We start from the raw sequence: 135,135 nt of genomic DNA, 5'->3' as shown, positions 1-135,135 counted from the left end.
TTCCTTCTCTCTCATTTTCCATCTCTCTCTCTTTTAGCTTCATCTATCTGCTATCTCCTTCCCCCTTCTGTCCTCCCTCTTTGCCTGCTATGTTTCTCCTCTCTCCCTTTTTTTCTTTTTCTCTCTATCCCTCTCTTATCTCCCCCCTCCCATTTTCTTCATTTGTCTCCAACTGCTCTCTTTCCCACTTTCTTCCTCTCCAATTTGGCTCTCTCCTTTCCCTTCTCTCTCTTCTTCCTTTATCCCTCTCCTCCATTTCTCTCTACCTATCTCATCTTCCTCCCTTTCTCCTCCATCTCTTTCCCACTTTCTCCTCCTCTCTCACTTCCTCTTCCTCCCTCTCATTCACCTCTCCATGTCTTTTCTTTCTCTTCTCTCTACTCTTTCCCCCATTTCCTTCTCTCTTTTCTTTCTCCTTTCTCTCCTCTCTTTCTTTACTCTGCTCTCCTATATTCTCTCCAATGCTTTCCTCACTTTCTCTTCTCTGATCATTACTTCCTCCCTTCTGTATCGCTCACCTTCATGATTCCTTTCTCCTTTCTCTACCTTTCCATCCTTTACCTACTTTCTCCCCCTCTAATTTCCCCCTTCATATATGTCTCTTTTCTCTCTTCCTTGTTTCTTCTCTCCCCCTCAATCCCTTCTTTTATTCTTTCATAATTCTTTCTCCTCCTCCCTTGTCCTTCCTTTCTCATTCCCTCTTCAACTTTCCCTCTATTTTCTCTCTCTTTCCCTCATTTTCTTTTCCTCATCTCCCCCCTTTCTTTTTTACTCATCCGCCCCCTCCTTGTCTCTCTCCTCCTCTGTCTCTTTCTCATTTCTCTATTCTTCTCACTTTTCCTCTCCCACTCTACTCTTTCTTCCCTCTCCCTTCCCTGTTTCCCCCACCTCTCCATCTCTTTTCCACTCCCCCTCTCTCATTTCCACCAGTAATGTCTGTGCCTTTTTTCTTCCCACCCTCTTTTCTCCTTCTCCTTTCCTCCCTCTAATCTCTCCATTTTTTTCTCTTTCTCACTCTGTCTTCCCTCCATTTCTCTCCCTTTTATCTCTTTCCTCCCTTCCCCCTCTTTATCTCCTCTCTTTTTCTCTCTGTCCCTCCCTCTCTCACTACTTCTAATCTGCCTCCTCTCCATTCCATCTGCTCCCTTCCTCTCTTCCTTGTTTTTCTGTCTCCTCTCTCCCTCTTTTTTCTCTTTTCTCTTCCTTCTTTTCTGTCTCCTCTCTCTCCCATCCTCTCTCCTTCTTTCTCCCTCACTGTCTTCCTCTCCTCTTCCTCTCTTTCTTCTTTCTCTCCTCTCCCTTGCTTAGTACTTTCTTCCTCCTCTATCCCTCTCCTCCAGAACTCACCTTTCTCAACTTTCTCCACATCCCTCTTCCCCTCTCCATCTCTTTTTCACTTTCTCTTTCACTCCCTCTAACTCTTCCTTTTGGATTCTCCTCAGTTCTTCCTTATCCTCCCATTCTCTTCCCCCTTTCTTCCTTGCTCTCTCTTTCTCCTTTCTTTCCTACCTCTTCTGTCTCCTCCTCTTCCCTCTCCCTCTCCCTCTTCTATTCCTTTCTTTCCATTTCTCTCTTTTGTTTCTCCCCTCCACTCTGCTCGTATCTCTCTTCTTTCACCTGTCTCATCTCTTTTCTCTCTCAATTTTTCCTCTTCCTACTCTTTCCTCTCTTCCATCTCTTCCCTTTTCCTCTGTCTCTTCTTTCCCCTTCCACTTTCCCCTTTCCTCTTTCTCACTCCCTAACTTTCCATCTCCCCTTCTTCTTTGTCTCCATCTGTCTGCTTTTTCTCTTTTCTCTTTCCCCTTTGTCTCCTTTATCTCTTTTCCTCTCATTTTCTCTTCTCTTCCCTTCCCTCTCTCTCCCTCTAATTTCACCCCTCTCCTCTTTTCACTCTTTTACTATCTTCTTCCCCCTCTGCCACTTTCCTCACCTCATTCTCCCCCTTCTTTCCCTTGCTCAATGTCCCACTCTTCCTCTCCCCTCTTACTCCTCTAGCCCTCTCCTCCATCTAACACACTCTCTCCCTCTTTCTTCTCCTCCTCCATCTCTTTCTTCTCTTTCTGCTCTCTCCTTTCTTTACCCTCCTCTTTCCTTGCTCTCTCCCACTTTTTTCCTTTTCACTTCTCTCTCCCTTCTCTCCCTCTTTCCTCTCCCCTGTTTATCATTCCTTTCCTTCTCTATTCCTCTCTTCTCCATACCTCTAGCCCCACTTCTCTCACCTTTCTTCCTTCTTCCTTCTCTTCCCCTACATCTTTCCCACTTTCTCTCTCACTCCTTTTAAACTATCTTTCTCTCTCCATCTATCTCTTCTCTCTCATTCCTGTTCTCTCTGCAGCTCTTCCTTCCTAATTCTAATTCTCCCCCCTTTCCTTCCTAGTTATCACTCCCTACGTTTCCTTTTCTGCTTCCCTTTCTTTCCCTCTTTCCTTCTTTCCCTTCTTCCCCTTATTCTCTCCCTCTCCCTTACTCTTTATCCTTCACATTTTCTCTTCCCTCTTCTCTTTTTCCTGTCCTCTTCCCTATTACTCTCCTTCTCTATTCTTTTCTCTCCACCTCTTTCCCCTCCCCTTTCTCTCCCTTTAAATTTCTCCGTCTCTTCACTGTCTTTCCTCTCTACTCTCTCTCCTCTGTCCCTCCTTTCTCTTTTCTCTCCCCCTTCCTCTCTATCCTCTCATCTTTTCTCTGCCTCTCTCACTTCCTTTTCTCTTCCTCTCCCTTCATCTTTCTATTTTTCTCTTTCTCCCTCTCCCTCCATCTCTCTTCCTTTTCCCCCCTCTAATTTCCCCTCTTTCTTCCCTCTCCCTCCTGTCTCCTCTTCCTCCTATTTCTGTCTCCTCTTTCCCGAGCTTTTTTCTCCTTCCTTTTCTACTCCTCCTTCACTCTTTCCTTCCTTATTTTCTCTCTCTCCTTTGCTTTCCTACTTTCCTTTTCTCCCGTTCACTCCTCCTCTTCCCTGCTTTTACTCTTTTGATCCTTCTCCTCTCCTTCACATTCCTTCTCTCCCTACTCCGTAACTCCTCTCTCCATTTTTATCTCTTGCCTCTTCCCCTCTTTTTCCTCTTCTCTCCTTTCTTTCTCCTTTCCCCCTTCATTTCCCTTTCTCTCCCTCCCTCTTTGACTTCCCCTTACTCTATCTCGCTCTCACACATACTGTGTCCCTCCATCTCTCTCCCTTCTTCACCCTAGTTTCTATCTCCCGCCTCCCTTTCTGTCTCCTTTCTTTCCTCTCATACTCTCCCCTACCCCTTGTTCCCTCACTTCCTCTCCTCTTGCTGCATTCCTCTTCCCCCTCCTCTCCCTTGTTTATCACTCTCTTCCTCTTCTATTCCCTCCTCTCCTTTTCTCCATTCCTCTTTCTCCACTTCTCTTTCCTCCCTCTTTCTCTCCCCTCCATCACTTTCCCACATTCTTATCTCATTCCCTCAGTTTCTCCCTGTTCCCCTTTTCTTTTGTTTTCCCCTCTATTCCTCTATCTTCCCTCTCTCCATCCCTTTCTCTATCTCTCCCTCTAGTTTTTTCTCTTTATCTTTCCTCTCCCTTCTCTCCCTCTCTTTTCTCTGCTTGGAACTTCCTGATTTCCCCTCTCTGCTTCTCTTCTACCCTTTTCCTCTTCTCTCTCTCTCTCCACCTCTCTCCCTTTCTTCCCCTCATCTCCCCCTCTCACTTTCTCTTTCCCATTCTGCTCTTTATCACCCTCAATCTCTCTCTCTCTCTCTCTCTCTCTCTCTCTCTCTCTCTCTCTCATCCCTTTCACTTTTCTTCTCCATCTTTTTCCAACTCTCTCCCTCTCTCAAACTTTACTTCTCTCATTTCACTCCTTTCTCGCCCATCTCCTCTTTTTCTTTCTTTCTCTTCTCTCTCCCCTCTGTTTCTATTTCTCTCCCCCCACCTCTAATTTTTCTGGATCTTTTTCTCCCCTCGTCTTCTATTTATTTCCCCCCTCTCTCTCCCTTCTTCTCCCATTCCTCTCCCCCTTTCCTTCTCTCTCCTTTCTCTCTTCTCTTCACTCTCCACCTCTGCCTCCATCTCCTTCCTTTTCCCCCTTCTTTTTCTTCTCCCTCCTTACCTCTCTCATATCTTCTCTTACATTCCCTCTCCCCTCTCTCTCTTTCCTTGTCTCCTTCCTTGATCCATTTCTGCCCCCTCCCTTCTCTTTTTCCATTTCTTTCCCTAACATTCTCTTTTCTCTTTTCTTTCCTTCCTTTTTCTCTTCCTCTTTTTTCTTTCTCTTCCCTCCTCTCTCATTTCTCTCCATGTCTCTTCAATCTCCCTCTTTTTCTCCTTTCTCTCCTTCTCTGCTTCTCTTTCTCAGCCCTCTCACCTTTGTATTAGGATTCTCTCTTCTACCTCTTCTCTATCTGGATTCTATTTCTATCCTTTCCCTCCATTTTTTTTTGCTTTCCTTTGATCTCTTGAATAGTCATTCCTCATGCTTCCTCTCTATCCTTTGTTTCCGCCTCAATCCCTTTTCCCCACTCTTTCCCTTGAACCTCCAGGTGATTTCTCTCATCTCTCCGTTCTCTCCCACTTTCTCCTTCACTCCCTTTTTTTCTTTCTTTTTTGCCTTCTTCCCACACTCTTCCTTTAATCTTTCCTCCTACTTTCCCCTTCTTCTCTGCCTCTATTCTCCCCTTGTCTTCTCTGTCTCTCTCTGTCTGTCTCTCTTTCTCTGTCTCTCTCTGTCTCTCTCTGTCTCTCTCTCTCTCTCTCTCTCTCTCTCTCTCTCTCCCTCCCTCCCTCCCTCTCCCTCTCCCCTTTCCCCTCCTCCCTCTCTTCTTTAATTTCATCTTCCTGATTTCTCCTCCTCCGGCTCTCCCCTTCTGCTAGTCTGAGAGACTCATTCTGGCTCTGTCTCCTCTGGACTGGCCACTGAGCTTAGCGTTTGATCGTCACAGAACCTCAGGGAGATTGCAGTTATTATCCCCACTTTACAGTTGAGGAAACTGAGGTAAGCAGCAGTGGAGTGATGGACCCAGAGTCACCCGGCTGGTCAGTGTCTGAGGCCAACTGCAAACTCCAGTCCTCTTTCACACCTTGCTGCCTCTTGTCAGCAGGCTGGATGCTAGGCCACACGAGGAGGGAATGAGACATGATTTTTTCACTGCCCTTTCGAGGGGTCCCAAAGCCCTCCTGTCTGCCGTTTCTAAAGTTGCCTCCTCCTTCCCCTTCTGCCAAAGTTCTCTCCTCTCTAGGCCCTGGTTGCCTCCTGGTCTTCCCCTCTGGCATCTCCATCTTCCAGACCGCCCCACACACTCAGGGCTGCCCCCCAAAACCTATGGGACCTCCTTTGCCTCTCTCTCCACTCTCATGGCAGCCAAAGAAGGAGAGTGGCCAGAAGGGGCTGCAGCTTAGAGTAGCCTCCAAAGGGGCCTTTGGATCCTGTAGCTGCGGATTGTGGAATGTGGCTGGGGTGGGGGGGGGCAGGAGACTGTTTCTGAGAGTTTGTTGAGTGAGCAGAGGCTGGCCACGTTTGGAGGCAGTGGGGAGGAAACAGGGATAGGGGCAACCTTTTCACAGAGAGATACAGAAGGAACTCTGTGACAAAGGGGAGACAGGATGGTTGAGTGGGAAGACTTCCCTTCTGCTTCCTACCGGTGTGATTCTGGACAAGGGGATTCCCAGCTCTGGGCCTCAGTTTCCTCATGCATAAGATCCTGTGGAACAGGGAATGGCTTATAGGACTTGAACAGAGAAATGAAGGCTTGGAATAGCTAGGGCAGAGGAAGGAGAAAAGAGGAAGGAGGGGAAGGAAGAAAGGATTTCTGGGCAGCAGTAGGGCCCAGTCCTGCCAGCTACTCTGCCTCTCTCCTTGGGGACATTTCCTACTCCTCTCCTCTTCATGGCTCCATGTTCCAGTCAACTGCAAATGGATGCCCTGGTCCCAGTGGCCCCCAAGCCATCCCCTCCTCCTGAGGCCCCTGGGTCACACAAAGCCCTACAGTGTACCTTCCCCCTCAGACCCCCCCACCCCACACTACCAGACATTTCTCTGCCTGCCCAGTAGAATGTAAACTCCTGGGTCTCACCTAAGATGGGGTCAGGGAGGGCTTCTTAATGTTTTTGAACGATCGACTTCCTGGGCAAGCTGAGCCCTCAGGGCCACCTGGAAGAGGGTTTGACCTGGTTCTGCTTGTTGTGGGTAGGACAGGCATCCTCCCCAGAGCAGATGGGCCACCCCAGCTCCCAGTGATGGGCCCCCCTTCACAGGGAGGAAGGCGCTGCTCTGCCCCACCACGGGATGCTCTAAGGGTCTCTAGGGAGGGATTGGCCTAAGGTCCCACCTCAGCCAGTGGCTTTTTGATAGTCCTCTCTCCCCTTTGTCTTCGCCACAGTCTGCTCCTCACCTCAAGGACCCTGAAAACTCGAGGTTCAAGTCCTTTTTGCTGACAGACACAAGCCTTTCCCCTTTTCTATGACTCAGCTTGTTTATCTATGAAATGAGGATGGTCCTCAGGCTGCCCCCACCCCATCCCCAGGTCTTTGGAGGAGAGAGCTAGAATTAGGAACTGTCTCTTCACCCTCTCCTCCTAGGTTTCCCTCCCTCCTTCCCTTCATCCTCTCTTTCTTCCCACTTTTCCCCAGATCCAGCCTTTCACAGGTGTCAGGAAGCTGAGAATTCCTCTCACCCATTCCCTGTTCAGGAATCTCTTCTCTTTACCACTCATCCCCTTCATGGCCTAGTGGCTAGGACCCTGGCCAGGGTCTCCGTGAGGCCCAGGTTCAAAAGCTGCCTCAGCTGTGTACGAGCTTCGGAGTCTGAAGCCTTCCAGCTCCGAGCCCCCAGACTCTAGTCTTCTGCTTTTCTTCCTGCCTGCTTTTTTCCCTCCAATTTCTTCTCTTTATCCCCCTCCCCTCATCTCTAGGCCTCACTGTTTTGTCCCTTCTGCTGCCTCTTCCCTACTTCCTTTTCCTCCTTTCCTTCCTTTCTCTTTGCCCCAGTCTCTTCCCTGGCAGCTGGGTCTGGCACCAAAGGGATGTTGGGCATGGTGGCAGAGACCCCAGCCCCAACTCTGGTGCCAACTAGGTACCCCTGAACCCTTAGACTGGGAACCTGTGTGGCTCAAGCTCCCATTTTCCAGCCAACGTCATTCTCCATTAGCTCTCTGGCCTCTCTTTCTTTGCCTCCATCATTTTCTTTCTTCTTCTGCGTCCCCTTCCCTTCCTTCTTCTCCTTCCTGTCCCCCAGCTCTCCTCTCCTCTCTCTTCTCTGCTCCCCGAATCTCAGAGGCTTCTCAACCCACATGTACTTGCCCAGCTCTAGTTTGAAGGGAGGGGAAACTGCAACCCCAGTATCTGGGACTCCCACTGCGATGCCTGGGCTCAACCCTCTTTTCCCCTCCCCCTTCCCCCTTCCCCATCCTCTTCTTCTGGCCACTGTCATCTGGTTTCTTTCCCCTCCCTTGTTTTTACCGCCTTCCCTTCTTTATCCTTCACCTCTTCTTTCATCTCCCTTCCACTCAATGCAATCTTCTCTTTTTCTCACTTTTTTATTTCTCCTTCTTTCTTGTCTCCCTACTCTCTTCTTTCTTCTTCTTTCTCTGAAAGCTTTTCCTTTTCTTCCTTCTCCATTTCCTTTCTTTTGTTTTCCTCCCATTTTTGACCTGTTAAAATGTTGATGCTCGGGACAGCTAAGTGGCGTAGTGGATAAAGCACGAGCCTTGGAGTCAGGAGTACCTGGGTTCAAATTCTGTCTCAGACACTTAATAATTACCTAGCTGTGTGGCCTTGGGCAAGCCACTTAACCCCCATTTGCCTTGCAAAAACCTAAAAAAAAATGATGCCCGTCTCTCTCTCTCTCTCTCTCTCTCTCTCTCTCTCTCTCTCTCTCTCTCATCACTTCTACTTCCCCAATAGAACATTTTCCAGTGTAAAAACAGCACATTGGTCAGGTTTGTAAAGGGCACATCTAGAGTTCACCAATTCTGTTGAGATATCCACCTCCCCTCTTTTCTTCCTTTCTCTCCTCATTTTCTCCTCACTGTTTCTTCTTCTTTCCTTTCTCTTCTATCATCTTTTTCCAGTTATTTTCCCTTTTCTTCTTCTTTCACTCTTTTCTTCTTCCTTTTTGCTGTTCTTTCCTTTTCCCTCCTCTCTTTTCCCCTTTCTCACCTACCTCATCTCCCTCTTCAATTTCTTATTTCCTGCCTTTTCTCTCCATTTCTTGGTCTTTTTCCTCCTTTTATCTTCTCTCTCCTTTGCCTTTCTTCTGCCTCTCATTTCTTTATTCCTTTCTCCTCCCTTTCTTCTCACTCCCTTTCTCTTTTCTTCCTTGCTTCACTTATCCCTCTTCCTCTCTCCTCTTCAGCTTTCTTCCTTTTCTGCCTTCTCTTTTCAGATTCTTATTTGTCCTCTTCTTCTTTCCCCTTTGTCCATGTCTCTTCTCTCTTTGCTTTCTTCTGCCCACTTTCTTCATCTTTTTCTTCCTCCATTCTGTTTTTGCCTTTGCCCTTTGTCCTCGCCTCTTTCTTTCTTGCAGTCTTTTTTAGTCTTCTCCTGTATTCATTTTTATTTTACCTTCTTCTTCCCCCTCTATCCACTTCATTTTTGTTCTCCCGATCATTTTTTCTTCCTCTTCTCTCTTCCTTTTCCTCCTCCCTCTTCTCATTGTCTTTCTGATCTTAATAAATCATAAGATCTGAATTAAGAATTCCACTTCTGACCATCAGTACCCAAGTGACCTTGAACAATTAATGAACAAATATTTATTCAGTGGTTCTTTGTTTGCATAATGAAGAGATTGAATGGTTTCTGAGGTCCTTTCCAAGTCATGCTCCAGTCTAATGGGGAAGACAACGAGCACACAACTCTGAACAGATAATCTATAGATGGGATAAACGGGAGATAATCAACAGAAGAAAGGCATGAAGGGGGATGTGGAAAGGCCTCCTGTAGATTTAGAAAGCGGAACTTGAGCGTAGCCTTGAAGTCAGCAGGTAGAGGAGAGGAAGAATAAACCAGTCATGAGGACAGTAAGTGAAAATGGCCAGTCAGGAGATGGAGGGGTTTGTCTGAGAACTAGCCGGGGGGGGGGGGGTGTAAAGATAGGAGAGAAGAGAGTGAAGGAAGGATGAAAAGGAATGGAGAAGAAAGGAGAAAGGGCAGAAGAAGAGAGGAAGGAGAAAGTAAAGAGGAAAATGAATGAGAAGTGAGCTCTTTCCAGATTGTTCTTCTGTCCTGTTTTCTTCCTTTGACCTCTCTCTCTCTCTCTCTCTCTCTCTCTCTCTCTCTCTCTCTCTCTCTCTCTCTCTCTGTCTCTCCCCTTCTCTTCTTCATTCCCTTACTATTGTCTCTGACTGTTTCTTTTCTTCCATCTTTGGTTGTTTCTCCTTCCCCCCCCCCATTTTTTCTTGCTCTTTCCCCTTCTCCCTCACTCCTTCAATCTTTTTTCTCCTTTTTCTCTTTCTTCCTTCCCTCTTTCCTAATCCTCTTTTCATTTTTGTCTCCTTTCTTCAGTTCTCCCTTTCTTGTCTTTTTCTCCCTTTCACTTCTCTTACTCATTTTTCTCCCACCTTAGCTTCTTTCCCCCCTCTATTCTGTCTTCCTACCTTTCTCTATTCTCTTGACTTTCTCCTTCCTCTTTTCTTCTGCTCTTTCTCCTGCCTTCTCCATTCTTTTTCATCCTTCATTCATTTTCTTCTCTCCTATCTTTACCCCTTCTCCTTCTCTCTGACTTTCCTCTTTGCAATTTGTCCTTCCTCCTTTGCTGTATTCTCCCTCTCGATTTCTTCTTCCTTCTTTCCTCCATGCTCTTTCTTCCTTTCCCTTTCCTTGCTCTCTCCACTGCCTTCCTGCCCCTCTTGGTTTCCTCCTCCATCAAATCAGGGGGTTGGTCTGTGTGACCTCTAAGAAAGATAGATGAGCATCCTTCCTCCTCCCTCTTTTTACCTTCTTAGCCCTTTCTTCTTTCCCTTTCCTTCCTCTATTCTCACCTCACTTCTATTTTCTGACTTTTCTCACTTCTTTCTCTTCTCATTTCCCCCTCCCCTGTCTTATTTCTTCTCCTTTTCTTTTCCCTCATTTTTATTGACCCCCCCTTCTCTCCTCTCTCCATCCTTCACTTCTCTCTCCTCAGCTTCCCTCTCTTCTTTGTTCTTCTTCCTGCTCATCACCTTGTCCTCACTTTTCTTCCTTCTTTCCTCTCTTCCCTTTGTGTTCCCCCCTCAGGATTCCCATATTCGTGTTTTTCTTTTCTCCCTGCCCCCCACTCCTGTTGCCTTCTTTCCTCCTTGTTCAGTCTTCTCGCTCTCTTGCTAACCCAACTCTTCTCCTTTCTCTTCCTCCTCCCTGTTCTCCCCATCTGTCTCTAGCTTTTCTCTTATTCTCTTCCTATTCTTCCCCTCTCACCTCTTCCTTTTTCTTATTCTTCCCTTTTCTTCTCCCCTCTTCTCTGTTTTGCTTCCCTTCTGCCTTTCTTCCTTCCCCGCCTCAGCACTCATCAAACCTCAGACCTACTGTGCACAGTGCTTGGGGCAGACACAAAGTGTCTGGGGGGAAATTTACCAGCCATCCCAGGTTACAAAGGAACCCAACGAGCACCCAAGAAAGGGATGAAATGCCTCCCTGAGGCCTTTTCTAAGGGGGGAAGGTTGTGACCAACAGGGAATCCAAGGAGGTTCCCCTTGGCTCCTTGGGTCATAATGATGACTGAGAATCCAGTAAGGGTGGAAAAGTGGGGGGGGGGGCTAGTTTAGGCCCAAGGGATGGTGAGGATACACAGGGTGGCATTTGATCTGATCCTAAACTGAGAAAGGGATTAAAAGGACAGAGGCCCAGAGCCACCTCCTCCGTCCTTGCCCACAGGCTCCTCAGATTCTCCCTCAGCCCTCCAGGCTTCCCTGCCTCAATCTGCCTTCTCTGTACCCACCCTCAAGCATCTCACCCTTCCCTCTGCCACTTCTCCCCGTCCTTCCTGGAAGGCCCAGGTGGTGGTGGTGGCAAGACCCTCAGGCTTGTCTTTGGTCATCATTAGCCCAGTGATACTGGTGGCTTTCTCAGCCTCTCTGACCTCATTGCCTCATCCATAAAATGAGACAATCTTCACTGCGTGGGAGGGCGGGAGAGAGAGAGGAAGGCTGGCTCCTGTTCCTGTGCACCATCTCCCATCCCATCCTCTGCTCCTACTCTGGCCTCCTCCTCTCCCTTTCCTTTTCCTGCTCATCCTCCCTGCTTCTTTCCTCTTACCTCCCCTCGGGCCTGGGTTCCCTTCTGGATCCCCTCCTCCTTCCTTCATCCTCTTCTTCTCTCCCTCTCTCTGAACATGTCTCCCCCTCCTCCTGTCGCCCCATCTCTCCCTCCTATCTCCATCCTTCTCCCCCCCCTTCTCCCATCTTCCTCCCCAACTCCTATCTTGGCAGCACCCTCTTTGCTTTGACCTCTGCTTGGGTTTTCTCTCATTAGCTTTGCAGGGTGCACTAGACCCTTCCTCTCTGGGATCCTTGGGGATCACTGCCACTCCCTGGGGTAGGGCCTAAAAACAGGGCTAGGCAGGGATCCCCAACCTTTGTCCTCTCATCCCTCCTCCCTCACTTCCACGGAGCCCAGAAGCTGGCAAGGCCTTTGGACTACCAAGCTAGACCCCCTGGTTTGACCAAGGAGGAGATGGCGGTCCAGGGAGCAGCAGGAACTGCTCCAAAGTCATCAGGCTGGAGCTGGAGGAGGCTGTCCCAGGCCTCAGAACAGGGGGCATGCTGATGGGGGGGACATGCTTGGAACAAAGCAGGTCAAGGCTTTGCTTCCTCCCATCTTACAAATGGAGAAACTGGCATGCGAAGTTCTTCCCTTGTCTTCCCTTCCCAGGTGTGGGCAGGCTTTCGTCTTGGTCTCTTTTCCTTCTCTTTGCCTTGGCAGCCCCCCACCTCCCCCTCCCCCCATGAGGCTGGGTGGCCAGAGTCAGGAGCTCCCTTGGGGGTGGGCTGCTGGGCAGGTTGGCCGGGCCAGGAGGGGAGCAGACCCTTTGTGACCCCTCTCTGCATTTCTTCTTCTCTGCCTGCCTTGCACCCTGGGACACCTGCCTTGAACCCTGGACGCCACTGGCCAGCAAGGAAGAGGACAAGGACACATCCAGAGTCCAGCCTCCCGCAGGGTGATTCCTAAGGGTCTGGTGGGGGAAGGGCTGACTGGCTGGTCCCCACTCCCCCTCCCTGCCCCTCACTCACCTCACCCCGACTCTGGAGCCTTCCTCTCTGGAGTGTCTGGGCTGCCTGAACAGGGGGTGAGCTCCCCATCTCTCTAGGCTCCTGCATGGTGGTCTCCTCAGTCTGGATTTCATAAGGCCCTCAAACCCACCCTCCAAGCACAGCATGTTCTTCCAAACAACCCCTCTCCAACTCTGGTTATCTCCTCGTCCTTCAGAAAGCCAGTGGCCCCCTAGGATTCCAGGCCCCAGACCCGGCCCCCACCTCGCGTCCAGCTGCTCCCAGCCCCTTCCTGGTCAAAGATCCACCTGACCTGCTCCTCTGACCTTCCCGGAAAGAGCCCTTTAGAGACAACTTGCGAGACAAATTGGAAGACTCAAGACCCCTGAGGCAGCCAAGAGGGGCAATGAAGCCTGCTGCTCACTCTGGACAGAGGGGCCTGAGAAGGCCCAGATAGACAGTCCTGCTGGCGGGGGGTGGGGGGGGTGGTAGTGGTTTTTTGTTGAATAAAAATTTGTTTTGGACTTGCATGCTCCTCTTGGGAAACCGCTCTTCCTCCTCTCCCCACAGCTCATCATGGTCCCAGGGCTCAGAGTCCTCCCAAGGACCCCAGGCAGGGACACCCATCCATGAAGGGCATTCAGGGTGGGCTGTCCTTGGGGGTCTGTGGGCACCATCTGCCAATGAAACTCCAAACTGCACCCCAGCTCTCCTAGACACCCGTGAGCCTTGGGCCTGGTGAGGATCCATGCGGTTCTGGATGCTGGGCAATAGAGATGGCATGGGTCCCACTGGCCCAGCCCTGAAACGCCCTCCCCACCACCCCCACCCTCCCTCCTAGAGGTACACGTCCCAGAGTCCTGGAAGAGATTTGCCCAGAATCAACCTGGCAGCCCCAGACCCCCTCAGTTCAAGCCCTGGGCCTTTCCCTGGCCACATAGACACCTGGGCGTAGGGCCAGGTCCTGAACTGACCACTTGGGGGACACAATGTCTCTTCCACCACCACCCAATTTCCCTTAATACCAGTGGATGAATGCAGGGTGGATTTTTCTTTTCCCTCCAGGCTCCCCCCCAGGGCTCACAGGGCCCCTGGCCAAGTCCCTCCCTATCATGGGTCTGCATTTCCTATGGTGACCCTGTGTGTGTGCACGGCCCCCCCGAGGCCAGAAGGTGGGGGTCCCCAAACAAACTGAAGACTGAGGGGCAAACTGCCTGCAATACAGAGAACATTTTCCAACATAAATGTGGGATTTTAAACCTCTTTTCTGGGCCTCAGTTTCACCATTTGTAAAATAGGGGGCCATCAAAACTAAACCAGGGGTCAACAAACTATAGCCTGGGACCCAAATTCAGCTCACGACCTATTTTGTTCAGTTCTTGAGCCAAGAATGACGTTTTTAATGATTGCTAAAAATCGAAAGACTTACGTTCTGGCATTGAAAATTCTGGATGGCCCTGGCCTCCAGGTCACTTTCCTTGTGTGGGGGACTGCATGTTGGTTCGGGGGTCACCACACCTTGACATTGCAGAGCCCCCACTGTGTCAGACCAAAGGAGAAGGGGGCTCTCAATGGCACATGTTCTGAAGTGTGGCAGGGCTGGCAGTGGGCTTCTTGGCCTGGACCCTCGTCTTTGTCCAGCAATGGTAGAAACATGAGAAAATGAACGAGGTGCTTCATCCTAGCAAAATTCCACCCCCAAATAAAAACAAAGACCCCCCAACCCTAGCAGCGGCCAGCAGGGCGCCTAAGCCCCCTGGGGTTCCATTTCAATCCCCTGTTTTGGATTGAGTGAAAAGGCAGCTCTCAAAGAGGAAATAGATAAAATCTCAGGGACCACCTGAGCTCTTGCAGAAAATTTTGTAGGGCGGCAACATGAACTTTGAACCCCAACAAATGTGATCCACCAAATAACACCATTATTCTCATCAGACCTAAAGTCTAGAAACTTTTACTCCATTACATTTTGAATTTCATCAACCAAAAAAAACCTGTGGAAATTGTTTCCTCTCTGCCGGGCCCCCCGCCCTCAGGGCCCTTGTCACCCCTCACCAGGTGCTCCTGGGGTCTGACCTCTCAGGGAAGCCCCCTCCCCCCATGCTCCTGCTGGGCTCTGGGCCTTGACCATGTTAAGCAGCTCCAGGGCCAGGCCATCTACCTCCTCCAGGCACCAGCTGGCAGTCCTGCCCCCTCAGCTGCTCTAAAGGGGAGCCCCCCCTGGAGAAGGTGGGTCCCTTGTACTAGGAGGCTTCCTGGCCCCCTCCTGCATTCAAGGTCTACAGGCCCGAGCCCCTGCCTCAACACTGGGATTTTACAAAGGAACAAACGGGCCCCTCACGGGGGCTGCCTCAGCCCCTTCCTAGGGGGAGACTGTCCCTGCCCACAGCCAGGTTCCCCCCCCCACCTCAACCTCCCTAGAAGGCCCTTGGTCCCCAGAGACCCTCTGGCCAGCCCAGGGCATCGGAGGATGGGTCGGGGGCTGTGGAACCCCTGGGACTCCCACAAATCCCATTGTCTGTCATCTGTCTGGGAGCTCACTGTGGCCTCCTGATTCTCAATTCGGTCCCCTCATCTGCCCAGGGCCCCCTCCCCAGGTACCAGTAGAGGTCACAGTGCAACACAAAAGCACGTGGGTTTCCAGAACTGTTTATTGAGGGGCAAACCTCCCGAACCCCTGGCCCTTACCTCCCACTGCCCCCACCCCCTCCCCCACCCCCTCCTCCCTGGCCGCCAGCATCTGGAGCTCCAGACATCATAAGGAACAGGACAATGGGAACGATGTACATCCACTGTGGAGAGGAGTCAGGCAGGAAGGGGGAGACCAAAGGAAAAGAGGCCCCAGAAAAGGGGGGCCGAGATCACCCCCACCCCAAGGAGGTGAAGGCACATCAACCCCCAGATTGGGGAGGGGGAAGGGAAGAGAAGGGAAGAGGGGGAGGGGAGGGGGGGAGAGAGGGAGGGAGGGAGAGAGAGAGAGAGAGAGAGAGAGAGAGAGAGAGAGAGAGAGAGAGAGAGAGAGAGAGAGAGAGAGAGAAAGCTTGGTGAGAATTGGTGCTACTTCCCTTTCTGCCCCCCAGCCCAGGGAAGGAGGGAGAGGAGCCTCAGTGTGAGGGAGCAGCAGAGGCGGCAGTGAGGGAAGTGGGGGCCCAGGGTCCCCTATGTCTCTACAGGAGGGAGGGAGGGCTGTCCTAGGGGAGGGGGAGGAAAAGGGGGTTACTTGGGTCCTCACTCAAGCCTCAGACGATGGTGCTGGGCCCCGGGCCGGACGCATGGCAGTAAGAAACACGGCGCCCCCCAGGATGAGGTGCCACTGAGAAGGGAGATGGGGGGTGGAGGGTCAGGGCAGCCCGGGGGCCCCCAGCTCCATCTGGTCCTCCTTCTGACCCCCCCTCCCCCCAGAGGGAGCTTGGGGCTGACTTCCCCAGGGAGACTCTAAGGGATCGGAAGCAAGGCCAAGAAAGACAGAGAGAGCAAGAGGATGAGGAGGATCGGGATGGAAACCAAGACGATGGGGAGACCAAAGGGAGAGACCAAGTGGGGACGGCAGGGGTGCAGCAACCCCAGGGGTGCAAGAGATGAACAGATGGAGGGTGGGGTCAGGAGGAGAGGGAGGGGCCACATGGGAAGGGGGTGGACCAAAAGACCCAGTGTCTCTGAGGAAGAAGGGGTGAAGGGAAAGAAAAGCAAGACCCCCCAAAAAAGACCTCGTCGGAGGCTCTGAATAAGGGGACACATTCTCAGGGGTCTGGAGGGTCTGAGAGACCAGTGGCCTGGAAAGATCAGAAAGAAGGAGATGGAGGACGGCACCGGCTCGGGGCCACGATGAACGCATCCCTCGAGGACTTAAGAAAAGGCCCACGGGATGTCTGAACTACTGGGGGACACGGAGAGGATCTGGAGGAGGGGAGAAGAGTGGTGCCGCCAAGTGACCTCTGATGCCTGCTCAAGCCGCACAATGTGACGATGTGAGGACAGATCACGAGCCACAGGAAAGGCTGTTGCACCGCCCTTGTCCTGCCGCCCAAAGTAGGTGGGTGCGACGACTGGCCCAAAGCTATGCTGCGCCCCAATCTAGCTCCAATTTAGCAAAGCTGACGGAAGGACGGCCCCTGGCCCTTTCTCGACACCCTTGAGCCCACCACCCTGAAATGACTTTGTACTTTGGTGTGGGCCACTGTGGCCACGAAGCCGTCTGAGCGCAGGAGGCTGAGAAATTGGCCCCAAATGGGGCCCTAAGAGAATCCAAGGGCAGGAAAGACGAGGGCTGGGGAGAGGGAGACTGAGGGGCACCAAGAAAGCCCAGAGAAGATGGTGAGAAGTGAGGTTCCCTCCCCCCAAGTCTCTGAACCCCTCGAAGCCATGAGAAAGGGAAGGCCCTGAGCAGATGGGGAAGAACGAGGCAGGCGGAGGTTGGGCCTCCCTGGTGGGGGTCCCCCTCGGACCCCTCCAGACCTTCCCCCGGGCTCAGCCAAGGCTAGCCTAAAGAGAGGAGTCCGTTGGAAGAAAAAGCTGCTGAGTGGAGGGAGGGGGAACCCCAAAGACAAGGACAAGAAGAGGGCCCTCAAGTCAGAGATGGTTGGGGGGAAGACTGGGACTCGGGGTCTGAGCAGTGCCCCCTTCCCTCAGGTGAGGGGGGGGGTCCTCTCTCCTCCCCCTGCCAGGGCTCCCCACAGTGCTCAGGGAACTCACATATTTGGCAAAGAAGGACTTCTGCTCCTGGGGGTTCTTGGCCTTCTGGGCCTGTTCCATCTCCAGACGCTCAATGAAGGCAGCCGTCTCTGGGCTGGAGAACAGAGCCGGTGAGAAGAGCAGGGCTGGGCCCGGGGCGGGGGCAGGGCAGGGGAGGGGGCACACAGACACAAGGGGCTCACCCGGGGGCCGTGAGCGGGGGCTGCAGCTGCACCGTGGTGTTGAACAGCTCCAAGTCCACGTCCTCCACCTCGTGGCCGCGGCAGCCCCCCGGCTCCGTCACCACCGACAGGCCCACCACGTTGCCGGCCACGTCCACGTGCAGGGTCAGCCGGTCCGACAGGTGCGACTCCACCAGCGAGCACTGGGGGAGGGGAGCGAGGCCATGGCGGGGGCCCGGGCCGGCCCTTCTCCGACGCCCCCTCCCCTGTGACCCGTGGGCCGGGTGTCGGCCCCGCCCAGAGAGGAAGGGGACCCTGGCCCCCCACCCCCCCGCGCCCCCCCGCCCCGGCCCCCCCGCGCCCCCCCCTCACCGCGGGCACGAAGGACGACACGTGTCCGGCCGCCGCCCCCTCGGCCAGCCCGGGCTTCCGGGGGACCCTGACGCGGTAGAGGCCGTTCAGCGCCGCCACGTCCTGGGGAGACAGGAGGGTGAGGGGGGCCCGGACCCCGGCCCCGGCCCGGCCCCGCCCGCCGCTCCCCCGGGCCTCACCCGCAGCCGGCCGCGCTCGTCCTCCGTCAGCTGCCGCTGGCTCAGCGCGATCGTCCCGTCGGCGCCCCACGTCAGCGAACCCCGCTTCCGAAAGTGGGTGCTGTCATCTGGGGGGTGGACGGGGGTTGGGCTCGGGGACCCCCCCGGGACAGCCGGGCCCCCCAGGACAGCCGGGCCCCCCGGCCCCCCCCGGGACAGCCGGCCCCCCCCGGACAGCCGGGCCCCCCGGCCCCCCCCGGACAGCAGGGCCCCCCCGAACAGCAGGGCCCCCCCGGACAGCAGGGCCCCCTGGGACAGCCGGGCCTCCCCGGCCCCCCCGGACAGCCGGGCCCCCCGGGACAGACGGCCCCCCCGGACAGCCGGGCTCCCCGGCCCCCCCCCGGACAGCCGGGCCCCCCGGCCCCCCCCGGGCCCCCCGGACCTCACCCGTCTCGAAGGAGTGCTCCAGCAGCAGCCCCGCGGGCCCGCAGCCCTCCGCCGCCGCGGCCTGAGGGAGAGGGGTCTGAGGGCGGCGGAGCGCCGGCAGCAGGGAGCCCCCCGCCCGGGGCCACCCCTTCACACAGCCCCCGAGGACAAGGCGGGGGGCTGCAGGGGCAACGGCCCCCCAGGAGCCCCAGGCCCCGAGGGCGGCCACACGGGAGGCCGCCGGCCCCGCCCGCTCATCCGCATGCCCCGGCCGCCCCCCGACACTGAGCGCCCACCCCGACCCCGGGCCCCCGCCCCGGCGGCACTGACCCCCCGAGTCGCGGCCCGGCAGCCGCTCCCCCGGACCCAGCCCGGCGCCGCCAGGAGCAGCAGCTGCAGCAGCGGGAGCCAGGGCGCCGCCATCTCGCGCCGGGCCCCGCGGCAGGGCGGAAGCTGCCTCCGCGCAGGCGCCCTGCGGCCGGCTCCGTCTCGCGCCTGCGCTCAGGCCGGAGGTTTCGCGGCCCGAGTTCCGGCACGCGGCCCCGCCCCGCCCCGCGCGTCCTCGAGCCGCGCATGCGTGCTGCCCCCCCCTCGGCCTTCTGCCGGAGCCGAGGCTCTCGGGCCTCCCGGCTTCCCAGGCCCGGGCTTGGACGCATGCGCATTCGCTCTCCCCCGTGACCTCACAGAACCGTGGGCCCCGCCCCCGTCGCCATAGCAACCTGGTGGCTTCGGCGCTGCGGACTGGGCGGCGGGAGCCGCGCGCGGGACTTCTGGACTTGGGGGGAGCGGCCCCCCCCACTCCAGCCTCCCCCGGGGGGCCGGGCCGGGCGGCGACCCCCGCCCCCGAGGCCCGCGAGGCCCGGGGTGCGGCGGGCATGAAGCCCGGCGGGCGGGAGCAGGGCGCCCCCCGGGGGGCAGGTGAGGGGGGCTGGGGGGGGCCGGCGGGGGGCGGGGCGGGGCTGGCACGAGGCCCCGCCCCCTCCGGGCCCTCACAGGGGGGGTCCCTCCCCAGGGCCCCAGGCCGCCCCGAGGCCCCCGAAGACCCCCTGCCCCCGGGCCGGCCGCCTCCAGCGCTACCTTTGCAGCGGGGAGTTCGACCAGCTGGGCGCCTTCCCCATGTTTGAGAGCAACTTTGTCCAGGTGCGGCCCGGCCCCCCCCCCGGGTCCCTGTCCGAGCCCCCCCCCCCGAGGCTCACCCCTCCCCCTCCCCCAGGTGACCCGGTTCGGAGAGGTGGCCAACAAGGTGACCATGGGCGTGGCCGCCACCAGCCCGGCCCTGGAGCTGCCCGACATTCTGCTGCTGGCCGGACCAGGCCCCGGCAAAGGGGGCCTACAGCTCTTTGAGTGAGGACCCCCCAAAGCCACCCCCCCTCCCGTCGGGGCCCCCAGGTGGCGGCAGGAAGAGCCCACCCCATGCTCTTGTTTCCCCCTGCTCCTCAGCCTCGCTCTCCCCGGCTGTCAGCTGGGGGCCGGACCCCCAGGAGGAGCCCGCCTGGGCACGAGTGGGGTGAAGGCCAGGCCGCTCAGGGGTGGTCAGTGGGGGAGCAGAGCACCCTGCTGCCCCCCTTTCTCCCGGTGACCCACAGCCTCACGGCACGGGCTGGCTAGCAGGGCCCCTTCCAAAAGGAGCAGGCTGTGACGAGGCACCCGAGGGCAGAGAGCTCTGGGCAGCTCCAAGTTCAAATCCAACCTCAGACTAGCTGTGTGACCCTAGGCGAGTCACGTCACCAGCTTGCCTCGGTTTCCTCATCTGTAAAATGAGTCAGGGAGGAAATGACAAACCCCTCCAGAGTATCTGTCAAGAAAACCCCAAATGGGGGCAGCTAGAGGACGCTGTGGATAGAGCACTGGCCCGGGAGTCAGAAGGACCCGAGTTCAGATCCAGCCTCAGCCACTTCAGAATTAACCCCACTGCCTTGCCAAAAAAAAGCAAAAAGAAAACCCCCAACGGGGTCACAGAGAGTTGGACATGACTGAACAGCAAGAGTCCTGGGGGAGCTTCTACTGGAGGGGGCAGATGCCCTGCCCTGGACACCCAGGATGACCTGGAACTGAGCACCAAGGGGAACTGGGAAGGGCTGCCTGTGGGGTGGGAGGAAAGGGTGGGCTGTTCTCCAGGTGGAAGGTCCTCAGAGTCCTCCTGGTTCCACCTCAGGATTTTGCAGATAAGGAAACTGAGGCTCAGGGGGACCGCTACCGAGGTCCCATAGGGAGTGTCCGAAGAGGGTTTCATCATCAGTGCCCCCCACCCCGATGAGGATTGACTCCCGCCGGTGGTCCCTCTTCTCCACAGGAGGGCCACCCCTCCTCCGCCACTGCCCCTCCTCCGCCACTGCCCCGGCTGATCTCATCTCTGGGGGGGTGGGGGGGCAGACTGATCCCCCTGCAGTTTGTGGAGCTGTTCATCCATGATGAGACGCGCCAGCAGCTGAAGGTGAAGCTGTGGTCGGGCCGTACCTTCTACCTCCAGCTGAGGGCCCCCCCCTCAGAAGAGCAGGAATTTGGCCGTTGGGTCCGGCTGCTCTACCGGCTGCGCTACAACTCGGGCACCAGAGTGCCTTTCACACAGGCCCCCAGCCCCAAGGACGACAACAGGGTTGTGATGCCAAAGAGGGTGAGCCAGGCCTGAGCCACAGGGCCACCCAAGCAGACCCAGACCTAGGCCTCGTCCCCCATACAGCCTCCCCCCCTCCTGGGGATCCTAGTGAAGACCGAAAGACACCCCCCTCCATTCTGCAGACTCCAGCTACAAGAGGCTGCCGCCACCGCCACTACTGCCATCTTTCCCACAGAGTTCTCGACCCCAGACCCAGGGCTCTGACCCCACTTCTCCATGAGCTCCGGAGATTCCATCTTGCCTTCACTTGCACCCCGGGCCAGGACACCCACATACCACCCTCCTTCCCTCCCCTGGACAACCAAGGACCAGAGAGAAACTTCTATTCCCTGGCCAGGGACAAACAGAATAAAGATTTCCATATGTTGGACCAAGGCACTGTGTATCCTTAGGGAGGACACCATCCCAAACCCTCCCCCCCCACCAGGCCATTGGCCCCCTGAACCCACAACTCCCTGGGGCTACATGGAGATGGGGTAGGCATCAACCCCCAGAGCTCTAATTCCTTCTACCTTCCATGCATCCATCTATGCATCCGTCCACCCACCCATCCATCCATCCATCCACCCATCCATCCACCCATCCATCCACCCATCCATCCACCCATCCATCCATCCACCCATCCATCCACCCATCCATCCATCCATCCATCCATCCATCCATCCACCCACCCATCCATCCATCCATCCATCCATCCATCCATCCATCCATCCACCCATCCATCCATCCATCCATCCATCCATCCATCCCTCCATCCAGGTAGGAAGCACAAGAGGAACCACAAGAGTCAGTCAAATCTCATGTTGACATCATTTGGATAAGGGAGAGGTGTCTCCATGGATGGGGGCCCAGAGGCAGGGTCTTCAGGGTCTCAGCAAAGCCCAGGTGGGGTAGGAGGGGCCTTAGCTGCCTTTAGGATTACTGAGGCACTGAGGAGAGGAAAGCAGAGTAAGTATCATTGTCTCCATCTTCAGACCATCCCTACACTGTGCTGACCTGCCAATCTCTAATCTGGACACCTGGGCATCTCTTGTCTGGTTCAGGGCATGACCCCCCACATGGACCACTCTTGAACTACTAGGTTCCTGGCTTGGTCCACCCCAAATGTCTGTCTCCATTCAGGGTCTAGTCCAAGGCCAGGTTGGGGACCTGGGAGCTCATTGGGTCCAGCCTTCACCTCATAAAATGGATGGAGAGAGGTTAAAGGACCTTTCAAAGTCTCACAAGTAGTCACTGATGGAACCAGGATGTGAATCTGGTTCCCTGGCTTCCAGATCTTTCCCAGCTGCCTCTCTGGGCCTGCTTCACTGGGCCCACTTTGCTAGGCCCCTTAGCTGGCCCCCACTTCTCCAGCATACCACACCAAGGCAGGTGCTTCCCCTATCCTCACCTCTGACCTCCAACTTGCATTCTGCTAGTGCCTCGCCCAAGTCATTGACTGCCCGGCAGGAGTAGGTACCACCATCAAAGGGACTTGGACGCCGGATGTTAAGGGTCAGGATGCCCTGGAAGTTGGTCATTAGGAACTTGGGATCTTCATGAATCTCCATTTTGTTCTTCATCCAGACCACTTTGGGCTGTAGTGAAGGGAACCATGGAGTGGATCACTGGCGTGTGAGTTGGGCATGACCTTAGGGGTCATGCGCTGCTCCCTTCACACACATATGGGCAAACACATCCTGAGAAGGGGGTGTCACAACCGAGCGATTGTTCAGTTCCAGGATTTTGGAGTCATGCTGATGCCCAAGGATACCCCCAGGGATCATACCTTGGGATCCCCCCGAACAGCACAGTAGAGGGCAGCTGTGTATCCAGCCACCACAACCCTGTCCAGCAGAGGGGTCAAGAATTTGGGGGCCGAGCGGAAGTCATGTTCCTGATATTCCAGAGGCTTGAGGTGGATCCCTAGGGAGGGGAGAAGACCAGGAGTTCAGCCACCTGGTCTTTCCTTGTCTCGACCGGTGCCCATCCCCCCAACTCCCCTGGATCCAGGACTGAGCTGAGAAGGACCTTGGAGAGCGACCACAGCCCTAGCCGGTGCTGCTCCTGATTTCCCTTCCCCTCCCCTCAGCAGCTCAGGAAGCCCCTGCCCCACACCATGAACCTACTGGCCCCCAACCACTGCTCCCAGTGCCTGCCAGAGGTGCAAAGGCTGCTAGGAAAGGATCATCTGCTCCAACTCCCTCTTCCTACACATGAGGAAATGGGCAGCGACATGGTCAAGAGACAGGCAAACCCAACGACACAGCAGAGTCGTGGAGGGAAAAGAGGGCTGGGCTTGGGGTCAGGGAAAACTTGGGTTCAAATCCCACTCCTGAAAGATATAAACCCTGTGATGCTGGTCTAGTCTGAGCAGGGGTGATCCCACTTCCACCATCCCTGGAGGTTCCAAAAGAGATCAGTTGGGTGGGGATGGGGGATCCCACTGAGCATGGATGCTCTCTGACCCCCTGCTAAAGGTCCTGCTTGGCCACTCAGGCTCCCTGGAAGGAGCCAACCCCTAAGAAACCCCACCCCATCTATAAATGTGGATTCTTAAGCAGCATATGCCCCTCACCCTATGGCTCTTCACTCCTTTGGGGGGGTGCTAGGGTTGCCCCCACCCACCCACCCACCCTGTGGGGCCAGGGTGGACAGTACCTGTTTTGAGGATCTTGGCTGTGTTCTTGGACATACCAGGGGAGTCACTGAGACCACAGATGTTTTCACTATACACTCGGAAATAGTATTCATTGCCAATGATGAGATCGGACACCGTGCATTGGGTGTGCCGGTTGTGTTCATAAACAGTGAACCACTCCTGGGGGGAGGGGGAAACAGAAAGGGGCTAGAAGAGGCTGAGAATTCTGGGAGGGAGGGAGAGATGGAGGCACATGTGCAGGAGCGAGCTTTGCAACATGGGGAAAGCAATTCATCGAGTGACTCTGGGCAATCCTTCTGCCTCCCAACTTTACATCTATGAAAAGAGGAGACCCCAACCAAATCTCCATTCCCACCCCCACCCCCCACGGACCTGGTGTGTGGCTCTCCCCTCACCATAGTCTTTTTGTCAGCTTTCTGAATGAAGTAACCGGTGACCTCACTGTTACCATTATCCTTGGGGGGTTGCCATTCCACCAGGGCATTGGTCCCCCACACCTCCTTCACCATCACATTCTCAGCAGGCCCTGCCTTCTCTGGGGAGGGGGAAAGAGGTTCAGAAGCCATCCCCTTCCTCAGTTCTCAAGAAGCCTCCAATTCCATTTCCTCTGCCCAATTAATCCCTTAACCCCCATGCCCCACTCCCTTATCCTGTCCCCTCATCTTCTTTCCCCATGCTCTTCCCATCTCCATCCCTGTTCCCCCCTCTCCTCTCCTTATTCCCATCTGTCCACATTATCTCTCATCTTCCCTCATCTCTTCCCACTCCATTTCTTCATTTCCCATCTTTCTTCACCTCTGCCTCTTCCCTCTCCTCTACTTCCTGACTTTCCTCACTCCCTCCCCTCACACTTCAGTCTCCTCATCTCTCAGTCAACTAACTCTCCCAAAGCTCTCGCACCCACAACTCGGATCCGGATGGTGGCCGTATCTTTCATGTTCTCTATCTGCACGCTAAGTTCATACTCCCCAGAATCCTCCCGTGTTGCCTGACGCACGAAGAATATGGTGTCGAGGTCAGTCGTCCGGATGTGAACGCGGGATGTATCCACAGGTGCTCCACCCTTTGTCCATATCACCTGTGGCCGTGGCTTCCCCTGTGGACAATGGGGGAGGTGAAGGGCTTGTTCTGACTTCTGTCCCTCCCACCCTGGCCCTGTACTTCCATACCTGGAAAGGAATGACCAGATTGAGCTGCTCTCCCACCTTGCGAATGTAGGTCTGACGAAGGTGTCTTGGGAGCCGGATCTTGGGTTGTTCTGGGAAAGGACAGAAGAGATGTGGGAGAAGAGTCAGGATCAGGGATCGAGAGGTCAGGGATCACTCATGTAGGACCATGGTGTCTGAGATCAGTGGAGGGTCAGAGGTTAAAAGTCAGGAGGTTGATTTTGGGTCATGGTGGCCATTGTCCATGGGAGGTCAGTGCTAGCTTCTCACTCTCCAGTACTGTGACCACTTGTGCCAAATGAGGGGTATCCACAAGAAGTCAATGATTACCCATAGGTGAACTCAAGATAGTGCTCAGCCCACAGCAGCCAGGGTCAGAGGGTTGGTGAGGAGACCTAGAAAGGAGTCCCCAGGGGCTTTGTGGTCACCTCTGGGTACCATTGGCCTTGGCCTGGCTGGTCAGTATCAGGGGTAGGTCAGTGGGTCACTCACGCACAATCTCTCGGATGGTGACCGGCTGGATTAGGGTGGCCGGCTCACTACGGCCAGCAATGTTGACCCCAACCACACGGAAGAGGATTTTGGCCCCTGTGGGCAAGCCTTTGACTGTGAAACCACAGCGCTCCACGGGCTCAGTGTTGGCTGCAACCCAGTCTTCAGCTGGGATGGGAGAAGAAATGCAGAGGTTTAGGACTCCCACCCCCTGGTCAATCAAGCCCACCCCCTTTGCCATTCCTCTGTGATTCTAAAGAGGAAATGGAAGCTTGGACATCACATCTGGAAGTAGGAGACCCCAGAGAATTAGTCTCCCAGATCACTCACAGCCCTCCAAACAGTACTCCACAATGTAGCCATCAATGCCCCCAGCCCCAATCCGGTCTGGTGGGCGCCACTTGAGTGTTGTGGTGGTATCGGTGACATCTTCCACTGTCAGATGCAATGGCTCACTCGTGGGAGCTACAGGGATCAGAGGTCACGAGTCAAAGAGATTAGCCAAGAAAACAGGAAGGTAGGAGGCTCTGAGGGGGGCATGATGGGTGACCCTGAATCATCCCAGGGGTGGGGAGGTCAATGGAGAAGTCCAAGGTGAGTCAGTTAGGCACAGAAGGTCATCAAGAGTCATTACATTATGGGTCACTGGGAGGTCTCAGGTTATCCTAATCTGGTCAGTTAGATAGTCTAACTGGGATCATTGTGGAAGATCATTTTACCGATGGGCATGAAAGGCTTGGTGTTCATGCTTGGCTGGGAGACCCCAATGGCATTGACAGCAAAGACACGCATTTCATAGAGGATGCCCTCAATCATCTGAGTTGACTCATATGTGGTTTCCGTGAAGACCTCAAAATTCAGCTTCATCCAACGCTGGGAGCCCTTCTTCTTCCTCTCTATGAGGTACCCTGGGGGACAGGGGGCAAAAACCCAGAAAGGGAAAACAGAGGTACTTGGTCTCAGTCATTGAGCAGAGCATGATGAAGCCAGAGTCCTCAGCAGATGAGGCCAAAGGAATGTGGGGGGGGGGGTCACAGATCAAAGGGAAATCAGAAGTCAAACCAGGAGGACAGGAAGTTGGAAGTGACCGAGAAGTTGGATAGGATCACAGAGATCAAAGGTGTCATGGAAAGTCCACTTCCCAGGAACCCTTCTCTCCTGCTGCCCAATCCTTGGGACCAAGTGGATCTGAGGCATAAAGAGGGAGGAGCCCTGGGTGACTCACCAGTCACAGGCTGGCCACCATCAAACTTGGGGGGATCCCAGACCAAAATGGCCCAGTCCTCCCCCACCGATGTGATCCGCACAGCCTCAGGAGGGTCTGGCACATCTGGGGGGAGGGGAAAAAGGTCAGTCCTATGGAGGCTAAAATCATCCCGCCATTATATTCTTCCCCAACTCCCCTTCTGCTTCCTCTTCCCGAGTCCCACAGTCTCCTTCCCCCCTATTCCTAGCCCCTTTCCACCCAACCATTCTGAGCCCTTTCCCCACTCACCCACGACTTTGATAAAGATGGAGGCCATGTCCTCGCCAGCGGGGTTGGTGACCTTGATAGTATACTTGGCCTCATCAGATCTCTCAGCCCCCTCAATCACAAAACTGCTGTAGTCTGGCTTCTGTTCAAGGTGAACTCGGCCCTCGGTCTCAGTGAATTGCTAAGGACAAGAGACAAGTGTGGACAAGACCATAGGGGACAAGGGCAAGATCTTGCCAGGTGAGAATCCTTCCATTCTCAGATCAGGAAGCCAGGATTCTCACATTCTGAATCTTGACCTTCCCCTGACAGTCCAGGTGGTCCAGGACCTCAGTTTCCTTATCTGACAAATAAGGGAGTTGTATCTGCTGGCCGAGCTCCTTGTTATCTTAAGGAGGAAGAGATTCTGTGGATGAGGCTCAGCACAGGACCCTGCCCAAGCCCCTCTCTGGGAAAGCTCTGGACCACTAATCTGGAAGGGCTTCCCATTGGTACAAATCCCTGCCCTCTCTGGGTCTCAGCTTCTTTCATCTTCAAAATGGAGACAGATTGAGAAGCTTCCAAGGCCCTTCCAGCACCAGATTCGAAGACCCTGTGAGGATGGGCAGGAGCCAATTTCCCCCTTCTCCTGCCTCAGCAGAGCCCAGGGTCAGACCAAGAACTGGCCAGCAGCCAGGAAGCTCAGTCAAGCCTGGCTGATTTTCCCTGAAAGAAGGGCAGGGAGGGAAAGGGGCAGGAGCATCAGAGCTTCTTGTAGGATCTAGCCCACCCCCACTCCCTTTTCTCCTCCACTCGCTCCCCCTTCTTTTTTTGAAATAGAAAAAAAAAGCCCAAAGTGAGCTAAAGGCTTGCTCCCCCAAGTTCCAGAGCAAGTAAGAGGCAAATGAGAGAGGGAACTGGGGCTGCCCAAGGAAAACCTCCTCTCCCCTTCCCCATACCTGATCTCCCTTCATCCAGGTAACAGTGGGAGGGGGCTCTCCTGTGATGGCCACGTCTAACCTGAGCTTGTTCCCAGCCACGACCACGATAGTATTGTCTGAGGTCTTCCCTGAGCAGTCCAGGTGGATTTTGGGGGGTTCTGGTAGCCAATGGGGGTGAGTGAGTAAGGACCTCTAAAACCCAGGATGCCCAAGGCAGGCCTCCCAGGAGATCTAGGCCCCCAGCACCCTCAGGGTCCCCAACCACCACTTGGAATTTGATTCTGGCTCCAAACTTCTTTAACAACTCAGGCATCAGAATTCCCAGCCCCCACTGATCTTGGAGACCCAGGAATTCAACCTCTAATTCCCTTAAGAGCAAAGACATCCAGATCCCTAACCCTCACTATCCTTGGAATGCCTAACTTGGGACCCAGACATCTGAACACTCAGTCCTTCTCCCTTCTGGTCCTCCAGCCCACCCCACCCCTCACTCAGTAATACTTACCTTGCTTGGGGACATAATCAATCTTGATCTCTGGGAGTGAAAGAGAAGGTGTCATTAGAAATTTAGGACTGGCTCCTGGGGCTTCAGTACCCCAACCCCCCATCTCATATGGCTTCGCTAGGTGACAGAAGCAAGCCAGATGCAGACCAAGACAATCCTGAGAGGAGAGAATGGGGGGCTTCCTGGAGTCCTGGAAACATCCCCAAATGGACACTCAACAGTATCCCCTGATTCTCTGGCCAGGGCAGGCACAGTACCCCCATTTGACAGAGAAAGAAACTGAGATCCAGGGGATCAGAGATCTGAGAGTCTTGCCAGAGACTAAACTAATCAACTTTGGTCATTTTTCTTTCTTCCTCTAGAAAATGAAGGGACTCTCAGATACCTTGATCGCTTCTGAGGCCCCTTTCCATTTGTCATTCGGAGGCCTGGAGGGGACCTCAGTGACCATCTGGGCTAGTCACCCAGAAAGGAATCCAAACTCTCTATAGCACCAATATATCAACCATGTGAGTGGGGTCCAGCCCACCACCTCAGGGCAGCCATATTCTACCAGAGGGCAGATCTGATTTTTAGGAACTTTTTCCTATTCCTGGAAGCTATGATCCTCTTGGCTGCTACAACCCCCCCCCCCACAACCCTGCCACCCCATTCCATGACCTCAGGTTGCTTGAACTTTCAGTCCACTGAAATCCCCAGATCCTTTTCTGATCAGTAGCTGCCTAATTCTGCCTCCCCAAACGGCAGACACCGCCTTTTGTCTCTTAGCCCAATGCTGGTACAGGGAAGACACTTAATGGATATTTATTGGTGACTAACATCAAAGTCACAGAAAAAAAAGATAGTCAGGAAATGGTCTTCCAGGAGGGACCAGGGATGTTCCTCATCTCTCAAGGCAGCCTCCAGATGTAAAACCTTCCGTTTACTTCTAATGAATTTCTTTCTTTGCTTGATTGACCCCCGGAGCATCAGTCAGACTGCTGAAGCCTCCTTAGAATCACATTTTTAAATCAATAATTATATGCAGGATTACAAGGGAAACCAATGCCAGAGAAATAGCTGTGATCAAAATACATATATATTTTTTAGGCACTGCTCACTGTCAATATCTTGGGGATGCACACAAGGCAGTTTGAAGTCTTTTCCATTAGATCTGCATGACCCTGGAGCAGTGCTTTCTTAGCCTTTGTGGGGCTGTGTGACTTTTCTTTGACTCCCCTGCAGAATGCTGGCAAACAGCAGGCCTTTAATCAATGCTTGTTGACTTAGCTGTTGGGTATGCTCCATCCCTGGCCAGGAACCTGGCATCCCAAAAGTCCCCATCCCAAATTCCAGGGAGTCTCTTCAATCCCCCATGCCCTTTGGAGGGAATTTCTTTCCCTCCACGGGCCACGGTGAGGAAAACGCAAACCACCCCCTCTGGTCTTCACTGCCTCCTCTAAGACCTCATCATTGTGGGCAGCACTTGGGGCATTCTTTCTAGAAACATGGCTGATGTCCTCAGGAATTACTGACTGGGGAGGGAGCACTCATTGGCATGGCTCTTGGGTGGCTGCTTTTCTGACTTGGACACCCGACCCAGGAAGGTAGCAGAGCTCCCTCGATGCACTAGTCATGGTCAAGGAGGTGCCTCTGCCTTGCTTCTCTCCTCCTCCTCCTCCTCCTCCTCTGCCCCACCTGGCTCATCTCCCATCATCTCCACACCCCACCTCCCTGAGTGTCCAAGTCTCCAATCCATCTTTGAAGCCCTTTATAAGTCCTTTCTCATTCCTTTCTCCCACCAAGAAGTTTTTCTTAAATCCCTGCTATGATCAGGCACCAGGCTCCAAATCTGGAACTGAGTGCTGTTCATTGAGGCTCATCGATAGAACAAGAAACAGGTTCAGCATGGAGGCAAAGCTGTTTCATGATCACACAATGACTGAGGGGGGGAGAGGAGGGAGGGAGGGTGGGTGGAAGTCAGTCTCACCCAAGAAGTTGAGTTTGGCTGACAAGGTCAGGGCAAAGCCATCTGGAACAAACGTATAGTCACCCTCGTCCTCGGGACGGACATCATCGATGACCAGCTTATGGATCCTGGAGGGGGACATGGGAACATGGGGTCCCAGGAATCAGAAGGGGAAGGGAAGGGAGCCTGTACCATCTCACATTATGAGGAGGGGTCCTTCCCCTGTCCCTCTAAGCCTGTTTCTTAGACTCCACACTCCCCCCCCCCAAACTGAGACTGCAGACAGTCGGGCCACAGGAGAAGCCACATTGTTATTGAGACTTTGGACAGTAGGACCACAAGAGAAGTCACAGTGTGGACAGTGAGGCCACAGGAGAGGTCACACTGTTAGTGAGACTGTGGACAGTAAGACCACAAGAGAAGTCACCTTGTTGCTGAGACTGTGGACAGTCAGGTCACAGAAGAGGTTATGTTGTTACTGAGACTGTGGACAGTTGGGCCATAGATGAGGCCACACTTTTTACATGGAATTTTCAGGCCCACAAGGCTCTGCCTCATTTCCATACAGCCGGCAGGCAGGCAGGGGAGTGAGGACCCATTTGCAGAACAGCCACATTTCATGGGGTTTAGGCAAATGAATAGGTTTGCATATAACACTGGGTTATTTATAACAGGTGAGATTGTTTGTGGCCAGGCCCAGAGGCCTCCTGCCTGTGCCCCTCACCCCAGTCCACCAACCCTGTCTCCCAGACCAGCCCTGGCTTAACTTCTCTGGGTCTCTGTTCCCCCATCTGTAAAGTGAGGGGGACTGAGCTGGGGGACCTCGAAGGCTGAGATCGTTGGGTCTACAGGGTGCACTCCCTTACAAAGGGCCAAGTTAGAGTGCAGACCCTCTGAGGGCAGAAACCATTGCCTCCTGCTTTCACAACTCCAGCAACTGGCCTGGCAAACAGGAGGCATGAAATAAATGCTGCTGACTGACTCATCGCTAGGGAAATAGGATGGAAGGCTTGAGTTCAAATGCTCCCTCAGGTACTTCCTCACTGGGCAGGCTACTCACCTGATCTCAGCCTCAGTTGCTTCATCTATGAAACAGGGATTGGGAATGAGAGAAGACTTGGCTTGCCCTGAAGCTGTCTGTAACTGCGCTGCCTTCCTAACAGCACCACTTTAGGGACCAGGGATTTCACTGGCACCTGCTGGGGCGGGCTGCCCAGAGCCCTGGAGGCCGGGCATCCACCCAGGGTCACACCACCCACTCCCAAGTTCAGCTCTCTGGGCTCCCTTTGACCTGGGGGGGGGGGGGAACTGAGGCCCCAGCAGCTGTGGAGAACAACCTGGACTAAGGCTACTCCCACTTCCAGGGAGGGGGAACCCAGTGCCCTTTCTATTCTGGGGAGCCTCGAAGGGTTAGGAAGTTCTGTGTGAGAGGCCTCAACGGTACAGTGTGGATGCTGCCCTCTGAAGCCAAACAACAAACCTGGTCCCTTTTCCTCTGGAAGACCTCTCAAGGCTAGAACTTGGCCCTCATGTCCCCCGAACCCTCCCTACTCCAGGCTGACTGAGGGTCCTATGGCCCGGACCGTAGAGTGACTGGAAAATGGGGTAGAACTGGGGAGGAGCCCAAAGCAGAGGCAGAGGCTAGCCAGAAAGAGACTGCTGGGGGGCCAGTAGCCTGGGGTCTCTGAATGGTGATCTGGGGTCTCTGCTCTCTCATAGGCATCCCATGGACCCCTGGCCTCTCACTGTTGGAGGTAGGGGGAATCCTGATCTCTCTCCAGTATGGGGGAAGAGACCCTGGCTCTCATTAGAAGTGGGGCTGGGGCCCTTGGGCTGTCACCAGTGGGAGGGGGGCACTGATCTCTCAGCAGTGGTGAGGAAGGAGTCCCTGACCCCCACCAGGGGGGGGGGAACGCGTCCTCTCACCGGCCTGTGTGGCTGATGGTGATCCTCTTGCTGGGTCGCACTTCCACACCATTCTTGTACCATTTGCCCGTCACCTTGTCATCGGACACCTCACACTTGAACATAGCCTGTTCTGAAGCTTTCACTGTCAGGTCGGCGATGCCCTGGATGACCTCCAGCTGTTTCTCTGGGGGGACAGAGAGGAGGTTTGGTTACATACTCCTCCTTGAGCCCTCAGTGGCTCCAGGGCTGACTGAGCATGGGATCAGTATCCCTTAGGAGCCTAATTAATGCTTCCTGAGGGGAGTGAAATGCTACTAAACTATGCTCTCCTTGGGAGCAGAGATCCAACAGAGCAGGAGGTCTATGCCCACTGCCCCCACTCCTATCCGATGAGCACAGGGTCCTGTACATAGTACTTTATAAATGGCCTTGAACGCAATTAACCACAAGATGAAGAGGACTTTGGACTTCCTGCCTCCTCCAGGACCCTCGGACCCTCGCACCCTTCTTCCCCACTGGTTTTGGGTGCTAGAGAGGGGATTGGGAGACACAACCCACTGGGTCAGGCACCAGGAGGTCTCTCACCCTCCACAATGAGGTCTGCCTCACACTGGCCGCCATTGGTCATGACCTTGTAGCGGCCCTTGTCTTCTTGGGTGACCTCCGAGAAGATCAGTATGTGCTTCTTGCCATCTTTCTTGAAGCGGTAGTGAGCTTTGTAGGAATCCTCCCGGGTCAGCTCCACACCATCCTTCATCCTGGGAGGGAGTGGGGGCGGGGGGACTCAGATCCAATGGGGGGAGCCAAGATCACAGAAATCAGGGGCCCACCAGACCATGGGAGAGGTTGGCAATGAAGCATGTGAGGAGGAGGGTCGTGGATGTGGATTCTAGGTAAGGTCATTGGAACCATGCAAGAGGTCGGGAATAAGACAAGTTTGGGTCCCTGGGGTGCTCCCCAGGTCAGAGGCAGAGGAGTCAGGAGCCAAAGGCCCAGGCCCTGCATCACTTACCACATGAGCTGGGCTCCCTCTTCTGACACCTCCACCATCATCTCTACTCGGTCACCCACAAACACTTGCTGGTCCTCCAGGGGGGTCACAATGAGGACAGGGGGCTCTGAGGGGGAGAGAGGAGATTGTCAGTGGGGGTAGGCTCCCCTAGAACCCCTTTGCCCTTCCCCCACCTCCCTCTGCCCCCCCCACCTTTGACAAAGAGCTCCGTAAAACATTTCTCATCCTTGACGGCCACTTCGTAGGCAGCGTCGTCTGCCAGCGTGCACTTGTTGATGGTCAGAATCCTCTTCTTGCCCACGTTCTCAAACACATACCTGGCCCAGGCACAGGGAGGCTGAGGGGCCCCCCTCAATGGGACCCCTTCCCCCCTCCAGTTCTACCTCCTGATGGGAACCAGGCCAGAGCTTTCTTCAGTCTCCAACCTTCCACGTTCTACCTGCCAAGGTCCCTTTTGGGGATATTATCTCGTCTTGGGTTTTTTGGGTATTTTTTAGGTTTTTGCTAGGCAATGGGGTTAAGCGGCTTGCCCAAGGCCACACAGCTAGGTCATTATTAAATGTCTGAGGCCGGATTGGAACTCAGGTCCTCCTGACTCCAGGGCCAGTGCTCTATCCACTGCGCCACCTAGCTGCCCCTTGGTCTTGTTTCTAAGAGCCCACCCAAATCTTATGTCATTCTGGGCTTTATGGGCAGCTCATGTCTTCTGTGTTCTCTGGGATCAGCCCCCTCCCAGCCCTAACATCCCCTTTGCTAAGACTCCTCCCAGGCCTGACCTTCTGGGTTCTCTGGGACCTCCCAGCCTTGACCCCCCCCCCAATTCCCTATACCCACTTGCTGCCGGGCTTGATCTCCTGCCCATTCTTGTACCACTTGAGGGGCAGATCAGGGTCACTGATCTCTACCACCAGCTTAATCTTGTTCCCCTTGTCCACCTGGTAAGCTGGGTCCAGCTTCTTGGTGAATGCTGTCGGGATGGGGAAGAGCTCAGGGAGAGGAAGTCGGGGATCAGCTCCCCCCCTCCCCTCCCCTTCCTTCCTCTCCCTCTCCCTCTCTCTCCCTCCCCGGGCTCAGACCTGCGCTTTTCTTCACTTCCACCTTGGCCTTCTTCAGGCGCTTGAGCATGCCCCGCAGGTCGGTGATGCCGTACTGGAAGGCGATCCGCTCATATTCGCTTTTCTTGGCCCCCTTGAGCAGCTCCCAGATCTCGGGGGGCAGCCCCAGGTCATCCTCGTCTTTCTTCTTCTTCTTCTCTTCCACCACCTCCCTGCAGCCGGGAGGGCCTGAGGCTTGGAGGCCGCCCGGGAGGGGAGGCCCAGGCCCGGGGAAGGGGGACAGATGAGCTTCCGCGCCAGGGAGGGGCTGCAGCCCGATGGACGCCCAGGGGGACAGGGCTGGCTGCGGATGGGGCGGGAGGCTCCATCTTGGGCCCAGAATGGGGAAGGATGCTGAGGAGGAAGGGGGGGGCGGAGAGGGAGGAGGGTCTGCCTGGGGCCTCACCTCTTCTTTAAAAGGCCACTGAAGTCCAGCTCCCCAGCATTCTCGGGCTTCCCCTCACCCCTGCGGGTGCGGAGGGAGAAGAGACTCTTAAGTATGGATCCTGCTTTCTGCTTTGCAAAATGACGACCCTGGGGCGGGGCTTGTTGTTTTGATGGATGGGGACATGGAGGATAAATGACTCGTCCAGGGTCTCGTGGCTAATGGGTGTCCGAGACCTGATCTGAATGCTGGCCTCGGGGGCCTCTGGGATTCCCCCTCTGCCAGGGCCCAGACCCTCATCCCCACCCCCAAAAGAGTGAATGGAGGGACGAGAGGGATTGGAGAGCAGGCCTTGGGGCAGTCACTCACGAGCGCTTGAAACTTTCCAGGATGTTGCCACTCTCCTGGCTGGGGGCTGAGGAGACGGGATGGGGAGAAAACTGAGCGGGGACCCTCCCTCAGGCTTGCGCCCCCTCCCCCACGAGCCCCCCTCCCTCGAGGGGGCTTGATGCCAGCCGCCTCACCTTCCACGTCGATGTTGAAGCTGCAGCTGTCGCAGGCGTCCTTGGCCTTCACCTCGCACCGGTAGTCCCCCCGGTCCCCTATGACCACCTTCCCAATTTGCAACTCGGCAGTGTAGACCTGGGGGGGGCAGGATCGAGCTCAGGACTGGGGTCTCCTGGGCTGCTCCTCTCACAGACCCTGCCAAACTGACCCAGGCAGCTGCCCGGGGGGAAATTCCCTCCCAGAAAGACAACCACCCAGAGCGGCCCTGCCCTCAGGGGCTTCCATTCCCCTGGGGGGGGCGGGGGGGCACAGGGATAGTGACCAGGCTCTGATTTCTGGGTACTCCAGACTCCAGAGTAAGGGACCTCCCTCACAATGCAGTTGCCACCTTCTCTGCGAGTGGATGGCTGGGGTGTGGGCCAGGGTCCGACAGACAAGTGAGGCTCAAAGCCCCTCCTCCAGCCCACCTGCTGCCGCCCCAGCTCTCTCTCACTCTTCATGGCTGCTGCTGCCCCAGTGCCCTCCCATTCCCCATGGCTGCTGCTGCCTCGGCCCTTCCCCTGACTCCCCATTATGCTGCCCCAGTTCCTCACCCCCCACCCTCTGCTGCTGCCCCAGCGCCCTCCCACTCCCCACTGCTGCCGCTGCCCCAGGCCCGGACTGCCCTCTTCTTACTGCTCAGTGAGCCTCACATTGGCCTGAGAGTCGTGGGTCTCCTTGAAGCTGAACCGGGCCCCACTTTTGCTGCCCAGCTCTAACCACTTCCCTTTGAACCATTTGATGACCGGCTTCCCAGGGAGCTCCTTCCCGTTCACCTTGACCGTGACCAGCACGTCCTTCCCTGGGGACCAGAGGTCAAGCAGTCAGCCAGACAGTCCGCGGGCCCTGGCAGCCGGGGCTCCACGGCTCGGCCTGGCTTAGAGGTACAGCCACCCGACCTCCTGGGCCCCCTCAGAGCCCCGGGGTTCTACAGCTCCCCTCCAGACTGTGAGGATCTGGCTCCCCAGAACCTCTCAATCTCCAGGTAGCTCCCCCTGCCCCTGGGGACTCAGGTCACGAGCCCCAGGCCTCCCGGGGGGGGGCACCCAAGCACCCAGTTCCAGAGGCTCCCTCTGGGCCCCACTCCCAGGACTGGCCTTTTCCCCCAGCCTGCCCTATGAGCTCAGCCCCACCCCTTTACCTGCTTCTACAGACACAGTCTCTGGCTTCTTTAAGAAGATCCCAGTGGGTTCCTCGGCAGTGGGCGACTGATCCTCAGGAGGGGGCTCTGCCCAAAAGGTCAGGGGGATTAGGTTCTTTTTCTCTAGGTTTTTGCAAGGTCATTGGGGCCAAGTGGCTTGCCCAAGGCCACACAGCTAGGTCATTATGAAGTGTCTGAGAATGCATTTGAACCCAGGTCCTCCTGACTCCAGGGCCAGGGCTCTATCCACTGCACCACCTAGCCGCCCCGGGGATCAGGTTGTAAATGGATCTGTCAGTCTGGGGCTCAGTCAAGGCGCAGAGAGGAGACAGGGCTATTCTGGAGATCTGAAACCCAAGGGGCAGGTCTGGGACCCCCTCCCCACACAAAGACCTTGCCAAACCAGTCAGTAAGCCTGTGAGTAAACATCTCCTCCAGGGTAGCCAAGGGTGGTAAGGGCCCAGGATACAAAAAGAGGCAAAACAACCAGCCCCTGCCCTCAAGGAGCTTACAGTCTAGTCAGGGCGGGGGATGGTGGGGGACAAAACCAAACATAACGCCAGTGAAATTCAGGATAAATAGGAAATAAGTGGGAAGGCTAGGGCCGGGAAAACCTTGTGGCTAGAATGAGAATGTGAAATGCACTGTCTGAGTCTCTGGCATTCATTCCATAGAATGGGGGAAGGGGAGTGAGCAGACAAGCCCCTGCCTCTCGCAGAGCCTCAGTTTCCCCACCTGTCAAATGGAGGATTGGGTTAAAGATAGGGAACATCCAGACCAATTCCTCTCCAGTTCTACACCTGGGGAAACTGAGGTCCAGAGAACCTTAAGGTCGTGCTCACAGTCTGGATTTCACCCTAGTTCTCTGAGCTCTCGGGTTCCATCATTGACGATGATGATGATGATGATGATGATGATGATGATGATGATGATTCAATCCATTCAAGAGGTCCCTAGCACATAGGAGGCTCTTCAGAAATGGTTGGAGACACAAAGACACAAAGGAAGACCCTAGGTTTATGGGCAGCCCAGTCCGGGGATGCAAATGGATACAGATGGATACAAATGGATGCAGAAGAGATACAAAATGGATACAAAAGAGATACAAGTGGATACAGTGTATTTCTGAAACTACAAAGACAAAAGATGTCCCAGTCTAGTCTCTGAGAATTTCTCCACATTTTTAAGGGGAGGGGGCAGATTGACTCCATCACAACACCAGTCCCCGAGGACCTCAGCAGCCATCTCGCCTGACTCCCCATTGCACATACTGAAGACCCTCCGATGACAGGGAGCTCACTATCTCCCCGGCAGCCCATCTCCTTCCTGCTGTCTAGCTGCCTCCAAGTTGCTCCTGACTTCAAGCCTGAATTGGCCTCTTGGCAACTCCCCCCCCCCCCAGGCTCCTTCTGCCTTCTTTATTGGGATCATAGAGTACTTTGCTCATAATTAGGGCAGAACTTATTACATAATTGAGCATCAGATCATCGTGGCAGACAGCTAGAGAGGTTGGAAAAGGGAGGACTAGGAGAGAGGAGAAGGGGACCATGAGAGAGAAGATGGGGGGGGGGTCGTTCACTGGCAAGAAAAGAAGGTTGTGGAGGGAAGGGAACTAGAAGAGAAAAGAAGGGGGGACCGGGAGAAAGAAAGGCAGCTGCTCTGAAAGCAGAGGCGGGAAGGCAGGACCCCCAGGAGGGCCCCAGTTTGGCTCCTCCTTCCCATTTCCTTCTGGCCTCTCAAGCAAGCCAGGTCTGCTGGATCTCTTCAGAAGGTGATGCCAGGAAGGAGGGAGGCCAGAGCTCAGAGATCTGGAGAGCAGAGATCCTGGGGCGCACCCCTGGGAGTCACCCAGTGGCAGGCTTGGAATGGATGCTGTCCTGATTCCGGGTTTGTCCTTCTCCAGGTTGGAGTCTGGAGTCCATTCACCACTAGCAATTCGGACCCCAAAGGGCCGGGTGACTCAGTAGTAGGAAGGAAAACTGAGCCTAAGGAAGCCCCAAAGTTGGGGGTTCAGAGGGAAGAGCTTCCCTAATAACTGCTTGAGAGGCTCAGGGACAAGAAGGAGAATCAGGTGCCCCAAAGTCAGAAGGAAGAAGAACTGGGGGGGATGGGTAGATACTCAACAGAGTAGAAGGCTCAGGCATCGGGAGGGTGCAGAGGACAGTCTATTTAAGGGAAATGTCTTTGGGGGTGCAGATGCAAGGGGAGGGGGGAGCCAAAGGAGGAACAGACATCTCAAGGGCAGAGGTGGGGGTGAGGCTGGACCAGGGAGGGTCTCACCACTGGCTGGGGCAGGCGGAGCCTCCGTGGCAGGGGCAGCCTCTTTGGGGACATCCTTAGTTTTGTCAGCAGGCTTCTTGGCAGCTGTAGGGATGGAGGTGGGGAAGGGTCCCAGAGAATCAGGGAACCCCAGAGCCCTGATCCCCTGGCCCTCACCCACTCAGGGACCCAGGGGTGCTGAGCATAGCTCCTCCTCTCCAGATACATCTGCCCCCAGCACCCAACCCTGGATGGCTCAGGTACTTGAGTGCCCCTCGATTAGACACCTGTTTCCTCACACTTCTTCCCTCCCCCACTCTTCCCAGTCTCTAGGGACAGAGGGCAGGGCCAGTAGAACCAGGGAGGAACCCCCAAATAAAGCCTTGCTCTTTCCTCACCACCCCCCACCCCTCCAACCCAGGCCAACTCGTCTTGACCTTTTTTAGATGGGCTGGCCTGGGGTATAATTAGCTTGATCTGGGGGCAGGTAACTGGATACCATGTGCTGAGGTCAGCACCCAGCACCCAGGACTCAGGATCCACCCGGCACCCAGTGCCAGCACCCTACTCGGACCCCCTTCTCCCTAATTCGGGGGTCCTTTCTCCTACATACAAGGAGCTCCCTCCCCCATCCTGCTAAGGGGTGCCCTTCCCTCACGTTGGTAAGGGGCTCCCTCCCCCACCTTGGTAAGGAGCTTCCTCCCCCCCAACTGGTAAGGGGCTCCCTCCCCAGCCCCCCATCCTGGAAGAGCCTCTGTTCTCACTACTTGTACGGGCTCCTTCCCTCATACCAAAGAATCCCTCCCCTTTCCTCACCCCAGGGGTCTCTCTCCTTCGAACCCTGCTCTTTTCACTCATTATCTTCCAATCCACCTCTCCCCACCCCAATCCTGGACTTCCTTGTCTCTGCCCTTGGTCATCTTCCTCCCCCCCCCCATGAGACCCCTGGCCCTGAGAGGGAGCCCCCTTCCAGGAGGAGGTGAGGGGTGAGGGGGGTCCCCACCTGGTTTGGGCACCGGCATCTTAGCCTGTGGTCAGTCGAGGACCTTCCTGAGACAGCAGGGCCCCGGGATGGGTGACAGGGTGGGGTTTTAAGGAGGCCAGAGGCTCCCCAGAGGCACCTGACTCAGCTCCCACTCCCCACCCCCTTTGAATTCCCGAGGCGTTCTCTAAAAGGCGAGAAATAACAGCTGGGGTGGGGGGAGGAGAACATGGCCGGCCCTCCGGGGAGGCTAGGGCAACCAGCCCCTTTGGCCTCTGTGGCGAGGGGAGGGGAAGTGGGGGCAGGGTTTGAGGGTCAGGACACCTGGGTCTCAGAGGAAGACCTCCGACAGGGCTGGAGAAGGGGGCTCCTGGGTCCCTACTGGGTGGGAGCTGTGGGCACAGGTTATTTCAGCATGGGGGTGGGAACAGGGCTAGGAGATGAGAACAACCGGGTCCTGGCGGGGCTGGAATCAGCATACAGGCTTCTGGCATGCTTTGGGGACATGAGAGGGCTGGGGGCCCAAGCACCTGGGTTTCTGCAAGTTAGGCATCCTCAGAGAAATTGGACCCCTGGGGGAACCACGGCCAAGGCTGCAGGGCCAGTGGGGGGGGCAGCTTTCTCAGAGCGGGCATCAAGTGTCCAGGGCTGCCAGTACCCCAGGGACCCCTCTTTGCCCAGGGGAGCCCTCTTTTCTCCAGCTGGAGGGGGGGTGGAGAACTTCCTTAGGCTTTCACCACCGGAGACTCCACCCCAGAGAATTTTTGTCCTAGCCCAGCTGCTGTGGCTTGGCCACCTGGCCTCAGAGGCCCCCCCAGAGTCAAATACCCCTCAGAGGAACTTTCCACAGTCATAGTCTTCATTTTAGAGAAAGGAGGGAGCCCTGGAGGAAGTAAGTGCCCGGAAGGGCTGGAGAGCCCAAGACTCCCGGGGCCCTTCCGGAGCTGGAACCTGATGGGGAGGGAGGAGCATGTGAGGGGCCCCTCCCTCACCAAAACAAACCTGAACCCCCTTTTAACCTTTACCAGATCCGGCTGGATGTTTGGCCAAAGCAGAGTGGGAGGCTTCAGGACACCACTGGTCTCTGCTCAGACTCTCTCCATGAGGACAAGGGGGTTGGAGGAATAGAGGGAGACCAGAGGAGGGGGTGCGAAGGATGCAGAGGCCTGGTGGGGAGACACAGGAGCCTAGCAAGGGGGTGCTGCCTAGCCAGGGACCAGGGCGGATTCAGAGAGACCCCGAGAGAGAGGGAAAGAGAGATAGGAGAGGGAGAGAGAGAGACTGGGACAGGAAGAGGGAGAGACAGAGGAGATAGAGGAGAAACAGAGATAAAGAGAAGGGAGAGACAGAGAGAGACAGAGACAGAGAGAGACAGAGAAAGAGAGAGAGAGAGACAAGAAAGAGGGAGAAAGGGAGAGAGGAGAGGGAGAGAGACTGGGACAGGAAGAGGTAGAGACAGAGGAGATAGAGGAGAAACAAAGATAAAAGAGAAGGGTGAGAGAGAGAGAGAGAGAGAGAGAGAGAGAGAGAGACAAGAAAGAGGGAGAAAGGGAGAGAGGAGAGGGAAGAGGGAGAGATCTAGAACAGGGAGGAGCAAAGAGATACTGAGATGAGAGAAGCAGACATGGACAGGGAGATTTCCAGAACAGAGACAAACTGCTGGGGAGCCACCAGAGAAAGCCAGAGACTCAGAGACAGATATCATGGATGAGACGGATCCATTGAAGACAAGGAAACAGAAACCCTTATAGAGCCAGAAGCACTGGAGGAGCTAGGTGGAGGGGGGTAGAACACTGGACCTGCTTTCAGGGATCCCTGAGTTTAAATTTAGCCTCAGACTCTTCCTAGTTTTATGACCCTGGGCAACTTCACCCTGTTTGCCTCAGTTTGCCTCATCTGTAAAATGAGCTGATGAGGGAATGGTCAACCAGAATGTAGAGCAATAAGAAGTTGGGGGGGGGAAGTGTCCCGAGCCCCAAACCTCCCCCATTTGATGCATGGTCCCAGGTGAGTGTTGGGGGTGGGGCACTGTCATGGCTTTTGCTTGGGTTGGTCCAGGGTTGGTCATTTCCAAAAGGAATAGCCCAGGCTCAAGTGTGTTCATCTTTTATTTGCAGAATTCATTACTTGGTAGGGTGAGATATGACACCGAAGTCCCTGTGGGAAGGGGCAGGGAGATGGGTTGCTGGGGGCCTCTTGGTAGGAAACAAACTATGCCTTGGAGGTCTGAGGCCCCGGGTTCGAGAGTCTCAACTCATTGTGTAACTGTGCCCCCAGTTCTCTACAAAGGATTCTGAAGGCAGCCTCCTCCAAGCCCCAATGATTTGTAAGGGGGCATAGGGGGCCCTGAGAGAGAATAGTCTTGGAGCCAACCAAGGAGGATGGTGGAAAGCCACCCTAGGGAAAGCTCTCCTGGGCAGGGGGCCCGGAGCCTCCAACAGAACAGTCAACCTCACAAAGGTCCCGCCTGCAGGGTCCAGGGAAGGGTGCTCACTACCTTCACATTGGAACCCCCAAATGCCTTTCAGATTACATCTGGTCCAGTGACCTGAGGGAGAAACTGAGGCCCAGAGAGGAGCAATACCCCCAAGCTTACACAATGAGTCAGGACCAGCACCAAAATGTCACCAAAGGCTCAGGGGGAGCGGAGGCATGGCCAAGGTTGCCCAGCTACCTTAAGATGATGGAAGTCAAGGGCCATTGATGGAACTGAAACTTGAATCCAGAGCCTGGGACCCTTAGTCTTTCACTTCTCCCCTCTACTCCATAACCAGATGGCTCCCTCTAGTTCAAAATCTATGTCCAAGCCCTTGGCAGCCCCTTGGCTGTGCTGAGAACTGGGGGAGGGGAAGAATGGGAAGGAGGGGGGGCTCCCCGGACAGGATGGGGCAAGCCCCAGAATGGCTCCTCACCTGGATCCCCTCAGGCAGAAAGGAGTCTGGACCACTGGGTCTTTCAGAATTAGGAGGATTGAGGTCCAACCACCCCAAAATCACAGAGCATGTGAAGTCTGGCCCACCCGCCCCTGGACAGAGGGCTGGAAAATGGGCTCCAGGATCTCTGGGCTAGGGCTTCGGAGGTTGGTGGGCCACCTCAATCGTTCCCACTCCCTCCTCAGAAGTCAGAGGAGGAGAGCCCAGCTAAGCCAAGGCCTGGGGTGCCAGGGATACCTGGGGGCTGAAGCCACCCCCCCATGGGGCTCCCTGAGCCCCGGCGCTCAGCTCAGCAGCGGATCATCTGGAAGGCACCTGCTAGCTCAGGGTGACAGCAGGGGGATCTCGAGGACGGCCTGGAGGTCCCCCCCACCCGGGGGCCCCGGGGCCCTCACGCCCGCCGGGGGGTCAGCAGGGTGCTGTCAAACTGGTAGGTGAGCTTCCTCTTGACCTTGCGGATCTCCCCAGTCTTGGCATAGTTGCGCAGGGCCCGGGCCAGCTTCTGGTAGGTCATCCGCTTGCGGTTGCCCTTCTGTTGGCCCCAGCGCCGGGCCAGGGCCTCCTTGTGCTTGGAGGAGAACTGGAAGACCCCCGCGCCCGGCTCCACCCACCACACGCACTCCCTCATGTCTCCCCGGGTCAGCAGCCCCAGCAGGAACTGGTAGAGACGCAGCTTCTTCCGGGCACCTGGGTGGGGGTGGGGGGCAGAACAGGCCGGGGGTCAGGCTGGGAGAACGGGAGGGGGGGAACAGGGGGATCAGGCTAGGAGAATGGGGGGTCAGAACAGGAGGGGGAAGGATGAGCACAGGAGAAGGGGCTGGGGGGTCAGGCTGGGAGAGGGGGAGGGTTAGGCCAGGAGAATGGGTGGGGGAGGAGTCACACCAGGAGACCCCCCCCTCCTTTGCATCTTTTGAGGAGACCTGGCCTCCCTCAGCTCTCTCGAAATCAGGCCCCCCAGCCTATGTGCATTCATTAGAGGTGAAGGTGGGATTAATGATGATGCTGGCGCCAGCCTGAAGCACCGAGGATTCCCTCTAATCAGCTCTTTCCAGATTCTGTTTCGTGGGGAGACCTTGGAGCCAAATGGGGGGAAGGCAGAGGTACCAAGAGAATGGGCAGCTCCTGGGAAAGCCGGCCTGAAGGCAAAGCTGGGGGCCCTTCCAGAGCAACTCCTTATTCCTGCTCCACAGATTTCAACTGCTCAAAAAGTAGCCGAAGCTAAATGCTATCTAGAAGCACCTTTGCCCAGCAGCAGCCTGGCCCAAGCGGCAAGGGTCCCCACCCGTGTTCCAGCTTTGCCTCCCACTCTGCCTGGGTCTCTCCTCTCCCTCCCGGCCCCTCACCCTTATCACCTCTAGCCTGAAGGAACCCCAGGGCTCATCATGTCCAACATCTTTGTTTCTTGGGTGAGAAAAGAGACCCGGGAGACCAAGGTCACAGGGCTAGGGCACAGGGGAGCCAACTGGAGGCCCCTCGAGGGGACATTGTATCATCTAAGGAAGCAGGACCAAATGGATGGGGAGACAGGCTGACTTTAGGGGGACACAATAGTAAGGTACAGGATGGAGGGATTAGCTTTATTTTTGGCCCCAGCGGAAGAAGTGAAAGAGAGACCAACTGAGGCTTGGTGACAGGGAGGATTTCCTATCAGAAAACTGTCCTGGGCAGTCTCAAGGGGAGCTCCCCATCTGCAGAGGTCTTCATATCGGGGCCCCTGGAGCCGCAGGCTCCCTCTCCCCCCAGCCACAGCCACAGCCTACCTGCATCGGCTCCTCTCCCTTCCCCTCCAGCTGCCAGCACCTCCTCGGACTCGCTATCAGACACCTCCAGGGCCGGGCCGTCCAATGGGAACTCCTCGTCCTCGGACAAGCCTGGACTGGGGAACTGGGTGAATGGGGCCAGGGGCTGGGGGCAGGGAGGGGGAGGTCAGAGCTTGGTTCTGCTGGCCCCCCTGCCCTCCTCTCCAAGCCTTCTTCCCCTCCCGAGAGGCCCCAGTGTCATTGGGGGGAGACTCAGAGATGTGATTGGCTAAACCCAGGTTCCATGGTTCCCAGGCCCCCCCAACACACACTCACACAACTCCTGTCCCCTCACCTGGCCTCCGAAGTCCTCCTCAGCGTAGGTGCTGAGCCCTGGGCCTGGGGTGGCCTCTACCTGCCCACTGGGGCCATAGCTGACGGGCAGGTAGGAGAAGTGGAGGCTCTGGACCTGGCTTAGTGAGGCTGCTGAGGGGTCAAAGGGCTCATAGGCAGTGGTCAGGTTGGGCGCTGGCTCCGTCCAGCCCCACAGGGAGTCTGGGAAAGGCAGGAGGGAGGTGTCCTGAGGGGGGGGGGCTGGCGGCCCGGCCCCCTGGCACAAAGGAAGAATTGTGGGCAGGGAAGGACAGTTGTCTTTGGCTCCAACATTTGCATGGGGGGGGCAGGTTAGAAGCCTAGAGGAAGGATGGGGGGGGGGGGACGTGGAGCCTAGTAGAGTGAGGAGGCAGGGGCAGTGGGGAAGCCGAGGAGGGGGAGGAAGCGCACTTACCCGCCATGCCTTCGGGGTCCATGTAGCTGGGGTGTTTGCTACTGTCCAGGTCATAGAAGACTCCATCTGAATACTGAGGAGGGGCGGGGGGGGGGGGGTCACTGGGGGGGTCGCTCCTTCCCCTGGACTCCCCACCGGGAGAGAGACAGGCGAGACAAAGAGAAGCCGGCGAGAGAGAGACCGAGTGAGACGGAGAAAGGGGGGGCAGTGAGAGAGAAAGGGCAAGGGGAGAGTTGGAGATAGAAACGGGGGGCAGGGGCGGCTAGGTGACGCAGTGGATAGAGCCCCGGCCCTGGAGTCAGGAGTCCCTGAGTTCAAATCGGCCTCAGACACTTAATGACCTAGCCATGTGGCCTTGGGCAAGTCACTTAACCCCATTGCCTTGCAAAAAAATCAAAAGACTCGGAGAGCAGTGGGAGACAGTTGGAGCGATAGAAAGGAGGGGCAGTGAGAGACAGAGAGGAAGGGGGACAGTCAGAGAGAAACGGGAGGAAGGGTCAGAAACAAAGTGGGGTGGGGAGCGAAGACGCACCAACGACCTCGATAGATTGGGGATCCCGGGGCCACAGTTCGAGGGGCCCCGAGAAGAAGCGCTGGGACAGCCGGGAGGAGACAGAAGGAAGGGGGAGACGGACCGGCCCGACGGAGCTGGGGGGGCTCGGACCCGGGAAACGAAAAATGGGCCTTACCTGGCAAGCGAAGTGTGAATCCTCCAACCTGGGGAGAGAAGAAGCCGGGATGGCGCGGGGTGGCCTCCCCCCCCTCCGAGTCTGCGCCCCCGAACTCGGCTCTTTCCCCCCACTCCCCCCACGGCCTCCCCCTCTCCTCTCTCGTCCCTCTTCCCTACCCCCTGCACCCCCTCTGCACCCCTCCCCCGCCATCTTCTGGCCCGTCAGGTTGCACCCGTTCCTCCCGGCGCCCCTGGATCTCCCCGAATCCCTTCTTCCAGGCCCCTTCCTTTCCATGGCCCCCTGACGCTCACTCCTCTGCACCCCTTCTCTGAAGCCTCTCCTCCCCTGGGTCCCCCTTGCCTGCCGTGTCTTCCGCCCTCAATGACCCCCGGCTCCCCAATCTCTTCAGACTCAAGCCACCAAATAGAACTTCGTGGGCTCCTGGTTGATTTGGGGGGCAATGTGGGGATAGCTGAACCTTGCAGTCGAGGGGTGTGCCTTGCCTCCCCCCCCAGGGTTTAGAACAGGAAGGGGGCAGGGGCGGTTTGGACGGAAATATCCCTGGGGAGATTTGCATGGCCAGAAGCTGAGGTGGGGAAAGTGCTTGCGGGGTGGGGTGGGGGTGGGGGAGAGAAAGTGGAGAGAAAGTGTGGAGGGGACCCATGGGCCAGGAGGAGCCCTAGAGGAGGGGGCCCAGGGGAGAGGGAGCGACCTGGGGAGAGGGCGAGAGGGGGAGGCAGAGACGGAGGACAGAAGGGGAGCAGAGACAGGGAGAGGGGGAGGGGAGAGATGGAGTGGGGAGACAGAGACCGGGAGAAGAGAGAGAAGGGGAGCAGAGAGACTGCAGGGAGCCGGGAGAGAGATGAAGAGAGAAGGGCCAGAAGGGGAGTGAGGGGAGAGACGCGAAGAGAGAAGGGGAGCAGAGATGGGGGGCACCAGAGGGAGGGGAGAGAGATGAAGAGAAGCAGCGACAAATGGAGAGAGGCAGAGGGAGGGAGGAGACCTGTCCTTTGGAGCCTGGGGGTCCTGACTTACTGTGCAGCCTCCAAGGTGAGCATGGTGGGGCAGGGGCCTGGCAATGATGGCACAGCTCTCCCCTGGCACAGCCACTACCTTATAGCCAGGGAGGGGAGGGGCGGGGCCCAGTGACCTCATCGAAAATCCCCTCTGCAGATGGGGGATTGCTCAATGAGTCACGTGATCGGGGAGGGCAGGGGAGAGTGGGGCACCCGGCCCATTGGGTCCTCGGGGTGACAGGTTACCTTGGTGCTGAAGGGGGTGGGGGCATGACTCCTAAATCTCCAGGGGATTCTTAAACTGGGATTTGGGGAGAGGCAGAGACCTGGTTCCCTGGGGGGGGGGGAGGTGCCTGGGTCACGAGGGTTGGGGGCACCACAAGCAGGGCTGTCTTGGGGGCTTTCTGGGTCCCCAACAAATGGGTGGGCCAGCCACATAGAGGTCAGATGATCAGGAGGAAGGGGGCACCATCCAATGTCCTGGCAGAGCCCAAGGGGAGGAGTGCTGAGAGATGACCCAGCCTGTGAAATGGGGGGGGGGGGCAGGCGGGGAGAAAGTGGACTTCAACATCAGAGCTGGCGGGGTGCTTAGGGTTCTGGGGGGCCTGCCAAGGGGCCCTTGTGCACCTCCCCAGGGTCATCCTCAGGTGCCTTCAGAGCTGGAAGGGGTTTCCGTTGGGTGGGCGCGCCCCCTCATCTGGAACCCGAGGGAGGCGGCCTGGACCTGGTCAAGCCTGGCCCCCAAGGGAGCCAAGTTTCTGTGACGCTTCTCATGGTGGAGCGGCGCGTGCCTCCCCGGGATGCTCTGGAGGGTCTCCTTGGCAGACGCTGGAGGACTAGGTTGCCATTTCCTCCTCCAAGTCATTGTGTAGATGAGGAAACTGAGGCAGACCGGGTGAAGGGACCATCCTAGGGGTCACACAGATGGCGTCAGGCTGGATTTGGTCTCGGGAAGGGCCTTCTTGACTCTGAGTCAGGCTCCAGGCTTGCCAAACCCCTCCCCCCCAAGATGAGGGTGGCAGAGGAGGGGAGGTGGGCATCACCACCCCTGCCGGAGGAGCGGGCTCTGCCTTCAACCTCCATGCGTTGTGATTCTGGGTCCCCCAAGCGAGGCATGTGACACCCCAATCTCCCACAGCTGGGCAATGCAGGGAGGCCTCAAGCTGGTGGAGCCACAGAACTTGTCTGCCTTGGTCTCCCAGTCTGTAAAATGGGGGTAACCCCAGTTCTCCCAGGGTTGCCAGATCAAACAAGCTATTGAAGGCCTAATCAAACCCGGAACCCCCCCTAAACTTGATGACTGTTTTGGTGGAGGTCACTTGGTCTAGTGGGGTCCACATACCAGCCCAGAGGCCGTGGTCACCTCTCGACCCCTGCCAGACCCCGCCCCCACCAGATAGGAGAAACTGAGGCCAGAGCACCCAGGGCTACGAGGGCCATAATGGAGGCCAGGGGGCCCCTGTGGGTCAGGTAGTTCTGAGCACCGTCTGCACTAGGCCCCTCAGCACAAGGCCCCCAGGCCCCCATTGTAGCAATAGATCCGTGGAGCCCACCTCCCAAGTGGCCCGCACCTTTGGCTTTGAGCCCCCCAGGGACGGGGAGCCCCTGGCCCACTTCCCACTTTTCCTCCCAAAGAACCACACGAGGGGAACCAAAGGCTCAGAGCTTTATTGATCCCCAAGTCAAAGGGCAGGGGTCCCCGGGGTCACCAGGTGGCCGGGCCCGGGGGCCCAAAGCGTGCCAACAGCTGCTCTTGGTCATCCAGGTCCTTCTGCACCTTCTTTCTCATGTAGAAGATGGGACAGTCTCGGCTGCACGGGCGCAGGGGTGGGGGGAGAGGATGCCGTGAGCCACGGAGCCACGGATCCCCCGCTCTTCTGGGGACCCAAATGTCTGACCCACTCCCCTCCCATTTTCCCCAGCCCATTCTGGGACCCCCCGGGGCTCCCGTCAAGTCTCCCAGCAGCGACCCACTGAACCCCAGAGACCCCAGGCTGGCGTCCCTCCAGGCTCCTTCCCCTCCCCGGCCGGATGCCACGGCCCCGGGGCGGGTAACGGTCCGGCTTCTTCACCTGTTCCCAGGACTTTGGCCTCCCCCTGCCCCTGTCCCTACCCCGCCCGGCCATCTCCACCTGGGAGCCAGGTTGTTTGCTTGGTGGGGCAGCGATAAGGCCAGGGTGGGGCGGGGGAGGTGGCCAGCACGGCACCTGTGCCCAACCCGGGCCTGGCTTTGCCGTGGGAACCGGGCCGGCCCGGCCTTTCCCTAGGGAAAGCCCAGCCCCGCCTGGCCAGGCTGAGGTGGGGGACTGAAGAGCAGGGGGGTAGGGGTGGGGGACAGGCCCGGGGGTCATGGGATCCTGTGATTAGGGAGATTGAGGCTGCCCCACGCACGGTGGGAGCCGAGCCTTCCCTCGAGGTGGGACCCCCCAGGGTCAGAGTGGGAAGACAGGGGCCCGGGAGCCCCCTACCTGGTGCAGAGGACATCCTCGTGTAGACTGCCCTGGCAGCGCTGGCACTGTGTCCAGAGGCGGGAGAAGCGCTCCTCCAGGGCGCTCAGGTGCGCAACCTGAGGACAGAGGGACTGTCAGGCCTGCAGAGCGCCACCGGGGAGCCCCCCTTGAGGGTCCCAGCCCCTGCCACTGCCTTCACCTCTTTCTGGTACAGCTCTGACTCCTGGGGAAGGCAGAATTTGCACACAGCTCCTAGAGAAGCAGGCCCAAGGGGGTGGGGTCAGAGATTGACCCCGGGTGGGCACCCCCCCACCCCACAGGCCAGCCTCTGAAAGTCCCGGGAGAAGAGAACAAGGGAGTGTGTGTGCGGGGGGGAAAACTCCCTTGGGGAAATCCCGGGTGGGGGCCGAGCCCAGCCGGACACACCAGGAGCAGGGGCCCCCCCGCGCCCCCCCACCCCCGGGGCCCTCACCGTGGTGGCTCAGGACGGCCCGGCAGCCGATGCAGCTGCTCCTGCGGGTGGCAAAGGCCAGGAGCCCCCCCACCTTGGCCGTCAGCACCGTCTTGCAGCGTGTGTGGTCCCCACCTGGAGAGAGGAGCAGGGGGCGCCCGGTGGGACCCCAGACCTCGTCCGGTGGGCTCTCCTTCCCCCACCGTCCAGCAGCACGGCCCCGACCTGAGCCTCCACCCCCCAGGCCTGGTCCCAAGTCCTCTGCTTCCTCCTTGGGTCCCCCTTCTCCCCCCAGGCTCTCCCCACCCCGGCACGCCGCCCCCCTTACGCAGCAGCACGGCCTCGGCCCGGCCCTCGCCCAGGATGGGCTCAAAGATCCTCAGCAGGGGCTTGGCCAGCTGCTGCTCCAGGTAGTACTGGGTGTCGATGGGCAGACTGTGCTCCAGAACGAACAGGGGGTCCTGGGGGGGAGGGGAGAGGGGGCTGAGCTCCTTGGGGCCGGGATCCCTGGCCCACCTCCGCGCCCCATCGAGGTGTTTGGGGGTGATGGGTCAGAGGTCACCGGGTCACAGTGGAACGCATGGCCCACGGGGACTGACTTGCCCCCGGCAGCCACCTGGGGGCCCAGGGGAGGAGCCGGCCTGGGGAAAACCCCCGTGCCCCCCCCCCCAACCCAGTCTCCCCGGGCCAGAAAGGGGAAGTGAGAGTGGCCCGGGCCGAGCCCCAGGTGGCCGTGCGTCTCTCGGGGAGCGGGCCGGGGGGACGGACCTCAGACTTCATGTAGGCCGCCACGCCCTTGGCGGCACTGATGATGACGTAGGGCACTCGGTCCCCCAGACTGGGGGCGCTGCCAGGGTCCCGTTTCCTCATCCTGTGGAGACCCAGTCAGGGTCAGCACAGCCGCCAGGCAGCACCCACCCCGGGGCGCAGCCCCCCCTCCCCGAGCTCAGGCCCCCGGGAATGGGGGCGGGGAGTGCCACAGGAAGGGGGGGGGCACCCAGCTGAGCGGGCGAGGTGCTATTTCTGGGTAGCCCTGACCCGGCTTCTCTCTGCCCAGCTGCCACCCCCTCCCCGGGCCTCAGAGCCCCAGCGCCAGGCCCACCCCCTCCCATCCTTGACCTCTCAGCCAGCTCAACGTGGGCCTGCTTCCCTGCGTAGTCGGCGGCTGCCCTCGTCAGCTCCTTGGTGATGACCAGTTGGGAGATGTCGATGCGGTTACACAGGAGATCAGAGATGATGTCCTGGGCGTGTGCCACCGCGCCAGAGGGGTCTCTGGTGGAAGGGGGGGAAGCAAGGCCTCAGCCCTGACTGGCACTGGAAGGGGTGGAGTGACCCTGGAGAGTGACTCCCAGTCTCCCAAAGGAGAACCAGCCTGGCTCTCCTCTCTTCGCTTTACAGAAGAGGAAACTGAGGCACCCCAGGGGGAACTCCTGGCCCGTCCCATCTCCCCCAGACATCCCCTTAACTTCCCCAGCTCTCTTCCCCCAGATCTCCTGCCCCACGGACCCCTCCTGGAACCTGGGGTTGGCCCCCCGGGGCACTAGTCTGTATGGCTCACTGGCACTCATCCCTTCCCGCCCCTGCGGGGGCTGCAGCCATGGCCTGTGGATAGTCTCCCCCCACCGTCACCACAAGAACCTGCCTCAGGAATCAGCACTCTCCCGCTTGGAAGCCTGACATGCTCCGGGCGCCTCTGGGAGAGTCACCCCAGGGCCCTCCCATGGACCCCTCCCTCAGGGTTCTGGGTGACCCTCCCCCAAAGGTCTTCTGTTACTTCTGCGGTTCTTCCTGTTTCCCTGGGCCAGGCTTCCTGGTGCAGAGGCGGGGGAACAGCCTGAGCCCACTCCCCACGTGCCCCACAGCACCCTACATGCCCAATGCCAAGCTCCTTCCTCCCTGGAGTTGGGAGGTGGTCAGGGGAAGCCAGGCCCGGTCCAGGCTGCACTGACCGGTCAATGAGCAGCCGGCGCAGGGAAGATGTGACTAGGTTGGCCACCAGGGGGCAGTTGTCCCGGCGGACCGCCTCCAGCCCCTTACAGTCCATCTTGTCGTGGGCATCTGGCCGCGAGGAGAAGAGCAGGCCCGCGTAGCGCTTCTTGCTGATTAGTAGGTACGGGAAATAGACCTGGGGGTGAGGAGGGAGACCTCGGGGTGAGACCCCCCCCATCAGCCCAGGGAAGGGCCCCCCCCATCCCGCCACCTACCTTCTCGAACTCCAAACGGATGGGAGAAATGAAGTGACTGGACACCCAGTCCGCGGCCTCTCGCCCCAGCGTCATGGCCTCGGCCACCGAGGAGACTCCAAAACGGCACATTACCGAGTCCGTGTCCCCGTACACCACCTGCAAGGAGGCCAGCGGGCCAGTATGGAGACAGAGCCCGGCTCAGGGAGGGCCCCGCCGGCCCCCAGGCCACCTCTCACCTTGGCATCAGCACCATACCCATTCTCCACAGTGTACTTGGACTCCACCAGCTGCTTGGTCTTCTCGATCATTTGGCGTCCAAACCCAGTGACGCTCTGGGGGAGGGAGAGGAAAGCATGACGTCCTATTGGCCACGGAACAATCTGAGGCCTTTATTCCCAAGGAAAGGAAGGGGGTGGGGGAGCCAAGATGACGGCCCGAAGACAGGGCCCCGCTGGGCAGAATCTCCCTGGTAATCTCTGGCTGGGCACAGCCCCCGTCCCTCTTTCTCCTTTTTCATGCCCCAGCTGTTGCAGCTGCCCTTTTCCACCAAAGCCCAGGCCACCCCAAAGCCTGAGCTGTTATCATGTGCTTGGATCCCCATTGGATGGGTGATGGCCAAGAGGGCCCCCTCACCCTCTCCCAGGAGCTGGGGGGGTGGGAAACTGAAGATGCCAGTCTACGTCCTGGCAGGGCTGGGGTCACTGAAAGGCCTTTCCTTTTGCCTCAGCATCTCCTGGGCCCAGGAGCAGGCACCTGATGGCACAGGTCTGTGACCTCCTTTGGCCTGGCGGCACAATTTCTGAAGGTGTTCTGGCTCTGGGGTCCCTGTGGCTCAGCTGAGCCTTGAAGGGCCAGGGATGTTCCCCAAAGAAAGAGGAGGTGGCTGGGGGTGCCCAGTCGGGGTTTCTCTGGGAGAGGGGGCCTCACCCCCAGCTCACCTGAGAAATCTCCACACAGGGCAGCTTCCCGACTTGGGCTCCAGTGAAGCCGTAGACAGAGTTGGCACTGATCTTCAGCGCCAGCTGCCGCCCGTCCAGGACTTGCCGCCTCAGGGGGTCCGTCTCTTTGGCCAGTTCCGCCTTGGCCCTGGAAGAGATGGGAGGTCAGAGAGGCCCTGAGCTGGGCTGTTGAGGGGCTGGGGGGGAGAGAGCAGAGAGGGGCCAGAAGGGCTGGTGCCCACCTCTTGCGGGCAGAGAGTAGGTTCTCCAGGATCTGGGGCAGAAGACCCTTCCTCACAGAGGCCTTCACAAACTCATTCCCCGTCGGGGTCTTTATGAACTCGTCTGAAGTCAGGCTGTGGGAGGTGGGGGGGGGGGTTGCCCATCAGGAGGAGGCCCTGGCCTGGGCCCAGGCCCCCCCTTGGCCAGCAAACCCCAAGGGCAGCTCCCCTACCCCAGCTTCTGGGCTGCCCCTGGCCTGAGCAGCGTGGTGTAACACAGGTTGTGAGCCATCATGATGGAGGGATACAGGGAGGAGAAATCCAGGGTTGCGATGGGGACATCATAGTACCTGGCCGGAGAGAAGGGAGCAGAGGGGACTGATGTCACAATTGCCTGAGGCCTCCTGGGCCCCAGTCGAGCTTTCCCATACCCCCTGCCCTGGCTCACCCTTTCAGGGGTTCGATCACCGTGGCTCCTGTGAAGTCCTCACCCCCCTCGGTCTTGACCACAGGCATCACCAGGCCCTCCCGCACTGCCTGGGGGAGGAGGGAAGGGTGGGGGGGGGCGGCAGGTAAAGAGTTAGGGAGTAGAAGGGGGCAGGGACTGGGAGGAGCCAGGAGTCAGGGAAGAGAGAAAGAGAGAGAGAGAGAGAGAGAGAAGAGCTGAGGAAAAACGCCCCGGGGAGGGCTGGAACTCTCTACGCCACCCTGAGGCAGGCCAGGGGAGACCAGATCTGCCCCGCATTGGCACAGCACCTAGGAAAGGCCTCTGTGGCCTCACTGAGCAGCACAGCTGCAAGAAAAGGGGAGAGAACAGGCAGATCGGAAGCAGCGACACCAACAGGGACAAAAGCAGAGGAGGGCAGGTGGTGGTGGTGGGGGGGGAATCCTTGGTTCCAAGATGGGCAGGCCAGAATCCTCCAGATCTGGGATCTTTAGTCTGGAAAGACGTGGAGGCCAACACCCACATGGAAGCTGGAACCCAGGGCAGGGAGGAACAGAACCTGGAGAAGGGGGACGAACTGAGGAAAGGAGGGCAAAACGTGGAGGCTGGAACCCAGGGCGAGGGGGACAAACCCGGAAGCTGGACTCCTAGCATCAGGAATGTGAAACTGAGGCTGTGATCTTGGGATAAAGGATGGAATGTAGAGGTGGGGACACCTGAGGGTAGGGAAGGGAAAGACCGAAAGGAAAAGGGTCCTGACTCCTAGAAGGAAAAATTGGGGCCCAGCCCTCCCTCCTGGCCCCTAGCCTGGGCTGACCTGGCGCAGGAGCTGGGACACGACCTTGACCTGCTGACCCCGGGTGAGCAGGTAGCCGAGGGGGACACCGGTGACCCGGGCCATCTCCACGGCATTGACCAGGACCATGAGGCGCTCCAGGAGCCGCAGGGGCAGAAAGGCGTCCTTCAGGCAGTAGACGGCCAGACGGCGGCGAGACTGGTCATTCCCATTCTGGGAAGACGACGGAGAGATCAGCGGGGGCCAGCGGCAGGGAGGAAGAGGAGGGCAGGGGATGGGGAGGCCGGGCTCACCTGCAGGTCGGTGATGATGCTGTGCTGCACGTCCTCCTTCTGCTCCCCCAGGAAATGGAAGCTGACTGCATTGAGCGTGTAAGATCGCAGCTTGTACTCGCGAAGCAAGACCTAACAAAGGGCGACGAGAGGATTTTGGCACCAGGCCGGGCATGCCGGGAGCCTCCCTGGGCCCCCCCCTACCTGCAGCATGTCCATCTGCACCCGGCCCGTCATGCTGACTATCTTGCTGTCTCGCCGGCCGGTCTGCTTGGACTGGAAGGAAGAATCGCGGATCTGGGAGCGTAAGCCAGAGATGCGGCCCAGGAAGGGGAAGGACGAGACCTGAGGACAAGGGTAGAGCTGTGCAAAGGCCTAAGTGGAGGGAAGGAGGGTGGCGGGGGAGAAAGTTGATCCAGAAACACGCAGTATGGGCCAGGTCAACCCACAGGAGGAAGAAGGAGACATTCGTAACCCAGAACCAGAGACGCACAGCAGCGGAGTAGGGGTGGGGTGGGGGCAGAAGGGTGACTGAGCTTCCAACCCTCCAAGGCCCAGCCACTAGGGCTCACCTTGAGGGTCTGGGCCCTGGAGATGAGATACGGGAGGTCAAAGTTCTGGATGTTGTAGCCGGTGATGACGTCGGGGTCCATGGTGCGAACAAAGGAGGCCCAGGCCTGTGGGACCCAGGCAAAGGGCTCACCCTGGAGGCTTTGGGCTGGCCCCACGCCCACAGAACTACCATGACCTTGTACCACCTGGTGAATACCCAACCCAGGACACAGAATGAATCAGTCTGATCAGAGGGAGAGATCATAAGGTCTAATGGGTCACCTGGAGAAGTTCCTCTTCACGGTCAAAGCTGAGGACGCGCGCGCCCAGAATGGGGGCACAGGGGCGCAGGGTGAGGGCAAGGCGCAAGAAGGGCTCTGGCTCCCCCCAGCGCAAGCCCACAGAACAGATCTGGATCACAGGATCCCGCTCTGGCTCGGGGAAGATGCCTGTGGGGCAGCAAGGTCTCGTGAGCCTGAAAGGGCCTGGGAAAGTCACCGATAACAGCAGAGTAGACCTTGGTGGCAGCCGAGCACAACCGGCCCAGTGTTGCCATTAAGCACGTGAAGAAAATGGGATGTGAAGCCAGGCCTGGTGATCTCCTGGGGTAGCGCCAGCATCCCGCAGCCCCCCCCCCCCAGGGCATCAGAAGGTCCAGACCTTTCCTGCCGGCACACTCAATGTCAAAACTCAGCACCCGAAGGGGTGCGATCTGCTGCCACGGCCCCTCCGGGGGGTGGCTGATCACATCTGCCCACAGCACATCTGCTTCCAGTTGACACAGTGTGGCCTGGGGAGGAAGCGGCGCTCAGAGGGAGCCAGGCACCCCCATAGCCCCAAGCCCCCACCCCACAGCCTGGGCCCAATGGCCTCACCTTCCCCGCTGTCCTCAGCTGGTACTTTTCCGCTGGGAGCTCAATCCAATTGCATCCCACTATGTCAGCATCCACCATGAACCTGGGGGGAGACAGGTGGCTGACGGTCAAGGGTCGGAGGTCAGGCTCCAAGGAGGCTGATTGGGGCCTCGCTTCCTGTCTCCTGAGGGCCTCCGCTCCTTCCTTCAGCACAGGGTCTCGGTGATCCTTTCCGGCCAAAGAGCACGGTTGGCCATCAGCCACCCCACCCCCCATGGATGGTGACCACAAGCCCCTTGTGGAAGGTCCCCGGGCCTTGCGGGAGGGCAGAGTGGAGAAAAGGGACGAGGAAGGGGCTCACCAAACACTTGCCGGAAGGGAGAGAGATCCCAGTGGCCAGAGCAGAGGGAGAAACACCCCACCCTCCCTGGAGGGACCAAGTAGAGGCCCGGCCGAGTTTGGGGTCTCACCGGATCTCAAAGTCCACGTTGGCCTCGTAGGGTGGGAAGCTGGGGGAGCCGAGACCAGGCAGGCGGATGCCGTTCTCCAGCAGGCGCCGGGCGGGGGCCACGAGGCGAGGCAGCGCCAGGGTGATACGCAGAAAGGGCGAGGGGCCCCGGCCCACGTAGCCGTACATGCCTGGGGCAAGGTGGGCTGGTGAGGGCAGCTCTCCTCTTTCCCTCTCCGCCCCCCACCTGTGGGCACAGACTCACTCTCACGGGTGCAGAGCTCCACCCCCAGGACGGCGGGCCCCTTCAGCTCCTTGCCCCCTCGCTGCTCACGGCTCACAGCAGAATTCAGCTCGCGCTGCAGGTCCCCCAGGTGCTCGGGGCCAAAGCCTGAAAAAAGGTCACAGGCATCGGGGTCACCACAGCTGACGTCTCTGAGCCAAAATGCACTCTTCTACGTTCCCGGGTCACCCGAGGACGGAAGAAGGTCACCCACCGGCGGGTGCCGGGACGTAGAAATAGGGAGCAAAGCCGTGGATGTGGCAGCAAACAGAGACACCGGCCTGTGTGACCCCAAAGGCCCGAAGGATGGGGACCGCATCAGGAGCAGAGCCTGGGGCTGGAGTCGGGGTCCCTGCGAGTGGCGGCAGTAATGGGGAACCTGTAGAGAAAACGCTGGGCTCAGGGAAAGAGACTGGGACCCTGGAGACCACCCATCCACCCCCCAACCCCAACCAGCTCCTTCCGGGCCGCCCCGGAGCCAACTCACCCACATAATGGTCAATCTCCAGCTGCTGAAAGACCAGGGCTTGCGTCTTGGGATCCAGGGCTGGCGGCGCAGGCCGGAGCCAGCGGGCATCCTGGGCGGATGCTGGAAGCTGCCCTGCGAGGACACGTCACCCCCTGAGGCTCCCGCCCAGTCATCCTCCAGAGGGTTTGGGGAGGGTGGGGGGCCCGGGGTCTGGGCCACTCCTGCCCTGCCCGTCTCCGGCCGGGGCTCCCCCTCCCCCCACGTGGCTGAGCCGGTGTGCCCCCTCGTCTCCAGGAGGAGCCCCCCCCAGGTGAGGGGCCCCCGCCGGGTGAGAAGCCCCCCCAGGTGAGGAGTCCCCCCAGGTGAGGGGCCCCCGCCCGGTGAGGAGCTGTGCGCGGAGGCCTGGGGAGCCGCGGGCCGCCCACTGCCCGGGTACAGGGAGCACTGGGGAAGGGGCGGCCCGGGGGGCCACTGCGCCCCGCCGCCCCCACGCCGCCCCCCGCCCCGCCGGGCCCGGCCTCACCCTCGGGCGCGCCCTCGGGCGGCAGCTGCAGCGCCTCCTCCTCCTGCTCCTGCAGCCGGCGCTCGGCCTCCAGCTCCTCCATCAGCGCCAGCTCCTCCTCGAACTGCGAGCGCGGGCCCTCGTCCTCCTCCGCCCCGGCCCCGCCGCCGCCCCGGGGCCGCTTGGGGCCCGGCGCCCCGCCGCTCGCGGCCGCGCGCCGCTTGGGCTCCATGCTGCGGGGCAGGGGGGCGCCTGGGTCCGGGCCCGCGCCCCCCGCGCCGCCGCCCCGCGCCCCCGCCCCGCGCGCCCCCCGGAGCCGCCACCCCGCGCCCCCCGCGCCGCGCCCCCGCGCTCACCCGCTCTCTCCCCGGCCCCTTCCCTCGCTGGCGCGGGCGGACTCGGCTCCGCTCTCCGGGCTCGCGTTTCCCGCCACCGGTGCCGTCGTCCTTTGACCCCTGCGCGCGCAAGCCCCTGGGCGCGGCCATGTTGAGCGTGGCGGGAAGCTGATTGGCCGCCGCCTCGCCCGCACAGGCGCGGTCACGGAGCCGGGAGAGGCCGCGCGGGGCGGCCATCTTGAGCGTGGCGGAAGCGGCCCCGTGCCCCGGGCGGCTCGCCAGCCCCGCCCCCCGCGCTCCTCCGGGAGATCCCCCGGGCCGGGGCCCCTCGGGGGTCAGGGCTGCCCGGCGGCGTCAGCGTGCGCCCTCTCCCGGAGGCCCCTGCCCAGGCTGCCCCTGCACCCCGCTGCTGCCCCCTCCTGTCCTCGGCGCCGGCGCATGCAGGAAGCGCCTACTAGATGCTGCCCCCCCCCCCCCCCCCCGGCCTTGGGCCCCAGCCCGGCCCCCCGCCAGCCCGCCCCCCACCACGCCAGGACGCGGCGGACGCTCTTTGAGGTCTTTATTAAGACTTTCCTTTGTCTGGTTTATTAAATATCAGGAGTGGCGGGGGCCCTCGTCTCCCGGAGGCCCCAGCCCGGGCCGAGTCGGGGCACCCCCTTCCCTTCAAGGTGCATGGCGCTGTGTAAGCAGGGGAGGACGGGAAAGGTAAGTGCCAGGGGGCAACAGTCAAGGTCGACGACCCGCCGCCCCTCGCCGGGGAGACGAGCGGGAGAGCCGGGCCCGGGCCACGGCCCAGGTCCGGCCGGGAGCTCGCGTTGGGCCCCAGGGCCCGGGCCGGAGCCTGCCGCCGGCCTGCGGGGGCCGGCCCGGCTCACTGGCCGCGGGGCCTGCCGGGGGGTGGAGGGCGGACCGCGGGGAGCCTCTCGGTCACTCGTGGACGTCCCAGATCTCCGACAGCAGCGGGGGGAGCTTCTTGTCCTGGAGGCGCAGCGCGAACACCTGCTCCGAGTGCACGGAGCTCAGCGTCCGCAGGCTCACCAGCTTCATCAGCATCCGCGGGAACCGGAGCTGGTCCTGGGGGGGGGGGGGAGAGCCGTTGGGGGGCACCCGGGGCCCGGGGGGGGGCCGGGGGGCGCCCGGGGCCCGGGGGGGCCGGGGGGCGCCCGGGGCCCAGCTTGGGGGGCGGCGCCGGCTACCTGGGGCATCTTGAGGCGGGTGTAGGACAGCAGCGCCTCCACGTAGGGCTGCTGCAGGGCCTCCACGCGGCTGGGCTCCTGCACGTTGGGCCGGTCGGCCGAGAAGATGTTGATGGCGATGAGGAGCGCGTACTCGGCGTCGTCCAGGCCCAGCCGCCGCATGGCCCTGGAGAACTCGAAGATGGGGTTGATGAACTCCACCTGCAGGCCTGGGGGGCACGGCAGGGGCTGGCCTCGGGCTCTGCCCCGCCCCGCCCCGCCCCCACCCCGGGTGGCCCCGCGCCCCTACCCGCCCGGTGGAAGTCGTCCTTGCTGTAGGTGAAGTCCTTGAGGAAGGTGATGCACTCCGTCTCGTGGTTGTAGCGCCGGGCCGTCTCCAGCAGCATGATCTGGGGTGAGGGCGGGGGAGGCCGGGGTGAGCTGGGCCGGACCCCAGGCTCCGCCCCCACCCGCCCCGCCACCCCCACCCCCGGGCGGGGAGGACCTCGATGGTGGAGGCCTTGAGCAGCGCGATCTGGTCCTCGCGGCCCAGCTGCAGGAAGCCGGGCACCTGCTTGGCGAAGTCCACGATCTCCTGCACCGAGATGATGGCCAGCTCCGTGAAGTGGGCGAAGCGCTGCTGCCGGGCGTCCCTCGACTGCGGGTCGGCCCCCAGCGGCCAGGGCTGCGGAGAGAGCGGGCGGCCGGTGACGGGCGAGGCCGAGGGTCCCGCGGCCCCGCCCCCCGGGCCGGGTCCTCACCGTGACCTTGGGCTGGTCCGAGAAGGAGCGCTTGTTACACTGGAGCTGCGCCGCCACCAGCTGCTGGATCATGAGCTTCTGGTCCGGGGTGAGCTGGGCCCCGGCCCCGTCCTCCGGGCCCGCGCCGCCGGCCTCCAGGGAGGTGGACGGGGAGTCGGCGGGGCCCGGGCCCGGGGTGCCCGCGGTGCCCGCGGTGCCCGGGGGCGCCGGGGCCTGGTGCTTCTGCGTCTTCTTCTTGCGGATCTGCTCCTCGGACAGGACGCCTGGGGGGGAGGGGGCGGGGGCGGGCTCAGCGGGAGGCCCCGCCCCGCGGCGGGAGGCCCCGCCCCGCGGCGGGAGGCCCCGCCCCGCGGCGGGAGGCCCCGCCCCGCCCCGCCCCCGCACTCACACTGCTCGCGCATGCCCGCCTCGCGGCACTTGCGCAGTCGGCACTCCTGGCACTTGCGGCGCATGAAGGCGTCCATGTGGCAGGCCCCGCCCCCGCGGCAGGCGTAGCGCCGCGCCCCCCCACGTACGACGCTGCGCCGGAAGAAGCCCTTGCAGCCCTCGCAGCTGAGCACGTTGTAGTGGAAGCCCGAGGCCTTGTCCCCGCACACGCGGCACAGCTCGTGGCCCAGCATCTTGGGCGCCGGGCCCTTCTTGCGCTTGCGCTCCGGCTCCGGCTCCTCCGCCGCGGCGGCTGCGGGAGACACAGGCCCGGCTCGGGGCGGCTCGGGGGGGCGCGGGGACCCCCGCCTGGCCGCGGCCCCCCGCCCCCGGGTCTTACCGAAGCCGCAGGCCGAGGCCTCCCCGGCCGTGGGGACGGGCCCGTCGGGCTCGCCGCTGGGGGGCCCGGTCCCGGTCATGCCCGGCTCGGGCCCCTCCTCCTTGATGCACCTGGGGGCCCCGTCGGCGTCGGCGGCGGCTGCGGGAGGGACGAGCCTGAGGGGGGTCCGGGCCCCCCACCCCGCCCCTCACAGCCAGGCTCTCCCCCCCTCCGCCCTGGGGCGCCCCAGTCACCCCCGCGGGGCGGGGCCGGGTACTCACCGGGGGCGGGGGCGGCGGGGGTCCCCGGGGCGCCTCCGGGCGAAGCCATGGCGCCGTCACCGCAGGCGAGCCTCGGGGGAGGCGGGGGGCTCCTGCGGGGGGAAACGGAGGCCTCCAGACCCTTCCCCGGCCCCCCCCTGGCCCGGCCCCCGGCCCGCCCCCGCCCCTCCCCCCTTACCCGGCTCATGGTGGCGCCGGCCGCGGCTCCGGGCCCAGCGCGCAGGCTCCTCTCGGCGGCCGCCCCCGAAGGCCGGGCCCTGTCCCTCTCGGCCGCTGTCGCTCACGGCCCTGCCCGCGGCCGCCGCCTCCAGGCGTCCCCCCCGGGCTCGCCCCGCGAAAAGTAACTTCGCCACTTCTTCCGGCAACCCCAGTCGCGCGTCACTTCCGCCCGGCCTGGGCCGGACCCCACGTGACGCCGGGCTGGGCCGGCCGGGGCGGAGTCCGCCTGACCTCCTTCCGCCCTCTGCCGGAAGCAGGTCCTGACCTTCCCGGAAGGCCCCTCTCCTTTGCCGGCCCGGGCCGTGGGCGAGCCGGCGCTGAGCAGTTCCGAGGCGCGCTGACCTCCCGGGCCACGTGGGCACCCACGCCTTCCCGGGGCCCGGGCCCACGCGCGCGACCCTCCGGCGCTGGGGCCTCAGCACCCCGCCGGGGCTGCCTTGGGCCGTTCGGCCGGTCCGCGTGGCCCCCTTGGCAGCCCCTCTGCCGGCCCCGGCAGTCTGGGGGGACGGGGCGGGGGGCAGAGCCCAGGATGCCCGGGGCCGCTCAGCCAGGCATTCAACGCAAGCGACCCCCCACCACGGAAACAGCCAGACCCCCCCCCAAATAAAAACAGCGATGGGAGGGGGCGGCGGGCCCACCGACTGCCCACCAGCCGCCAGCGCCCACTGTCCATCGAAAGTCGTGTCTGTCTGTCTACAAACCCGTCTCTGTCCATCTAGCTGACCACGCACCTGGCTGTGCCCAGCTGCCAGTCGCTGTCTGCAAACCCATCTGTCCACCTAGAAGTCTGTGGTCACCTGCCTGCCCATCTACCTGCCTGTCTCTCCATCTGTCTGTCCGTGCAGATCCATCTGGCTGCCCGTCTGTCTGCCCATCCACCCAGCTCTCCATCTGGTGGTCCGTCTGTCATCTGGTTGCAAACCCATCTCCGAATCTATATATGGGAGGGGGGCAGCTAGGGGGCACAGTAGATAGATAGAGCACCAGCCCTGGAGTCGGGAGGACCTGAGTTCAAATCCAGCCTCAGACACTTAATAATGACCTAGCTGTGTGGCCTTGGGCAAGTCGCTTAACCCCATTGCCTTCAATAAATAAAGTTTTAAAAAAGAAAAAAGATCTGTATGTCCACCTGCCCATCTCTGTCTTCAACTAGATGCCTGTTTCCGAACCATCTCTCTGTCCATCCATCTAGAACTCTGTCTGTATAGCCATCTGCCTGTCTCTCTTCATCTACATGCCTATGTGCCTGTCTGTCTGTCTATTTGGCTGCCCCTCCATCTGTCTATCTGCCTCAGGATTTCAGCCAGACTCCAGGGAAGGCTGGGGGTGGCCTTCTGTGCTGATGGGAGCCGTCTGGACTTGACCCTGTGGGTAATGATTAGGGGTTGGGGGTGGTGGGGAGGTAATGACTGGGTGGGGCAGGCAGCCAGAGGTGGGAGTGAGACAGGATTGGGGCCCAGTTGCTCAGCTATTGCTATTCTCTCTGGGAGCAAAGGCAAGAGAACCAAGATGGGGGGTCACCAGCACCTGAGCTCCCTGGTGCTCCTGCTGTTTCTGCTGCCCCTGATATCCTGGGGGAGTTGGCCCAAATCCCCCAGGGACCCCTTGCTTTTTGTGACCGTGGTGAGGCATCCATACCCCTGTTCCTGTTTGTGCCACAGCCCTGGGTCTCCACTGAATTGGTCTCAGTCTCAGACCTCCCCAATTTCCCCAGGTCTATCGCCATGGTGACCGTGCCCCCCTGGACTCCTACCCAACAGATCCCCACAAGGACAAGGCTATCTGGCCCTATGGGCTTGGCCAACTCACTCAGGTGAGGAGACCAGAGTATGTGGGAGGGCAACCCAGGCTCCCCATGGCTTCTTCACTCCTCTAAACTCCCACACCCCCCATCTTCAGGAGGGGGTCCAGCAGCAGATTGAGCTTGGTCGCTTCCTGAGGGCCAGATATGGCGACTTCCTGAGCCAGGAGTATCGGCGAGAAGAGGTAAGGAGAAAGTCTGGCCTCAGCTCCCCCTCTCTTGCCTCCCGGGTCTCTAAACCTCTTCCCCTTCCTCCTCAGCTGTATGTGCGAAGTACCGACTATGACCGGACTCTGCAGAGCGCCCTAGCCAACCTGGCAGGGCTCTTCCCGAGGCCTCCCCTCACCCCTGGCTGGATGCCAGTGCCTGTTCACACCGTTCCAGCCACTGAAGACAAGGTCAGGGCTTTGGAAGGGGAGGGACCAGCTTAGAGGTGGAGGGCAGAGACAGAGACAGATAGAGAGAGACACCTCCACCATGAGATGCCAGAGACAGAGACAGCCTAGGGATAGAGCCTAGGTGAGATAGGGAGGCTGGAGGAAAAGGATGGATGGTCAGAGAGAGATACCCAAACAGATAACCATCTGGAGATGGGCAGATGAGCTGCTAGGCAAACTACTATCTCCAGAAAGGGCTGGACCCCCTAGGAGCCTCCAGAGAAACTGGAGCAGCCTGAGGCAGGCATCTCCTGAAGGGAGGGATGGAGGGAGGGGAGGGATGGATGGATGAATGGAGGGAGGGAGGGGAGGGATGGAGAGAGGGATGGATGGATGGGTGGATGGAGGGAGGAAGGGATGGAGGGAAGGATGGAGGGAGGGAGGGAGGGATGGATGGATGGAAGGGATGGAGGGAGGGAGGGATGGATGGAGGGAGGGAGGGATGAATGGAGGGAGGGAGGGGATGGAGGGAGGGATGGATGGATGGAGGGTGGGATGGAGGGAGGGAGGGGAGGGATGGATGGAGGGAGGGAGGGATGGATGGATGGAGGGTGGGATGGATGGAGGGAGGGAGGGAGGGGAGGGATGGATGGAGGGATGGATGGATGGAGGGTGGGATGGATGGATGGATGGAGGGAGGGAGGGATGGAGGGAGGGAGGGAGGGGAGGGAGGGATGGGGGGAGGGAGGGAAGGATGGATGGATGGAGGGTGGGATGGATGGATGGAGGGAGGGGAGGGATGGAGGGTGGGATAGATGGATGGAGGGAGGGAAGGGAGGGATGGAGGGAGGGAGGGAGGGAGGGGAGGGAAGGATGGAGGGAGGGGAGGGGATGGATGGATGGATGGATGGATGGATGGATGGATGGATGGCGTGGGGCACTCAGCCTGGGACCTGCAATGGAAATGGGATTTGCTTTCCTTGTTGATCCTAAAGGAAAGAGTGAGGCTGAGAAAGCTTTGGGAGGGAGGGAGCCACCTGTCCATGAGCAGAGGTTCTGCTCTGAGGCTCCCTGCTTCTGTCCTGTCTGCAGCTGCTAAAGTTCCGGACCCAGGGATGTTCCCAATACCAGAAACTTCTGGAGGAGACAGTGGCAGGAGAAGAATACCGGGCAGCCCTAGAGGGCTGGAGAGTGAGGGGGGAAGGCAAGGGAGGGCGGCATGGGGCTCCCTGGGACTGCTCCCCATGGGAAGGGGGGTGGGGCCGCGTCCAGGGGCCGAGCTGTGGTGGTGGAAGCCTCCGGGCTCCCTCCCTCTAGCTGGGGCTCCTCCCACCCCCAGGAGTTCCTGGTGCATCTGGGGAACCTGACAGGCTTGTCCCTGGCTGAGGGGCCCCTCCACAGGGCCTGGAAGGTTCTGGACACACTGTCCTGTCAGGTAGGTCCCCCCACTGTCCCCCGTGCCCCGCTCCAGGCCCTGGACGTCCCCCAACCTCGCGCTTCCTTCTTCACTAGCGAGCCCACCAGCTCCCTCTCCCAGAGTGGGCCACCCCAGAGGTGCTCCAGTCTCTGGCCCAGGTCTCGGCCCTGGACGTTCGTGCCCACATAGGCCCTCCAAAGGCAGAGGAGAAGGCGCAGCTCACTGGAGGTGAGTGGGGAGCGGGGTCTGGGAGCCAGAGGGAGGAGGACAGGAGGGCCGGATCCCATGCCGTCTGCCTCTGTTCCGACCCAGGAATCCTGCTCGATGCCATCCTGACCAATTTCAGCCAGGCCCAGGCCCAAGGACTGCCTCTCAAGATGATTATGTACTCAGCTGTGAGTGGGGGGAGAGCAGCACTCTGGGGGAGGACTCAGAGGGTCACGGCAGACCCCGGCTGCTGAGGGCATGGCCAGCAAGGGGGGGAAGGGCTTGGCCATGGGGCACGGGGTGACTCGGGGCGGGTACTGGGGAGGCACCTTTCTCCAAAGCGGAAGGAAATTTTTCAGCTGGGGTTCCTTGGGGGAGTGGGGTCCCAGATGAACCCCGACCACTGGGTTCCTCTCCCCTAGCATGACAGCACCCTACTGGCCCTCCAAGGGGCCCTGGGTCTCTACGACGGGCACCACCCACCTTATGCTGCCTGCCTCGGCTTTGAGTTCCGGAAGCGCCCGGGAGAGCCAGAGTCAGAGGAGGACGAGGGGTAGGCGGTCAGGAGTGGGCCAGGCCAGAGGCCGTGCCGGGCGACCGCCGTCCCCCGGTGGGGGTCTCTGCTGTTCTGGCTGGAGATGGAGGGAGGGTGGGCACCGAGAAGGAGAGCGCCTCTGCACCTCGGTGTCTTCCCTGGTCCCGCCAAGTTCGGCCGGATCTCTGGGGGCCCTGGCCGGCGGGAGAGGGGGCCGGGTCCTCGGTGCCCCCTCACCCGTCCTCCTATCCCCAGGAACGTCACCGTCTCTCTCTTCTACCGGAACGACTCTTCTCAGCCACCCCTGCCCCTGGAGCTGCCGGGCTGCCCCTCCCCGTGCCCGCTGGGCCGCTTCCGCAGGCTCACCGCCCCGGTCCGACCACCCCCGGGGGGTCTGCCCTGCCACCCCCCGACTGAGGACGCCCCTCCGACGGGCCGGGCCGCCGTGCCCCTGCTGGCGGGGGCCGTGGGGGTGCTCGGCGTCCTCAGCCTGGGGCTCGGGGCTGTCCTGTGGAGCCGGGACTCCCAGGGCCCGGGTGAAGGACCCGTCTGACAGGACCCTGGATTCTGGGGTTCCCTGTGGGCGGGAGGAGGGTGCGAATAAACTGTGGAAGTGCAGTCCTGGGAAGGGTCGTGTGGTCTGTGTGTGACTGAGTGAGAATACATGAGTGTGTGGGGGGGCATATGTGTGTGCATGTGAATGTGGGGGTGTATTGTGTGAATACGTGTGGAGTGTATGCACATGTGTGTGAGCATGTGAATGTGGGGGTGTGAGTGTGTACATATGTCAGCGTGGGGGTGCATTGTGTGAATACGTGTGGAGTGTGCACATGTGTGTGAGCATGTGAATGGGGGTGTGAGTGTGTGCACATGTCAGCATGGGGGTGCATTGTGTGAATACGTGTGGAGTGTATGCACATGTGTGTGAGCATGTGAATGGGGGTGTGAGTGTGTGCACATGTCAGCATGGGGGTGCATTGTGTGAATACGTGTGGAGTGTGTGCACATGTGTGTGAGCATGTGAATGTGGGGGGTGTGAGTGTGTGCACATGTCAGCGTGGGGGTGTATTGTGTGAATACGTGTGGAGTGTATGCACATGTGTGTGAGCATGTGAATGTGGGGGTGTGCACATGTCAGTGTGGGGGTGCATTGTGTGAATACGTGTGGAGTGTGTGCACATGTGTGTGAGCATGTGAATGTGGGGGTGTGCACATGTCAGTGTGGGGGTGCATTGTGTTGGAGTGTGTGCACATGCGTGTGAGCATGTGAATGTGTGCACATGTCAGTGTGGGGTGCATTGTGTGAATACGTGTGGAGTGTGTGCACATGTGTGTGAGCATGTGAATGTGGGGGTGTGAGTGCACATGTGAGTGTGGGGGTATGAGCATGGGTGCGTGTGCGTGAGACTGCGCACGCGCGCGCGTGCGTGCATGGGGGGGGTCTCTGTGCACGCGCACGGGGGGGGGCTCAGCCCCGTTCTCGCCCCCCCAGCGCGCCGCCTGCCCCGGGGCCTGCGAGCGGACGGTCACGTGGTCGCCGGGCCCCGCCTCTCCCGCTAGGCGCCTGCGCAGGAAGAGGGCCCTGGAGGGGGCGGGGCCTCCGGAGGGGCGGGGCCTGCGGCCGGCACCCTGTGTGACCAGACCCACAAGCTACGAGATCGGAGTTCGAATTCGCCCTTCGCCCCCGTTTGCCTCCGTTTCCCCGCGTGAAGCTGGGGGTGCTCCTGCCCTCACGGGGCCGTCTCCCCTCTAGGGCCCCCCAGGGCATCACTCTGGCGCCGCTGGGGCTCCCCAGCACCCCCAGGATCAGGGGACCCGGAGCCCCCCCCCAGCCTCCGGCCGCACCTCCCACGGAGGCCCTGGCATCCCCAAGGCCGATGGGGGCACCCAACGGCAGGCACCGGACTGGGGGTCCCGCCCCGAGGCCTCTCCGGCGCCGGTGGCCCCCCTTCCTTCATGCCCAGCGATGGGGTGGCGCCCCCCGAGCCCCACGGAGCCCTCGTCTGCGAGCAGCGCACACTCCTTTTATTGTCCTTCGGCAGCTGGGGGCCCCGGAGTCCCGACCCCCGACGGCCCGGCGGGGCCCCCCTCGCTCGTGGCGGCGTTACCTGGGGGGCCCCTCAGCCGTGCCCGGGCGGCCTGCGGCCCCTGTCCCCGCCGCAGATGGGGGGCCCCGAGGGGAGCAGGCCCGCCCGATTTCAGAGGGGCCCCGACTTGTGGTCCAGGGCCCCCCGCCTCGGAGCCGCAGAGGCCCCCCGGGACCCCAGCCCCAGGGCCGGCTCCCCGGCCACGGAGACCCGGGCCGGCTCGCTCATGTCCGAAGCCCGGCGGGGCTCCCCCTGGGCGGTGTAGCGGCACCGGTAGCGCCCCGCGTCCCGGGCCCCGAAATTCTTCAGGACGAAGTCCACGGCGAGCTCACCCACGACGCGAGGGGCCACGGCCAGCGCCCGGCTCTCGCCCTCCCTGAAGAGCTGAAAGGACGCGTGGGGGACCGAGCCCACGCAGCGCAGGACCGCGTCCCTTCCCAGCGGCGCCGTGGGGCGCAGGGCCCGCAGCGTGGGCTTGGGGAGCAGACCTGCGGCAGAAGAGCCCCCCGACGGGGTTAGGGGGGACCGTCCTGGGAGAAGGAGGCCCCGGCGAGCCCAGAGCCCCGGGGCCCTCCAGTCCGGCCTCGGACGCTTCCTAATGACCTTGGGCAAGCCCAGAGAAAGGAGGCTCCCGGTCCTTGGGGGGCTGTGACCTTAGGCCGTGATTCCCCTCTCTCCAGCCCCCCTACAGGTGGCCCTGCAACCCTGGTTAAGCCCCTCTCCCTTCTTGGGCTGACACTTAGGGGGCAGGACAGCTGGGGGAGGACGCCTCTCCAGGACCAGAGTAGCTGAAATCCTGTCTAGCAGAGCCAAAGGGCCTGGAATTAGAGTGAACCAATGGAGGTCACCCTGGAGTCACACTCAGAGGGATGGAGGTCCATCAGCTGGGCTTCCTCCAACCTCCTCTGTCTCCTCATCTATGATCCTTTCTATGGAACTGCAGCAAATAGACTTCCCAGATGGGGTGCGTGTGCACACGTGTGTGTGGGGAGGGGGTGGAGTGGAGTGGGGGGGGGGCCTAAGGCTGCTGGAAGGCAGCCACCATGGGACCTTTCCCTCTCTGGCCTCAGTCTGGGTCCTCTGGGGGTCTCCAAACAGCTGACCCTATTCTTTCCAGTTCTGACAGTCCGGGATTGTTTCTGAGGAAGGAGAGCGCCAAGTTCTGGCTCTCGGACCCTCCTCGACCACTGACTTCTTTAGTTATGCTATCCCTTCTCCACTCTTGGAAAGCCCAGCCCTTCCTCTCACCATCAACTTGAACCTCCACATTCTCACTCCTCAGGGACCCGGCAAATAGGGGGACCGTCTCGAAGTAAATGCAGCTGTAATTGCCCGAGTGGGCTGCCGTGGCATCAGAGAGGACAAAGTCGGCGTGGTCTCCAGGGGGGCTCAGGACCTGCTCTGGTTGATTGGAGCCTTTTTTCAGCAGGGCAAACCTCATGTTGGGACGGGACCCCTGGCAACGCAGTGTCACTTTGGTCCCTCGAGAAATCACGGCATCCGGGGGCTGGACCGAGAGGGAAGGTTTGGGTAATATTTCTGGAAACAGAAAGAGTCGCCCAATATCAGCCCAGGAGGAGTCGGAACAGAAAACATGGTAAATCCGAGCCTGGAGGGGATGCAGAGTCATAGGGAGGGGGGCCTGTGAGTATAGAACGTGGAACCTCAGAATCTGGAAGGGTCTTAGAACAGAAGAATAATAGGGTCAGGAATGGATGGTCCTTACAATAAAGAAAATAAAGTCCATATTTTTATAGAGGGTCAGCAACCGGCCCACAGAAGGCCGGTCACCCCGAGGCCAGGAGTCTAATCGGTGGAAAGGGAATGGGATTCCAGCCCCCTTCCCCCAGGGCTCTCTGAGGCTAATGGGGGACCAGGGCTCAACCCTTAGTAGCACCGCTTATGGCAGAATGGGACTTTGAGATCCTTCGACCCAGCACCTTCTCTTTTGCTCGAGGAAGGTCAGAAGGCCAGAGAGGGGAGCTAACTGGCCAAGGCCCACAGAGTAGCTAGAGATGCTGCTTTGCCCACATCTTTGTGTCCCTGGCCAAGTCACTTCCAGACCCCCCCCCCCGCCCCCAGCACACCCATTGGGAAGATTACATAATGTATGACAAAGTGCTCTGGAGAGGTGCGTGGTTCTTATCCCACCACATGACCACCCTGTTCTCCTTAGCTGATTCTAACCCAATCGATTAATCAACACATTTACTAAGCTCCTACTGTTTGCCAAACACTCTTCTAGGTCCTGGGAGTTACCAGGCAAAGAGCAAAACCATTCCTACTCATGGGATCTTCCCTTCTAATGGTAAGGCAAGTAATAATAATAATGCTTGTCCTTCATTTTTTCAAAAAAAATGTTAAGGCAATGGAATTAAATGATTTGCCCAAGGTCACAAAGCTAGGCAATTATTAAGTGTCTGAAAGCAGATTTGAACTCAGGTCCTCCTGGCTTGGTGTTCTATCCACTGCACCACCTAGCTGCCCCTTGTCCTTCATTTTTGAAGACCACAACATCAGGGAGGTGATGCCAAGACAAACATATGAATTGGATTGGGCTGAGGGGCTGGGCTAAGTCCCTAGCTTCACTTTCTCCTCCAGGACCATCTGGGTCTAGTGGCCAGATAGGAATCAGGACGCCTGGAGATGGGGAAGACAAGTGGATGAAAATGGAAGTAGGGAGAATAAAATGAAGGAGACCCAATCTATCCAATCAGTGAAATACACGGTGATTTGGGAGGGAGGCAGCAGAGAAAGACTTCACGCAGAGGATGAGCTTTCATGGGGAATGAAAAAAAGGAAGGTTGGTTGGACTGGATGGCAGAGGAAAGCTCAGCCCGGAAAGACAGCTTGGGGAGTCCCAGACATGGGCTCTACCCTAGAATGAATCAGAAGCCACTGGTTGAAGAGGGACCCACTCTCAAGAAGAATCACTTTGTCTGAAGTGGGCAAGATGGTGAGGAGCAGGGGATGGCAGGACGACCTCAAGGCCAACCAGAGCCCAGTGAATGCAGAGACAGGCTCCAGCAGGAGAGACTGGAAAGACAAATGTCCAGATCTGGCAAAGGATGGAATATGGATGGAGGGGGAGAAGGTGAGCCCAAGATCATGCTGAGCTTCCCAGTATGTAAGGCTGGAAGGATGGCGGGAACTTTTACAAGTACTGGAGAGTGTGGACAAGGGAAGGCAATTGGTGAAGATGATTGAAGCTTGGGGAGAGACTGAGGCTGGCTATCTGTCTACTCATCCACCCATCCTTTCTCTGTCTCTCTCTCTCTGTCTCCCTCCCCATTCCCTCCCTCTCTCTGCCCATTTCTCTCTATCCACCCATCTACTCTCTCTCTCTCTCTCTCTCTCTGTCTGTCTGTCTGTCTCTCTCTCTGCCTGTCTCTCTCCATCTGTCTCCCCATCTACCAGTCCATCTGTCCATCCATTCACCTATCTATTCATTCACCTCTCCATCTCTCTCTCTATCCAGCTGTCTGGCTATCCATCCATCCATCCCTATTTGGAGCAGTCTCCATAAGGACGATCATGAAGCCCCGGGAAGTCGATAAGGTTACAGAGAGCCAGTGGAGGGAGGAGGAGAGCAAAGGGCCTAGGGCAGCCATGAGAGGAATGGCAGGCTGTTGCTAAGTGGTCCGATGGGTAGGAGGAGAACAATGAGGACGTCTCCTCCTAGCAGCCCAGAGAGGAGGGAGTCTACAGAGGGAAGGGGGTCCCACAGTGTCAAAGTCCAGCCCAGGGCCGGCAGATTGGGCCCAAAAGTCAGCTGAGTGATGAAGTTGCCAGACCACAGGGGAGTGAGGAATGAGGGGGAGGTGGGGACCCCCAAAAGCTGTTTGCGGAAGTTTGAGGAAGGAAGGACTACTCGAAGCTGAGGAGCAGCTGAGTCTAGGGCAGTGTTTTTGCTTTGTTGGTTCTTAAATTATATAAATATTTTATTTTGAATATTACTATTTCTCCCCCTCTCCCCCCAACTCTGATATAACAGGGCAGGTTTTTTTAAGTGGGGAGAAGCCAAACATGTGGGAAGGCCCCCAGGGATCCCCTGAGCTGGTCTTTTCTGCCTCCGAAGCATAGGGCTGAGAGGGGGCAGCTTAACTTGGCTCTCTTCTACCCCAGAGGGCAGACGTAGGGACTCCAGAAGGCTCCAGAGGGCCCTCCTGTGTTGCTAGGTCACCTCTGCAAAGCCAAGAGTGAGGATATCCTTTCGAAAGCTTCAAACCAATCTAGGAACAAGACTGCAAAGGGCTGGGGGTGGGGCGGCGGATGCTGCCTCTTTTCCTTAGGAGCCAACACTCTGCCCTCTTACCCCAGTGACCATCAGATCCTGCCGGGCACAACAGGACCAGCTGCCTCAGGTGGCAGAGGGCATAGCCAGGGAACCCCTCAGATCTGGACTTCCCAGAAGGGAAATGGAACTTGAAGATGAGGCTGAGTCCTCCAGGTGAAGGGCCTCGCCCCAAACAATCAACTGGGGGGTTGACTCTCAAACCCACAGTCTCATGGTTTGATCCTGTGTGTGTTCTTCGCAGCTGCCCCTGGATCAGCAGTATGACCCTGGGCAAGTCATTTCCTCTGGCGGGGCCTCAGTTTACTCAACTGTTTGTATCTTTGTTTGCATATTGGCTCTCCCAATGGATGATAAACTCCTGGAGGGCAGGGTATCTTTTACCTCTTTTTGTTACCCCCAGTAGCATAGGACAGTGCCTGGCTCAAATCTGAAGCTTGGTTGAGAGAAAAGGGAGGAGTTGGCTGCCTCCTTCCCCAGAGTCCTCTCTTCCTCTTTCCCAGGCCCTGCTCACCTGTGGACAGGACAAGCTCCAGGGACTCGCTGTCCTCCGACCAGATCTGCGGCCCATCCTGAAACCGATACCGGCAGCTGTACTTGCCCCCGGCCCCAGGTTCCAGATCCAAAAGATGGAAATTGACTGCCTCAGGGTTCGAGGAAGATATTAATGGTACAAACACCTCTTCTCCATCTTTGAACAGTTTGAATTCCAATAACGGGAAGCCTGCCCAACACGTGAAAGTCACGGAACCTCCAGGCCGGACGACTAGGTTGTCCCCAGACCTGAGAGAGGGCTTTGGGAGGGAGTCTGCAGAGGGAATGATGGATCTCATCAGAGAGATGTCCTCCATGCACCACCCACTAGGCATCTGCTCCCGGTGCTAGCCCTGTAGGGGCTACATGAGGAGAAGACCCCAGAGTTGCCCTTGTTGAAAGAGGAGAGACCAGAGAGGAAGAAGAAGAGCCAAGGGAAGGGAGAGAGGTCAACTGTGCCCAAAGCTGTAGGGGGTCAGGGATGTAGGGACCCAGCAGGTGGGAGGGGAATGAAAATGAGCTGGGGGTCTCAGTGGGTTTGAAGCTCCAGGGAAGTTGATCAGTGTGATGTGGGCAGCTCCCCATGTGCTAACCTTCCTCTCTATTGGTTACTATTTGTTTCCCTGCTCCTCCTCCTTCCCCTCCTCCTCTTCCTCATCTCTGGGTTTCAGTCTTTGGGTCCCCCTCAATTTCTCCAAAGGTCTTTGTATCCCTCTCCCTATGGGTACCAAGAGGGTGCTGGGATGGGGGTGGGCTGCCACCTGGGGTCTCTAGTCTTGTTCTCTTTCTCTACGCTCACCTGGTATCACAACATTTATCATACTGGGGGCTGAGGTCACCCCAGGGGCTGTTGTGGGGGGTCGGTATCGGCAGGTATAGTTTCCAGGATTCCTAATGATGAAGGTGGCTTCTGGCTCCTGAGGATGGGAGCTGTTCATGGGCTCCTGTTCTCCCTCCTGGTACAAGTCAAAAGTCATGCCCAGCAGCTCCCCCTTGCAGTGCAGCTTAGTCTCCAGGCCATGGAGGATCCAAGGTCCGGGTTCAGCCCAAAGGGAGGGGGCAGGGAGGGGCTCTGTAAGGATCACAAAAATGTTAGCACGTCTGAGAACATGGAGAATGTCTGAGCTCAGAACCTTAGAACAAAAGATATGAATGTCAGGAGCGGAAGGGATTTAAGAAGGCAGAATATTAAGAGCTAGGAGTCGAATCCTTTAGTGGTCATTTCATCTAACCCCTTCATTCTCATTTTTATGATTATGAGGGGTCTAGGGTGCTATGTTTTGCCCATGTAGATTTTGTGTGTCTACCTGGATATATATATGGCAGTGGGGTTAAGTGACTTGCCCAAGGCCACACAGCTAGGTAATTAAGTATCTGAGACGAATTTGAACTCAGGTCCTCCTGAATTCAGGGCCTGTGCTCTATCCACTGTGCCACCTAGCTGCCCCGGGTTATATTATTTTTGAATTTGTCATCAATACACTTTACATGTCTATCATATCCCATCATCTCCTCCCTCAACATCCTCTCTCTTTTTTTTTGCAAGGCAATGGGGTTAAGTGGCTTGCCCAAGGCCATACAGCTAGGTAATTAAGTATCTGAGATGAATTTGAACTCAGGTACTCCTGACTCCAAGGCCAGTGCTCTATCCACTGCACCACCTAGCCACCCCCATCCTCTCTTTTTAAGAAAGAAAAAAGTAGTTAAACAAAACCAATGAACACCATGACTACAGTTGAGTAAACTGAGGCACAAAAAAGAGAAGAGATTTCCAGAGAGACCCATAGCAGAGTAGGATCAGAATCAGAATTCAAACCCAGAACTAACACTCTTGGGTTCTTTTCCCTCACGTGATGCTACTTTCCTACAGAAATAACAAGGGGGCAGGGAGAGAGACAGTCTGAGAGACGAATAGAGACAAAGAAAAAAAGAGAGAGACAGAAAGAGAGGGAGAAACAGAGTCAGAGAGAAAGGGGAGAGAGAGAGAAAGAGAGACAGAGGTAGGGAGGGGGAGACAGAGAAAGGGAGAGAAAGAGAAGAGACCCAGAGAGAAGAGAGAAAGACAGAGAGACAGAGAGAAACAGAGAGAAGAGAGTGGGAATGGGCAAGTGATGGTGAGAGGCATCCTGTGGTGAGAGGATTCCCTGCTTCTGGTTCCAGGACCTGGAACTAGTCTTCCCATGTTTTCCTAAGCCTGGGGTCTCTTGCTTCCCAGAACCCCAGAAACTTTCCTTAGCCAGTCCTCCAGATCAAACAGCAGGAACGTGTGCAGTAACCTATATGACATAGTGTAGAATGGAGAAGGAAGAGTCTTCCACCAGAGGACAGATGTTGGCAGTGGACATTTGCTTCGCTCTCAGCCTGCCTTATCCTCTCTGATCTACCCACTTCCCACCCCACCCCACTCACCTGTGCCTGTCACCTCCACCGGGGCACTTAAAAAGTCCCAGCTGTTTCCTTTCTCTTGGATCCGGCACCGGTAAATACCCCTGTTTTCAGCTGTCACTGGCCCCAGTGAGAAGCTGGCATAGGGTGCAGCAGGATGAGAAGAGAAGACTTCCCCATCTTTCAACAGTTGGAACTCCTCTGGCACAATATAACTCGTCAGGCATTGGAGGGTCACATTAGCCCAGGGTGTGGAGGGGGATTCAGGCTTTATCCAGAAGAGAGGAGTTGTGTCTATAACTGTGAGATTTCCCAAAGAATTGATTGTCTCTGACCACACTGGTCTGTTTCCTCATCTGTACAAATGGGACCTGTAATAGCCTTCCCTCTCCACTTTGTTGTGAGGATCCAATGCTATCATATGATTATTATATTATATTATATTATATTATATTATATTATATTATATTATATAGCATTTAGCAGCCTGCCTGGTGCTACAGAAATGGTAGCTATCACTGTTGCTGTGATGTGACTAAGTGCTAAGGGGCTAATGACTAGGAGGGACCTTAAGCCTGGCTTGGGGAACCTTCCAGGACAGAATAGAGAAAAGCAGAGCTGGGAGGGGACCTAGAACATGGACTGTTAGAGCTTGGGGAACCTTCCAGGACAGAAGAGAGAAAAGCAAAACTAAAAGCAGAGCTGGAAGAGGACCTAGAACATAGACTATCAGACCCTGAGGAATTTTTCATCATAGAACAGAGAAACAGAGTTGAGAGGAGACCTAGAACATAGATTGTCAGAACCTGGGGAACTTTCCAGTACATATAGAAAAAAAACAGAGTGGGGAGGGAACCAAGAACATAGCCTGTCAGATTTGGTTGTAAAGAAGGAAAAGAAACAAGCATTCATTGCTTTACAGATATCTTAATTGTTCCTCACAACTACCATTATTATCATCCCTATTTTACAACTGAAGAAACTGAGGTAGAGCCATGAAGTGACTTGCCCAGGGCCATGCAGCTAATTAAGTGCCTGAGTCTAGATTGGAACTCGGAGCTGCCTGACTCCAGATCTAGTACTCTATCCACTAGGCTACTCGGTGATTTGGTCCTCATGTATTCAGGGATTCGGGCTGGGCAGGGAGGAAATTACAGTGAGCACAGTCTGTCTGAGTGGTTTAGGGGAGTAGTAAGGGAAGGAGGGTCTGCAGCTCAGGGTAAAGACAAAGAATGGGTGGAGAGAAAGACCGAATGCTCAGAAGGTCCACTTGGGTAAAGGACTTTTGGAGTTCTTGACCAGGGCCTGGACATGGTGCCCCTTTGTGCCGCCCCTCCTTCCCCCTTGTTCTCCCGGATCTTATGGGCTCACTCACATGTGGCTGCTTTCACCTGCATCTCCGGGTCCAGCCATAGCCCTGGAAGAGACAGACAGAGGCGAATGTTTGAATGAAAAGAGATAATGCAGGGGCGGCTAGGTGGCATAGTGGATAAAGCACCGGCCTTGGAGTCAGGAGGACCTGGGTTCAAATCCAGTCTCAGACACTTAATAATCACCTAGCTGTGTGGCCTTGGGCAAGCCACTTAACCCCATTTGCCTTGCAAAAACCTAAAAAAAAAAGAGAGAGAGAGAGAGAGAGAGAGAAAGATAATGCCACTGAGCGAGCTGCTTTCCCAAGTTCTGGGCACTGTTAGCTTGTGAGATGGGCATTTCAGGGATTATTATCTCCCCATTTTATAGATGGGCAAATCAAGTCCCAGAAAAGTGTAGAGAAGGTGGTGATGCTTGGTCCTCCAGCTCTGTCTAGCAACAGCAAAAGAAGCAGAGGGAATAAGGGAGGAGAAGACAGTGTAGGATTAAGGCAGTGCCCTAAGAAGGTCCAGATGGAGGAGGGTGGTGGCCTGGCAAGATCCTGAAGGGGAAGAAGAGCTTAGAGGTAAGGAGGAATCAAGCAGAGCTCCTGGGAGAGACCGGAGGCAGAGGAATCCGGGGAGCTTGGAACCCTAGGAGAGGGGCCCTCCAGTCTAGGGGGTGTTTGAGGAGGAAAAGATGGGGAGCAAGGGAGGGATGGCCGGGCAGTAGACCCGGGTGACCCTCCAGTGAGGGTGAGAGTGGGGGAGGCTGGTGGTATCGAGGTCTCAGGACCACCTCCCTCCTGCTGAGACAGAACACAGGAACAAGAAATCCAAGGATGGAGGAGGAGAACCTCTCATTCATCCCCCCACCCCATCAGACCAAGAACCTCAAGGGCTGAGGGAGCAGGGGCGCTCTTCAGGGTACCAGCCGCCAGATCCAGGCGGACTCACCTAGCAGGAGTAGAAGAGCAAGCCGGGAGCCCATGGGTCCTTCCATTCCCCCCTCGTGGCCTGGGTCAGAGCTTGCAGCTGAGGGAATGGTGGGGAGAGCCTATTAAGAGAGCTCCCCCCTCCCCCATCTCAGGTTTCCTTTGGCCAATGATGACTGGCACCCTAGGGTCACTAACATCCAAGTGGGAGGTTGTCATTTCTCTGGCCAAGGTCATTTAGCTCTGGGTGGCCTGCTGAGTCATCCCTATTGCTTCCACCCACACTGAACCTGACCCCCAGCTAAATTACGAAAGGGCCAAAGTCCATTTTTGACCAGACCCTCCCTCAAAAAGATTGCATGTGGACCGGAAATCATGAGAACTGGATTCTGTTTCCACCTCATCTAAGGACTTGCTGTATGTCTCTGAGTAAGGCATTTTCTTTTCTTGACCTCAGTTTCCTTTCCTGTAAAATGAGTAGGTTGAACTAGATGGTTGGGGTTTTTTTTGTTTTTGGCTTTTGCAAGGCAATGGAGTTAAGTGGCTTGCCCAATACAACACAGTTAGGTAATTAAGAAGTGTCTGAGGCTGGATTTGAACTCAGGTCCTCCTGACTCCAGGGCCGGTGCTCTATCCACTGCACCACCTAGCTGCCCCAAACTAGATGATCTTTGATGAATCTTTCTCACTTCAGCATTCACCGTTATTTTTCCAGTGTTTTGTGTGCTGGGGTCTTTTTCTGTGCCCATATCTTTGGTTCCCAAGATCCTCCCATCACTGACATTTCTGGAGTCATACCTACTTCAGTCAATAAACATTTATTAAGCACCTACTATCTAAGCTCTGGGCATATACAAGATGACAAAAGACAGGCCCTGCCTTCAAGTAGGGTTACAAGCTAATGAGGAGATTACATGGCAACAGCAATGTCTACATAAGCAATACTACATAAGAATAAACAGAAGGTAGATAAGAGAAGGAAGGCAATGGAATTGAGGGGTTGAGGAAGGCTTCTGGTGGAAGATGGGGGTTTCAGATGGAATTTGAAGGCTATTTATGCAGTTTTTTTCACACCAACCACAGTCTGCTAATTCCTTGACCCAGACTGTTTTGCTCCTTGCAGGGTCAGGACAATGCAAGAAAAAGGTGATGCCAGAGATTATGATCAGCTAGAAGAGTTGCTGATGGAGGTAGGGCCAGGTAATAATAAAAATAATAATGACAGATGTTGATAGAGATCATCTATGTGTCAGTCACTCTGCTCAACATTTTACAAATTTGTCTCATTTGATCCTCATTAAAAATTCTGTGAGGTGGTTGCTATTTTTATTCTCATTTTCATAAATGAGGAAACTGAGGCAAACAGCCACATAGTAGGAAGTGTCTGAGATCAGATTTGAACTCAGATCTCCCTGACTCCAGTTCCAGTGTTCCACCAACTGAGCCATCTTGCTGCCCAAGGCAGGGTCATTTATGGGAGAATGGATTTAACTGATGTAACCACAGGGGTAAGGACAATGAAGTAGTACATAGTGTCAGGGCAGTGAAAAGGTCCAGATAGATCTAGATCTTGATCTAGATCTATTTGGAGGGAGGGGGGTAAGGTCTTTGTAATTCAATCCATGATTAATTTTTGTAAACGTTCCATACACAGCTGAAAAGGATGTAAGTTCCTTTCTATTCCCATTCTGTGACCCTACAGAATCTTTAATCTCTAATTTTTATAAAGTTCCATTCAGGCACTTAACTTCTTGCTTGTTTTTATTTCTTTTAGATTTGTTTAGGTCAGAAAAGAGTACAATATAGTCTCCCACTATTAGAGATTTGCTATTCCCTTGAATTCAATTAACTTTTCCTTTAAGCATTTAAATGCTACAATATTTTGTTGTTATTGTTCAATTGTTTCAGTTGTGTTTGAATCCTTCATGACCCCATTTGGGGTTTTCTTGGCAAAGATTCAGGAGTGGTTTGCCATTTCCTTTTCCAGCTAATTTTACAGATGAGGAACTGAGGCAAGCAGGTTGAAGTGATTTTGTCCAGGGTTACAGCTAGTATCTGAAACTTAATTTTAACTCAGAAAAACTCCTTTTCCTGACCCAGGTACTATGATGCCACCTAGCTGCCCCTGCTAGATTAGCACTCTATATACACACACACACACACACACACACAGAAAGTGCATATGTATACATGTATTAAGTATATATATATTGATTAATTATTTTAATGCCTTTTAATATAAAGCAATTTTCTCACTCATCTAAAAAAATCTTTTCCACATTGTCTGAAGTTCTATCTAAAATTCTCTTCTTTTACTTTCAAGGCCAGTGGAAGCATAATGTTTTTGCTTCATCCCCGCATTGTTAATTTTTTTGTGCTTCAAGTGTATTTCTAATTAATAAACAAACAAGCATGTATGGTTGAAAGATGTAGGAGAAGAGAGGGAAGGGAGGCTGAGTTTGAGTCAAGTCCTAGAACCAATTGACGTAGACAAGGACTGCCTTCATCAGACTGGGACACTCCTTCAAGGAATTTAAGGGATCTTCCTGGTGTTTCCCAGGGCTGCAGGACTTCCTTCACATAGGGCTCTGCTTAGGTTCTTTCCCCTCTAATGTGGAGCCCAGGGGTTACTCTCGTACTGGTCCCCCACTACTGAATCCAGTGATTCTTAGGATAGGTGCTTCCTCAGCTAGGCAGGAGTCATTAGTGCTCTGCTGGACATTGCTCAGAATATCCTGTGGCTGCTCTCTTCCCCTGCTGCAAAAGGACTAAGACCTGGGCTGTCCTTCACCTCTATTTCCAGGAGTGGTGTTGGATGAAGTAGTATAAGATGATGTTTTCTATCACCTGGTAGAGCGTATATTGCCTAGCTCTGATGGATGTTTCTTGGGTGCCTTAGAGCTTCTATCTTCCAGTTTGCTAATATTTTTCCATTGTCTCCAGAGACCAAATAGTCAGTTGTCACTGTTGTCAAGTCATGGGGGCTTCTTGGCAAAGATACTGGAGTGGTTTTTCATTTCCTTTTCCAGGGTCCCTGTTTTATAATCGAGGAAATGGAGGTAAACAAGGTTAAGTGACTTGTCCAAGGTCACAGTCAGTGGCTGAGGCTGGATTTGAACTCAGGTCCTTCTGATCCTAGGTTCAGTGCTCTAGGTACTGTTACCTAACTGTACTGATAGTAATTTATTGTCTGATTTCATTCAACAAACTGTAGTTTTTCTCTTTATCTTTTTTAAATTATCTGTTTACTGTTGTCTTGTCTGAGATCATTATTGCCATCTAGACTATTTTCCTTCACCTAAATCAACAGATTTTGTTCTAGCCCTTTGTTTTAAATGTGTGAATTTTTATTGTCCATGAATGATTCTCATAAGCAACATATTGTTGGATTCTACTTTTTTTTTTAAGTTTTTGCAAGGCAAACGGGGTTAAGTGGCTTGCCCAAGGCCACACAGCTAGGTCATTATTAAGTGTCTGAGGCCGGATTTGAACCCAGGTGCTCCTGACTCCAAGGCTGGTGCTTTATCCACTACACCACCTAGCCGCCCCGGATTCTACTTTCTAAGTGTCCTTTTCTTTCATTTTATGGGTGAGTTCATTCCATTCATAGTCACAGTTATTATTGTCAAGTATGTATTTCCCTCTTTCTATTTTCTTATGTTTCCTTCCTTTATTTTCTGTTCTCCCCTGAAAAAGAAGTACAAGGTGGGAGGAGAGAAAGCAGGTGCTTAGCTCAATGCTCCAAATTTTATTAAATCTTATTTCCCTTTTCCTTTTCTCTTTCCCTCACCTAGAGCCTAATCAGGCTCCGTTTTTCTTTCTTTTAAACCCTCTTCAGGATCTACCATTCCTGGTTTGAATGTTTTACTTACAGCTAATCCCTCCCTTAATCTTGTTTTTTTTTTTGTTGTCCAGTTATGTGTGACTCTTCATGACTTTGTGGACTAGCTGTCCAATGGGTTTTTTGGGCAAACATACTGGAGTGATTTGCTATTTCCTGCACCAGTGGATTCACTGCATTTTTTTGTTCTTTAGAGATTAAATGACTTGCCCAGTCACAAAACTAGAAAGTATCTTAGGCTGGATTTGAACTCTGGTCTTCCTAACTCCAGGCCCAGGGCTCTAGCCTCTACATCACCAGCTCCCTCCCTTTGATCTGCCCTCCTTTTCATTCCTTCCCCTTCCATCTCCCTTTTCCCAGTAATTTTTCATCTATCTTTTTGTGTATTCTTCCCATTTTTGAACCAATTCATAGGAAAGTGAATTTTAAGTATTAGCTATTCTTCCCATCCCTTTCTCTTATTTGTATAGTCTTCTATTTATGCATTCCAATTAAGGGAAGCAATTTCCCTCACTCCTTTCCCTTTCCCCTTTCCTTTTCTATTCTTCTAAGACATAACTAGCAATCTTAAGAAATTACACTTTCTCTGTGATTCCTGATGCTAATAGTGTTCTGAAGGACACACACACACACACACACACACACACACACACACACACACACACACACACACTTTTTTTCATATTAGAATACAGACAATTTAACCTTGTTTAATCTCTTAGGACTGTTCATTTGTGTTTCTCTTGACTCCTCAGTTTAATACTTCAAAGTGCCTCTGAAGCTTTGATCTTTTCATCAGGAATACTTGGATTCTTCTGTCTCACTAGAGGTCCATTTCCCCCTACCCCCAGCCCCATAAGATTATAATGTTTTCCTTGATATTCTTGGTTGTAAAGCTTTATCTCTGCCTTTCAAAAAGCATTGTATTCTAAGCATTCTGCTCTTTTATGGTATTGATTGCAAAATCCTGTGGGATCCTAACAGTTCTACAATATTTGAAATCTTTCTTTTTTTGGCAGGGTTTTTTTTTTTAACCTGAAAGTTCTGAAATTTGGCTATAATGTTCTTGGGTATTTTAATTTGGGAACTTTCCATTTTATCCTATTTCTAAGAAATCTGAAAAGTATTTTTTTAATGATTTGAAATATTGTGTTTAGGCTTTTTTGGGGGGGGGGATCCTGGCTTATGGTAGTCCAATGATTCTGAATTTTTCTCTCCTTAATATATTTTTCAGATCATTTATTTCCTATATGGGACACTTTGCATTTTCTTCTATTTTTTTCCACTGTCTTTTGACATTGTTTTAATATTTACTTTTCTCTATTGGATTCAGTAACTTCTGTTTTGCCCACTCTAATTTAAGGGTATAGTCTTCTTTGGCAAGCTTTTATACCTCCTGTGCCAAGCTATTAATTCTTTTTTCTAATTCTTTCTCCGTAGCTCTCATTTCTTTCCTAATTTTTTCCCCAGTGTACTCATTTAATTCATAAAATCAATTTAAATTAAAAAGGGAGAGACTCTTCTTCTTCCAGGAAGTTTAGCTGAACTTGTACCCAAGCTATGCTCTTTGAGGCTTTGTTTATAGATGTTTTGGAATCATCTTCTCTCTGTGTTTATGTCTCAGGCATCCCTGTTGGTATAATAGTTCTATATAATGGGATCCTTTTCTTCTTTTCTCATTCTTTCAGCCTACTCCCTGACTTTGGAATTTATGGTAGGACAAGAATCTGTGCACTTCTGGAGGAAATTATGAACCTGTTTGATATTTTTTTGAGTATTACTGTTGCTTTCTCAAAATATTGAAGATCTCATGGATACCTCAGAGCAGGGACTAGTGAGCTTTAAGTGAGCCTGAACCAGTCTTATCTAGGAGAAAGTCTGAGCACTTCCCTCCCGTTCTGAGACCCTGGTTTGGGTTGATCCAAACTCTTGTTTGTAGCTCCAGAAGCCTGCTTCTGGACTCAATTGCTATCAGCTAGCTGGAAGGTTCTACACGTTCAATGGCAGAACTAGAGGCTCCTTTGCTTTGGAATCCCTGCTCTAGTTATTCTATTGCAGCTTGATATTAGACTTGGGGCTAACAATGAGACCCTACTCTGTTCCTGGATTCAGCATCACCTAATTGTGACTTGTCCCATTAAATCTTATTTTACAACCCAGTGCCTGCCCTGGACCAATCCCTAGGGGCAGGTTCTCTTCTCAGTTTGTGATGATTGCTATCCAGCTTTGGAGAATGTGAAAGAGAATATGTGTGTGTGTGTGTGTGTGTGTGTGTGTGTGTGTGTGTGTGTGTGTGTGTGAGAGAGAGAGAGAGAGAGAGAGAGAGAGAGAGAGAGAGAATGAACCCATTCCCATTCTGTTCTCTGCATCAGGTCAAGCCCCCTCTGACCAGATCTAGGACCTCTTTAAGCTTAGTCCACAGCCAGGACACTTGGTTTTAATAGGTCCATCTTAATTCACTATGCTTGAAAGTTCTGAAGGCATGGAGGTGCTCCTGGCTTCATGTCATTCCAAATATTTGCACATCTCCTATCTTCCTTTGCCAACCTTGTCTGGAAATATGACTCACTATATTTTTTTACCTGATATTACTGATTAGGATTCAGTCTGGTGAGGAAAAGCTTGGTTGTGCTTCTTGCAGTTCCACTATCTTAACTAACTGCTCTTGATGGTAGATAGGTAACAACTGCTATTCTGGAGTGGTTGGCTGATTTCACAGGGAGACCACAGAAAGGCAGTAGCAACATGTCTTTCTTAAAAGTAAACACACACAGAAAGACAGACACATAGCCACACACACACAAAAACAAATAAAACCACCCCCTGACTGTTTAGTCTACAAATTTAAGTTACAACAGAGACCATGTTTACTCATTTGCTACTGCCATCACTCTTCTCCAATAGAGTCCAGCTTGGCTTAACTCTGATCAGAATGTATCCATGGATTATGTGAAATGAAGCTCAATATGCTTGTTCTAGGAGCTTATTGTCAGCTCCCTTCATACTGAAAGTCCAGTTCCAGTAGAGGAGAAGGAATCTTACCATTAGGAAGTTCTGTCTTACTTGGTCCAAGTCTGCTCCCAAGCCTTAGTATTATAGAATAACTAAAGCCCCTTGTAGGTTTCCTGTAAGTCACCACTGCTTTCTTTGTGGGGCACTTGAACAAGTCCTTGAATACTTCTTTGGACTTCTGATCCTACCAATCTGAAGATGGCCCTGCAAGGGCCTCTCTTGAACTTTTAGTTTTGACTCTGCTTAGCCCCATGAGTGAGATCATTGAATGTCTTAGATGATGATTAGACAGTCCATTCCATATTTCTGACAGCAGCAAAAAATTCTAGGAAAGTCATAAGTGAGAAATAATCTTTGATCATGGCCAGTTGATCAACACCAGTTAGCCTTCTTGGTTTGGTTCTATCTCCCTGTTGTGAAATTGTGTGATCCACATACTTGACAGAGAGCTTTAGACCAGCATCTATGGAACCTGGCCAATGGAATACACTTACTGGCCTCTTCTCACACTCTTGTTGGTCTTCCCGAAAGTGATGACACACCAACATATTCAAGTAGTTAGGGGTCTTGTCCATATGTCACTGAAGGATGGCAGGTACTCTCAAGATAACTTAGGACTTATGATCAAACTGGGAGAATTCTGCTGAGCTCATCAAATCTGCTTTGTCTCCTATTCCTTTGCAGTTCATATCTGAGTGTGTCCACAACATGGATTCTGTAAATAACAGTCTATCTAGAAACTAGTCTAAGGTATCATGGATGTATTGAACTACTTTGTTTCTCTTGTTTAATATCTGAAAATCTCTGCACATCTGGACCTTCCTAATGCTCTAAATGACCAGCATAGGTGAGATGCACAGACTGTGAGACTCCATAATGATGCCATCCTCAAAGTGGTTTGAAATGGTTCCAAGGTCTTCCATCTCCAAAAGAGCACTGTTCAAGATCATTTTCACAAAGGTCAGGAGCCATTGTGAATCACTCCTCAAGCAGATTTCATATTTCTATCATGTATTAAAAACATGTTGATTTTCACCCTGTATTTTTTTCTCAAATGATCCTTCTATCGGAGGACTGCTAAGGGTGAAATTATCTGGACTCACAGCCTTAATTAAGGTTTATCATGTGTTGTGCTAAGAACCAGGAATGCAAATAGAGCCAAAAAGATAGACACTTCCTGACTCCAAGGAGTTTATGTTCTTATTTTATTTTTTAAAATTTTATTTATTTAGGCAATGGGGTTAAGTAACTTGCCCAAGGTCACACAGCTAGGCAATTATTAAGTATCTGAGGTCAGAATGAACTCAGGTCCTCCTGACTCCATGGCCAGCGTGCTAACCATTGCACCACATAGCTGTCCCAGGAGTTTCTATTCTAATGGAGTAAGGTAACACACAAAATGGAACTGAAAAGGAAAGCAGTGATGGCAGAGTTGTAGAAAAGTAGTTGGGGAAATCAGAGTTTCAGTTGGTTTGGAAGTGAACATGGCTTGTGGAAGTTATGGAAAATAGGAGGTTGTAGGCTTCAGGCCTTGCTGATGTGAGAAGGCTTCTGAGGCCAAGATCTCAAGGACCTGGGAAAGTGGTCTTGAGAGTCAAGGACTGAGCTGGGTTTGAATTGAGCATGGCTGACCTAGATTCTTCCTCTAAAGGCATAGAAGAATCTGTGATGCTTTGGTGCTCTTTTTACTATTGGTTTCTTCCTCCCCCTGCCCCCCCCATTTCTTCCTTTGAGCTTAGTGCTTGTTTTACTTATGAGTAATCCTTCTACTATCCAGTTGCCATCACCTATGACACCCCATCCCCACCCCCATCCCTGCTCCCTCCTATTCCTCTATTGGGCTGAATGTTTCTTTTCTTTTTTAAAAATCTAGTCTAACACTTCTTTCTTTCTTTCTCTCTTTTTTTGCAAGGCAACTCAGATCCACCTGACTCCAGGGCTGGTGCTCTATCTACTGCACCACCTAGTTGCCCCCCTCTTATTTTTTTCTTAACATTTCAAATTGAATTTTACTTTTTTAAAGGGCAAAAATATGACTTCTTGCCCTCCCATCCCTTGCCCTCTAATTGAGAAAAAAAAAGCAAAACTCCTGTATAGTTACAACCTACATGTAGTCAAGCAAAACAAATTTCCAAATTGCTTGGATCCAAAAAATAATCTATTTCCTTCTGCACTCTGACCTTCACCTCTATCAGGAGGTGGTTGGAATGGTTCATCATGAGTGCTCTGGAATCATGGCTGGACATTATGTTGATCACATTCCAAGTTTTTCCAGATTGTTTGCCTTAAAATTTTTGTTTTCGTTGTAGTCACTGTTCTTTTGGTTCTGTTCCTTTCCCTCTGCAACAATTCATCCAGGTCTTCCCAAGATCCCCTGAAACCATTCCTTTTATCATTTTTTAAAATTTTCTATCAAAACTATATATATATATATATATATATATATATATATATATATATATATATATGTGGGCAGCTAGGTGGCGCAGTGGATAAAGCAGCGGCCTTGGAGTCAGGAGTACCTGGGTTCAAATCCGAGCTCAGACACTTAATGGTTACCTAGCTGTGTGGCCTTGGGCAAGCCACTTAACCCCATTTGCCTTGCAAAAAAAAAAACTATATATATGTGTGTATCATTAAATATTTCCCATTACATATAATTTTTCCATTTAAAAATTTTGAGTTCCAAATTCTTTCTCTCCTTCCTGTCCCTTCCTCATTCACTGATAGGGTAAGCAATATGATAGTGATCACACATGTGAAATTTTGCTAAATATATTTCCATATAAGCCATGTTGCAAAATAAAACAAACATACACAAACAAGAAAAGTAACGAAAGTAGTAAAATGCATGCTTTTGCACTCAGAAGTCATCAGTTTTCTCTCTGGAGGTAGATAGCATTTTTCCTCATGGGTCCTTTGATCTTGGATCAATGCATTGGTCAGAATAGCTAAGTCTTTCACAGTTGATCATCCTTGGTGATTCTTGTTCTTCATTCTTTTTTTTTTTATTTTTGCAAGGCTATGGGGTTAAGTGGCTTGCCCAAGGTCACACAGCTAAGTGCATATTAAGTGTCTGAGACTGGATTTGAACTAAAGTCCTCCTGACTCCAGGGTCAGTGCTCTATCCACTGTGCCACCTAACTGTCCCCTTCATTCTTGAAGAGGATCAAAATGACGTCACTCCATTGAGGTCAAGGTGCACTGTGTCTGATTTTGGCTGATCAGACCATTCCAAGATGGTCAAAAGTCAGGCTCAAATATTGACATGAACATTTGGAATGGAGACTTCTTTAAATGTGTACATCTCATGTTTCTTCTGAGTTATGGCAATTCTGCTTTGCTCACAGAGTACAATGATGGTCCTGTGCCATGTCTCAAAATTAATTCCAAAATTCTTCAGAGAGATCTTGAGTGTCCTTATATCACTTCTGACTTCCATATAATCTCTTGCCTCATGTGAGTTCTCCATAAAATAGTCTTTTTGGCTAATGTACATTTGGCATTCGAACAACATGATCAGTCCATCTAAGTTGTGCTCTCTATAGGTGATGTTGAATGCTTGGTAATTCAGCCTGAGAAAGAATCTCAATGTTTGATATGTTGTCCTGCCAGGTGATCTTCAGATTCTTCCTAACGATGTAATATTCCCCAGCTGCAATCCCTTGACTCCCCCATAGGACCCCATAGAATGACAAGGATACCTTGACCTAAGTCCTGTTTAGACCAGCCAATAAGAAAACAGCATCATAGGGATATGGACCTAGAACCCTTCTTTGGTGTTCTTACGTAAACTTATAATGAAGTCTAGCTAATTGCTATATCATTATCATACATTAATATCCCCCTGAGTGGGCTTCTCTGGATGTATTCTGAGGAGTCACATGCTACTGTAGCTCCCTCAGAGAAACACCCTATTCCACCACTTGTTGAAAACAAGGCCAGATATCATATGATCTAGCCTGCTGATCATCAATAAATGTCATTGCTTGGTTCCAGAGAAGGATTAAGTCTTAATTCTTTAGAGACACACTCTCAAACCTCATCATTAAGACAATTCTGTTTCCTGACTTGGTGTTGGTGGACCATCCAAATTTCACAGGCATTCAGGCATGAGGTTGGTGTGCCATCCTTACACTACTATTGTTATTGTGTGTAGTGTTCTTCTGGTTCTCTTCACATCCATTTGCATCAGTTTGTAGAAGTCTTTTCCAGTTTTTCCTGAAACAATCCCTTTGTAATTGCTTATAGCAAATGAGTATCACATCACATTTATATTCCTTAAAAAGTTGAGCCATTCCTCTGTTGATAGACATTGCCTTTTCTTTCCTTTTGTTTTTAAATTTTTATTGGTTTAAAGCAATGGGGTGAAGAGTGACTTGCCCAAGTTCACAGAGCTAGGCAATTATTCAATGTTTGAAGCTGGATTTGAGCTCAGGTCCTCCTGACTCCAGGGCTGGTTGTTCTATCCACTGTGCCACCTAGCTGCCCTGACATTTCCTCATTTTTCAGTTGTTTGCCACCTTGAAAAAAGTTGTGTACATTTTTGTATGCTTCAGGATTGTTTTGCTTAGGACTAATTTCTCCCCTCAGCTATTGTCCTTGTAATTTCCCCATCATCCTTCTCCCCTTTCCGTGTGTGTGTGTGTGTGTGTGTGTGTGTGTGTGTGTGTGTATGCTCATGCTCTCTGCCTTGAGCACTTCCGATGAGGTCCAGTCTTCTTCCTCACGGGTCCAGCCTCTCCTGGCCGTCCCGTGACGTGGCCTTGGAGGGCTCCCTCGGTCTCCCCTTGTGGGGCCTGTGGCTCGGCCTCAGTGACAGCACTCTGAGTGGAGCCTGGAAGGCCTCTAGTAGGAGACAGGCGACCGGGCCTCAGGGAGGTGAGGCCCTGACGTGTGCATCACTCGGACTTGAGTGCGGGTGTGATGTAGGGAAGATGCCTGCTGTGACTGGAAACAAATTTTGGGGAAGGAAAAATATTATTTGCATTTATCTGGGGAATTCTGTTGTTCAAAGTGACTCCATTCCAGGATGGGGGTGACACTGAATTCTTCCCTTTTTCCGGTAGCTTCCCCCTTGCCCCAGTTTCTGCCACTGATAGGAAGGACCATGATGCACGTTGTCCGTTGGAGCCCCTGGGCGGGGCTAGACCACTGCCACCCCCTGCCCTGCCCGCCACAGAAATGCAGGTGATGCCCCTGGCCCAGTCTCTCTGGCCTTCCAGCCCATGTGGCCACTGGCGCCGCAGGCCGTCTGTCCTTGCCCTCTCACCGTCTGTCCTCCGGGAGTTCTGGGCTGCCCCTCCCTGAGCAGCTTTACTTCGGGGGTCGCAACCACCCCCTTTCCTATGGGCCCCCCGCTTCTCATGCCCCACGGGGCCTGGGTCACAGGGGGGGGTCAAAGGAGAACCCCGGCTATAAATGGAAGTGGAGGAGAGGCGGCCTGCTGCGGGGCGCCCGGGGGGGCGGGGAGCCGCGGGGTGCTGGGGGGGCGGGGGGACTCCGGGGGGGGCGGGGAGCCGCGGGGTGCCCGGGGGGGGCGGGGGGCCGCAGGGCGCCCGGGGGGGCGGGGGGCGCCAGGGGGGGGCGGGGGGGGGGGGGGCGGGGAGCCGCGGGGCGCCCGGGGGGGGCCTTGCTTGGGGTGTCTGCGGGGGCCTCGGGGCAGGCTCAGTGGGGCTCGGCCCGGACCCCCGGCTTCTGTCACCTTTGGGAACAGAGTGCCCCCCACCCCGGCCGCAGAGGCCGTACCAGATGACGTCATCGCCCCCTCGCCACGGTGCCAGCCCCAGGGCGGGAACCCCACTCTCCCTGGGGGCCCCCAGAGGCCCTCTGGAGAGGCTCTGGGGCCCGCCCGCAGCTTCTCCTCAGCAGCCCGGGTGCAGCCGCTTGCGCCGAATTTGAACCCAGATCCTCGGGCGCCCTCCCCACAGCGCCACCTAGCCTCCGCCAGGCTTGAGCCTGGGAGTCCGGACCTCGGAGGGGGCGGGTCGGAGGTGATGGGGCGGGGCCGAAGACGCGCCGAGGATGATGTTATTGGTCGAAAGTTCCGGCCCCGCCCCCTGGGCTGCTCGCTCCGCCTGCTCCGGCTGGGTGGGAGGAGCCGGAGCCGGCGAATGAGAATCCCGAGCGAGGGCTGAACCCAGGGCTGGGGCGCCCCCTGGTGTGGCGAGTCGGCGCATGCGCCTAGAGGCGGTTGGGCGTGGCCAAAGCGGCTCCTCCCGCGGACGGTTGTGCGCGTGCGCGCGCTCGAGTTCCCCCTCCCTGCGGAGAGGCTCGTGGCCACGCCCCCTCCGGCGGGCCGGGGCCTCAAGGGGGGCCAGGAGGGGCCCAGAGTCTCCAGTGGGGGGCGGCTCCGCCCGGGCGGGGGTGCTGGAGAGCCGGGGCGCGCCCAGGAGGGTGGGGGCGGCCCGGAGCCCCCCGGAAAGCCCCGGGCGCGAAGACCCCGCCGGCCCGGCCCCTGGGCTGGCCCTGGGGCCACGGGCCCCTCCCCCACGGGGCTCCGGCCCCAGCCCGCGGGGTTCTCCCTGTTGGGGCCCCCAGTGCCCCGGGGAGAGGGGCTGAAGGTGGAGGGCAGAGAGGCAGCACCTGGGGGAGCAGCCACAGGGGGGCCGGTGCCCCGCCCCCGCCGCGCCCCTCCGTACTCCGCCCCGGTCCGCCCACCCCCCCAGCGCGGGCCCCGACAGCGCGGGGCCCCCACAGCCGGCCCCCCACAGTGCACAGCATGGGCCCCCCCCCACAGCGCGGGCCCCCCCCGGGCCCCCAGCGCGGGCCCCCAACAGCACGGGCCCCCACAGCGCGACCCCTCACAGCCCGGGCCCCCCCCCCAACAGCACGGGCCCCCCACAGCGCGGCCCCCCCAGCATGCCCCCCCAGCGCGGCCCCCCCAATGCGCGGCCCCCCACAGCGCGGGCTCCCCACAGTGCGGGCCCCCCACAGCATGCCCCTCCCCCAGCGCGGGCCCCCAACAGCACGGGCCCCCACAGCGCGACCCCTCACAGCGCGGGCCCCCCACAGCGCGGGCCCCCCGCCCCACTGTGCCCCGAGCCTCTCGGCCTCACCTCCTCCCTCGCGCCTCCTGGGCCTTGGCAGACCCTGGCGCTCCAGACCCTCCTCTCCTTGGCACCAGGGCGCTTGTGGCCTTGCCCCTGCCCATGTGGGGGCCCCCCTCGTGTCTGGCAGGGCCACTAGAGGGGGACCCCACGGGCTGGCCCTGCCCGCTTGTCTTCTTCACCGAACTCCTTCAGCTCCCACGGCCGCCCAGTCTCCCGCCCCACCTGCCTCCGTCCACATCTACTGTTCCACATGCCCCAAACAGAACTCCTGCCCTGTCCCCCTAACACCTACCCCTTTCCATGCTCCGGTCCCCAAGGCCGGGCCAGCCTCCTCCCAGTCCCTTGGGCTCCCAACCTAGGCTGTTCTCCCTCCCCATCCACCCCAGGACCCCACAAGCTGCTCTGCCAGGCCGCCTTCTCACCGAAGGCCTTCCCACCTTCTCTACCAAGGGTTTCCCTCCAGTGGATCTCTGAGAGATCGGAAGCCCCCATCGCTGGTTCCCAAGTTGTCTGGGGCCTCTTTTTTTAAAATTTCTTTTTAATTTAATTTAATTTAATTTTGGTTGGCGCCTGTTTCTCTCCAGGTGATCTGCTTGTAGTCCCCTGACAGAATAGATCTTTTTAATTCCTCCCCACCCCCTCTCATCTCACCTGCTTCCTTGGCAGAAGCCTTGTTCACCTGTTCATCCCCCAGGTGTCGGTGTTATCTGCCTCTGCCTGGGCCCTCCGCTGCCCGGGTCCGGCTGTTGTCTCCCATGGATGTTGGGGTGTCTGAGCTGTCGCCTGCCTCCTCACCTTCTGTGTGATCTAACCTGGGGTTAGACATAGCCTCCCTTTCCTTTTCATCCTGTTTAGAACAGGGTGCCATCCCTGTATTTCCAGCCCTGACCTCAAAATCCAAACACCATCCTCAGAAGCCGTCCTTGTGGCGGCAGCCAGACATCTTCATGTCTCGGAGGGCCGCTGGGTGGTTCAGCAGATAGAGCCCTGGGCTTGAAGTCAGAAGATCCTGAGTTCAAATCCAGCCTCAGACAACTGACAGCTGTGTGATCTTGGGCAAGTCACTTCACCCAGACTGCCTTGCATCCAGAGCCATCTTAAGTCATCCTGATTCATATCTGGCCACTAGACCCAGATAGACCCAGAAAGTGAGGCTGGGGACTTAGCACAGAACCCCCTCCCCTCAAATCCAATTCACTTGCTTGGCATGGCATCAACTCTCTTGTCTTGGGGATACCACTAAAGAAAGCCCACTAAAAAACCACTAAAGAAAATCCCCTACCCCTTCCTTAACCTGCTCTTCCTTCTTCACCAAGACTTTGAAACCATTGGCAGTGCTTTTTTTGGGGGGGGGGGGTTGGCAAGGCAATGAGATTGAGGGCAGCTAGGTAGTTATTAAGTGTCTGAGGCTGGATTTGAACTCAGGTCCTTGCATCTGCATCACTTCATTTGTCTTGCCATATATCTTTGGGTGCTAACTTTTCTTTGTATTTTTAGGGCACTATATTATTTCATAAACTTTGTTTTTGCTTTATTCAATTCTTTATCAATTTTTTTTTTTAGTATATGTTTTTTCTCCAACCTGCTTGACAAAAATGAACTAATTTCCCACATTGGTTATGGCCACAAAGCAAGCCTTTTCTCTCTCTAAAATTCATCAGCCTGTCAGGAAGAGCTTCTTAGATAACTTTACATCATCTTTTTAAGAGACAAAATGATTCTGTAAGAGATGATATACATAGAAGCATAGATTACAATTTCTACCTTTATATCTACCTGAAGATAATGGGTTCTGGGGCAACTAGGTGGAGCAGTGGATAGAGCACCAGCCCTGGAGTCAGAAGTACCTGAGTTCAAATCCAGCCTCAGACATTTCTTAATTACCTGTGTGGCCTTGGGCAAGCCACTTAATTCCATTTGCAAAAACCTAAAAAAGAAAAGATAATGGGTTCTATTGGACATTTATGTATTTTATTCTTACCTTAACAAACATGAAATAAAAATAAAAAATGGCATTTCTTATTACCTAACCAAAGAAGAAGAGGATTGTGCATGATGTTTAGGATCTTTGATCATGTGCAGCTTACTCTTTTATATTCAACTTGTGACTTTCCAGCCTGTTCTGTTTGACACAGTTTCATTTATTTCAGATTACCTGAGTTCAGAGGCAAGCTGTGAAACCAAAAATTCAGTTCCATTTGAGGACATTTACTTAGGGACACTGGCCTACAAAAGATCGCTAATGGATAGTACCCGGAATCCCAGGATGGGAGAATCTCAGGAATGGGAAGTTAGGTTAGAGACAAGACCACAACCAGGAGAAACAGCCCCAACAAGGGACAATCATGCTGGAAAAAACTTTTAATATGGGGAGTCACCTGATGTAGTAAGTTGGTAAGACTTTTGAACATGGAACCAATCTTTCCTCAATGGAAGGGTGACATTGAAGAAAGATTCCATAACTATAAAACCTTTGGAAAGGAAGCCTTTGGCAAGAGATTAAATCTCAGTGGACATCAGGAAATTCGTAATGGAGAAAACTCTTTTGAATACGATTTATGTTGGAAAACTTTTGAAAATGGGGAAACATTTAGTAAATAAACATCAGAAAACTCACCCTGGGAGTAAAATTGCTTGATTCTACCCAATAGGACAAAAGCTTCAGTGATGATGAAATGTGTATTGGACATCAGAAATCTCATTCTCAAAGGAAACCCTTTGAATGTGGTGAATGTGGGAAATCCTTAACTACAAAAGAAAACCTCACTAATCATCCAAGAATTCACACTGGAGAGAAGCCTTTGAATGTAAAGAATGTGGGAAAACTGTGAGAAAACGACCTGGTTATCCATGAGAGGACTCATACTGCAATGAAACCCTTGGATTGTGATAAATGATGGAAAGCCTTCATTCAGAAGGAAAACCTTATTACTCACCAGAGAATCCACACTGGAATGTAACCCTATCAGTCCAATTAATGTAGTAGAGCCTTCAGGGAGCATAAATGGCCATCAGAGGCTCTCGGAGAAGTGAATGTGGTGAAGTCTGCAAGGGGAGGGTGAGAGGACAACCTTGATAATCATCAGCAAATTCACTCTGGAGTAAACTGTGAATGTAACCAATGTGGGAAAGCCTTCACTGGGAGAAACCTCATCAGCATCAACCACTGGAGGATTCAAACTGGAAGAAAACTCTTTGGATGTTGTGAATGTGAGAAGGACTTTGGCAATGTGGGAAAGCTTTTGGTCATGTTCCTCATCTGAAACTCTTAATATAAATCATCAGTGAATTCACACTGAAATAACTTTAGTCTGTAATAAAAATGGGAAAATCTTTAATGATGGATGTGGGGAGGAACTCTTAATCAGTATCAAAGGACTCAGGGTAAATGAAAAGATTGTGTGAAAAACTTTAAAATAGAGAATTCATAATGGAGAAAAAATAAACTAAATATAAATACATAATTATTTAAATACAACAAATAAATAATTTGTAGGGGTGGCTAGGTGGCACAATGGTTAGAGCACTGGCCCTGGAGTCAGGAGGACCTGAGTTCAAATCTGACCTCAGACACTTAAATTACCTAGCTGTGTGGCTTTGGGCAAGCCACTTTAACCCCATTGCCTTGCAAAAAACCGAAAATAAATAATTTGTAAGCCTGATCTTCCATTAGTTGTACTTTGCTCCCCTATGGGCTTTTGAACTCTTCTAGGCATGTATCTGAGAGTGGATATTACAGTTTTTTTGTTTTTTTTTTTTTTGGTAGAATGGGCATTCCTGCTTTCAGCATCATTCGGCATCTTTTCAGGTAAACAGCAGCAGGTAGGAGGAGCAGGAAATCCCAACTCGAGGCAAATTTGACCACAGACTTGTATCCCTGAGGCTTGGTTAAGAGAAGCAGAGGGGGGGTTGGGGTCACTAGAGCTACTCCTCCAGAAGTTGGGTGGGGAAGCAAGGTGGGGAGTATAGCTGAGGGTCCTCCACAGTTTTGTCCTTAGAGCCCACCTAAGTAGAAAGAGGAAAGAGATGAGTGGTTTGGGGGGACAGATCTCCATTCTCTTAGAATTAATGACTAAGATGATTTCCAGATTCATCAAGGGCCAATTGTGGGCCAAGCTCTGTATGAGTGATTAGGGGTTGGGTAGAGGGTGAAGCAGCATTTGTACAGTTGGCAGTGCCCGGGGTCTGGAGGGCATCTGAGCCAGGTGGGCAGCGATGTCCATTGGGATGGAAGAGCCTGAGGGTCAGAGTGGCAGGGGCTATAGTCCAGAGGCCTGTTGTGGTGTTGGGACTGCCAATTTCCAGACACTTTCTGGGACTCTCTGCTAGAAGCAGAGCAGCTGATAACTTCCTGGTATTTCTTAATCACGACTTCATCATCCAAGAGGTCGACAACACTCTTGATAGCAATTTAGGAAACTCATAGGAAAAAAAAACTGATGGCTGGATGCACATGGTGGACACTGCCTGGGTAAACTCTGTTCTGTAGCTGGATGGCACAGTGGAGAGGGCACTGGAGGTAGGAATTCATAGTTGCTTCCTCATTGTTTGCCTCAGTTTCCCCCTTTATAATGGCAGTAATATAATAAAGCCCCTACCTCCCAGGGTTGATGTGGGATCATATTTGTAAAATGCTTGGCACAGTACCCAAGTGCTAGATCAGTGTTAGCTAGCATTCTTATTTTACAGTTAAGAGGCTGACAAAATTTACTTGGCTTTCTCCAGCCCACCCACCTCCTGTCTTAGCCAGGAATTGTAATTATGTTCCTTACCTGAAGTCTAGCTACCCAACTCCCGTGGCATGCCTCCTTGGTGTTTATACTTACCCCTCCTCTGTTTCCCCCCAACCTTCCTTTTGTTCTCCTGGCTATTTTATAGAAAATGTTCTTTGAAGTGTTTAATCTCCCCCCCATCAATATAACTATATCCCTTTATCCCCCAATTCTTTCCAACAAAACTCACCTTTTTTGTGAGCAATAAGCTGGTAAGCAAAAAAATAAAAAAAACTCCATATTAGGTGTTCTCTGAATAGGTTTATTTACTTCTCTTCCTAGGGAAGTAGGAAGCACCATCTAAGAACATTTCAAGAAAGAATTCATAGGTATCCCCAGATTGCAACAGGAGGTTTTTGACCCCAAATTTTATCCCTTATTAAATTAGTGGATAAAGCAAGCTGATGGGTTTTGGTAGGTGGTGCCAATTGATGAAGCAGGGGATTGGTGAATATCTAAAGATGCAGGTATGGCTGTGGCGCTATCCAGACTGAGGAAAGGAAGTTCTGTGCTATAGCCAAGTCATGAAGAAGTGATCATTGGCTGGAACAGTGTTCTTCAAAGTCTTAAGGTGGAAGGGTCAATCCCACTATTTTTCAAAAACGCAAACCTGAAAATTGTAACCAGGATTGAGAGTTGGAGAAATTGTGTAGGATCTAGTAGATTCCACCAGAAACCAAAGGGATCCACTCCTGGATGGCTGGTTGGTTATGGGTTAGAGGAGCAGATGGTATGGTAAGATGGGTGACAAGAGGCCCAGCGGGCTTTGGTCCTGAGATTGGACTGGACCCCTGCTATGGCCATAGAATGCACTCCTGGAGAGTGTAGAGGAAGCCCAGCTCTTGGTGCCATGGGGGGGGTGCCTTGACTTGTGTGAGAATTGGATTGAAGGGCAGCATCATGGCATTCTCTCTTTAAGTCACTGAAATCCAGTGGCAGGGCTTGACCCTAGCTGGGTGACCTCTAACACTTCTATCTCCTGGGCCGGTTGCTGGGTGTGTCCAGCTCCCCCCTTGGGTGCTGACCAGGCCAAACCTCAGTCACTGCTTTAACTTCCAGTCAGTCAACAAAATGTCTTAAGCACTACCACTCTTGAGGAGGGATTTCACAAGAAGATGGTGACCATCCTTGTTTCAAGGAGCCCCCAATTTAATGGGGTGAGGACAGGTACAGAATACTCACAGGCATGCAACACAGTATGCCACACCCATAGAGGTGCAAACATGTACATTTGTAGGGGGGTGGTTTGAGGGGAGCCCTGAGACAAGTCAAAGATCCCAGGACCTGGAGGGAAGGCCCCAGAGGATCCCTGGGATGGGATACTGATCACTAGATATCGCACTATGTGGCAGAAGCTGGAATGGAGGGGGAAAGAAATAGCTAAGATTTATATGGCACTTACTCCATACCAGCTGGGCCAGCCAGGTGGCATAGTGGGGAGGGCCCTGGAGTCAGGAGGACCTGAGTTCGAATCCAGCCTCAGATGCTTGACCCTAGCTGTGTGACTTTGGACAAGTCATTTGGTCCTGGTCATCTCCAGGCATCCCCATTCCTATTTGGCCTACTCTGGAAGGCAGGTGCTATGATTATTTCCATTTTACAGATGAGGAAACTGAGGTAGATGGGTATTCAGTGATTTGTCACATCTGGTGAGTGAGTGAGTGAGGCTGGACTTGAATTCAGGGCTTTTGGACTCTAGACTTGGAACTCTATCTGCCCCCAAGCCTGCAATACCAAACATCCTGGAAGTAATGGGGAGCCACTGCTGCTTATGGAGGAGTGACTGGTGCCCCTGGGTGGTCTCTCGGACAGCTGAGGGGAGCATGGACAGGACCCAACAGGGGGATTTGAGGCTCAGGCTGAGGGTTCCAGGGGTGAGGGGATCCAGGCCTGAGCCAAGAATGGGACATGGAGGAACGACTATCTCTGAGGGGGGACTCAGGCCAAAGAAAGGGCCAGGAAAACCAGAGGGACGGGGCCTGTGATTGGGAGGACCTGGGTCTGTGAATGGGGGATTTGTGAATGGAGGATTAAGGAGCTGGGTCTGTGAATGGGGGATTTGTGAATGGAGGATTAAGGAGCTGGGTCTGTGATTGGAGGATTTGTGAATGGGGGATTAAGGAGATGGGTCTGTGATTGGAGGATTAGGGAGCCGGGCCTGTGATTGGAGGAATAAGGATTTGCCAATGGAGGGTTAGGGAGGTGGGCCTTGGATTGGAGGATTAAAGATCTGGGTCTGTGATTGGAGGATTAGGGAGGTGGGCCTATGATTGGATTAGGGAGCTAGGTCGATGATTGGATGAATAGGGAGGATTAAGGAGGTGGGCCTGGGATTGGAGCAGGAGGGGGCTGGGCCTGCATTTGGAGGATTAGGGAACTGGTCTGGGAGATTAGGGAGATGGGTCCGGGATTGGAGGAACTAAGGACGAGGCAAGGAGTTGAGCCTGTGACTGGGAGAGTAGAAAGTGGGCGGGTTGGGTCAGGGGGTTCGATTTGTGATTTGGAGGATTAGGGTCGAGGAGAGGGGGAACACACGGCCTGTGATTGGGGGATTAGGGTAGGTGGGGCTGTCATTTGGATGGTTGAGGCGGGGCAGAGAAGGTAACGCGGCCCGTGATTGGTTGCTTTGCATGGGCTAGAGGGAGGCCGGAATGCGATTGGGCAGCGTTGAGGAGCGCCGTTGGTGATTCTGATTGGTCGAGAGGCCCCGTCCCACCCCCTTTCCTGAGTTCTCCTCCTCCGGTTCCGAAATCTGGTGGCCGTGAGGCTCGGGGAGCCCCCGGTGCACTCGGGACCCCGCCGCGGGCGCTTCGAGGGGGATGAGGGCCCCGGAGAGAGGCCTGAGCGCCGGGATTGGGCGGCCCTCGGCGGGGGTGAGTGGGCGCATGCGCGGAGGCAGAAAAGCCTGCCTTGCGGAAGGGAGCCCGGCCGGGCGGGTGCCCGAGCGGGTCCGTGCGCGCGCACGTCTAGGTGTCTGGACACCCCCAGCCCCAGGCCGCGAGAGCGGCGCCCCCGGCCCTGAGCCCGGGCTGGGACCCGGGCAGCGTGAGTGGGAGACTGCGCCTGCGCTGAGGCGGGGTGGTGGACCCTGGGGGGGCGCAGAGGAGACTGCGCATGCGCACAGGCCGCCCTCCGAGCTTTGGAGGGAGTGTCTTGGGGCGCCCTCTGCCGGAGGCCTAGATGGAGGTGAGACTGAGCATGCGCGGCCTGTGGCCCGCCCCTTCATTGTCCTGGGGTGGGGGCGGGGTCTGTCCTTGAGGGAGGCCGGGGGAGGGGTCTGGGAGGGGCGTCTTGCCCCGCCCCCTTGGGGCCCGGGGGGGGGGGGGGGCCGGCCCCCTGCCCAGGTGTGTCCCCCCCGCTGGGCAGCCTTCAGGGTCGGGGCCCTGGAAGCCGCGCCCGGCCCTGGGGTGACCCCACCCTGGAGGAGCCTGAGGCAGGGGGCGGGATGGGGCGCACCCCGGGGCCCTTCCCGCCGTCCCTCCGGCCCTGGGCCGTGCCCGGGTCACCGGGCCCCGCCACGCTGAGGGGCTGCTGGCACCGCCTCTCACTGAGCTGCACCCCCAGACGCTCCCACGCTCCCCTTTTTCCTGGCCCCGGGGAGCCAGGCTGATGTTCCCTGCACCCCTTCTCGGGGGGGGGGGGGACCAACCCACCCTGCTTGGGGGTCGCCCCAGGAGCAGCCCCCAGGCACTTGGCAGTGACAGCATGGCCTCCCTTTCCTCCTTCCTCAGCTTCCCCAGGTCACTTCATTCAGTCTTCATTTGCCCAACACTCGGGGGGTGCCTGGGACCCCCAGGAGCCCACGGAACGCTCTGGGCTTGGAATGGAGACCACGGCCTTCTGAGCTGTCCCCCGGCGGAGAGCCAGCCGCTCTGTCCGGAGAGCCCATGCCTTTGTCGCCTTCCCCTTGCTGGCTTCCCCGAGTTCTTGTGCCTCTTTCCCCCTCGACCTCTGCCGGCAGTTGTAAACAATAAGCACCCCCTCTGCGCTGTACACCCCACCCGAGTCCTGGGTCCCCCGGGCCGGCAGGCGTGGCCCCTGGCTCAGCTGGGGATGCTTCTGGTGTTCCAGCGTCCGGTGACCTTCAGGGACGTGTCCGTGGACTTCTCCCTGGACGAATGGAGACGCCTGAGCCCGGCCCAGAGGGACCTCTACAGGGACGTGATGCTGGAGAACTACGAGAACCTGGTCTCTGTGGGTAAGATCAGCACCGGCCCTGGTGTCCACCTGGTGTCCAGGAATGGGGCCCCGGAGAGGCAGTCACCCATCAGGGCCTCCTTCCTGGGACCCTTGCTGACCTCCTTTGCTCTTGTACCCACAGACCCCGCCTTGGGCTGGTCTGGAGGCTCCGGCCTCCCTCTGCTCTTTTCCCTTAGGTTCAAAAATCTTGGAAAAGCCTTAAGACGTTAGAAACCTGAAGATCTCTGTCCTGACCGGCTCTGCTCACTGAGCCCAAAGTAGCTGGGACCCCTTCCTGGACTTCTCTGGCTGTCCCAGGCCCCTCGTCCTGTTGTGTCGACCTTTCTTAGCTTCTAGTCCTTTCCCTGGAGGAGGAGGAGGCCAGGCTTGGACTCTGGAATGACTTTGGGCCCAACCCTTTCTCCTCTCTCTCCTCATGATCAGGACTTCCAGTGTCCAAGCCTGAAGTGATCTCCCTGTTGGAGAGAGGAGAAGCCCCTTGGATGCCCATGGCCCTCAGAGGCCCCTGCCCAGGTGAGGGAGTGACAAGTGGGCTGGGGGGGGGGGGGGGGGGCTCATTTCCTTTTCCAGGCCTTGCTTTCCCTTTTTTTTTTTAAGGTTTTTGCAAGGCAAATGGGGTTAAGTGGCTTGCCCAAGGCCACACAGCTAGGTAATTATTAAGTGTCCAAGACTGGATTAGGACCCAGGTACTCCTGACTCCAGGGCCTGTGCTTTATCCACTGCACCACCTAGCCACCCCTCCCTCTTATTTTTAAAAGTAAATGAAACACAGAGCTGTCTTCTAAATAGGGGCAACTAGGTGGGGCATGTTGGCTTCCTGAATTCAAATCTGACCTCCAGCACTCTTTAGCTGCATGACCCTGGGCAAGTCACTTATATCCAATTTACCTCAGTTTCCTCAACTGAAAAGAGCTGGAGAAGGGCATGCCAAAGCAGTCCAGTGTCTCTGCTAAGAAGACCCCAAATAAGGTCATGAAGAGTCAGACCCAACTGAAAATGACTGACGCTTAATCATTAAATGAATCCAATGAGATTCTCATTGGAATTGGAATCCTTTCTGTGTGCATTCAGCGTTTCATTCCCAGCATCTCTCATCTCTCCGGGGCTGATTTCCTCAGGAGCATATTCTCTTCAGAGATCCTCTGCCAGTCTTCCTCTGACCCCCTTGAAAGTGTTTGCCCCCACTCTCTTTAGGTGTCACTGCCCTCAGCAGCAGGTTTCTCCGGGGATTCCTATCTTTGTTCCCCTTGAACCCATTCCTTCTGTTTGTTCAGGAGAATCAACATGGAGTAAATTTCCCCTTTTGGGTCATCCAACTGTTGAAGATTGAATCAGTTCTAAGGGAAGGCTCTTCTTTGGGTTGGCGGAGACCCCCGGCAGATACCTGGACATCCAAAGCCCCTGTGGCTGACTCTCCCTCCCAAGCTCCTCCTCTGGGGCCTCTTTCTCTCCAAGTGATTTTCATTGCACTCCAGTGACAGAATCTTGCGCCTTGACCTTCAGCTAGATATCCTCCAATAAGCTTTTCCCATTTGATTTCCTCATGAAGAGAGCCTTTCAATTCCCTGCTGTTCCCCACCTCCTCTCAGCTGTCCTGTTTCCTTTCCAGAAGCCTTGGCCACCTGTTCTTCTCCCAGGGTGTCAGGGTGGTCTCCCCTCAGGGGCTTTTTGCTTCCCCTGGTTGGTGGCTCAGCTCTGAACACCAGGTCTGTACAGATGCCTGTTGTCCCCCAAGGACTTTGGGGTGTCTGAGCCTCTGGCCTGCCTGCCTCACCTTCTGTGTGATCTAACCTGGGGGAAGATAGACATAGTCACCCTGTTCTTTTGCTTTTTAAGCTCTTTTCATCCCCTCCAGAACAGCCACCATGACATCCCTGTGTTTTCAGTCTTGGCCTAGAAATCCAAATTCTGTCCTCAGAATCCTCCTTGTAGTCAGGCCTCTATTTGCTGCAAAGAAAATCCAACCAGTGTTGCCCTGCCTCCCACCCCCCCTCCTTAACCTCCTCTGCCATCTTCACCAAGACTCTGGGCCCATTGGTGATATTTTTAAAGTGCTCTCTGGCTGCCTTCCTCCTTGCATCTGCATCACATTTGTCTTGCCCTATATCTGGTGGTTGCTTCCTTTTCTTTGTACTTTGAGGGCACAATGTTATTTTAGAAATTATATATAATATTTATAAATTTTATATATTATATCTAAATTATATATATATATATCTGAATTATGTTTTGTGCTTCAATGTGTATTTTATGTTTAAAGGTAATTAAATCGATCCATTGTTCTCCCTGCCACCTTCTATTACCCCCCCACTGATAAAAGATTAGGAAAACACAACCCTTTTTAAAAAAATATATCTTATTTATTTTTCCAACTACATGCAACAGTAGTTTTCAGTTATCGCTTTGTTTGTAAGATTTGGGGTTTCATATTTTTCTCCCTCCCAGAAAACAATCTAACATAGGCAAGACACGTAGAAAACCCTGTTGAGAAAGAAGAATCAAATGGAAACGGAGTAAAAATGAGAGAATAAGTAATAAGACAAATTTTAAAAATTGAAGATAATCAGCTTTGGTCTGCATTCAGACTTCACAGTTCCTTCTCTGGATATGGATGGCATTTTCCAGCACACATTTTTTTGCATTGTCTTTGAGCACTGTCCTGCCAAGGAGAGCAAAGTCCGTCACCCCAAGTTGCTGTTGGTGTGCACAACCTGCTTCTGGGTCTGCTCCCTTCACTCGGTGTTGGCTCATGCCAGGCTCTCCAGGCCATCCTGGAGTCCCATCCCTCTGGATGGGTCATAGACTAATAATGTTTCATCACATTCAAACACCACAATTTGCTTAGCCATTCCTCAATGGATGGGCATCCCCTTAATTTCCAATTCTTTGCCACCTCGAAAAAAGCTGCTCCAAATAGTTTTGTACATATGGGGTTTTTAACCTTCTCTCTGGGATACAGACCTGGGAGTGGCATCCCTGAGTCAAAGGGGGAGGCACAGTATTATTGCTCTTTGAGCATAGTTCCAAATGGCTCTTCAGGAAGGTTGAATCAGTTCACAACTCCACCAGGAAAGCATTGGAAATATTTTATTTTATTTTATTTTTTGCAAGGCAATGGGGTCAAGTGATTTGCCTGAGATCACACAATAAGTATCATGTGTCTGAGGTCAGATTTGAACTTGGATCCTCCTGATTCCAGGGTCAGTGCTCTATCCACTGTGCCACCTAGCGGCCCAAAACCCTTCTAATAAATAGATATAGTCAGTCAAAATAAGTTCCTGCATTGGTCATCTCCAAAGACTACGCTATTTGTCTCATTCTTGTCCTTCACAACCCTGTCAGGAGTTAGGCAGAGGTGTCATTTCACTGATAAGAGGTCACCACACTCATATTTCATCACATTAATAGTACATCATTTTCTTACCCTTTCCTCAAACTCAGATTCTCATATTTTTTGCTGCTTCAAAAAAGATCTATTTCTGTCCATCTTTAGACTTTGTTTTCTTTAGGACAAGTCTCTCCATTAAACCACTCTTCCTCCAGTTATCCCTCTTTCCTTCTCCCCTCTCCATTCCAGTTCCCTTTTGGATAAAATTTGCCTCTCTACCCAACTCTGTGTGTGTGTGTGTGTGTGTGTGTGTGTGTGTGTGTTTTTTCCTTATTTTAATCAGCTCAGATGATGGGTCAGCCTTTCTCTGCTCCTGTTGTAGACTTGCCCTTTGGCACCCTCATGCTGGGATTTGTTTTTCCAGCCCTTCTTTTCTTCCCTCTCTTTCTTTTTTTAACATCATTAAGACATAATACACTTGCTCTTAAGGCCTTATTTCATTAGACTCTTTCTGTGACCCCTGATGATGAAAACAGTGTTCAGTGTAGATGCTTTGTGACTTTCCCATATATAAATGTAAACATTTTATCCTTCTTTGGTCCTTTTATTTTTGACCCTTATTTTATTTTATTTATTTAATTATTCAATAATTTATTTATTTATTTATAGGGGTTTTTTTGCAAGGCAAATGGGGTTAAGTTGCTTGCCCAAGGCCACACAGCTAGGTAATGATTAAGTGTCTGAGGCCGGATTTGAACTCAGGTACTCCTGACTTCAGGGCTGGTGCTCTATCCACTGAGCCACCTAGCTGCTCCTGACTCCTATTTTACAGAAAAAAAAATTGAAGTCATTTTACATGAACTTGGTCCTCTTTTATCACTCAGTTGTCCTTTGTCCATTGGAAATCCCTCTCCTCATGAAGGGTGACCGGACTCCTGAGCAAGACCAAACCCTTCCAACCCATCTCCTCTAACAGACCCCCCCCCCCCCCGCCTCTTTGTAGGCTTTCCCCTACAAACATGCCCTTGGTCCTTTCAACCTGCTCCCTAGGGTCCTCTTTCTCTTCTGCCCTTTGTAGCTTCACTTTTTTGGAAAGGTTGCCCCTAGTTGGTGCCGCCACTTAGAATCTGCACTCTGACCCCATCATCCCACCAGTCATGTCCCAGGTCTCAGGCCCACTGGCCTTTTCTCAGTAGCCATGCTTGGCCCTGCAGCTTGGGGCATCGTGGTCTCTCTCCTTCTTACTGCTCCCTCTTCTCCAGACACCATCTCCCCAGGTTCTCCTCTGGCCTCTTGGTGCAGGTGTCCCTCAGGGTGTTATCCTGGGCACCATCTTCCTTTGCACTCTTCAGGTGGCCATCTTTATGCTGGTGATGCTCAGATCTATCTTTCCTCCAAGCTCCCATCTTCATTTACATTTTAGATATTTCTAAATGGATTCCAGTAGAGATCTCAACTCAAAGTGCTCCAATAGGACTCTGTCTTCCTCCTTACCCATTCCCTGTTACTGTCGGGCCCCTCAGCCTCACACCCCCCCCCCCGTCCTCCTGGACTCCTCACTGTCTCACCCCCATCTCCACTGTGGATCCATGCGTCTCCTCCTCTCCTTGGACTCAGCCCCCATTGTCACCTCGGGGCTGCCCAAGGCCAGAGCTGCTGCTTCAGGCTCTCCCCTCGCCAATCCTTCTTCCATTCAGCCACTAAAGTGATGTTCCTGAATCGCAGACCCCCAGGATCCAGGACCATGTGCTCTGTTGGACCTGCACGATCTGTTCTTTCCTCCCTTTCTAGTCTTCTTATGTCACTCTCCCCACATCTCTTCTTGGATCCAGTGATCCCAGCCTCCTGGCCATTCCACTAACCATTTCTACGGTCACTCCATATTTCTGGAGTGATCTCCCTCCTCATCTCAGTCTAACTTAGGCCCCTTCTCCCAAGAAGCCTCCCCTCTACTCATGATTGCCCATGTCTCCTGCGCTTCCCCTCATTAGCCCATAAACTAGGAGGGCGAGTGGCTTTGGCCCCTAGCACAGCACCTAACACGTGGTGAGCACTTAAGAAAGGTGGATTTAGGGGCGACTAGGTGGCATAGTGGATAGAATATTGGTCCTGGAGTCAGGAGGACCTGGGTTTAAATATGGCCCCAGAGATTTAATGATTACCTAGCCATGTGACCTTGGGCAAGTCACTTAACCCCACTGCCTTGCAAAAACCAAACCAAAATAAGACAGGTGGATCAATCATATTTTTCTTTGTATGCTTCTCTTCACTCCTGCGTTTGAGTTTCAGCATTTCTGGACAGTGCAGGTCCTTTTGTGAGGATTGCTGGGGGTGTCCTCTCCTTTGATGCAAGCCCATCCCCCCCACCTCTGTAGTCAATTTGGCCCAGGAGTTTTTCTGGCCGTAGGCAATGTCTTTTGCTTCTTGGAGCATCATTCCAAGTTCTCTGCCCTGTCTGACAGTGGCTGCTCAAGCAGACGTGATCTTGACCCTATGGCCCCCTAGTCCCTGAATTCTTCCTCTCTGATTACTGGGGTATTTTCTTCTTTGATTGGGAAACTCTGGGTTTGGGCTCTAATGATTTCTGAGTATTTGTCTTGGAGCTTCTCTTGGGAGGTAACCAGTAGATTTTTCTATTTCCACTTTGTACTTTGACATCTGGGCAGTTTCTAAAGAAAATTTCTTGACATATTCATCTGGCTTCTCTTGGTCCTACGATCAGGTAGTTCAGGGAGAGTGGCCACTAGGTGGCGGGAATTCACTTCAACAGTAATACTTCGACACTAAGTGGAGCTTCCTAAATTCAAGTCACTTCACCTTGTACCTGTAAGATGAGTTAGATGTGGAAATTACTAACTACTCTAGTATCTCTGCCAGGAAAATCCAAATGCTGTCATGAAGGATTGAACATGACTGAAGAACAGCTTTAAAAAAGTCTGGTGATTCTTAATTTTTTCTCCTCAAAATGTGTTTTTAGAACATTTCTTCTTAGTATAAGACACTTTACATTTTCATACATTTTTTGACTTCGTTTTTAATATTTCTTCTTATTTCATAGAGTCCCTGGCTTCTATTTGGCCATTCTAATTATCAGAGAGCCTGTTTCCTTAGACAGGCTCTTTCGTATCTCTTATGTCAAACTGTTAATTCCCTTTCCAATTCTTTTCCCATGGTTCTTATTTCTTTTCTGTTTTTTTTCCCCTTAGGCATTTACATTCCATTTATAAAAACATTTTCTGTCTTTATTTTTTAAATCTTCAACTCTCTAAGGAATTTTAGTTGTCTGTGCTCAGGTTGTATTTTCTGCAGTGCTCTGCTTATAGATGTTTTGGAGCCATTGTCTTCTAGGCTGGTGTTGAGTCTCTGAGCTCTACAGGTTTCTGACCTGGGTTCAGTCAGTGTAAGGATTGACTGCTGCACAACTCTTCCTCATTAGTTTGATTTGCAAAGCTCTCTTAGTTCAAAATGGCAGAATTGAAAGCTTTTCTTGGTTCTGAGGTTCCTCCATTAGATATTCCTCTCATCTAGGTTAGATGCTGGGGGATAAGAACCTGCTTTGAGCTTCAGGTCTAAATCACCTCAGTGCTATTGCTGACTAGTCTCTGACCTTCCTATTTCACAATGCTGTGTACCATTCAGGTCCCTTCTTACTCTATTCTTGATTGATGACCTTAACTGGGGCCTGGTTATCATAGGACCCTGATATGGGTCTGGTGGACCCTCAGTATGGATCTGAGACCTTTTGTCCTGGTGCACATCCTTTCTCTGGATACTGAAGTTCTCAATGTGGTCCCCTCTATGCAGTTTATTGTTCTGACCCTGATCCTGTCTCAGTGTCTCTAAGCCTGTCCCTCTATCTCCCTGGGCTGTGCTGGCATGGGCAGATGACTCTGTGACTTTTGGGGTCTTCCCCACTTGGGTGAGATCTGGTGCATCTCTTCAGTCTGTTGGGAGGTGCTTTTGAACACTGTCATCTTGGATCCACACCTTGAACATATGCTTAGCACCAGTTTCTGAATGCTTCATTGCCCTGGAATTGAGTGTTTTGGGCTAGTTGGAAAGGCTGAGCTGTTCCTATTTACTCATTCACCTTTCATTTCACCCCTTAAATGTCTTTCTTTGCTGAATACTTATTAAGTACCTTTGCCTTTCATGGAAGAGACTTAATGAAGAAGTTTCCATAAAGCAGTTTATGTTAACAATGGCTGCTAGCATGTTTGTATTGCCATTAGACATTTATGTATTTTTATTCTGACCTCAACAAACATGAAATAAAATGGGCATTTCCATGTCCTTAGCCAAAGAAAAGGAGAATTGTGCATAATATTGATGATCTCTTATTATGTGCATCTTCCATTTAATTATATGTTTATCCTGAATCCTTTAAGCCTATCCTGCTTATCTGATGCAGTTTTTTTTTTGTTTCAGATTACCTGAGTTGGGATGCTAGGTGTGAAACCAAGAATTCAATTCTAACTGAGGGTATTCACCCAGAAACACTGGCCCAAGAAAGATTGTCAGTGGATAGTAAGTGGTATCCCAGGATAGGAGAATCTGAGGAGGAATGGGAAGTTAGGTTAGAGAGACAGGAGGACCACCAGGAGAGACATTCTCAACAACTGACACTGACTCTAGATAGTACGTTTGATATGGTGAGTGTACCTGAATGCAGTAGGTTGGTCAGACATTTTAACATGGAACCAATCTTTTTTACACAATGGAGAGGTGGCATGGAAGAAAGATTCCATAATTATAATACACTTGGAAAGAAATCCTTTGGCAAGAGACTAAATCTTAATGGACATCAGAAAATTCATCCTGGAGAAAGCTCTTTTGAATGTGATATATGTTGGAAAACTTTCTGGGATAAGGAAGCACTTGGTAAACATCAGAGAACTCACACTGGAGTGACATTGTTTGAATTTAATGAATGTGAAAAAGGCTTCAGTAATGGGGGACCACTTAATGGACAACAGAAATCTCCATCTGGAGTGAAACCATTTGAATGTGGGGAATGTGGAAAATCATTATCTTCAAGGAAAACCCTTACTTACCATCAGAGAATCCACACTGGAGTGAAACCCTTTGAATGTGATATATGTGGGATAGGATTTATGCGAAAGGAATACCTTATTAGCCATCAGAGAATCCACACTGGAGTGAAACCATTTCAGTGTAAAGAATGTGGTAAAGCCTTTTTTCAGAAGGGAAATCTCAATAGCCACCAGAGAATTCACACTGGAGTGAAACCCTTTGAATGTAACGAATGTGGAAAAGCCTTCTTTCAGAAGGGAAACCTTAACAGGCACCAGAGAACTCATACTGGAGCGAAAATCTTGGAATGTAATGAATGTGGGAAAGCCTTAACTACAAGGAGAACTCTTATTAGCCATCAGAGAATCCACCCGGGACTGAAACCTTTTGACTGTAAAATCTGTGGGAAAGCCTTCTTTCGGAGGGGCAACCTTTATAGGCATCAGACAACTCATACTGGAGTGAAACCTTTTAAATGTAATGAATGTGGGAAAGCCTTCCGTCAGAAGGGACAGCTTAATAGCCATCAAGGAACTCATACTGGAGTGAAACCTTTTGAATGTAATGAATGTGGGAAAGCTTTCTTTCGGAAGGCACATCTTAATAGGCATCAGAGAATTCATACAGGGGTGAAACCTTTTGAATGTAAAGAATGTGGGAAAGCCTTCAGTGAAAAGACATACCTTATTAACCACGAGAGAACTCATACTGGAATGAAACCTTTTGGAATGTGAAATGTAGGAAAGACTTCATTTGGAAAAAATGCTTCATTAGTCGTCAGAGAATTCACACTGGAGTGAGAGCCTTTGAAAATAATGAATGTGAGGAAAAACCTTCATTACAATGACATCAATGATTAGCCAACTAGATGATCCTTGCCAAATTGAGACCCTTTGAATAGAATGATGCTGAAAAGCTTTCATTTGGAGGAGATCTCTTATTAGCCATTGGAAGATCTGGAAGGAGTGAAACATAGGGAATATAAAGAAGGTAAATTTATTCAGGAGAGAACTCAAAATGGAATGAAACCTTTGAATGTGGTATATGGGGAAGCCTTCTTTTTGAAGGAATATATTTTTACCCACCTGAGGATCCACACTGGAGTGAATCCCTTTAAATGTAATGAATCTGGGAAAGTTTTTAAGCAATGAGGGACTTTTAATTATCATCAAAAAAACTCATGATAGAATGAAAACTTTTGAATGTAGTAAATGTAAGGAAAACCATCATTGACAGGGGAACATTTTTAAACTTAAAAAGAGAATGAATGTGGGTCTATATTGGACTAGGGAGAAAACCTTTCTATGAATTTTGAGAGAATTCATCCTGGGGAGAAACCTTTTTTCAAGTAAATATGAATATATAATTATTTAAATGTAAGAAATAAGGTGAAATGTAATTTCCCTTTGTAGCTTCTTGAGTAAAAGCAGTGTAACATTAACTCACCCAAGCAAAGAGGTTGTCCTTTTTTCTGTCACCTTTTGAAATCTGGGCCTATTCTGGAGTGATGAATTTATTTTTCTAGAGTGTGCATTCCTATTTTTGGGTTCATTATTCTGCATCATTTCAGGTAAACAACAGTGGGCAGGAGGAAAAGCAGGAAGTCTCAGCTTGAGGCAAACTTGACCCTGGCTATCCTTGGTTGGATGAAAGGCCTGGCAGGCACTTGGATAGGGTGGGTGAAAAGGGGGTCGAAGCAGCTTTGGTCACTTGAGTCTACTCAAGGGGTGAGGAATCAGGTGGAGACCGTCTTGGTGAAGATCATGGGACAGTTTGGTCCTCAGAGCCCACCCGGCCAGAAAGAGAAAAGAACTGAGTAGTTTGAGGAAACAAGTCTCCATCCTGATGAAGAGAGTGTATCAAGGGATAAAATGGAAGAACTCGAAGATTTCTCAAGTGCTTCTTATGGCAAACACCGTAGTAAGTGTTTGGCCACAAAGTTAAAAAAATGCTGGCATAATCCAGGGGCTTACATTGTGTTTAGGGGAACCAATCCAAAGAGGAGGCCAGAGCTGGTGGGGGAACGGTAAAGACTGTATATCTAAATAGAGCATGAGGAGCTGGGTTGAGTGCTGGGATGCATCCTTACAGATGGCAGTGCCATCCCACTGCCTTGCCAAATATATATTCATATATTTATATATATTCGTGTATATATAGATATAGATAGATAGATAGATAGATAGATAGATAGATAGATAGATAGATAGATAGATAGATAGATAGATAGATTCCGGATTCTCTCAGTTATCTTGATGTCCTATCAAGTCCTCTTCTAAATTTGCCTACGATCTTGGACATTCACACTACGGCTTATACTATGATTAATCCATATTGTTACTCTTACATTGACCAGTCAGGAAAAACTGGGACAGTTCTCCCATTAACAAAAAAAGAGAAATTGAGAAAATCAAATGATTCTGATTCCATGTCTAATTCTATTGTGCATCACCCCCAAGGATATAAAACAGCTCAAGCTATATTTCTTTGAAATTCAGCTGTCTTACACTGAATTCAGAAATTCATTTCTCCCCCTAATCTGCAAATACCGTTGCTTCTTCCTTTGCCTCTCTAGGGTGGGATGATGGTCATTTTCTTATTGTTCATGTTTCCAACATAACACATCGGTAGGTTTCTCCGCTTTCTCCATGTTAATGAAGCTGCATGTGTGCTACTTTGGGAACATTCAGGAAGATACTATCAGAAAGATTGAGTAAGCAGGACATGAGCAGTGGAGTGGACCGGGGGGATCTTAAGTCTCACAGACAATGTAAACCACCTTAAACTACCAAAAAAGCTCCAACGCCCCCCTGGGAAACATGTGACCCTGGCTCATCCTGGACCCTTGCCCTCTGTTCTGTTTCTATATAATCCCCAACCTGGCCTGGGTTGATCCCAATGTTACTTGGGCCTTCTGCCACCCAGAATGACTGGCCTCTTGGGAGTCAACTCCCTTAAACAACCCAATCAGCCCTAATCAAACCTCTTAAAAGCCAAGCTCGACTGTGTCTATACTCATCAATGCCCATCTCAGAATGGGGCATCCCTACCCATGCTCAGAACATTTTGGTTCCTGAAAACAGCAAAAGAAATCTGCAAAAAGGAAGATAGCAACTTGTGAAGAAAAAGTCATTTTCTCAGATAAAATGAGGAAAGACAAAGCCAGGTAAGAGACTGGTTACTGAACTGCTAACTGAACGAATGAACTGAGGGGACTCTTGAAGGCAGTGAAATGAACATTTTTGCTTTCTCAAAAATTTTCTTTTCTAATTAACTCCAATTCTTTTAAGAGGATCAGAAGCTGTTGAGGATCTGGTTCCCTATGTGAAAATACAGGAAACAGGCGGCTAGGTGGCGCAGTGGATAGAGCACCTGCCCTGGAGTCAGGAGTCCCTGGGTTCAAATCCGGTCTCAGACACTTAATGATGACCTAGCTGTGTGGCCTTGGGCAAGCCACTTAACCCCATTTGCCTTACAAAAACGTAAAAAAAAATACAGGAAACAACACTTTGGGTAGCTAGAGGCTTTCCATCTTAGGCTCAGTGATTACACAAATGTATTCACATCTTACATTTAATTGTATTTATTTACAACTTTTCTCCATTTGTAACAAAAGACTTGGAATGGGTAGATATATTTATGTAATTCCCAACTGTCCGTAGAGAACCCTATCAAAAGGGTACCCTGTAACAAAGCATGTTCAGTGTTAACCATATTCAAATAGAGTATGATATTCGACAATCTGACGGTACTGAAATTCTGTTGTTTAAAATAAAACAAAATAGGTTTCTGACTAACCTCATCAACTACTACATGCAATTATTCTCATAGTATTAAGAAAAGAATGGGCTGTTTTGAGGATTAATCTTTTGTATGACTAGGTAAGTATTAGTCCAAGTACTGATTTACTTAGCTGTTTGGGATATGGAATGACTCAGTTTAGATTGAAAACACATTTGCATTGTGCACTGAGAGTGAATTCTCTTGAGTGTCTGAGGCAAGATTTGAATTCAAATCTCTCTGACTTCAAACCCAGACCATCTCAGACACCCAGCTGCCCCACATGAATGCCCAGGTGTTTTTTTTTTAAGGTTTTTGCAAGGCAAATGGGGTTAAGTGGCTTGCCCAAGGCCACACAGCTAGGTCATCATTAAGTGTCTGAGGCCTGATTTGAACTCAGGTACTCCTGATTCCAGGACTGGTGCTCTATCCAGTGTGCCACCTAGCCACCCCATGATTGCCCAGTTCTAAAGAACAGCCGTGGGAAACATGCTCGATGTCACCAACAGTAAGTGAAATTCAGGTCAGAGCAACTCTGAGGTTTATCTCACAAGCTAGCCAGGCTGAGAGGAACCAGTGATGGAGGGACTGTGGAAAGAGAGGCACACCCCTATGTTGTTGGCGGAACTGTGAATCCAAACTATGCAAAAACAGTTATGGAAATACCTTTTGATCCAAAGATTCCACCGTTAGCATACATATCAAAGATGTTAGAGACAGAAAAACACCATATATGCCACAATATTTTTAATAACTTTTGTTTTTTAGTGGAAGCATAGTCCCCATACTGGAAAATAGAATGTTATTGTGATGTAAGAAGCAAAAAACATCATGAATCCATTAGAAATACTAACAGAGGGGCAGCTAGGTGGCAGAGTAGATAGAGCACCGGCCCTGGAGTCAGAAGGACCTGAGTTCAGATCCGGCCTCAGGCACTGAATTGCCTAGTGTGACCTTGGGCAAGTCACTTAACCCTATTGCCTCAAATAAATAAAAAAAAATTAAATTAAAATTAAAAGAAAGAAATACTGATAGAAATATAGGGGGAGCAGGCCATGTTTGAGCCAGCAGTTAGTTGTCTGGCACGAAGTTTTTGAATTTGATGAAGAAAATCATCTGATTCATGTCCATGGAAAGGATTCCTTGGATTCCAGCTAGATGGTTCAGTGGAAGAGCGAATGGAAAGACTTGTGAACTCTTGCAAAGAAGGAAGCAGAACCAGAGAAACCGTTTCTAAAATGATTAGAGGATAAATGGATTGTTCACCAGCAGACTGGGACTTCAGATCCTGGGAGTATTGTATGAGGCTGACCAGGGGCTAGGACCTCTGCGAACATGCCTCCAGCTTCCACACAGACTAGGGCTACAAAGGAGGAGTACAGAGTCCTTCAGAAGTGTGGCCATTCTTGCCAGGGTAGGCTTGGCACTGGAGAGGTGGGGTGCTTCCAGGGGAGTGGTTCTGAATTAATAGAGAAATGCCAAAGATTTGCCCAGCAGAACTCTAGTTTGCCCAGAGTGTCACTGCTGAAGGCAACCAGGCAGAGTTTTATTATGGATTTCAAGGCCTGGGATAAGAAGGAACCCAAAATCAGAGTGGCCTCAACAGTCCCTGAACTGAGCAGCAGGGGGAAGAGACCCCAGGAAAGAAACCCCCCCCAAAATTTAGAGGGTACCCTGAACCCTGTGCAAGAAGGTTCTCTCCTACAGAGCAGCCCTAGGGTCCCCAGGAAGAACGCCATCCCACTCAGGACCACTCCATCCCAGAGTGCAGGAGCGCAATCTGACCCAAGGCCCTCCCCGTTCTAGACTCGAGTGACTGAGATGAGGAAGCCAAGGAAAGCATCAGATAATATGGAAATACTGTGGGCTCAGACAACTATAGCAAGTCCGGGTAGGTTTGTAGAAGGAACATACTGGTTGTAAGCACCGGAACCAATCCTAGAAAAAATGAAATGCAATGCAGAATGTGATCACTAGGGAGGGAAAAAATGGCCCTAGAACAGACAGTGGACTTCCCCCAAGAACCACTGCCCTCAGGATTTGTTGTTGCTGTTGTTGGGTCCTGTCTGACTCTGTGGCCCCATGGGGGGTTTTCCTTCTCCAGCTAACTTTATAGATAAGGAAATTGAGGCAAACAAGGCAAAGTGACTTGCCAGGCTCACTGAATTGTCCTGACTCCAGATCCAACTCATGATGCAGTGTGCCACCCAGTCACCCTCAAAATTAATGTTTGTCTTTCATTTTTGAAGAAGACCATGACATCAGGGAGGTGATGACTTGCATGTGAATTGGATTTGAGGAGGGGGCTGTGCTAGGTCACCAGTCTCAGTTTCTCCAGCAGAGTCATCTGGGCCCAGGGCCTAGATATGAATCATTACGACTGGAGATGGCCCTGAGTGCAAGGCATTTGGGGTTAAGTGACTTAAGTCACATAGCTAGGAAGTGGCAAGTGTCTGAGGCTAGATTTGAACTTCAGCCCTCCTAACTCCAAATCCAGGGCTCTATCCACTGCACCACCTAGCTGCCACATTCCAGGTTTTTCTGACTATCCAATCCTCATGATTTCTTATAGAATAATAATGTTCTGTCACATTCATATACCACAACTTGTCCGGCTATTCTTCAATGGATAGGCATTCCTTCAATTTCCAATTCTTTGCCACCATAAAAGAACATCTACAGATATTTTTGTACAAGTGATGTTTTTACCCTTTTTCATAATCTCTCCCGGGTATAGCCCCAGTAGTGGTATTGTTGGATCAAAGGGGAATGCACATTTTTGTTGCCCTTTGGGCATAGTTCCAAATTGCTCTCCAGAAAGGTTGGATGAGTTTACAGCTCCACCAACAATGTATTAGTGTCCCAGATCTCCCACGTCCCTTCCAGCATTGATCATTGTCCTTTTTTTGTCATAATTGGCCAATCTGAGAAGTAGGAAGTGATACCTCAGAGAAGCTTTAATTTACATTTCTCTAATCAGTAATAATTTAGAATAATTTTCCATATGACTATAGATATCATTAATTTCTTCATCTGAAAACTGCCTGTTCACATCCTTTGATCATTTTTCTTTTTTAGTTTTTTTTTGCAAGGCAGTGGGATTAGCTAGGTAATTATTAAGTGTCTGAGGCCGGATTTGAACTCAGGTACTCCTGACTCCAGGGTTGGTACTCTATCTGCTGCACCACCTAGCTGCCCCCTTTGATCATTTTTCAATTGGGGAATGATTTGTATTATAGATTTGACTCAGTTCTCTATATATTTTAGAATTTTTATCATAAATACTAGCTATGAAAATTGTTTCCTAGCCTTCTGTATTCCTATTAATCTTTGTTGGCAGTGGTTTTATTTGTGCAAAAACTTTTAATTTAATGTAACCAAAATTATCCATTTTGCATTTTATAGTGTTCTCTATCTTTTATTTGGTCATAAACTCCTCCCCTCTCCATTGATCTGACGGATGAAGCATTCCTTGTTTTCCTAAATGATTTATGGTTGCATCCTTTATTTCTAAATCTTGACCCATTTTGACCTTATCTTGGTATAGGGTGTGAGAAGAATTAACAAATAATTGTAGGTTAAATTACATAATTTTAAACAATTGTTATATAAAATTTTGAACAGATTATGGAAAAAATAGAAAATTTTACAAAGATGAAACCAATGAGGCAACATAGTTAAACATAAAGGATGCAAATAAAGCAGTTCTTGGGGTCAAATTTATATTTCTAATTGCTACATCAACAAAAAAGATGAAAGCAATAAATGAATTTTTTACATTTTCTAAAAAATGTGGATAACATCAAATCAGAAACCTTCAACTAAGTATTAAAGTAGAAATTCTGAAATTTTAAGAAGAGAATAATAAAACAGAAGCATAAAAACCCATTATGATAATGATATATCTAGGAGCTGTATTTAAAACAATAATAAAATAGTTGACCTTTTAAGTAATCTGATTTTTTAAATGAGAGATAAATGAAATTGAAAACAAAAGAAAAAAATTCAAAATAATTGAAGAGAAATGATGTTATGATTTTGTTATATAAATATATAATTTTATTTATTTTAATAAAGGGAATTATTATAGCCTATTTTGCCCAGTTACATGGTCATAGAAATGATAACTTAGAAGAAATAGAACTCTTTATAAAAAATAGGCTGTTTTATATAACCTAATATCAGACAAAAAAATTGAAGAAGCCATAGATACAGCCCAAAGAAAAAGTCTTTATATCAAACATCCAAATAGCAATTTCAATAGTATGTGAACTGTTTGTAGCAACAGGAAAAGAAGGGACCCTGTGAATCTCCCTACATATATGTACATCTGTGTGTATGTATGTATGGGGGGGTATACACACATTTGGGTGGATTTTTTTTTGACTCTTACACTGGATAATTTTTAAAGTCTTCTAAACTTGATCTTAGTATGTGGGCTCTAGGTGTGACTTTAGTTTGTGACACAGTTTTCCTCGGCCGCTTTTGCTCCCTTGCCCATGCTTCTCTACAGTCTCCTCCGGAGGGTAGCATTTTGATATAGAGCCAGTACCTCCAAGAGGGTGGAGAAGCCTGGACAGGGGGTGGCCCTTTGGTCCCCCCTGCATCTGAGAAATTCTCCCCTTCTCACTCTGTGGGGATGCTCCACTCCCATCCAGATAGCTAAAAAGAGATAGACCCCAGAAAAACCATATAAAGCACACTGAAGGCCCTGGTCAGAGGAGTAGTCACTGACTATCTCCGGACTCCGAGGATACCCAGAGATCTCCCTCTCTGACCTTTAGGAATCACTTAAACCCTTGTAGGGGACTCCCCAGGCTCAGTCTGTCTTTCTTCCCCTCACCTAGAATTAGACCTCAATGCAGCCCCCCACCTCCTGACATTGGTGCTGCTATCAGTGAGCCACTAATAAAATCTCCTCTTAGAATCCAAATCAAGCAGCTGGATGGCCAGCAGCAGGTCCACCCAAGGCTACAGATAGCTTCCTTGAGTCTTGGGGTGTGATTCAACCCAGAAGGATGGTCTTCCATGGATGGGGAAGGATGGACATTGGCCACTGACTGGTGGCATCTCCTCCAAGCTTAGGAACTGAATGTGGAGCACTCTGCTGGGCAGTTGTATTGCTATCCCACTGAGTCTGGTTAGGTGATTTGGACTTGAAAACAAGGGTTGGGTGTCATCTTGTGTTTCTCTCTGTCTGAGGGCTACCCAAGGTGCCTCAGCAACAGGTTATTTCTCCTTCCTGTGGTTGAGGCAAAGTCAGCCCCCCTCCAAATGGTGTGAGTGGCTCCATCAGTAGGACAGACAGGACCAAACATCACCTCTACAATTTGTTCTGTGTAACAGAAAGGGCAGACTTTTAGTTTGGTCGGCTCGAATTTGTCCCACAATGACATGCTCTCTCAAGTCTTTCAATGAGAATTTAATGATTAATATACTTATAACTCAAAGGATGTATAATTACCTATGACTTATTACCCAAGTTTATTATACTTAAACCCCAAATGATATACTATTACATGTATGCATATATGAAGGAAATGTTAGCATAGATAAAGGGAAGGAAAGGTAAGAGATAAAGAAGAAAACAGTCACCCAACTGAGGAGGCTCCAATTCCTGGAAATCCAGCTGGCCGGGAAAGTTGAGTCATAGCAGCTTCCAGGGTCTCGATTGGGAAAGTCCCTTTGGCAGAGCCTCCTCTCCAAAGTAGGTGACTTCCAAACCCACTTTCCTAAGTAAGACCTTTATAGTGCTCACACCAAAATGACACAGGTCTAAGGGCTTACAAGACTGAACTCAATCATCAATGGACTCTCGACGAAACAATAATCTGTAAGTTTGGGCCACCCTCAGATTCTCAGTACAATCACTTTCTCCAGGTGTCTTGAGGTAAACACCCAGGGACGGGCTAAGCCCCAAGTGTGGACCCCAAAACATGTTTACTAGGCATGTTCCCTAGCTCTCCCTGCCCTGGAACATGCCTTAATGAATCATGACTCCATTCAGTGGGCTCGGGAAGCTCCTTCTCCTTGGACCATGATGGCTGATTGGGCAGATCTCAACTTAATCCTTCACCCTTTAACCTGCAATGCAAGCCTTTGCATTAAGATGAGAAAGAAAAACCAAGAGAATAAACCAGCAGAAAGGCAACAAAGCTTTTGCTAATTTGAAGACAGGAATTACTTAGAAAACCCCAAAGTGCCAATGAAGAAATTATTAAACAAATTTAATAAATTAGTGAGATAGAAAACAAATCTACAGCATTCCAAGATCCTATAAAACATTTGGGAGTTTATCAAGATATCTCCATTCGTTAGATGAAAAAGAAGACACCTAAATAACTGAAGAAATACTTATTTTTCATGCTGAGAAAGCTAAGGCGCCATAGAAATGACAGTTAATTTACTGGGTCTTACCCCAAACATGCCAGACAGAGAAACATTCCAAAAGGACAAATGGCTTCCATAAAAGGTGATCTCCTGAGGACGTTGGGGGACCAAGGCAGATGCTGCCATTCAGCTCTATGGGTACTTGGTGTGTTCATGATGTGTTCATGGTGATAAAGAGGATCCTGGAGTAGCACACAGGGAACTTTGAGGAGAGAAAATGGAATGGTTTTGCACAAACAAATCTGGTTCCATTAATATTAGAAAGGAGAAACCTTTGTAGTTGAGTTTTTCCAATAAACGCTCATTATCTTAGAGAAAATAAACAATCTTTTCAAGATTCAAGATGCAGGCCCTGTTTATGGTGGCCAAGAATTGGAAATTAAGTGAATGTCCTTCAGTTGGGGAATGGCTTAACAAAATGTGGCATATGTATGTCATGGAACACTATTGTTCTATTAGAAACCAGGAGGGATGGGAATTCAGGGAAGCCTGGAGGGATTTGCATGAACTGATGCTGAACAATATGAGCAGAACCAGAAGAACACTGTCCACCCTAGCAGCAACATGGGGGTGATGATCCACCTTGGAGGACTCGCTCGCTCCATCTGTGCAACAATCAGGGACAATCTCTGTGATGGAGAATACCAGCTGTGTCCAGAAAAAGAACTGTAGAGTTTGAACAAAGACCAACGACTATTACCTTTAATTTTTTATTTATTTGGGGCACTATAGAACATAACCACAATGGAAGGTGTGGCATGAATTGGGGCCCAGCCCCAACCCAATCCCTGGAAAGGGATGAAAGTCCAAGGAGAGACTAAAGAATCACAGGTGTAGCAAGTAGGGGATACCACACAAAGACAGTGTAGAGAGTGGGAACCCAGATATCCTGCTCAGATCTGGCAGTAGTCCCTCACCCAAATCCTCCTTGTCTTGGCCCACAGGGGCTCTCTGTTTCCTCCCTCTCCAAGGTGTAACAGTACAAAAGGGAGTGATGCTGGGGGGTGGGGGGCTTGACCAGAGGGTGGAAAGGGTGTTATTCCCTCTGTTCTGCATAGCTATTTGGTTCAAGGCAGTGGCTACAGATAAAACTTAGTATGGGTGGCCTGAGCTGGGGATAGGAATGATTGGGGTCCACAGCCTCAGTAGGCATGATCAGCAATGTAGAGTGACTGCCCGGCTACACCGGCATCTTCTCTACCTCCTTCATACTTGTCCTGGGCAGCAAGACTGTTCACCTCTACCTGTTTGATGAACTCCTCAGAGGCAGCGCTCTCATTTCCCTCAACCCACCCCAGGTGCTGAGTGCAGAAGCTTGGAGGGCACACCCATAGGAGAGGGTCAATGCCCAAGGCCAGGGGAGAGAACAGCAGTTAATGGAGTTGAGGTTGAGAGAGGCCTCCTCCTCACTTTGACCTCTAGACAGGAATGCCACACCTGGAACAGCAAGAGGCACAGTTTGATGTAGGGCAGAGACAGTTGCCATGGCGATCTCCTCGAAGGGGCAGGCATGACTAGGGGTCACCATGTTGGGCTTGAGCAGTGTCCCTTCAAGGTACATGTGGTGGTCACTCAGGGCTTGTAGACAGCAGCCAGGACCTTCTCAGTGACATATTGGCATTGTTTGAGATCACGGTCTCCATCTGGCAAGATCTGAAGCTCCACAACAGGCACAATGCCTATTGCTGGCGCAAGCACATTGGCATTCTCCATGATTGTGAGGGGAGAGGGAGTATGACCACTGATCTTCAGCATGCAGCACCATTTGGTAAAGTCAGCGCCATCCTTCTTGTACTGGGCACAGTGTTGAGAGCCCATGCAGCCCTTGTGTGGTGGTCTCTCCATCAGTTCCAGTCAGTTCCTTTATCAATCTCGATGCCCACAGCAATGCCCTCGTCCTGGATGGTGGGGACGAAGGGCACCCCATCATCACCCTTCTGGTAGAGGGTCTCATGGAAGGAGATGCCACCCCGATGCCTCTCTTGCCCCTTCCATCAGCGCTCAACAGGACCTGAGGATACCGCCTGCGGTTCTCCTCCGTAACCCCACGCCACGCTGGGCAGCCGCCTGGCCACGCTACCTACGGACTCAGCAGCTGCCGAGATGCCCTTGCCCGGCGTCGGACAGTGCCCTCTTTTGCTCAGCCGCCGGGGCTGGGTATACCTGGGGCACACCTGGGGCACGGTGGTGGGCAGAGGAAGTCAGTGGCTTCTTTCCCTGGTGCTTGGTGCCCGGGTGCGGGCCTCTCGACCTTTAATTTTTGAAAAGTCCCGTTCTCTTACTCTGTCATCTTGCTTTGTCTCCTACCTTATGTTTCTCGCTGCACAGTGTAGACCATGGAAACAAGGTGAACACCACCAGACCGCCTTCTGTGGGGGCGGGGCGGGAGGCAAGAATGGGGGGAATTGTAAAACTCGAAGTATTTCTAAAAAAAAATTTTTTTAAAAAGATCCCAGTGGCAGAAGCATCCCCGCTGGCTCGAAGGCGCCGTGCCACGCGCGTGAGCCGGGCCAGGCCCCGGGCCAGGCCCCGGGCGCCCCCGGCTTCAGGGGCCCCAGAGCAACCAGGGTGGCGGGAGACGCCCGGACGGGGCCGGCGGGCGAAGGGCCTGGCCCAGGGGCAGAGGCGGCCCAGCGCCCGCGGCGGCAGATGGGCCCGTGCAGGGGCTCCGCCACCCGCGGATGCCAAGGGGCGACCGTGGGGGGCGCGGCGGGGGCGGGGCGGGGCCCCAGGGGTCGGAAAGGCAGCTGGGGCCGTGATTGGGTATTTGTCGCAGGCCTGGGGCTTGGGGCGGGGAAAACGAGGGCAGCCGGGCCTCCGATTGGCCGCCGGCCGTGGGCAGCGGGCGGGGCCGCGAGAAGCGCCGGGCCGGGCGGACGCTGATTGGCGGAGGCGTCGCGGGCCCCCGCCCTCCTCGGTGCTCGCGCGCCCATCGGGACCCCGGGTCATGGTGAGTCCCGCGGGGGAGCATCTCCCGCCACGGCGGGCGCGGCCCGGGCTTGGGCAGCCACGCGCGGGAACGAGTCGGACTGCGCCTGCGCCTCGGCGGGGGCCTTGCGCGCGTGGACGAGACACGCACGCAGGCGCCGGGTGGAAGCCTGCGCCGAGGCCTGGGCTGTGGCCCCGCGAGGGAGGCCGGGGGGGGCGGGCCGCGGGAGGAAAGGAGCCGGAGCATGCGCACTGGCCGCCCGGCGAGCCGCCGATGGAGACTGAGCATGCGCAGCCTCTGGCCTGGGGGAGGGGTGGGGGCGGAGGCCCCAGTGCCCGCTGCTGGGGTCCCAGAGGGGAGCTGCCCCGCAGGGGCCCCCGATCTAACGGGAGACGTGGGGGAGGGGCTGGCGGCTCTGCGCGGTGACGTCAGTCTGCAGGGCGCCGAGCTGCTGGGCATGTGGGGGGCGGGGGGCGCGCGCCCCTCTGCCCATCGCGGGGGTCCTGCGCACCAGCCCCTCCCCACCCCCTCTTTTCCGTAGCGCTGCTGTGGGGGGGCCAAGGGCAGACGTGACGTCACTCCGCGGTGCTGCGCAGGTGCCACCCTGCCTGTGGCACTGCCAGGCTGTGGCCGGCTCCGAGCCCCGGCTGTCGGGTCCCTCTTCCTGGCAGAGAGCGGCCCAGTGAGAGATGCCCCCGAGCGTGGGTGCCCCCGAGTGTGGGTGCTCCCCAGTGTGGGTGCCCCCGAGCGTGGGTGCCCCCGAGCGTGGGTGCTCCCGAGCGTGGGTGCCTTGGGTTTTTCTGCACAATTTAATTCTAGGTAATCAAGTTGGTTTAGTTGGCTCCTTGTCATCTTCCCCATTACTTTTGGTTTTTGCTGGTGAACCCTTCCCCATCCTTAGATCTGCTGGAAAGTTGTGCCTTTCTCTTCTGGTCGTCTTCTTCTTCTTCTTCTTCTTCTTCTTCTTCTTCTTCTTCTTCTTCTGCTCCTCCTCCTCCTCCTCCTCCTCCTCCTCCTCCTCATCATCATCATCATCATCATCATCATCATCATTATTGTTTTAGGATTTTGCAAGGCAAACAGGGTTAAGTGACCTGCCCAAGGCCACACAGCTAGGTCATCATTAAATGTCTGAGTTCGGATTTGAACTCAGGTCCTCCTGACTCCAGGGCTGGTGCTCTACCCACTGCACCACCTAGCTTCCCTTCTGGTTTGTTTATGATGTTAGCTATCTATCTCACGGATATCTCACAGTCTATCTCACGGATCCAGTGTGAGCTTACCTTGGTAGGTGATATGAGCTATGCCAAGAGACTTTTTTCACTTCAACTCTTGTAGAGTAGCTGGGACCTTTGGGGTTATCCAAGGCACCTGTGCCAGGGGCAGCGAGGGGCACCAGAGGGCGGGAGGGAGGGGTCTGGAGCCAGGAGGGCCCAGCTCCCTGAGTTCACATGCTAGCTGGGTGACCTTGGGCAAGTCACTTCACTCTGTCCTCTAAAATGGCAGATCATTCCAGTGCCTTCGCCAAGGAAACCTCAGATGAGGTCTGAGAGTTGGACAGGACTGAAATAATTGAAGGACGAGAGACCTTCAGTATATTGTGCACCTAGTCTGCTTCCCTATCACTTCGCTGTCCTGAAATCAGCCCGTGTCCAATGTTTTTTATGTTGACAATTTTGAAGTATAGTCTGTGATCTGTGTCTGTTAGGCCCCTTCCTTTTTTCTCCCAGTTTTTCCTCTGAGATGATTAACTTTTTATTCCTTTGGATGAATTTATTTTTTTCTAGCTCTGTAAAGTAATCATTTTTTAGTTGGATTCGTGTGAGACCAAATGAGTAAATAAAGTAATATTCTCATTTTTATTTTATTGGCTCAGTTTACCCATAAACAGTTATTATTTCTCTTTTTTATTTTTATTTGTGTAAAGAGTATTTTGTCATATTCAGTTTCTCTGAATGTCTTGGCTGGTGGGGTCAAAATATCATCTTCTTTCCCTTTCATTGGAATTCCTCTTTCTCTTTTTGCTGGATCTTGTTAGTAATATATAGAATAGCTGATGATATACAATCCTATGGAAGCTGTTCGTTGTTTTTGCTTTTTTTGGTTTATTCTTTAAGATTCTCAGAGTTAAACATCTTATCATCTGCAAAAAAGTAATGACTTTCTTTCCTCCTTGCCTATGTAAATTTCTTTTTCTTGTTTTTATCTTTAAAACTAGCATTTTATTTTTAGGTTTTTGCAAGGCAAATGGGGTTAAATGGCTTGCCCAAGGCCACACAGCTAGGTAATTATTAAGTGTCTGAGACCTGATTTGAACCCAGGTACTCCTGACTCCAAGGCAGATTTGAACCCAGGTACTCCTGACTCCAAGGCCAGTGCTTTATCCACTACACCACCTAACTGCCCCTGAAACTAGCATTCTTTAAAGCACTTAGCTAGAATAATAGTATTCCTCATTGAATTCCTTGATTTACTCCTGTTCTTATTGTGAAGGCTTCCTATTACAGATAAAGTTGACTCTTGGTTTTATACGGATATTACTTATATTAAGGAAAGATCTATTTAAACTTATGCTCGTTTCTATTACCGAAAGGTTTTTCTTGTGGGATTCTTTTTCTTTTTTTGCTCCTTCTTCCAGCACAATTTCACTTCAGGCTATAAGGGCTAGGGAGAGAATGTCTGGCCTGGTTCAGTTTCTTGGGGTGTTTTATGTTATTTTAGGGATAATTCAGGCTAGTGGCCTGATCCAGGACTATTGCCTTGGTCTGAACTCTGTGTGTTTTTGATCCCAGTTTCACCCTGAGAAACTGTGGCTTGCCCCACAGAGATTGTCAGGAGACCACTGAGGACTCCTCCACTGCAGCCAGCTGGCACACTTGGCTCTCTCAGACTCACAGACCAGCAGGCTCTCCTTTGGTCTCAGATTCCTGTCCTGGCCATCCTGCCGAGGCTTCAGACAAGGGACTGGACCTGAGACCCTGCTATGCTTCTGGGGTCCAAACCACCAGCAGCCACTTGCTTTTGAACCTGCTCCTACCTTGGGATCCAACCAAGGGTCTGCAACTCATCCTGGAGTGGCACCTGTGGGCTCAGGTCTCCTCTTTGGTCAGCCCTCAGCTATGACTGGGATGGCGAGTGAGCAGTGGAGCAGCTAGTTTGTCAGTCCTCTGTGCTGGATCCTGGGTCCGGTCTTGTCCTGGTGTAGTCTCCCTCCTACCCTGAGATGCTTGGGACATCGTGGCCATTCCTGGCCATTGTTTGAGTTCACTACAGTTTTGTGTTTCCCACCTCTACTAGGTCCTCCTTGCTGCCTGGTGGTACTTCTTTGCAATCCCACTCTACTATCACCCTCTCCATGGGGGCTCTTCCAAACCCTCTCCTCCCCCTCAAGCCTGCCATGGCTCCCCATTCCCCCACCCTATCAGCTGGTATTTTACAGGAATTTGCTGTGAGCCCCTCTTCTTTCTTTGTCCTCATTTCTTCACTCAGATCCTCCGCCCCATCTTATGTGAGCAGGGGGCCTCCCTGCTTTCTAAGACCAGTCATCCTACTCAGTCCAGTGATCCCATTCCCTCTCATCTTCTCCAGCAGATCACACCTTCTGTCATCCTCACTCTCTCACTTATCTTCAATCTCTCCCTTCCACTTGGCTTCTTCCCCATCACCTGCAGACGCACCCGTGTCTCCCCTGTGCTCACACACAATCCTTCCATCCCCACGTTGTCCTCTCTTTTGCCAGTTGTGGCATAAACCCTTGAAAAGTTCACTCACCCAGTTCACTCACCCAGTTCACTCCCCAACCCTGAAGAATTCAGCTTTTGACCTGACCATTCTTCCAGAGCTACTCTCTCCAAAGCCCCCAGCAATCTTTCATGCTCATTCTCCATGACCTCTCTGACTCTGCTGATCACCCTTTCTTCTCGAATCTTCTCTTCTCTCCAGATTTTGGCATGCTTGGCCTTCTTAGCCCCCTTAACAGACCCATTTTCAGGTCATGCCTTCTAACCATGGGGGTCCTAAAGGATCTTTCCTGGGCCCTCTTTGTCCTCTGAACTACTTCATTGGGGCATCTCCTTGATGGATTTAGTTCCCATCTCTACTCTAATGAGACTCGAACCCACCTTTGCTGCCCCAGCTTCCCTGATCATCTACAGCTGCTTTTGAGACATCTTGAACTCGATATCCAGTAGACATCTTAAACTTGCATGATCTTCCCCCCTAAAGCCCCTCCCTCCCATTTTCCTTTTTATTTTAGAAGGTAGCTCCATTCTCCACACCCAACTTATGAATCACCCTGGACTCCTCTGCATCTCTCACCTCCCATAGCCAATCTATTGCCAAGTTCTAGCAATTTTATCTTTTTTTTTTGGTTTGTTTTTTAAATGTAATGAATTTATTTATTTTTCCAACTACTTGCAAAGATATTTTCAGTATCCATCTTTTTTGTGAGATCTTGCGATCCACATTTTTATCCGTCCTCCCTTTGGTAATGTGTAATTTGATGTAGGCTTTGCATGCACAACTATTTAAATATATTTTCATATTGGTCATGTCGTGAAAGAAGAGTCAGAACAAAAGGGGGAAAAACCATGAGAGGGAAAAGCATATAAAAAATAAAACAAATTTTAAAAATTGAAAATGGCCTGCTGTCATCTGCATTCACACCCCAAAGTTTTTCTCTATCAATTTCTCTTTATGAGGTCCCCCTGCCACAGCTCTCCCCTGCTACCCTCATCAGCTCAGGGCTGTGAGAATAGACTGCTGGGGGCTGCCTCCTGGGATGCTCCCCACTTCAGTCCCTCCTCTCAGGTCTGACCAGACAATCTCCTGCTTGGTTAAGTCCAGTGGCTCCCATGGCCTCCAGGATCACCCACAAGATGCCCCATTGGGCCTCCCCCACCCTACTCCCCTCCCCTTCCCAGCCTCTTCTTTCGAGCTCTCTCTCTTCCACACAACAGAGATGCTGCCATGCTCTCCCTTCCACAGGCCCCAGCCTGTCCACCTCTGCCCTTGTACCGGTGGTCCCCTGGGATCTCCAACCTTCTGTTATGTCCACCTTGGCCTCTTAACTCTCTGGCTTTCCTCAAGTCTCAGCGCAGACTCCACCTTCTGCAGGTCTTTCTTGATCTCTTCTTGTTTTTTTTGTTTTGTTTTGTTTTTTTATTATTATTATTTTTTTAGGTTTTTGCAAGGCAAATGGGGTTAAGTGGCCTGCCCAAGGCCACACATTGATCTCTTCTTGCAAATCCTCTGTCACCCACAGGTTGTCTTGTACCCATCTGTAGATGATGTATTAGTCCTCAAGAAAGGCAAGGATCACCCATTCTAATGGAGAGACATTGTCTACCTGCATGGCCAACCAGGGGGCCAGAGTGCACAGAGCGCCAGGCCTAGAGAAAGGAAAATGCCTCTGCCTGCATTCAAGTCTGGCTTCAGACACTCACTAGCTGTGTGACCCTGGGCGATCACTTCACCCTGTATGCCTCAGTTTCCTTATTTGTAAAATGGGTTGAAGAAGGACACGACAAACTACTCCAGTAGCTTTGTCAACAAAACCCCAAATAGGTCCTAATGAGTATGACAAGACTGAAGCAACATATATGTAAATAAGAAATAATTAGCAAAGGGAAAGCCCTAGAATGAAGAGAAGGGAGAAAGGTTTCCTTTAGAGGGTGGGATTTTAGCCAGAACTTGGAGGAAGTGAGAGAAGACAGGAGGTAGAGACAGGGTGAAAACACTTGGAGATCTTGTCTTCAGCGTCCCTGAATCAGAGTCCATGAGGAAGCATAGTTTGTAAGGGGAGTGGCAGCAGAGTGGGCAGGTCTGGTGCAGCTTATGAAGGGTATTGATGCTAAGCAGAAGCTGCCCTGTGGATCTTGGAGGTGATGGGGAGCCCCCACGATTCACTGATTGTGAGTGGCCGTGTCCAAGGGAGGGTGGATGAGAGTGGGGATAGTCAAGGCAGACAGACCATGCAGGCATCCAGCTGTGAGGGAATGAGGGTGGTGGTGGGATGTCAGGGGGAAGAGAAGTGAGGAAGGCAGAATCAACAGACCCTGGAAACATTGGATGGAAGGGCTGGTGAGAGAGAGGAAGGAGTAGAGGAGGGCACCCAGGCCCTCCTGGGAGGTGGGCATGCCCTCAGCAGTAAGAGAGAAATAAGGAAGAGGGAGGGCCTGGTGGGAAAGACACGGTCATGCCTTCATCATTTACTCCTTGTTCTGCCCAAGTCCCCCTCTCCTGTTTCTTCTTCCACAACATTCTCTGACAGACTGTTACCGATGGGATTTGGGGTAACCAAATAAATATAGAGATCAAGGGATTCTAAAAAAGAAGGAATTCACATGCTCCCTGGGGTTTAAAAACTGCTCAGGATTTATTGTAAAATATTGCAGAGTATGCAGGTTAAAACTTTCCTTCCCCTGGTAGTTTACCTGTCAGATCTATGGAAAGGGAAGCAGTTTATGACTAAGGAAGAGATGGAGAAGATCATTCGAAACAAACTAGATAATTTCAATTACATTAAATTAAAAAGCTTTTGCACAAACAAAGCCACTGTAACCAAGATCAAAAGAAATGTAGTAAAGTGGAAAACAATTTTTGCAGCTAGTATTTCTGACAAAGGCCTCATTTCTAAAGTATGCAGAGAACTGAGTCAAATTTAAAAAAAACAAACAAACAAGACATTCCCTAATTGACAAATGGTCAAACGATATGCAAAGGCAATTTACAGCTGAGGAAATCAAAGCAATCCATAGTCATATGAAAGATTGCTCTAAATAACTAATTATTAGAGAAATGCAAATTAAAGCTTCTCTGAGGTACCACCTCACATCACTCAGACTGGCCAATATGACTAGAAAGGACAGTGATCAATGCTGGAAGGGATGTGGGAAATCTGGGACACTAATACATTGTTGTTGGAGCTGTGAACTCATCCAACCTTTGTGGAGAGCAATTTGGGATTATGCCCAAAGGGCAACAAAAATGTGTATCCCCTTTGATCCAGCAATACCACCACTGGGTCTATACCCTGAAGAGATGATGAAAAAGAGTAAAAACATCACTTGTACAAAAATATTCATAGAAGTCCTCTTAGTGGTGGCAAAAATTTGGAAATTAAGTAAATGTCCATCAATTGGGGAATGGCTTAACAAACTGTGGTATATGTATGTCATGGAACACTATTGTTCTATTAGAAACCAGGAAGGACGGGAATTCAGGGAAACCTGGAGGGATTTGTGTGGACTGAGGCTAAGTGAGATGAGCAGAACCAGAAGGGGGGGGGGGGTATTGAGGGCAAAAAGGGAAATCCCTCCCAGTTTATGTGAAGGAAACCAGGTAGAAGGTTGGAAGCTGGGGTGGGGAATGAGGAGACAGGAGACAAATTTTACATTTAACAGTCAAATAACGGGAGTCAATTTACATCCCTGGAGCCAACAGCCTCCACAATTAACAAGATTTGACAGCATAAAAGATTACAGAATTTGTTTCTAATTATAAATTTCCTCTATTCATAATTCTCTGCATTACAATATCAGTGGAGTCATCATAGAGGACTCAGTGCTTGGAGAGTCTCTCCCCCTAGCTTTACGCTTTGCCAGCTCCCTGGGTCTCCTGGAAAAGTGACAGACGAGATCCCTGGCTGAGCAGGGATGTGTTTGGTGTTTCAGCATCCAGTGACCTTCAGGGACGTGTCCCTGGACTTCAACCTGGACGAATGGAGACGCCTGAGCCTGGCCCAGAGGGACCTGTACAGGGACGTGATGCTGGAGAACTATGAGAACCTGGTCTCTGTGGGTAAGGCCAGTGCCAGCCTGGGTACTGGGCCCCTGGGCATTCTCCCCTCTGTCTGGCTCCTCAGCTCTGAAGGGCTGCCTTGAATTTTCCTTAAATTTTCAGGAACATTCACAAATACGTATAGTGGGGAGAGAGGGAGGAGTACAGAATCTGGTAGAGACAGGCCATGAATGTTTTTGCTTTTTCCCAGGTGTCAGGTCTTTCCTTGAATAAAGGGAAACCTCCTTTCCTTGGACTCACCCTGAGGCTTGGGTGTTCTTTTAGGTCTTTTCCTTAAATCAGAAATTCTTTGTAAAATTGTGAGACAAATACCTAGAGAATTGCAAGGATCTTACCCTCTTAGCAGCCTTGGGTTATAAATAATCTATTTGAGCCCAAAGTTGATGTGTAGCATGCTCTTGAACTTGGAGAGCATCCAACACATTATCTTTCAGAGGTTCTTTTACAAAACATCATCCTCTGGGTATGCTCATACCTCCCTCCTTTCTCTGAAAGAGGAGAAAGAGGCTGGGCTTGGACTCTGAGATGACTTTGTGTCCCAGCCCTTTCTCCTCTCTCTCCATGATCAGGGCTTCCAGTATCCAAGCCTGACGTGATCTCCCAGTTGGAGAGAGGAGAAGCCCCCTGGATGCCCGAGGCAGGAGTCCCCAGAAACCCCTGCCCAGGTGAGTGAGTGCCAAGCAGTTGAGGGGGGCACTGGGAGCAGGTGGATAGTCATGGAGGGGGTAGCGCTTGAGACATTGACCTGGGAGTTGTCCTGGTAGCCTCCAGTCCTTTGGGGAGACCTTGGCAGCAGCTTCCTTCTGTAGGTGACCCATCTTTGTGTTGGGAAAAACAGCCTCTGGCCCATCTTGAAGCACCTCTGGCTCCATAAGTGGTATTGGAGAACTTGAGAATCTCCTTTCTTACACCACTTCAATTATCTCACCATATGTCTGAATGCCGCATTGTCATTGTTTTTTGGAGGGCACAGCATCGAGTTTTTCATTAACTCAATATTTTATGCCTTCTTCTGTTTTATAAATTTTCTGTTTTTGTTTGTTTTTGCAAGACAATGGGATTTAGTGACTTGCCCAAGGTCACATAGCTTGGTAATTATAAGTGTCTGAGGTTAGATTTGAACTTAGGTTCTCCCGGCTCCAGGGTTGATGCTCTATCCATTGCACCACCTGGCTGCCCCTATAATTTTATTTTTTAAATTAATGAGAACTTTTTTCCTGTCTTCATACCTCAATCCAATTTGAAAGGAGACAAGGGAAAGGACCCTTGTTACAGATACTTGTAGTCAATCACAAGTTCCTACATTGTCTTTGTTCAAAGATGCAAGTCCCTTCTGCATCTAGGATCCATCACCTAGGAAGCCTGCCCTGTTCTGCCTGCAGATAACTGTTCTTCATTGGAATATCATTTCTGAGGGCGTCTCTCTCTGCTGTTTACTTGGCCTGGAATAGCATCGTTTGACCTAGCTTTGAGGCCCAACTCGTCCTATTTGCTTGCTTGCCTTGCATAACTTCCCTCTTAGCAGTTTTCATTTAACTGAGTCCATGTAAAGTACCTTTACTGTGATGGGAGAGACTTCATGAAGAACTTGCCATTAAGATGTTTCTCCTTACCTAGCAAAGAGGAGAATGACTGCCAACACATTTGTATTTATTTTAAAAGGTCATGTCTTTGTAATTCTTTGCAGTTTTGTTATTTATTTTAGATATATAACACAATAAAATGAAGATCATTCATGTTGCTCAGGATCTTTTATTATGTGCATCTTTCTCTTCTTTTTAATTACATATTCATCCTGCATCCTTCAAATCTGATCTGTTGTCTGGCACACTTTGATTTGTTTCAGATTACCTGAGTTGGGATGCTAGATGTAAAACCAAGGATTCAGTTCTTGCTGAGGATATTCACCCAGAAACATTGACCCAAGAAAGAATCCCAATGGATAGTAAATGGTATTCCAAAATGAAAGGATCTAAGGAATGGGAAATTAGATTAGAGAGACAGGAAGGCCAATCCCAACAACTGACAATCACTCCCAAAAGAACTTTTAATATGGCAAGTGTACCTGAATGTGTCTCATTTATTAGTCGTTTTAACCTGGACCCACTCCTTTTTCCACAATGTAGAGAAGGCATGGAAGAAAGATGCCATAGCTATAAAATACTTGGAAAGAAAGCCTTTGGCTTTCATAATGTACAACAGAACATTCATACTGAAGAAAACTCCTTTGAATGTGATCTATGTTGTAAAACCTTCTGGAACAGAGAAATACTTAGTAAACATCAGAGAACTCACACTGGAGTGAAATTGTTTGAATTTAATGATTGTGAAAAAGGTTTTAGTGATGAGACAATGCTTACTGGACATCAGAAATCTTCTGGAGTGAAACCCTTTGAATGTGGTGAATGTGGGAGAGCCTTCAGTGGGAAGGCTTATCTGATTATTCACAAGAGGACTCATACTGGAATGAAACCCTTTGAATGTGATAAATGTGGGAAAGCCTTCATTCGGAAGGAATACCTTATTAGCCATCAGAGAACTCACAGTGGGGTGAAACCCTTTGAATGTAATAAATGTGGAAAAGCTTATAGTCAGAAGGGAAACCTTATAAGCCATCAGAGAATTCACACTGGAGTGAAACCATTTGAATGTAATGAATGTGGAAAAGCCTTCAATCAGAAGGGCTACCTTATTAGCCATCAGAGATCACATTCTGGACTGAAACCTTTTGAATGTAAAGAATGTGGGAAAGCCTTCACTGCTAAGAGAACCCTTATTAGCCATCAGAGAATTCATACCGGAGTGAAACCTTTTGGGTGTAATGTATGTGGCAAAGCCTTCAGTGAGAGGGGAACCCTTATTAGCCATCAGAGGACTCACACTGGAGTGAAACCTTTTGAATGTAAGGAATGTGGGAAAGCCTTCCTCCGGAAGGGTCATCTTAATAGCCATCAGAGGACACACACGGGTGCAAAACCTTTTGGATGTAATGAATGTGGAAAAGCCTTCAGTCAGAAGGGACACCTTATCAGCCATCAGAGAATTCACACTGGAATGAAACCCTTTGGATGTAACGAATGTGGGAAAGCCTTTAGACAATGGGGAACTCTTAGCAATCATCAGCGAACTCATATTGCAATGAAAACTTTTATATGCAATAAATGTGGGAAAGCTTTCAGTGAGAGGGGTGCTCTTACAAAGCATCAAAAAACTCATAGTAGAGAGAATGAAATGAATGTGGGTACACATTGATGAGAGAAGAACACTTTCTAATATAAAAGGATCCATAAAAGGGGAAACTTTTTGTAAGCAAATCTGGATACATCATTATTTAAATATAATAAAAGAATAAGATTTAAAGAATCTCCATTTTTTTGTAGTTTCTTTTTCTTTTTTAGTTTTTGCAAGGCAGTGGGGTTAAAGTGGCTTGCCCAAGGTCACACAGCTAGGTAATTATTAAGTGTCTGAGGCTGGATTTGAACTCAGGTACTCCTGACTCCAGGCTAGTGCTCTATCCACTGTGCCACCTAGCTGCTCCTTTTTTGTAGTTTCTTGAGTAAAAATGTATAACATTAACTTTCAGAATCAAGATAGTTGGTTCTCTTTCCTTCCCTGTTGGTTTTTGAACTCTTCCAGGAGTGTTGATGTTAATGCGTTTTTCATAGAGTGTGCATTCCTGCTTTGATTTCATTATTCTGCATCATTACAGCTAAACAGCAGCAGGTGGGAGGAGCAGGAAATCCCTGCTTGAGACAAATTTGATCATAGACTTGGATCCCTGGGGCTTGGTTGGATGAAAGCAGACATTTATTTCTGGTTGTAATAACTTAAGAGAAGCAGAGGGGGTGAAAAGGGGGCCATGACAGCATTGGCCCCTTGAATCTATTCATTGTGAGGGAGCTCCAGAAGTTGGGTGGGGAAGCAAGGTGGAGAGTGTGTAGGTGACGGTTTCTGTGGTTTTGTCCTCAGAGACCACCTAGCTAGAAAGGAAAGAGATGAGTGGTTTGGGGGGACAGATATCCATTCTGAGAGAGGGAGAGAGAGAGAGAGAGAGAGAGAGAGAGAGAATGACTGAGATGATTCCCAGATTCATCAAGGGCTTATTGAGGACCAAGATCTGTGTGAGTGCTTAGGGGTTGGGTAGAGGGTGAGACCCTGTAGTAATTAAGGCAGCATCCATGTAGATGGCAGTGCCTGTAGCCTGGAGGGCATCTTTTCATGGCAGAGGGAGGGCCAGGTTGTCTTCCATCTCACCCAAAGGATTCTGGTGAGTGACTCCCTGCCCATCTGAGCCACATGGGCAGTGATGTCCATTGGGATGGAAGAGCTCAAGGGTCAGTGTGGAGCAGGGGCTTTGGCCCAGAGGCCTGTTATAGTGTTGGGGCTGCCATTTTCCAGACATCTTCTGCTAGAAGCAGGGAAGCTGATAACTTCCTGGCATGACTTAGTGGTTCTCTTTCCTCCTCCTCCATCTTCCTTCTTAAAGATTTGAACTGGTGGCATTTCTAGTCAGATCTAGTCTCCATTTTGAGCTAAAGTAGGAGATGGAAGTTGGGAGTCTAAACCTGACTTCTTCCAAACTGCTTCCAGTTTTCTCCCCACTGCTTATCAAAAAGGGAGTCCTGCTGCCCATTTATGTTCCTGAGTTGAGCATTGTATTCAGTTGTGCTTTTTTTCTTAATTTGTTTGTACCCCTGTATCTTGCATGAATTGGTGCAGAAAGAAATGAGTAGCACTAGAAGAACCATTTCCAGTATATACTCTACAAACCCATTACTGTGTTAATGTAAATGGAAGACCAAAGCAAGTAGCCCTTTGAGTTACAGCCCATAAGAGTGGCTATCTCTGAGGTCAGATAATGAGAGGGACCTTCCTCTTCTGGGAGAGGCCAGAGGACTCACTCCCGGCCAGAAGGTTCTCTCCACTAGCCACTGGGCCCCTGGAATTGGATTCCCTGTCACTAAAAGCCTGGAGGGAGATGGTGGTTTATCTCCTCTCTGCTATAAAGACAACATGCACCAATAAAACTCCAAAAGGAAGACCTCACTCAGAGCACAAATATGACATCAGATAGTTTAGAGCATTCCCAATAAATTTAATGAATGTGGGAAAGCGTTTAACCAACATTTACTATTGTTCCAACCATCAGACAAATCTCAGTGGAGAAGAGCCTCCTCATATGTGGAATCCCTGTGGAAAGTGTGAAGTCTGGCCTTGTTTGATGCTTTGAGACCAGGTTTGTTGCTTCATCAGGATGTGCAGCCCGTGCAGGGGTTGGGGGTGGTGTGGAGACAAGGAATAGTCTGAGTTCCATCTTTGGAGCAGTCTGTATCTCTTGTTTCATTTTTCCTAGGTATGAGCTCCATGGCTTGTAACTCTTAACTAAAGATTCGGGGACCTGGCCCCGATTTTGACTCTAGCCTCTGCCTCTTCTTTCTAAAACCTATAAACTCCAAAGTAGACCTCTAAGTGTGTGTGTAGACATGCATGGATTTGGGTGTGGGTGTGTAGATGAGTGTATGAATTTGTATTTCTGTATTTAGTGGTGTCCAAGTTGTCTCTTTTTCCATTTCTTTTTTTTTTTTTTGAGGTTTTTTGCAAGGCAAATGGGGTTAAGTGGCTTGCCCAAGGCCACACGGCAAGGTAATTATTAAGTGTCTGAGGCCGGATTTGAACCCAGGTACTCCTGACTCCAGGGCTCTGGTGCTTTATCCACTGTGCCACCAGCTGCCCCACTCTTTTTCTATTTCTGAGAGCCTCTGTGTTCCCTAGCATACTAGACGGAATGCTTGGTGACTTGGACAATGAATCCATTGCAATGGGGGGCTCCTGCTCCTCACCACTTGGCCTACTGGCTGGCTCAGAGTAGAGACCTGATAAATGCTGACTGAATGAACAAGACTGAGTCACCAGTTCCAGAGCATTTGAGGCATTCTCTTCTTTTCTGCACTCCAAGATCTGACAATAGCCACACGAGTGAGTAAGGAGGCCCGTTGGGAACCAGGATTGGGGTCTGTTGAGACTGTGCCAGCTCAAAGGCACCCCTTCAATACACATTCTAGGTTTTATAATTTAATAACAATAATTGTATAATGTTCATACTCAGGGTCAGCCAATCCATCAGATAAAAATACTTCTCGATTAGAAACACCCTGGTAACCACCCTTGGGGAGTTTTCTTCCCCTCCAGCTGAGATCTCTGTCTTGTGGAAGCTCTGCGGAGGCTGGTCCCAGAGAGCTCTGAGTGGGCCAGGGTTCTACTCACTCCTCTTTCTACTGTGTCCAGGACCCCACTTGAACTATGAAGAGGTCTCAGTTTCTGAGGAACTAACTACTCCATCATTTCATAATTGGCCAGCCTTCTCCAAGGCTGATAAGATTTTTAAGCCCCAGAGCATTTACTCAGTGACTTCCCAAACAACTTCATAGATAAAGAGAACTTGCAGGACCCTTTGTGCCTTTCTCAAAGAGTAAGTTCTTATAATTAATTTTAAATCAAAATATACCAACGAATGGCA

At 53.1% G+C, this 135,135-nt stretch overlaps 10 protein-coding genes and 1 long non-coding RNA gene across 17 annotated transcripts in view; 5 read left to right on the top strand and 6 right to left on the bottom strand.

Annotated features, from left to right (window-relative positions):
• Positions 1-12,643, top strand: part of JOSD2 (Josephin domain containing 2) — a 30,981-nt gene extending 18,338 nt beyond the window's left edge. For both annotated transcript variants that reach the window (XR_012474777.1, XM_074220134.1), the window contains 2 exons: positions 12,038-12,082; positions 12,352-12,643. Coding sequence is in view for 1 of the 2 variants with exons in the window: in XM_074220134.1 (XP_074076235.1) it covers positions 12,038-12,082; positions 12,352-12,370 (64 nt within the window). In the remaining variant the exon portion in view is untranslated. The remainder of the gene's footprint in view (positions 1-12,037; positions 12,083-12,351) is intronic.
• Positions 12,644-14,780: 2,137 nt separating this feature from the next.
• Positions 14,781-18,453, bottom strand: EMC10 (ER membrane protein complex subunit 10). 2 transcript variants are annotated; one of them, XM_074220131.1, is made up of 8 exons: positions 18,271-18,453; positions 17,962-18,022; positions 17,536-17,642; positions 17,357-17,458; positions 17,006-17,187; positions 16,824-16,917; positions 15,364-15,444; positions 14,845-14,923 (listed from the first exon to the last, which is right to left on the bottom strand). In XM_074220131.1, the coding sequence occupies exons 1-7, from the start codon at positions 18,361-18,363 to the stop codon at positions 15,364-15,366; spliced, it is 720 nt and encodes a 239-aa protein (XP_074076232.1). In that variant the 5' UTR covers positions 18,364-18,453; the 3' UTR covers positions 14,845-14,923. The 2 variants fall into 2 exon arrangements, with proteins under 2 accessions (XP_074076231.1, XP_074076232.1); XM_074220130.1 differs by lacking the exon at positions 15,364-15,444 and having other exon boundaries at positions 14,781-14,923.
• A 182-nt stretch (positions 18,454-18,635) lies between these two features.
• Positions 18,636-20,927, top strand: GARIN5A (golgi associated RAB2 interactor 5A). The gene is made up of 5 exons (XM_074220132.1): positions 18,636-18,858; positions 18,953-19,080; positions 19,154-19,284; positions 20,314-20,554; positions 20,733-20,927. The coding sequence occupies exons 1-5, from the start codon at positions 18,816-18,818 to the stop codon at positions 20,775-20,777; spliced, it is 588 nt and encodes a 195-aa protein (XP_074076233.1). The 5' UTR covers positions 18,636-18,815; the 3' UTR covers positions 20,778-20,927.
• A 416-nt stretch (positions 20,928-21,343) lies between these two features.
• On the bottom strand, positions 21,344-39,130 carry MYBPC2 (myosin binding protein C2). Of its 2 annotated transcripts, XM_074220128.1 has the most exons (28): positions 39,052-39,130; positions 38,070-38,153; positions 35,790-35,876; positions 35,302-35,450; positions 34,627-34,744; positions 34,472-34,517; positions 34,124-34,183; positions 33,700-33,890; positions 33,458-33,590; positions 32,816-32,940; positions 32,624-32,729; positions 32,197-32,369; positions 31,630-31,795; positions 29,725-29,831; positions 27,756-27,785; positions 27,269-27,408; positions 26,352-26,511; positions 26,082-26,186; positions 25,576-25,764; positions 25,187-25,321; positions 24,857-25,024; positions 24,368-24,456; positions 24,099-24,294; positions 23,594-23,733; positions 23,198-23,357; positions 22,326-22,462; positions 21,948-22,134; positions 21,344-21,486 (listed from the first exon to the last, which is right to left on the bottom strand). In XM_074220128.1, exons 1-28 carry the CDS (start codon positions 39,068-39,070, stop codon positions 21,476-21,478), a joined length of 3,411 nt encoding a protein of 1,136 aa, XP_074076229.1. In that variant the 5' UTR covers positions 39,071-39,130; the 3' UTR covers positions 21,344-21,475. The 2 variants fall into 2 exon arrangements, with proteins under 2 accessions (XP_074076229.1, XP_074076230.1); XM_074220129.1 differs by lacking the exon at positions 38,070-38,153 and having other exon boundaries at positions 39,052-39,105.
• Positions 39,131-40,952: 1,822 nt separating this feature from the next.
• On the bottom strand, positions 40,953-46,315 carry SPIB (Spi-B transcription factor). Its single transcript, XM_074220127.1, is given in 7 exon segments — positions 40,953-42,650; positions 43,724-43,868; positions 44,058-44,257; positions 44,490-44,562; positions 45,179-45,206; positions 46,196-46,249; positions 46,251-46,315. Coding segments are annotated over 7 exon segments (861 nt in total). The 3' UTR covers positions 40,953-42,354.
• Positions 46,316-47,825: 1,510 nt separating this feature from the next.
• POLD1 (DNA polymerase delta 1, catalytic subunit) lies at positions 47,826-57,533 on the bottom strand. 2 transcript variants are annotated; one of them, XM_074220125.1, is made up of 27 exons: positions 57,400-57,532; positions 57,065-57,276; positions 56,560-56,673; positions 56,287-56,451; positions 56,055-56,180; positions 55,812-55,980; positions 55,363-55,444; positions 55,148-55,277; positions 54,770-54,936; positions 54,508-54,612; positions 54,140-54,280; positions 53,957-54,067; positions 53,685-53,876; positions 52,871-52,959; positions 52,656-52,772; positions 52,444-52,557; positions 52,202-52,349; positions 51,500-51,595; positions 51,282-51,419; positions 51,027-51,202; positions 50,197-50,349; positions 49,846-49,948; positions 49,406-49,538; positions 49,099-49,212; positions 48,826-48,878; positions 48,645-48,742; positions 47,826-47,987 (listed from the first exon to the last, which is right to left on the bottom strand). In XM_074220125.1, exons 2-27 carry the CDS (start codon positions 57,273-57,275, stop codon positions 47,882-47,884), a joined length of 3,351 nt encoding a protein of 1,116 aa, XP_074076226.1. In that variant the 5' UTR covers position 57,276; positions 57,400-57,532; the 3' UTR covers positions 47,826-47,881. The 2 variants fall into 2 exon arrangements, with proteins under 2 accessions (XP_074076226.1, XP_074076227.1); XM_074220126.1 differs by lacking the exon at positions 48,826-48,878 and having other exon boundaries at positions 57,400-57,533.
• A 403-nt stretch (positions 57,534-57,936) lies between these two features.
• NR1H2 (nuclear receptor subfamily 1 group H member 2) lies at positions 57,937-60,611 on the bottom strand. Of its 2 annotated transcripts, XM_074220123.1 has the most exons (9): positions 60,519-60,607; positions 60,341-60,432; positions 60,081-60,218; positions 59,703-59,993; positions 59,315-59,577; positions 59,059-59,238; positions 58,864-58,963; positions 58,575-58,783; positions 57,937-58,452 (listed from the first exon to the last, which is right to left on the bottom strand). In XM_074220123.1, the coding sequence occupies exons 2-9, from the start codon at positions 60,387-60,389 to the stop codon at positions 58,306-58,308; spliced, it is 1,377 nt and encodes a 458-aa protein (XP_074076224.1). In that variant the 5' UTR covers positions 60,390-60,432; positions 60,519-60,607; the 3' UTR covers positions 57,937-58,305. The 2 variants fall into 2 exon arrangements, with proteins under 2 accessions (XP_074076224.1, XP_074076223.1); XM_074220122.1 differs by having other exon boundaries at positions 60,341-60,611.
• Positions 60,612-61,949: 1,338 nt separating this feature from the next.
• ACP4 (acid phosphatase 4) lies at positions 61,950-65,541 on the top strand. The gene is made up of 10 exons (XM_074220124.1): positions 61,950-62,182; positions 62,274-62,372; positions 62,459-62,545; positions 62,621-62,758; positions 63,830-63,928; positions 64,077-64,172; positions 64,250-64,382; positions 64,467-64,549; positions 64,784-64,914; positions 65,152-65,541. Exons 1-10 carry the CDS (start codon positions 62,069-62,071, stop codon positions 65,447-65,449), a joined length of 1,278 nt encoding a protein of 425 aa, XP_074076225.1. The 5' UTR covers positions 61,950-62,068; the 3' UTR covers positions 65,450-65,541.
• Positions 65,542-66,900: 1,359 nt separating this feature from the next.
• LOC141510118 (venom metalloproteinase inhibitor DM43-like) lies at positions 66,901-76,626 on the bottom strand. The gene is made up of 7 exons (XM_074220121.1): positions 76,503-76,626; positions 75,572-75,613; positions 74,221-74,496; positions 72,611-72,883; positions 71,792-72,085; positions 68,232-68,522; positions 66,901-67,471 (listed from the first exon to the last, which is right to left on the bottom strand). Exons 1-7 carry the CDS (start codon positions 76,546-76,548, stop codon positions 67,095-67,097), a joined length of 1,599 nt encoding a protein of 532 aa, XP_074076222.1. The 5' UTR covers positions 76,549-76,626; the 3' UTR covers positions 66,901-67,094.
• Positions 76,627-76,841: 215 nt separating this feature from the next.
• On the top strand, positions 76,842-94,040 carry LOC141510119 (uncharacterized). Of its 2 annotated transcripts, none has more exons than XR_012474775.1 (3): positions 76,842-76,909; positions 77,604-77,670; positions 92,536-94,040. It is a non-coding gene; the product is annotated as an uncharacterized LOC141510119 (long non-coding RNA). The 2 variants fall into 2 exon arrangements; XR_012474776.1 differs by having other exon boundaries at positions 77,604-77,680.
• Positions 94,041-97,889: 3,849 nt separating this feature from the next.
• Positions 97,890-131,870, top strand: LOC141510329 (uncharacterized). Its single transcript, XM_074220253.1, has 11 exons — positions 97,890-98,030; positions 99,229-99,355; positions 99,781-99,870; positions 107,114-108,451; positions 119,433-119,606; positions 119,738-119,829; positions 119,953-120,124; positions 120,346-120,839; positions 128,492-128,618; positions 129,188-129,283; positions 130,465-131,870. The coding sequence occupies exons 1-11, from the start codon at positions 97,977-97,979 to the stop codon at positions 131,868-131,870; spliced, it is 4,170 nt and encodes a 1,389-aa protein (XP_074076354.1). The 5' UTR covers positions 97,890-97,976.
• Positions 131,871-135,135: the final 3,265 nt, after the last annotated feature.

This window comes from Macrotis lagotis, chromosome 1, assembly GCF_037893015.1.
Source record: "Macrotis lagotis isolate mMagLag1 chromosome 1, bilby.v1.9.chrom.fasta, whole genome shotgun sequence".
Lineage (NCBI taxonomy): Eukaryota > Metazoa > Chordata > Mammalia > Peramelemorphia > Peramelidae > Macrotis > Macrotis lagotis.
Note: the sequence above shows the minus strand (reverse complement) of the source record. Positions and strands in the feature narration are given on the sequence as shown.

Bases quoted from the DNA above. Each gene is read 5' to 3' on its own strand.
- LOC141510118 (XM_074220121.1), bottom strand. From the start codon at position 76,548: ATGGAAGGACCCATGGGCTCCCGGCTTGCTCTTCTACTCCTGCTAG. The intron at 74,497-75,571 runs GTGAGTGAGCCC...GAAATCTCACAG, and splicing joins GCAGGTGAAAGCAGCCACAT to TTATAGACACAACTCCTCTC. The intron at 72,884-74,220 runs GTGAGTGGGGTG...TGATCCTTACAG, and splicing joins GGTGGAGGTGACAGGCACAG to AGCCCCTCCCTGCCCCCTCC.
- ACP4 (XM_074220124.1), top strand. From the start codon at position 62,069: ATGGGGGGTCACCAGCACCTGAGCTCCCTGGTGCTCCTGCTGTTTCTG. The intron at 62,546-62,620 runs GTAAGGAGAAAG...CTTCCTCCTCAG, and splicing joins AGGAGTATCGGCGAGAAGAG to CTGTATGTGCGAAGTACCGA. The intron at 62,759-63,829 runs GTCAGGGCTTTG...TCCTGTCTGCAG, and splicing joins TTCCAGCCACTGAAGACAAG to CTGCTAAAGTTCCGGACCCA.
- MYBPC2 (XM_074220128.1), bottom strand. The intron at 35,877-38,069 runs GTGAGACCCTCC...CCTTTTGGGCAG, and splicing joins TCCGCCTGCCCCAGCCAGTG to AGCCCCCTCCTGAGGATCAG. The intron at 31,796-32,196 runs GTGAGAGACCTC...CTGTCCCCCCAG, and splicing joins GGCAGACCTCATTGTGGAGG to AGAAACAGCTGGAGGTCATC.
- POLD1 (XM_074220125.1), bottom strand. From the start codon at position 57,275: ATGGAGCCCAAGCGGCGCGCGGCCGCGAGCGGCGGGGCGCCGGGCCCC. The intron at 55,981-56,054 runs GTGAGTCTGTGC...ACCTTGCCCCAG, and splicing joins GGAGCTCTGCACCCGTGAGA to GCATGTACGGCTACGTGGGC. The intron at 49,213-49,405 runs GTAAGGGGGGCG...TCCTCTCTCCAG, and splicing joins GGCCGAGGCCGTGCTGCTGC to GTGGGGACCACACACGCTGC.
- EMC10 (XM_074220130.1), bottom strand. From the start codon at position 18,363: ATGGCGGCGCCCTGGCTCCCGCTGCTGCAGCTGCTGCTCCTGGCGGCG. The intron at 18,023-18,270 runs GTCAGTGCCGCC...CCTCTCCCTCAG, and splicing joins GCCGGGCCGCGACTCGGGGG to GCCGCGGCGGCGGAGGGCTG. The intron at 17,643-17,961 runs GTGAGGTCCGGG...TCCACCCCCCAG, and splicing joins GGAGCACTCCTTCGAGACGG to ATGACAGCACCCACTTTCGG.
- NR1H2 (XM_074220122.1), bottom strand. From the start codon at position 60,527: ATGAGCCGGGTAAGGGGGGAGGGGCGGGGGCGGGCCGGGGGCCGGGCC. The intron at 58,964-59,058 runs GTCCTCCCCGCC...CCCTCACCCCAG, and splicing joins TCAAGGCCTCCACCATCGAG to ATCATGCTGCTGGAGACGGC. The intron at 58,784-58,863 runs GTAGGGGCGCGG...CGTGCCCCCCAG, and splicing joins GGACGACTTCCACCGGGCGG to GCCTGCAGGTGGAGTTCATC.
- GARIN5A (XM_074220132.1), top strand. From the start codon at position 18,816: ATGAAGCCCGGCGGGCGGGAGCAGGGCGCCCCCCGGGGGGCAG. The intron at 19,285-20,313 runs GTGAGGACCCCC...GTGGGGGGGCAG, and splicing joins GGGGGCCTACAGCTCTTTGA to ACTGATCCCCCTGCAGTTTG. The intron at 20,555-20,732 runs GTGAGCCAGGCC...TCTTTCCCACAG, and splicing joins GGGTTGTGATGCCAAAGAGG to AGTTCTCGACCCCAGACCCA.
- LOC141510329 (XM_074220253.1), top strand. From the start codon at position 97,977: ATGAGGGCCCCGGAGAGAGGCCTGAGCGCCGGGATTGGGCGGCCCTCG. The intron at 98,031-99,228 runs GTGAGTGGGCGC...CTGGTGTTCCAG, and splicing joins TTGGGCGGCCCTCGGCGGGG to CGTCCGGTGACCTTCAGGGA. The intron at 119,830-119,952 runs GTAGAGGGTCTC...CACGCTGGGCAG, and splicing joins ACCCCATCATCACCCTTCTG to CCGCCTGGCCACGCTACCTA.